The 121,896-nt window shown below is 37.5% G+C and overlaps 1 protein-coding gene across 1 annotated transcript; it reads left to right on the forward strand.

Annotated features, from left to right (window-relative positions):
• The first annotated feature begins 19,957 nt into the window (after positions 1-19,957).
• usp24 (ubiquitin specific peptidase 24) lies at positions 19,958-120,834 on the forward strand. Its single transcript, XM_002931607.5, has 67 exons — positions 19,958-20,423; positions 34,600-34,765; positions 38,060-38,127; positions 38,908-39,051; positions 40,137-40,259; positions 43,636-43,671; positions 43,768-43,833; positions 44,999-45,064; positions 48,004-48,078; positions 48,484-48,642; positions 50,411-50,525; positions 54,393-54,496; positions 56,059-56,166; positions 57,286-57,381; positions 58,536-58,697; positions 63,993-64,100; positions 65,547-65,696; positions 67,445-67,576; positions 68,685-68,796; positions 69,432-69,508; positions 70,395-70,535; positions 70,785-70,838; positions 72,161-72,276; positions 74,057-74,123; positions 75,934-76,044; positions 76,542-76,640; positions 76,717-76,887; positions 76,978-77,063; positions 79,193-79,286; positions 79,928-80,086; positions 81,784-81,881; positions 82,083-82,178; positions 82,436-82,664; positions 82,807-82,966; positions 83,462-83,617; positions 85,855-85,925; positions 86,273-86,433; positions 86,871-86,932; positions 87,740-87,931; positions 88,217-88,334; positions 88,420-88,564; positions 89,707-89,826; positions 90,513-90,638; positions 90,732-90,830; positions 91,612-91,694; positions 92,761-92,902; positions 93,105-93,224; positions 93,851-94,068; positions 94,785-94,909; positions 95,822-95,963; positions 96,270-96,417; positions 97,172-97,267; positions 98,127-98,230; positions 99,072-99,185; positions 102,526-102,622; positions 102,710-102,826; positions 103,478-103,570; positions 104,623-104,725; positions 105,540-105,655; positions 106,938-107,051; positions 109,180-109,245; positions 109,379-109,442; positions 110,725-110,803; positions 111,328-111,403; positions 115,058-115,144; positions 115,844-115,954; positions 117,285-120,834. Exons 1-67 carry the CDS (start codon positions 20,166-20,168, stop codon positions 117,345-117,347), a joined length of 7,734 nt encoding a protein of 2,577 aa, XP_002931653.2. The 5' UTR covers positions 19,958-20,165; the 3' UTR covers positions 117,348-120,834.
• The last annotated feature ends 1,062 nt before the right edge of the window (positions 120,835-121,896 follow it).

Genomic DNA, 121,896 nt, shown 5'->3' on the forward strand with positions numbered 1-121,896 from the left:
ATCTGAATCCAATAATTTACATGTGGGCAATTTTTAGAACCAGCATTTGTTTTGCATGCATCGCTAACCAGCGTTAAAATGAGAATGTCAGCAAGGCCATGCAAAATCATATCTGCTAAAGGGGCAATTGGGACATTAATGGAAATACATCCTGCCCCATGCATTTTAAACAACCCCTATTGTCTTTTTGTTTGGCTGCATTTTATGCACTGCTTTTATACTTCCACACATGTAACGCCTCAGTACTGTGACATATCTTGGCCCTTTGAAAATAGCTGGCAACTCTACCCAAAAACACAGTGGATGTTCACAATGAAAAAACAGCTACAGTATTAATAAACAGAAATGTTGTATATAATCACAGTAGATATTAATGGACCCAAAGGACATTCCTGCACAAAGGCCCAAGAAATCTTTGTCAGAGAAGGTTACATCCAAAGTCTCTTGCAGTGGAGCCAAGATGTTGCAATAAATTCACAAGGGTATGTACTTGAACAAAAAAAGCAAATGCTGTTTGCACTCAGTCCATAAAGTTCACTGTAAACAACAATAAAAATTCCTTTTCCTGTGGGATGCAGCCCGTGTAAAAGTTCATAACATGCATAAGAACACAGTTCCTAGAATATGAGCATAACAAGGGATATACAAAATACTTAATTTTTGTATTTTCGTTATTTTAAAGGTACCTGTATTATTCTTTTCTTTTTGATTTTTCCAATTGTACCAAATTATGTGTAACCTTTTAGGTAGCCTGGTAAGGTATGGGTTCCTATAACAGCCTGGTACGAAGTAAAGATAACACATTTCCTGTATGTATATTGAGAGTAAATGTGGCACTCTCTGTTTTACTAGAATAGGTAAATCATAACCATTAAAAGAGAAGGAAAGGTTAAAACTAAGTAAGCTTTATCAGAAAGGTCTATGTAAATTCAGCCATAAACACTTACAGTACTGCTGCTCTTAGTCCTCTTTGAAAATATATGAAAATATATGAAAGCAAAAGCAAGCCTAGTAATGCCTTTTAGCCCAAAAGCATGATCAGCAGAGCATAAGGAGACACAAATGAACATAAGAAGACATAAATTGAATTCCATAAGAATTCTCTGCCTGTACAGAGAGATATCATAACCAATACCAGTACAGGTATGGGACCCATTATCTGGAATGCTTGGGACCTGAGGTTTTCCGGATAAGGGATCTTTCCGTAATTTGTATCTCAATACCATAAGTCTACAAAAAGATTATTTAAACATTGAATAAACCCAATAGGATTGTTTTGCTTCCAATAAGGATTAATTGTATCTTAGTTGGGATCAAGTACAGGGTACTGTTTTATTATTACAGAGCAAAAGGAAATCATTTTAAAAAAATTAGAATTATTTGCTTATACTGGAGTCTATGGGAGATCGCCTTCCCGTAATTTGGAACTTTCTGGATAATAGGTTTCCGGATAAGGGGTCCCATACCTGTATTATTATGTAATTGTACTAAGCACAAGACGGTAGGAAATATATATATATTCTCATAGAGAATAGTAAATTATTATTAATTAACATTACACAGATAATATTATGATGTATACAGGTAACAGTAAACCCCAAGTAAGTCTGGTTAGGCACAAAAATATAAAAGCAACTGCAGAAGTATAGTAGCTAATAATTTTAATACATTAATGAGGTCATTGGTCAGTTCAGTTTTTGGTGCAGCCCAACCAGGTGTTGATAGAACAAATACATTTTTGGGGGGCACAATAAAAACAGCTTGTTAATAAATTGTTCCGTTTGTTGACAAATCTATACAAATAAAACTACATGTATAACCAGTTATTGTATTATTGAATTGTATTATTTCACATTATATTCTTGCAGGTTTTTTTTAATGCAACAAGTAATTGTAAGTGTTTACATGTGTAATGTAAGACAATGTCAACTGTTCTGAAACAAAGTGATAGCGGCAAGCATCACAGCTGCACACATTCACATTCAGATCTTGACATGCTTCACCACTTTAGCTATTTACAATGTAAACCCCAAATGTCATTGTAATAGTGATAACACAAATATGCACCTTGCAAAGTGCTTCAGATAAGGAAAGTATATGAGTAGTATTATCAATTGTTGTGATAATAAGACAGAATGCCAAATCTCTCATAAGAAAGTCATTATGATAATATTCTAAGAATGTAGAAAAGAAAAATTCACAGCAAGATTAATAATCTTTGAACTGACAAAGTTCTAGAAAGGTGTGAGAAAGTGTTCACAATTAATATCAGGTAGTGGATACAGCCTCTGCCTTGTGCACATTCCAGTCATTTTTTATGCACAACGATGTGCATCCTCCCTCTGTGGTTCAAATTCTGGTTTCCAGTAAGAAGATAGGATTTTACTGCTTCATCACGGGCATTGTTGCAGAATCTCCAAAGAAGGGATGATAGTGAAGGGCATCTTGTAAAAAGCATGAAATTTCAAGTAATTCTCAAAGGGCAAAGAACAGTTTGGGGCATTAGGGTTGCTACCTCATGCCTTTAATAGAAGACACATATTGAATAAACATTCTGCATGGCTAATTAACAATTAACCTGTATGCTACATGACTGAATGGCTGCATATAAATCAGTTCAGTCTGCAGGATGTATCAAAATTACATTCTAATTAGCCATGCAGGATGTGGATTTAATAACTGGATGGTTTTAAATGGATTTGGGCTTTATAAGCATAACAATGTGCCAAGTTATGTGTGCAGCTGCCTTAATCTGTAAAATAATCTTATTTTTCTGAGAGGAATTTTCCTAAAGTAAAAAATATATTGAATTTGTTCATCTCGTGGCATAGTAATACTTGGAGTTATGAGTATAGCTGTCTCCTGGTAAACTATTTAGTTATCAATTTGCTACTCCGTCCACTTATTTATAATGGACTTTGAGTTAAAATATAGCTTTTGTACAACCCAGCCACACTGATCACAATAACACTCCAATAATATACTTTAAATAAAGGTGCAGAAATAATTTGATTACACTCCCATGTTTTAGTGTAAAAATAATCTTATTTGTTAAAGGGGAATTTTCATAAAATAAAAAATATCTCATGGCTTAGTAAATTTTTTTTATTTCAAAGCTTTCATAAATGTAAAAAAAAACTGACCAGTGGGAAAAATGCAATATTTTACCGGAAGAAACAATTCTGCCCTCATGTCTGTATATTTTAGGAAGGAACTATGTATCACTGAACAGTACAAAACGTAGTAAAGTATTTTTTCCAGTACTTAAAAAGGTCAGAAGGTTGTGGCTACATATGGTTTGGGCAGTATTCAGATGGTAAGCATGATGTTCTGTACCCATTCCAAAGCTAATAATGTCTACTGAATGGAGAAAAACATGTTATCATGTTGGAAACCTGGAAAGCATCTTTAGGAAACAGGGAGAGATAAGCTTCTTAATCACCATCCTTTCTTGTGCCAAAAATCATATTCGATTGTATATATTTTGTAAATAACAATCTCTTTGATACTTTTGCCAGTATTGTGTATAGCCGGGAGGCCGAGCACTGTAATGCACAGAAAAGAGTTTTGCTGTCAAAATGTCAAAAACTCAATAACACTGATAGAGGAGAATATAAGAAATACTGTTACCGTTTTAACAAACCACATTTTTTCAGGGAGGAAGAAGATAGTATTTATCTGGAGTTATTATTCTAACATGCTTTTTTATGCAGAATGAAAATGCCGGACACATTTAATGTGGTAAAGATCTAATGCAATGAATCACAGTGAACACATTATGTAATCCTAAAAAGGAAACGGCAAAATGAATATAGGGCACATGAAGAGCACATCTACGTCAAATATTAATGTAGTATTTGTAAACCCATTATTCATAAAGATCCAAAATATAGGAATTCCATTTTCTATTATGCTATTTAAGAAAATACTTTTTTTAACTCTTCTCTGAAATGACAGTAAATTGTACTTGACAGTAACTAAGTTAGCATAAATTCATGATGGTGTCAAAAAAATGCTATTAGTTTTTAAAAGGTTTTAACAAATTTTGGAGATTTAGGGAGTAGTTATCCAAATTATGGAAAGAAAATTATGGAATAGGGCTGCCACCTGCCTGGTTTTGACCAGGACAGCCCGGTTTTCAGATCATTTATTCAGAGATTCAAATTGAAAAAGCACAAAGGAATTAAACTGCAAAACAAAAACAAAAATAATAAATATTTTAGGGCTGATTAACTAAAGGGCGTTAAAACGTGCGTTATTTATAGCATGCGGTAAAATTTTTTCGCGTCTTAACGCATGATTCACTAAAAGGATATTTGCGTTAATTTACGTTAGTATTCATTTCTGCGCGCAAATTAACGCATGTGGTAGCGCGAAATTTACCGCATGTGATTTGCGACTTAATGCACGCGGTAATACTGTAGTGAATCACGTGTTAATTTTCGCATCTATTTTAACGCAAAAAAGTATGCAATAAAAATTAACGCACTTTAGTGAATCAACCCTTTTGTGTTTTTTACATTTTTCCACAAATCTTTGTGTTCTTACAAATGAAAAAAAACCTGAAAACCTCTAAAACCACAAAATAAATAAAGATTGTAACAATTTGTAGGACAGCTCTCATTGACTCCAACATCACCTCAACTGAGTTTTTCGCAGAAAAAAAAAAATTGTGGAAAAAAAGAAATATGAAGGTTAGTAAATTACCCCCTTAGCTTCATTCAATTAATAACTGATTTACTTATTTTTTAACTAATCAAAACTAACTGCTGAATGATTGATATGCACAACTAAACTTCTACAATTTAGAACCTATTTGTGAATATGAGTCCTAGAATTTTTGCAAATGGCATCTACACCACTTTTCATAGAAGCATTCTCTGGCTAAATCAATCAAATTGTGATTCGCTAATCATAAAAGAAGTCTAAAAAGGGAGGGAGGTGCAGAGAATGAACTATAAAGGTAAAAGTTAACTATGAGGTTATCTCTTATAAACAAATCTGCTAGTGGGGTCAAGGGAAAAGTAAGAACCCAGAGGTTTGCAAAATAAGTAAAAGTACTACTAAACTATCATAATATAATAGAAATGTTTAATCAAGAATGTGTACTGTAGAACCCAGTTGAGCAGTTACTTTAATACATATTGATGCACTTAAACTGGCATGAAAACAAAGATGTTGTTAAGGGGAACCTTTTCTAACATGCCACAGAACTCAAAAAGGAGGGAATTTCAGTTCTGTTTGAATCATGTAAATTCCTCTTGGCTAACATATTTTTCTCTGATGGTTTAATGGCCATGGTCTATAAGTGATGTGACCTCTCCCTCAAACTGCTTCATGTTAAAGTAATGGTTTCTAGGACATGGAGGTTGGTACATAGATTCTATGTAAAACAGAGGGGCTTTTGTCAGTAAAAACCGAAATAAAATAGATGATTATTATTCATAAATTATTATTATTCATAAAATATCTTCGTTGTCATGGGGGTTAATCTCCCCGCAATGCCGTCCCACCAGCTAGAATGTATATCACCGGTGGGATGGCTTACGCTTTGCTGCGATGTCCCGAAGTCACCCGAAGTCACCCAAAGTTGTCTTCAGAGGAAACTTCAGGCGACTTCAGAACATTTCAGTGACGCATATGCCATCCCACCGGCGATATACATTCTAGCCGGTGGGATGGCATTGCAGGGAGATTAGTCGCCCGCAACAACTAAAATTTGTCGTGGGGCGACTAATCTCCCTGTGTGCCCTGCCCTTAGGGTGAATTGTTGCCACATAATCACCATAATTCCTGAACTCTCTAGGATAAAAATCCAGATAGTGATGCTAAATCTGGAATACAAAAGGATTACCTGATGTTTGCTCTTTTACTCTGCCTGTCTCAGATAAACTGCAATTCCATTATAACAAAAGGTAACCCAAGGCTTGTGCCAGTTGGTTCAAACATTGGTTCAAACCCTGCCTGCAAACAAGTGAACCGAAGTTGTTAATGTACAGTAGCAATGACCAAGATGAATCACCTTATGAAAGCCTTTTTGTCAGAAATATTTTGAGCAATCTGATGCAACCTCATGCATCAGTACATTAAAGAAAACTGACACATATGTACAATATAAGAGAACTGCCTGTTTATGGTTTATAATTGTAGTCTGTGTGTTTTGTGTCATTGTAATCTTCACTAAAGCTTGATGTAATAAAAAGACTAATAAGCAGAATCTAATTGCCCTTAATGGCATTAATTTCTCTGGGAATGCACACATACTGTAGTCTGGCTGGTTAGCTTAAAACTCTTTTAATTTTAATACTTTAATCATTCCACTAATGCCCTTTTTAATATGGGTAATATGGGTAAGACACAGACACATTGTTTTTAAAATACCAGGTTTCCTGAAGGTACATTCAAAGGACGACACTTTGGGTGCGTTCCAAGCAAGCTGGATATTGAACAAGGCAGGCTCTTTTAAATGAAACTGTGCCCTTATTAATTAAACTAACGTGGCTTAGTAAATCTGGCATAACTTCAAAAGTACCTTAAAATGCAGCAAAGGCAGAAACTGGCATTTTATTAACCCTTTTAAAGTTATACAAACTGAAATGCATTGAAGGTATCCATTATATTTAGTAGCAATAAATGTTAAGTTGCTTGCACAAAATAGGAACTAAATGTGGATAACAGGGAAATGTTACCTGTCAGTAAATTGTCATTTTGCAATCATCAGGTCATCAAATCTTACAGCACAGCTATAAGACAATAGAGTGCTGGGTCACCAAGGACTTCACACATATCAATGTTACAGATTACACATGTATGGGATCCCTTATCTGGACACCCGCTAATTACAGAAAGGACATTTTTTCCCATAGAATCCATTTCAAGCAGACTTAAGGTATTGAGCTCCAAATTACAGAAGGATTACTTATCCAGCAAACTCCAATTGTTAAGCATTCTGGATAATAGGTCCTAGACCTGTATTAGTAATGCAAATAGGTTCCTATGCAAATGTGCAACAAGAGGCAAATCAATATAGGCTGCCCCCACAGGTCCTATCACTGATCAAAACAGGTTTTCTCCCCATGCCCAAGACTTTAAAGGAACAGTAACACCAAAAAATGAAAGAGCTTTAAAGTAATAAAAATATAATGCACTGTTGCCCTGCACTGGTAAAACTGGTGTGTTTGCTACAGTAACACTACTATAATTTATATAATAAGCTGCTGTGTAGCTCAGGGGGCAGCCATTGAAGCTGGAAAAAAGGAGAAAAGGCACAGGTTACATTGCAGATAACAGATAAGTTCTGTAGAATACAATAGTGTTTTATCTGTTATCTGCTATGTGCCGGTGCCTTTTCTCCTTTGAATGGCTGCCTCCATGGCTACACAGCAGCTTATTTATATAAATAATAGTAGACATTCTGAAGTAAACACAGAACTTTTACCAGTGCAGGGCAGCAGCACATTATATTTTAGTTACTTTTATACACTTTCATTTTTTGGTGTTACTGTTCCTTTAAGAGGTACAAGAGCAGAGGCATTTGTTCGACGATGAGGGGCTAGAAACACTTTCTAATTGGGACTATTTTGCATCTCATTAAACACTCACAGTTACAGAATAAATATATAGGTGCTATGAACTTGTAGGAGATACCTCAGAGCCATAAGATGACAATGATCTACCCATATAAGAAATAACTAAAGACATACAGGGATGTACTGACTACACAATAGGCCCATTTTCCATTTAAATCATGGTTGGATCAGCAGAACTACTTGTTATAGTGGCCCACACACAGAGGAAGTTTGACACAAAGTGCATGCCGTTCCTGCCATTTTTTTTGCACTTTGATGCACTTGGGTGTGTGCAAATAGCAACAGGCCACTGCACTTTGGGGGCGTAGAGACCTGCAGCTTCCTTCACTAATACAGCACTAACTGCATCAGTTAGCACTGCTGTATTGGTGAAGGGCAGGGTAAGGCATGTAGGTTTCCCCCCTCAACCCCCTCAAATACTGAAAGTTAATCCTAACTTACATATGCAAAGGAAGGAATACTAGGCGTAAAAAGAACCGTGCGTGTGTGAATCCTTCCAGAAAAAGCAAAATCTTGGCCGAATCCCGAACAGAATCCTAGATTCAGTACATCCCTAGTTGTAATAGTTTTAAATTAAATGTTAATTTAAAAACACATTTGTTCTATAACAGAATAACATTGCTATTCTTTAACAGAGGACTCCTGGTATGAAATGTATTTTTATAATTTATATGTCAGATTTACTGCAATCAGTATACTAAAACTTTGAACAGTGTGAAAACAATAAATGTGCTACTCTTCCAGCAATCCAAGAAGAGCACACTGTAATTTATGTCAAACAATGCACAGAAATTATATATTTTCTATATGGTTATATGTAAACTTTTCTAAAAAGCATATCTACTGTGTCTGTCTTCAGGTGCTGATAATACAGAATGCTCATTATGTTGTGAGACTCTAAAACCGCATTTTCAAAGTAGTTAATTTTTGCACAGTGAAACACTGCCATCTAGTGTGTATGTCACAGAAGAACACAAGTAATTAGGCCTGTGTGGACTGTTAGCCTTAAGGAGGTTCTGTTTGGATTAAAACTGTGCCTCTGTGCTTTCAGATGTACCTCTAAGCCTCTAAGAGATTTAAAAATGGGCACCCAGCGCCAGATTTCTGATGAGGGCGCACATAAGCCGCCCCATTCTCTGCCGGATTGTGTGCATGCACGTCTTTGTATTTACATACAGAGCACTGGGGACAGGACACTCTGAAGTTTTCTGCACATCCAGAGCAACATTTACATGCAGCTGGGTGGCATGCCGCCCCTAAATTTATACCACCCAAGGCGCCCTAGGCCTTCGCCACAAATGCGGGCCAGTGGGCACCTACTTGGGCCACTGGGAGCAACATCCAAGGAGTTGGTGAGCAAGATGTTGCTCACGAGCCACTGGTTGGAGATCTCTGGTTTAGGTTTTGGAGGTGTTCATGATCAACTTGGCACCAAATTTAAAATTTAAAGAGGTGGTTACCTTTAACTTTACTTTTAGGGGGAGATTTATTAAGACCCGAACGGGTCCGAACGCGCCGAGCGGATTCGCGTCCCCATTTTTTCAAGCGGCCGCGGCGTTTTCGCCCGGGCGCACGAAAAAGTCATGCGAGAAGTCGTGCCGCTGTTTGCAATGGTTTGGTACGAAAATTACGTGACTTTCGGATCGCCAATATGATTTTTTCGTGACTAATACGATTTTTTCGTAAGCATTTTCGGGATATTTGCGATCTTCAGAAATTTTCGTTTCCAATCCGAATTTTTCCCATTCGGGATTCGAACTCGGGTTTTGATAAATCTGCCCCATTGTTTGTTATGGAATGGCAGTTCTTAGCAATTATTCAGCTGGTCTTCATTTTTATTTTTGATCATTTTTTAATTATTTGCTTTACCCTTCTAACTCTTTCCAGCTTTCAAAAGAGGGTCACTGACCCCAGCAGATTAAAAAGGATTGCTTTTTGAGGCTACAATTTCATTGTTACAGTTACTTTTTATTACATATATTATCTACTAACACCCTCTCCTTTACATATTCAAGTTTCTCATTCAAACCACTGGCTGGTTGCTAGGGTAATTTGAAATCTAGCAACCATACAGCTGCAAAAATTCCAAACTGGAGAGTTGCTAAATATAAAGCTAAATAATTCAAAAATCACAAATGATAAAACATAAAGACCAACTGCAAATTATTTTAGAAAAAAAATTCCTACAAAATACTAAAAGTTAATTTAAAGAAGAAGGAAAGTCATTTTGGCATTTTCCTGCCAATAGATTCGCCACATTAGTGCCACCTAGAACACTATATTTATTCAGCAGAAAGCATTACTATACCTGAGTAAAGAGCCCTAGAAGCTTTCTCTGTTTGCTTGAGACAGCAGCTGCCATTTTAAATAGGTTCCTGTTTGCAGTCTAGCCATTATAGCTCAGATCACACATTCCTAAGGGGGGGGGAGGGAGTTCTTAGCATTCTTGTTGGAGGGGGGAGCAGGAAAGGGGAGTGAGGAGAGAACTGCATATACTCTGGCCACAGGAATTCAAGGACAAGGAAAGGTAATATAAATTAAAAGTAAGTCTAAAGGCAGTACTTACTGCATATCTAAATTCCCAGATCCCTGCTTGCTTCTCTGAGATATGATGCTGGCAGCCTACAGCAGTGTGAAGACTACAGTGACATCACTGAAATCTCTCTCCCCTTCCTGTAGGCTTCAGCAGCCTTCAGTAGCAATGCACATGTCCATAACTTGATCCTGTCTCCTGTTCTGAGCTCCACATGCCCACCAGCCAATCAGAAGCGGATCTGGCAGAGGGGAGGGAGGGGGGAATGAAACACATGTGCAAGTGTGGCGTTTTTTACTAAACAATAGGAGGACTATTGGGCAGTATGCATTTTAAATTTTGACTTGCATTCTCCTTTAAAGAGCAAGGAAACGCTACTACTGTAGCCCTTAATATAGTGTAGAGCTCCCTTGCCCAAAGTAAATCGCCAAATTTGTTTTTTAAAATACTGGTCACATCTCCCAAAAATTTGCTTGTAACTTGTGTATTTGCAGCCTGTCACGGCCGCCATCTAGGATTCTGGCATCTTCCCCCGCTCGAACCCCCCCCCGTGATCAAACACTGCCGCTCGCACCCCCCGTGCCGTTTAACCCCCCCTCCCCGCTCGCATCCCGCCGTTCACTTCCTCTTGCCTGCTCCTTGCCTGCGCTTCGCTGTGTCAAAGAGGGGAGTGGAGGGGAGCGCGCCGCCTTCTCTAGTTAAAATCCAGCAAAGCGCATGCGGCACCTTACGCGTCCTGGTCACAAAGTCACTGCGGGAGCGATGCATTATGGGAATCCTCTTTATCCAGCTCTGCGTTTTTTATTCCTGTTTGGCTTCAGATCTTCTGAATAGGTGAAATATGGGGAGACTTAAGGGCACTATTGAGACAACTGAAGGTATGCCTGCAGCTTGAGAGTAACTCTTTGAGATTACTAGCTTTTCCTTCTCCTTTAAGGATTTTTCTGAGAGAGGAAGTCTGATACTGAAGAACAGGTTTTCAAAAAAGGAGACAGGAAATCCTGTATTTCTGTGGGTGCTTATGGCTGTATTTACATAGACCTTTCTCATAAAGCTTACTTAGTTTTCACCTTTCCTTCTCTTTTAAAGGTGAAAAACGCCTTTAAAGTGTTGCCCTGACCCTTTTCGATGCCTAACCTGGCTCTGTTTACTACAGTCCCTGTCTGAGCTCTGGTACGTGTTCTTGAGCCCCTTGATAGTTACTTTATGTTTGGTGACACTTATTATAAACAACTACAAGGCACGGCTATGGGAAGTAATGTAGCTCCCACATATGTTAACCTGTATATGGTCAACTTAGAAGACACATTTGTTTATACTAATACACTTTTCCGGCAATACTGTTCCCTTTATTATCGCTATATCGATTATATTATCTTCTGGGAAGGATCTGCTGATACATTAGTAGAGTTTATGAAAATCTAAATTCAGTTGTTCCCAAACTCAAATTCTCTTTGGTGCATGATACACAATGTATTACTTTCTTGAATGTTACTATCAGAAGAATGGGTACACAAATTGAAACTGACTTATATCAAAAGCATACTGACAGAAATAATTTATTACATAATACCAGTTTCCATCTGAGACCTTTGTTAAAATCATTACCTATCACACAGTTTAAAATTATAGTTTCTTATAGGGAACAGTGTGATATGAGGCTGAACCAGATGTCTGAGCGTTTTGTGGAAAGGGGGTATCCAAAAAGGGAGTTACAAGTTAGTTTGGATACAGTTAAGGGTGTTATTGATACACAGTTGGGAACCCCCTTTGATATTGTAACCAAAGAGAAGGGAGAAAGGTTGGCATTTGTGAGCCAATTCTCAGTAGCCAGTGAACATGTGAGGAACATTATTAGGAAACACTGGCTGGTTTTAAGAATGGGCATATCTAATGTTAAGGAATTTTCTATACCACCTCTAATGGCTTATAAAAGGAACAAACATTTGAAAGACTTTTTGGTTAGGGCTGATAAAGGTCCACAAAAGAAATATACACAACAGTTTTTGGGTACCCCAAAAATGGGAACATTTCCTTGCTTATCCTGCGCACATTGTAATAACATTACAAAGGGTGAGTTCTTTACACACCCACATATGGGTAAAACTATTCCAATAAGAAAATATTTTACATGTGACTCCACGTATGTAGTTTATCTCATTAAGTGTCCTTGTGGCCTTGCATACATAGGGGAAACTACACAGAAGGTAAAGGATAGAATTAAGCAACATAAATCCAATATACGTTGCAAACAATTGCAATTACCTATACCTGCACATTTTCATCAAATGAAACATTCTATTTCACAGTTAAGATATCAAGTGATGGATAATGTCGATCAACTTAGATGGGGAGGAGATAGACAGCGATTACTAAAGAAATTGGAAAGGCGTTGGATTAATACATTAGGTACCCTGTCACCTGGCGGTCTCAATAGGGAATATACCCCTATGATGTTTATATAAGTTTATGTCAAGTGCTTGTTTTTAACAAATACTTGTGTTTTATGTCTTAATTTTTACTTATTATATGTTTTGTTTCATTTTTCTTTAGGACAGTAAGATTTAAAGATGTGGGAGCTCCTGATCCATATTAGTTCTGGGGTTAATTGTCCCCTGAATTTGGCATTGGCACCAGAAAGATATTTGATGGATGAAATACACTGCAGTAGGATGCTGTCCATTTCAAGATCTGTTCAATTTGTTATATGTGATACATGCCACAGGGCACTTATTTTATTATATTGCATACATAGGCACTTAGTATGCATTTCATTGTGTGCACTAAATATATTCACAGAATACTATGGATTAAATAGAGGTGAATATGGATGGATCCTCCTCTTACTGTGGATATTTAAACACTTGTTTGTATTTGTACTAATAGGCTTTATAAAGGGCTGGATTGAAGCTCGAAACGTTGCCTTTGGCACTTGAGTAAAGATTCCCATTTTTCAAAACAACCGGAATGCTGCTGTTTTCATCATTTTTGTATTTATTTGCCTGGGCAGTGGGTACAGCGTGCACCTGGGGCTACAAGAAGCTGTGTAAGCACATGTTAACTGATTCTATTTGTTCTTGAGCCCCTGACTCTGTGCCTGGTTGTTGACTCTGATTGTACACTGCCTTGACCACGATTCTGTTTAACCCTTGCCTGTACAGTCCCTTGGCTCAAACTCTACCTTGTTTAGGTTATCCCTGTCAGTCCACAGCAGAAAGTTCCAGAGCTCCAAAAGGGAGTCTGTGAAGGCCTGACCCAGCAGGGCTCTCATGCTCACCAACAAGTGCAATCAAAAAAGCAGTCCCAGGGTTCCTGCTACATAGATCATGACAGGAAGTCAAGGGCAAACATCAAATCCCTCTCACTCAGTATTTTAAATATCTCCAGATAATTTTATTCAGTTCACTCTCGCTAAAGAAGCCTGCCAGTACCCATTACCCCCTTTAAAAACTTTGCTTATGGAGACCTACCACAACGAATTCTGATCTTTATCTAAAGCAGTCAACCCTTTTCCTAAACAGTATTATACGCTAAAACAATAACCTCCACAGAAATTACATTAGAAACCTGGAAGAATGCATAGGAGAATGCCACAAAATATATAATGTGTAAAACAGACAGACAGCATTTAAAAAACAATGATTTATATACAGCATCTAGACTATCAATATCCCAGCACTGGAAAGATTACATTCAATGCATGAAACTAAACAGTTATTACTAAAGGTGGCCATGCACACTGAGATCCGCTCGCTTGGCAAGGTCGCCAAGCGAGCGGATCTTCTCCCAATATCCCCACCTACGGATGGGCGATATCTGGCTAATTCGGTAGTTTGGCCCTGGGGCCAAAAGATTGACTTAGAACAATGGGCATTGGTTGATCCGACAAAATTTTTAAACCTGCCCGATTGATATCTGCCCGGTTTCAGGCCAGATATCAGTCAGGCAGGCCCATCGTTAGTGCCCATAAACGGGCTGATAAGCTGACGAGTCGTTCTAAGGGACCAATATCGGCAGCTAGAATCAAGATCTCAAGTTGCTGTTTTGCATCCTATGGAAAATGCCTTTGTAATCAGGGTTTGTGTTCCTTTATTCTGCTGCCTCCACTGCTTCATCTACTCTGTAATTAGATTTGATTTGCCGAGCACTTTAAGCGCGATTTGCCCTGCACAAACAAGCCATATTACTGTTTCATATGTGCCCGGGGTTTAGCATTGCACTGAATGCTCACAAATGTGTTGCTCATTTGGCTTTCTGGCCTGCCCTGTAAGGTAAAAGCCATTAACTGCAATTCCTATCTATATACTCCTGCCCTTTTATTTTTAACTTGGGAAAGTAAATAGGAAAGTCCCTCAGAGCAAATCTTATTGTTCCTGACCAATAAATACATTAAAGAGCTGCAGAAAAAAAACCCCAAATAGAATTCTGTTTTGTTCTAAACAAACACAATGAAAACAGTATTCAATGTTTTCTGTTTCTGGAATGAAAAAAGACTTTAGTTATTCAAGGAGGCAGCAGAGAAGCATCAGCAAATGTACCGTCTGGCCATGACAGGCTCTGGCATTGATTGCCATCTCTTCTGTCTTTATGTGGTGTCCAAATACCTAGGGGTAGATTCCCCTTTCCTTAAGGAGGTAAGTAGCCCACCAAGACCACAATATGGATATGCATATAAATGTGTATAGTGGTTTTTTTTATATAGCACTGCTATGATACGCAGCACTGTTCAGTTTTATAATGTAAAAATGTACACACAGAGAGGAAAAGCATAAATAATGCCATGAGTTTAAAGGATAAATAAACCTAAATCATAATGAATGTATAATTACTCCGGGGGCTTTTTTTAAGCACTTTTGCAATTATATATTTCAGTTTCAGAGCTGTTTACATTTTTTTAACTGCAAATATAATTAGTTGTTTAACAACAGCACCACCTGCTGGTCAGTTCCTGTAACTGTACAGACAGACAGAGAGAGAGACTCTGTACCATCAGTGTTCTGATGTTGCTCTGCTCATGATGAATGAAATCAGAAGCTTATGTCCCTTTTTATCCCCTTTCTGAGCAGAGTAGCACCAGCAGGTGGCGCTGTTGTTACAAAGTTAATTATAATGGCAGTTAATAAATAGCTCTAAAACAAAAATAAATCATCGGTGTGAATTAGATGCACCCTGCACAGTTTTACATACTTTTTTAAAAGTTGTATGACTATTGCCAAAATAGACCATCACCTATACCAGAAATGATGGCAGGTAAACGTCTAGGTGCAGGTATTTGAAAGGCACATTTTGGTGGACAGTGTGCCTATATGGGAAAAACAGCAAGCAAAGAAGGAGGTAAGTAGCCCACCAAGAACACAATATGGATATGCATAGAAGAAACAAGTATTTACTTATATAGCCCACAATGTTGAGAAGGATTAGTTCTCCTTTAATACCATGAGCTCCAGAAGATTTAATTGCCATGTAATGCAGATCCTTGCTGACCAAGGCCTTATGATTTGCCTTTGCTCTTTAGGGTTTATCTAAAACTTGGAGGCTCTCGACAAGTCAGACCCCCCAGCAGCAGGTGCACCTTTTCCAGCTGGAGAAATTCCCAGAGAATGTATGAAGTGGAGGTTGATTTGGACCTGTAATCTGTTCTCTATATGTTCTACTGATTTCTGCAATGTGGCACCATGGCTGCTCCACTGCTATATGCTTATGGCACTTCCCTAGTTTGTCACCTAGTTTGAGCTTCTTCTAAGGTTTAGTAACCTTAGCCTCACTTGGCAATGGTTCCCAAACTGGGGGAAGCTTAGGGCAGTGGCAGAGGGGAAGCTTAGTCTGAAGGCCAGTTAAAGGGAGAATGGCTTGAAAGCCCAGTTTGAAGATCAGTTGGGATGAGATTTCAGGGCATATGTGATTTCTGTTCTAGATATTCTTCTGTCTGTTCCAGAACTAGAGGTAGGGAGAAGGGGCAGCTGATCTAGGGTGCAGTTGTAGAGGGGTGGCCAGGCCTGGATTTGTGGCGAGGCCACAAAGGCACAAATTCAGGGGCAGCATGCCGCCCCGCCGCAACAAAATTTGTAAGTTTGGACTTTAAATGTTTGTGCATGCGCACTTGCATGCAAGACATGAATAGCATGGGGGCACACACCACCCAGAGGGGCAGCAGTGCCATTTACTCTTTAGATGAATTTGACTTGCTCTCTTGTGTTTTAAGGTTGCTGATGACCGCTATGGAGTGTCCTATAACATTGTTGGGGAAAACCTCATTAACTTCCACATATCAAGCAAATTCTCCAGCTGTAGGACTGTAAGTGGGAGGCTTATTTGACATAATATGAGTGACAGAAGTAAGTTTAACACAAGCAAAAAAAAAAAAAAAATGATAAAGGTATTCATTGCTCTCATTTAATTACATTATGTCACTTAATTGGGTGGAGCCTGTTTATATAGTAAGAAAGAACTGCTAGCCTCTGGTAAAACAACTTGTAGTGCAGGGCCCTATTTTTATATAATCCCCGAAGGTTTTTTCTTACAAAAACTAAAATAAAAATATACAGGACATATACAGATCCTGTATAAACTTGCCTACCCTCTGATGAACTCATCTTTTTGGGGGACAAATGGGTATTATTCTCATCAGTAAATAAGAACCCATTCTATCTGGTTGCTAGGGCCCAATTTAACCTAGCAACCAGGCAATGGTTTAAAAGAGAGACAGGGACATGAATATAGAGAGGGCCTGAATAGAAAGATAAGTAATGCAAAGTAACAATAACAATGAAATTGTAGCCTCATTTAAAATCCTCAAAAGAGGAAGGCAAATAATTTGAAAAGTTGCTAAGAATAGGCCATTCTATAACATAAAAGTTAACCTGGGGTTTGTTATTTGGTCAGAACCTACTATGTGTCTATAGGTATGGGGGTCTGTTATATGGGATTACTAGGATTTTCTGGATCATTATAACTTTATTCTATAGCTTGGTTACCATCATATACAAGGTTGTGTCTCGCTGCAAACAATTTAGAATTTTAAAGGCGGAGTCCCTGTTCCTTTCTATATGCAGATTCCAGGCAGGCAGTGGATCTGGGCTGCCAGGGACCACTTTCAGTCCATACTTGCCAGAGAACATTGTGGCCCCACTCTTACAACAAATAGGATTAGCCTGTGCTAAATGTAAAAGATGTCATGTAGACCTATAGTAGAAATAAGAAAGAACAGATGGATATTGTCATTGGCTTGGACCATTAGGCCTGGTCTATAATTAAAAAATCTAAAAAAAATTACCGTTACAAGGTATGTACACCTCCGGCTCTCTTGACAATGCTGCCCAGTTAAAACATAGGTTGGATCGGAATGAGATTGGAAATGTACTGGGGCATTCTAATTTCTTCAGCCTCCTTGTTTATTGGCAGCAATGGGTACTGAGCTAGCATGGGAGATATGTCTATGAAGATTTTCATTCATCCAGGTCATGGTATATCTAGTATAAATAAATTTAAAGCAACTGGACTTGTTTGGGAGACCTTTGTAAATACCAGCAAGGGAGTAAGCTAAGACCTTTTCTTTCCTTTTGTATGGATTTGGCCAAAACATAGCAAGCCTAGGTCCAACATGGGGCCTTTCTTGCATCACAATATTGACAGTTTAGTAGGAATAGTTCTAAAGGGGGCATGGTTTGGGGCAAATCAGGGTGTCAGGTTTATTTGGGTTTGGCTGGGGAAGATGTTGGGGGGAAAACCCTGGCCCTGTACAAGCCAAAGATTGGTTTTCAGGTCTTCCCCAGTGATGAGCCCCGGTATAGTTGCAGCCCATCTACCTTTTGATAATTGTCAGTGATAGGGTTTTTATTTAAGTTTTACTTTTGTGCTACAGTAGATGTATTTTCTACAGTATCCAGGCTCCCATACAATCTGATTTCTAGCCCAATTCAGCCAAATTAAGCCGCAAAATAAGTCCCCTTTAGCCAACATATTTTGGATGGATTCATATCAATCCATCCTAGTCAGTCAACAATATATACTGTAGACAAAACTGGCCTCTTTCTTGAAACCAAGGAAACTAAATAATTGTAGTAAAATTGCCAACCTAAAGCTTCAGTTAGCCCACTGAGCAGAAATATAAAAGTGTAGACACAACTGGTTACCCCTGTTTGAATAAACAGAGGTATATTAGAGTTACAATAAAGAGAAATAAACCAATTTATAATTATGGTTGTAACGATTATTTATTTTTCTATTAAACAGACCAACTACACTAAGCTTACACTTTGCAACATACTTCCATCTGACATATTAGTAGAAGTTGCCATATTGCTTGCTACATCTGAAAGAAATTGCAACATCTGAGTGTCTGTACAGCCCTATTGGGGTACATAAGACACAGTAATGGGCAGTGCCCCCAGCTTAAGGAGCTAAGGACACATACACTAAGAGCGCCACCATGTAGGTATTTCACCTGCCCAGCTCCTAACAGTTACCCTTTATGTCAGCTTCATTAAAGGAGACATATTGGATAAATGGGAAAACCCCTAACCCTGTAGGCAATTATGAATAATATCCGGTGCTGGTTTCCCTTTGGGCTAAACATTAACCCCATCTGTAACAATGGCCCCTTTATTGGAGCTCCCTATAGATCCTCTCACTTCTCTGTCCGAGTTTGAAATGAAGAGTGGGCGTGTCCTAACGGTCCCTGCCAGAAGCACAGTAGGAGGGGGAGAGCCAATCACAGCCCTGCACTCACACAAGCACAGATAGGCTTCAGTTCCCTATCAGGTCAGCCTAGCTGCTGATTGGTTCCTCTCCCCGGCTCCCCAGCTCATCCAGAGAATTCAGCCAGCAGGAAGTGGTACAGATGGGCGGGGCTAGTGGGGTTTTGGTGGAATTTCTCAAAAAATCAGTCAGAAACACAACTTTTTAAGCACAATCCTTCTATATCTAGAGGAGTATAATTCACTGGCACATTCATCATTTTTATAGGATATGTCTCCTTTATTAGGAAAAAAAGATAACACAGACAGGAAGACAACAATTTTTTTTATGCAGGCGACTATTTTTCGTGTGGCAAATTTTTCAGCGAAGTGAAACAGGACAGATTCGCTCATCGCTAATGGCAACCAATCATATTTTTGTTTTCACTATTCAGCAATGACAGAAAAAATAGTCACTGATATGTTGCTATAGGTTATTACCATACGCAAATTTGCCTGGTATTTATAATTGAGCACCCACAAGTTGTGTATTTGTTGTTCTAAACCTCTACACTGAATGGATTCCCAAATGTAGGCGTCTTGCATGTTGGAAGCCAATTTTATATAAAGTCACCTCACTAGATTTACTATAGCAGCAGATCACAGGATCAAAGATGATTTACACCAAACATGCAAAACACATTAAAAGTGATGTTTGTTTGTTTGTTTAAATGGCACTCAAGTCAGATGATTTTATAAATATCATTATTTTATTGTGCCTTAGAAAATGTATTAAAAAGCCATGCTCTTTCATTTTGCTTTGAATAGCAAAATGAAATAGGTCTGAATCTTTGATCTTCCGAGTATTCTTGAGTTCTCACATATGTGGATACTGGAAATCCCATGTAAGCAGAGCTGCTGTGATGTACAAATGGGATGGTTTGAACTGAGTCTGACTGAGAGCTGGGGAAGGGGATTGATGCCACTAGGGTGAGAAAGACTGCAGATTGGGTGCTGTGGAATAGGACTTGATGCACACAGAGAGGCAAGAAGGTGGGCTAGGGGCGCAGAGCTGCTCAGTGATGCGGATAGTGGGTCTGTGGGTCAGGCAGACATGTGAAAGGGTGATTAGAAACCAACACATGACCTCCACAACATGGCCACCTCATACGCCGATATCACGTGTTATGTCATGTGATTGTACTGCGCTCCGCCTTCTCTATGTCGGAACCTGGGCTGGGTGCCTGTGGTGCAGCTGATTGGGGTGTGGAAGTACTGGAAGAAACATGGCGGCGCACAGAGGCGCTCTGGTGAGGTGCAGGATCTGATTTCCCGTACCTGCAAAGTAGAGTGCGCTGGAGCGCAAACATGGAGACAGAGGAGGAACAGCATATGACCACACTGTTATGCATGGGGTTTTCTGACCCTGGCGCTATCCGCAAGGCCCTGCGTCTGGCTAAAAATGACATAAACGAGGCGGTGGCTCTGCTGACCAACGAGAGGCCCGGGCTGGACTATGGCTATGAGCCTATGGACAGTGGAAGTAGAAGCAGTAATGACAGTGGCAATCGCGGCAGTGGAGGCTTTGACCCTCCCCCTGCCTACCATGAGGTTGTGGAGCCTGAGGTGAGAGGAAAGAGGGAGCGGGTTTGGAAATGATCTTTAATTATTAGGATACGCACACTCTATTGGCTCTACCTGTCAAACTTCAGTGGGTATTGGTGTGTTGCATGGCTCGCCGATCAGGAGGAATTGTGCAATGCTTCTGTGTTTAGAAAAGGTTTTTGGGCAGAGGCGAAGATTCTTCCTTTCTATATGGTTACTGTATCTTTCCTTTAGTAACCAGCACACATATGGTTCCTTTCCCAGATTTGTAGAACTGATCTATATATCCGAGTGCACAGCAGTCCAGTGCAATGTTAATTCTGCTAATGCAAACTTGTACTAGTGATCACAAAAGTTTTGCCAACTATCGTCTGTTTGACATCATTTCTGCACACAGGACACCACCATTGCTCATATAACTTTATCATTTGTGTTTCACTGACATTTGCAGCGACACTAGTACACAGTGACTGTCACTTGTGCATTGTGCAACAGTGAGTATAGTTTGGGACATGCATTCTTTGTGCAGAGCAGTTGCATGCTCTGTATTATTAACTGCAAACTAGGGTCAATATTTTATCTGTTACCTTTAAAGACTTACCATTTAAAACTCAGAAATTTAGCATGGTTAATAACAAAACAGCTGCTGCATGCTGAGGGCAGTTTGTATGCAACTGAACCAGTTGTTTATCAGTCCTGCAGGATATGCATTTTATAGCAGCTTGTTTTATAATGGAAAAATAGGCAATTCATTCATTCAATTGTTAATGAACTACCCTAAAGGCATCACTTGACAGCCAAATATTTTGGAAGCTGATTTGCAACAGCAGCTTGGCGGTACCAGGTTACACATTCCTGCCCAAAAGTATTCTTTGTACTTTATTCATATGCAGAATGGTTTCATGTTATCATTAATAAAAAATCCTAGCACAGATTTGAGTGCAAAAGTCATAAGAATGTTCTACCAGCTCAGAACTGCAAAAGACTTATCACTGATATTTTTAGCCTGAACATTCATGCGTTAGGTTTGCTGTGTTAAAATGTTTTTTTTTTTGTTGTTTTTTTTTTTAAATATGAAATACCTAATTGACGAGGCAGAAAGTAATGTGACGCCATACCTGGTAATGGTGTTATGATATCATATAAGGTAGATCATGCATTCGTAATCCAAGTCATGGAGAGTATATAAAATTACATCATAGTAATCACGACATTCAGCTGTATGCCTGTCTTGGCATTATGCTATGACATCTTAATAGGTAGAGCACGCAATAGATGCTGTAATGCAATTCATGCTGTAATGCAACATTATAGTATTGATGCTTACATTTTCCTGTTTGCCCTGTTTATCTCAAGCAATAACAAATAAACATAGATTATTCTTTCTTTAAAGAATTTTCCACTACAAGCTCTGTTTATTTGAATCGTGCTTAACATAGGAATAATTTGCCCCTTTAAAATGAATGGTAACATGATGCAGGAGTAGCATTATATTGGACTTGATAATGGCTAGTGCCAACTGTGTAACCCCTTAATTTTGTTTCTTTCCCAAATAATTTAATGTATACTAGCCTATATTCTTTACAGAGCACAAAACCACATATAGTGCTAGACAAACACCACTGTTTCTACAGTGCAAGTGTGTACTTTGTGCTCATCAGATGATAACATAATCTGACACAATATAACAAAATTATCTGATGGTCAGTACTTGTTTTAAAATAGGTGTATCAAATCCCCAATCTAACCACGATTTATCAGATCTTCAATATATAGCTCACACAACTATACATTAAAGAAAATACATCTAATATAACTATACAGTTATACACAAGAAAGAGTATGTTGTGTATACCTTTAATATTATTAAGAAGAACCCTCACTTATTAAGCGCTTATAGAAGCAATAACAATGAACATCATAAATAACAATGTATGGAAGTCTCTGTAAAAAATGCGGACTACAAATCTGCAGTGGGTCATTGTGCTACTTGCGGTTGCATAAAAAACTGAAGATTAACGTTCCCATACACAGTGACCTCATAAACTTTGTGACAGATGATTGGATAAATAATGTACAAGGGGGCAAACACTGAATGACCGCCTTTCTTTCTTTTGTTTTGATCGTGCAGACAGTAGGAAGGGATTGGATAGACAACTGTGGCTCATCTTAACTTCTTCATCTTCCAATACACCATATACTAGCTGAAATGGTGCATCAGCAGATAACATTTTAATATGTTATTGGTCAGGATCAGCGGGCTCCCACTTATACACAGAAAATAAAGTTTGTATCAGTGCAATATATAAGGGCTCATTTACTTCTGCAAGCGCAGTTGTGCGCCTGCCCTTTTCCCTGCAATGAGTTGCTTGTTAAACCACTTTCATGAAAGGTGCTTGCTACCTACTGCCACCTCCTCACCAGGAAGTAGCTCCAGGGTACCTTTCGCACCCAGCGCTAATAGGAACAGCACGCTTGAGCATGAAGAATCAGCCACAGACTTTACATACACCGAAAACATCAGGAATGGCAGGCAGACTTACCCACAATTCATTTAGATGCACTGTCCCTTTGCGATCACAATGATGCTAGAATTCGGGGGGGAATGCTGCATTGTGAGGAAAAAAATGCAGTGATTTGCTCCAAATTGCACTTTACTTGCTGCACTTGTGGATGTAAATCAGCCCTCTAAGTCTTCTGCATATAAATTATTATTACAGATGGAAAATACCTTTCAGATAGACCTGTAACAGCATTCCAGTAATTTTTTATATATATATATATTATTATTATTAACATTTATTTATAAAGCGCCAACATATTCCGCAGCGCTGTACAATAAGTGGGTAACATACAGAGTAACAAATAAAGCAATCAATAACCGATACAAGAGGTGAAGAGGGCCCTGCCCAAAAGAGCTTACAATCTACAAGGTGAAGGGAGATATATATATATATATATATATAAACTTCATTTTAAACATGTTTTCTTGCTAGACTTCCTTCAGAGTCTTGCCATGTAGATATGTTGCTCTTCATCTGCAGATCAGCAATCATTTTAATTCCTGCATGCATGTTTTAGCATATATATACATCTTTTATCTCATGACAGAGCTGTGTGAAACAGACTGCAAGTCATCACACAAGAAATAAAGAACTGAAGGGAAATATCTTTTTCTTAAAATGGCCAAACCATGCTTTCCAAAATATTATCGCCTCCTTCTGTGGCATTTCTTTTTTAAATGTATGTGGCTGCCATCTTGCTTGTGTAGTATCTGGCATCCCCACTGCTTGGCACTAGTTCATTCACATTATTGAGACTGTTTCCTTGATAACCCCTTGATATAATTTTACCTACACTGTAATCTAGGTAAATATGTTACTGTATCAGGAAATAAAAGGACTCTGCATCTCCTATAGGGAGTAAGCAACTGATCACCAATGCTTTTATTCTTCTGCAGCAGTACACAAGTTAGAATTGTCTCCAATTCCTATTTGACTGGCACACAAAGTAGGCATGGTTTCCCAGTTGAGTTGTCATCTTTATTAAAAGTTATATATAATTTTTTCAGTTGAGTTAAGCAACATAGCATATTCCATTTTTGTGTATAAAAGTAATCCTCTAAAGATGAAACGTTCTGTACTCCCAAAAAGGTTGTATCCTGATAAAGTAATGCTCTGTAACTTTAAAACATTGTGCCCTGGTAGTTGTTGCTGGCCATACATTTGACCCACATTATTGCTGACAAGACAATAACTAAGACTAAAAATAAGCTGTCAATGCACCAACATTTGGTGAGGAGCACAACATATGCTGCAGCACACCAAAACCAAGGCAAGGAGTATGCACGTTCTGTCCCTTTTACCTTGGATGATAAAGTCATTACTTATGACTTTAGTTCTAATATTCCTCAGCCCCCATTCCCTATCATAACTGCTCAGCAGCAACTTACTGTGTTATAATAAACTTTTGTCAATAGATTGTGGGGGCAAAGCTTTTGACAGCCATGGGTAAGGTTTTGGAGTTGTTCAGCAACACTTAAAGGAGACATATTGTATAAATTGAAAAAAAAAACAATTTTGTAGGCAATTATGAATAATATATGGTGCTGGTTTTACTAAAATGTAATACTGTCTTTAAAAATGGCCCCTTTATTGGAGCTCCCTATAGATACTCTTAGGGCACATCCACCTTTCATTTGAAACACAGACCGGAACCTAACATTTTTTTTTAAATACCTACAAAATCTGTTATCTATGGATTGATTCAACAATTTCTATGTGGAGACTCTCAAGGTGCTTTCAAACAGCTCCCAGCATCCATGAAATTGACTCTTCAATGCTTGTTGAGCTATCTTGTTCATCTGCTTTACATGATTAGTTGCTGCAACTTTTAAAACCTACAATCGCAGCAACTAAAAATTCAGTCAAAACCTCCATTAAAATATACACAAGTCGCCATGTGCGAAATGTACCGTGTGGTACAAGTCACTGCAAATGGATTTTAGAAAATTGCAGTAACTGATCAGATTTTGTCTCATTGACCGCTAAGCTTGTTCCCATCAACCCGAGCCTGAGAGATCACGTAATCACACTGTTCATGTCCCAGTTATGTAGGCTTATCCAAGAAATGGAAAAAGTATCAGGAAGATTTGGGATTGGGGTGAGAACAATACTTAAAAGGGGTGTTGTGTTACTTGATTTATTTGAGTGTCACTCATTTTTGCTGTGACCCTGTGGAGAGCTTTTTCCATGTTGAGGTGTTTTGACAGAAGAGACTGTAAATATTACTGTACATTAATGTTGCACTATTGAGTGTTACCTGGAATTTTTTAAAACATGGCTTTTTGGCAGTTGTACAATTGCAAATTGTAATGTTGTTTTATATTGGGGTGGGGAAGTGGCAACAAAGAAGGTAGAGAAAATAAGTTTGTTTCATATATTTTGCTTCCTGTACTTCCCTTATATAAAATTAGCACATTGATTTAGCAGTCACTGTTTAGAAGTACTGTTGTAATTTTGTAAGTGCAACATTAAAATTATTCTATCCATGCATTTGCTCTCTTTCTGCCATTATGCCCTTTCCAATTATTCCAAATTACTCACTCAAAGCCATTGCTATCGCTTTCCTGTTTCTTTCCGGAGACCTTTTCAAAATAGAACCTTGACTCACACACAACACATAATCAAGTCGCTGCTTTATGTGCTTGTCATGTACACTTTTCAGTTGCAGCCAGAATTTTTAACCTAGGCAGCTACTCAATTTATCCGTCTGCCCTCTCTCTTTTTCTTAAATATAAAGTAATATTTCTAATATGAATGCTACCTTTAAAGTGCATTAACATATTCTGCATCACTTAACTTTCTGTTTGTTTCCTTTATACGGTCAGTACCAGCTATTTTTCACTACCCAAATCCTTCACCTTGTAAATATTGCTGATTATGATTATCATATATTTATAAAGCACTGGCATATTTCACAATCTTATACAATAAAAGTGTGTATACATCAAGCATACAAATTACTTTAAAAATATAGAAATAGTGTCAAACCCCGATTGTATGTTTTCTTGCAATTTACACCCAATTTTTTCTCAGTCTATGCCTATTAGAATGCATTTCAATTCCTGGATGTTAATGTTTTTTTTACTATTACTGGTCAGCTGTTGCCTAAGTTAAAGTGCCTAAGTTTAAGTGCACTTGGAATTTATTTTGATCCTTTGATAATTAATTTCTTATTAACACCGTTAGTTAGTAATTAGGTAAACTCTAGCCAAATAGCACCATTTAACCATAGTGTGTTATTCCATGAGTGAAAGTCCAGAATGCACATTGTTTTTAAATCCTGGTTTCTTTGCAAACTTGCTTGACATTTGGATAATCAATGTTTTATAAGCTGTTCTGACGTAAAGAGGAAATACTGTTTTATTAAAGCTATTCACTTTTTCATGCTAATATTAAAGCTCATGAGCCAGATATTTTGCAAGGGATGCAAAAACACCACTGAAGAAAAGGCTTATTCATCATACATCTTTTAAAGGAACAGTTCAGGGTTAAAATAAATCTGGGTAAATAGGCTGTGCAAAATAAAAAGGTTTTATTATAGTTAGCCAGAAATGTAATCTGTAAAGGCTGGCCAAATTGGGCTGATTCTTGGCTTGAGAAAAAACACAGGCTGAGAATTGACCCTACAATGGCATCTGGCTTCCTTTCCAGCACCAGAAACCACTTAGTTGTCCCGGGTGCAGGCTCACGTGGTGCATTTCAACATGGAAACACATGAGTATACTTTTCCACACCAAAGTCCACCATGTGTGCCTGCATCCAGGCTGACATAATGGGTCCAGGTGTAGGCATGGAAGAAGGCTGATGCCAGTGTAGGGGCTGGTTCTCAGCCTGCGGAAAAATGGCCCTTCGTGGCATTGGTCTTACTGCACATGGGCAAACTGTGCTTTCTATTACATATAGGGGTATGGGTTTTAATCGCTGCAAAAATATATGCCCAGTATCTTCTTAGAGTGAGCCAAAGAAATGCATTTTTCAGTGGTCTGCTATGGCTCCTATGACATCTGACAGTTTAACACCAACATGTTGCTTACAGGACTTCTAAAAAAAGCTGTGATATAGAGTTTCTCTCTTATACCCTTCACTATTTTAGATGGTAGTAGATCACTGAATCATTTCTACTATTTACTATTTCAACACTTAGGGGCACATTTACTAACCCACAAACGGGCCGAATGCGTCCGATTGCGTTTTTTTCGTAATGATCGGCGATTTTTTCGGAAAATAGTCGCGACTTTTTCGTTACTAATACGATTTGTGCGAAAAAACACGAGTTTTTTGTAGCCATTCCGAAAGTTGCGCAAAATCTGGCGATTTTTCGTAGCGTTAAAACTTGCGCAAAAGTCGCGATTTTTTCGTAGCGTTTTAACACCTTTTAAGTTTTAACACTACGAAAAAGGCGCAACTTTTCGCGCAAGTTTTAACGCTACGAAAAAATTGCCAGATTTTGCGCAACTTTCGGAATGGCTACGAAAAACTTCGTATTGGTAACGAAAAAGTCGCAACAATTTCCGAAAAGTCGTAAAGACGCCGAAAAAATCGCAAAAAATACGAAAAAGTCACAAAATGTTCGTTTTCAAATCGGAATTTTTCCAATTCGGTTCAGATTCGTGTCTTAGTAAATGTGCCCCTTAGTATGAACAGTCTGCAGCTGTAGGTAGCTGCCATAGGTGTCTGTTAAGGCACATAAAGTACTGTTGTATTAAACAAAAAAAATGCATTCATTGGAGGGATGAAAACATAATTTTGCCTCTGTAGATCCAGTTTTTGGTCCTGTGGACTTGAACATATGCAGAGATGTGCAACTAAACCGGTAAAAAGAATGGAACAATTAAAATGAAGGAAGATTATCAAAGTTATCAAAAAAAAAGCTGCCTGCTTGGATGATATCTTAGGAAAGCATCATATACAGGGATACATTACTCTCAATTCTAGCTAATTTTGTACATGAATGTGTTTATTTACAGAATGTGCCAGGAGATCACTTGAAGGGGTTAAACTTATGAACCAAATGTTCTTTTTAACTAAATAACTATGTACATGTTTGGGACTCGTTTTCCAGATAAGGGGTGTTTCTGTTATTCGGCTCTCTTACCTTAAGCCTGCTAATTGTTTCCAATTGGCTCCAATAATGATTCATTATACTGTATCTTAGTTGGGATCAAGTATAAGGTATTGTTTTATTATTACCGGGAAAAAGGAAACCGTTTCTAAAAATGTGAATTATATGATTAAAATTGAGTCTATGGGAAATGACCTTTCTGTAATTCTGAACTTTCTGGATAATGGGTTTCTGGATAAGGGGTCCAATAACTACCGTATTTTTCGGACCATAAGACGCACCAGTTTTTAGAGAAGGGAAATGAAGAAAAAAAGATTCTGAAACAAATAGTGTCCTAAAATATTTTATGTGCATTAAAACCAGCAGCACCTAACATATTGCCCCCATCTGTACCAGCAGCAGCAATCAAGAATTGCCCCCATTTCCTGTAAAAGCAGCCTACCTGTAAACTCCCAGCCAGCGGTCCTGCTCAGGCCTCAGGATGGTTTTCCCCGCCACACAGCACAGCTGCACACCGCCGCGCCTCTGTCCCTCTGGCTGCCATAGTTTGAATGACGCGCATGCGTATGGGCGCGCTAGTGTCTATTATGCATGTGCACAGCGCCGGCCCTGCACAGAGACCACACAGAGCCGGGCAAGTAAAAAAACTTTTTTTTAAAGTATATGTGTAGGCTATATTTGGACCATAAGACGCAGGGACTTTTTCCCCCCCGCTTCTGGGGGAAAAAAAAGTGCGTCTTATGGTCCGAAAAATACGGTACTCTATCTCAAGAGCTACAGTGGATATAAAAAGTCTATACACCCCTGATAAAATGTCAGGTTCCTGTGCTATACAAAAATGAGACAAAGATAAATCATTTCAGAACTTTTTTCTTTTTTAATGTGACCTATAAATTGCACCCTTCTCCTGATATCTTTTAACAATAAGATCCCTTAAATGATTTGGAAGCTCTCTGTGGACCATGGCTTTTGCTGTGGGATGCGACTAAACAAATGTCAGGAAAGACCAACTAGAACAGCTTAACTTTATTTGGGGTTAATCAGAGGCACTTTAAATGATGGCAGGTGTATGCTGGCTCCTATTTAACATGATTTTGAATGTGATTGCTTAAGGCTGATGCCACACGTGGCGTTTTTCCGCTGCGTTTTCCGCTGTTTTTTCTCGGCCTAAAAACGCCGCACAAGCCACACAGCCCCTGACTATGGTGTTTTTCAGCCTAGTACTGGTGACGTAAGCAAATCCCGTTTCCATGGTGCTAATAGTGCGAAATAGCAAAAAAACGCCGCGTATTTACACTAGGGGGCTGATTTACTTACCCACGAACGGGTCGAAATGAGTCCGATTGCGTTTTTTTCGTAATGATCGGTATTTTGCGATTTTTTCGTATGTTTTGCGATTTTTTCGGATTCTTTACGAATTTTTCGTTACCAATACGATTTTTGCGTAAAAACGTGAGTTTTTCGTATCCATTACGAAAGTTGCGTAAAAAGTTGCGCAACTTTCGTAATGGATACGAAAAACTCACGTTTTTACGCAAAAATCGTATTGGTAACGAAAAATTCGTAAAGAATCCGAAAAAATCGCAAAACATACGAAAAAGTCGCAAAATGTTCGTTTTCAAGTCGGAACTTTTCCAATTCGGGTCGGATTCGTGGGTTAGTAAATCAGCCCTTAGGTCTGGCAGCTGCCTTTGCGTATACATAGGAATAGCTTGCTTTGCAAATACTGGCGTATTTCAGCCTACGCTTGAAAAATCCGTGCTAAGGCGTTTTCTAGCGTATTTCCGCATTGTGTGGTTTGCTTCACGTCTTTTCAAGTTATTTCTATGGATGATGATATCAGGCGTTTTTCAGCCACCGAGAGAATTAGAATTATGATTACTTATGTATACACTTATATACCTTTTTTTAGCATGATAAATATGACTTGTGCTGAAAATTAATTCAACATTTTTTAATAAAAAAAAACTTTTTCCTAATTTTCATGCTATTAAAAATGATTAATGAAAATGTATTTTTACTTTCATGTACTTCCCCATTTATATCCCTTTACACCAGACCATTTGTTTAAACAGAGATAACGCAGCCTGTGTAAGCAATGTTCTCCCTTTCCTAAGCTGCAGCCTTTGTTAGGTTTCGAGATAAGGAGCTTGAATACTGGATGCCTGTCAAATGCAATTTTGTTAATTGATAGATTGTAATTCAGTGAAACAGGTTTCTGGTATGAACTCCATGTGTTCCTCGGTTGTCATATGACTATAAGGGTGAAGACACACTGAGCTACTTAGTAGCACCTACTTGTCATGGCTACTGAATGTCAGAAAATACCCTGCCATAGACAGTACTGAGAATTGCCTCTGTTAAAACACACATAGTCTGTTATCAGTAAATGATCCACATTGTCTGTTTTAGTAGCTGTGAAAAGTAGCTGCGCCTAGTAGCTGTGTGTGTCTTCACCCTAATGGGAATTTCTGATGTGCCAACAGATAAAAGCCAAAAGGCTTGAGCAACCATAAATCTGCCCCCCCCCCCCCTGAAACTGGATTGCTTGACTATTTTTAGACCTGTGACAGGATCCTGCTCGTGCTATGTTCTGCACTATTACTATTATTCGGGTGTGCAAACCTGTAAGAGCCTTCTAACACTCTGTACCAGAAAGGCTTAGTACTATATCCTTTGAGTAGGCTTCAGTGTCCTCTTGATATGGAGATGTCCGTAGAATCTTCCCAACTCAACTTCATAATAGTATGTGCTTGCCACCTGTTCATAGCTTCACCATATTTGCAGATCTCTTTAACAAGCATCTTTGGTCCTGTCTGTTTGGTCTGCTACACAACTTAGGATACGTGATCAGGTACTTTTGCACAGCCCATTTCCCTTATAATATATGGGGAAGGAAGTGTGATTCGCTTCTTTTGGAAAAGTTCAGTGATAAATACTCCTCTACAAATCTGAAGAAATGGAGAGTGGCAAAATTTTACTGTGATGAGCTCTAATTTCACACAAATCTGCCCCACAGTGTTTTAGTTAGTCTCTTTATAAATGTGTCTTTGCAACAGAATCTGAAAGGAGATGCTCGCGCATGCAAATGGAATTCTGTTTTATTAGTTATTACCAGATCTAAAAGAGGATCTTTCCTTGTAGGTTTCTCAGCTACCTAAAAGTTTTCATTCAGCATATTTGCAAACCTGTATTCTGATTTGACTACCCTGTTGCTCTACTCATGGAAAACAAAGAGACAACAAATCCTGTTTCTTTTGACAGAGAACTCGGTGCAACATTTACAGTGGTGTGAAAAACTATTTGCCCCCTTCCTGATTTCTTATTCTTTTGCATGTTTGTCACACAAAATGTTTCTGATCATCAAACACATTTAACTATTAGTCAAAGATAACACAAGTAAACACAAAATGCAGTTTTTAAATGAGGGTTTTTATTATTTAGGGAGAAAAAAAATCCAAACCTACATGGCCCTGTGTGAAAAAGTAATTGCCCCCTGAACCTAATAACTGGTTGGGCCACCCTTAGCAGCAATAACTGCAATCAAGCGTTTGCGATAACTTGTAACGAGTCTTTTACAGCGCTCTGGAGGAATTTTGGCCCACTCATCTTTGCAGAATTGTTGTAATTCAGCTTTATTTGAGGGTTTTCTAGCATGAACCGCCTTTTTAAGGTCATGCCACAACATCTCAATAGGATTCAGGTCAGGACTTTGACTAGGCCACTCCAAAGTCTTCATTTTGTTTTTCTTCAGCCATTCAGAGGTGGATTTGCTGGTGTGTTTTGGGTCATTGTCCTGCTGCAGCACCCAAGATCGCTTCAGCTTGAGTTGACGAACAGATGGCCGGACATTCTCCTTCAGGATTTTTTGGTAGACAGTAGAATTCATGGTTCCATCTATCACAGCAAGCCTTCCAGGTCCTGAAGCAGCAAAACAACCCCAGACCATCACACTACCACCACCATATTTTACTGTTGGTATGATGTTCTTTTTCTGAAATGCTGTGTTACTTTTACGCCAGATGTAACGGGACACGCACCTTCCAAAAAGTTCAACTTTTGTCTCGTCGGTCCACAAGGTATTTTCCCAAAAGTCTTGGCAATCATTGAGATGTTGTTTAGCAAAATTGAGACGAGCCATAATGTTCTTTTTGCTTAAAAGTGGTTTGCGCCTTGGAAATCTGCCATGCAGGACGTTTTTGCCCAGTCTCTTTCTTATGGTGGAGTCGTGAACACTGACCTTAATTGAGACAAGTGAGGCCTGCAGTTCTTTAGATGTTGTCCTGGGGTCTTTTGTGGCCTCTCGGATGAGTTGTCTCTGCGCTCTTGGGGTAATTTTGGTCGGCCGGCCACTCCTGGGAAGGTTCACCACTGTTCCATGTTTTTTCCATTTGTGGATAATGACTCTCACTGTGGTTCGCTGGAGTCCCAAAGCTTTAGAAATGGCTTTATAACCTTTACCAGACTGATAGATCTCAATTACTTTTGTTCTCATTTGTTCCTGAATTTCTTTGGATCTTGGCATGATGTCTAGCTTTTGAGGTGCTTTTGGTCTACTTCTCTGTGTCAGGTAGCTCCTATTTAAGTGATTTCTTGATTGAAACAGGTGTGGCAGTAATCAGGCCTGGGGGTGACTACAGAAATTGAACTGAGTTGTAATAAACCACAGTTAAGTTATTTTTTAACAAGGGGGCAATCACTTTTTCACACAGGGCCATGTAGATTTGGAGTTTTTTTTCTCCCTTAATAACGTAAACCTTCATTTCAAAACTGCATTTTGTGTTCAATTATGTTATCTTTGGCTAATAGTTAACAGTTTTTGATGAGCAGAAACATTTATGCGTGACAAACATGCAAAAGAATAAGAAATCAGGAAGGGGGCAAATAGTTTTTCACACCACTGTATGTGAGTGCTTATGGCTGTATTTCTGATAAAGCTTACTTAGTTTTTACCTTTCCTTCTCCTTTAAGGATGCATAAATGCCATCTATATAAAGGAAATAAGTACAGGTATCCTTTGTTATGCCACAAGATTAAGCAGTGATGTACTGAAACAACATGAAACATATTAAACATCCATTATATCAATTTAAATGCATTTACAATTCTGTACAGTGTCAGCTGCACTACTATCACCTCTTCCAAAAGAGCCCTATACCCTGGTACCCTATAACAAAGTCTTCCAAATGTACACACATTATTGTAAAATAAAGCTGCAGAAAAAAATAAATGGCCATCTGGCTGACACAAAAATCTTTACCAAAATCTGTGCGCTTTATTGTACAGTAGTTTTAATGGTGGATCAAATGCGTTTTGGTCCTCCAAGAAAGAGTTTGTCCTAGTCTGTGCAATTCTTGTCATTTTGTTATGACCCAGCTAGACTTGAGTGTAATATGAGGAGAAAATGGTTATGCTGATGTTTCTAAGATGGTGCCTGCGCTTTCAGCATATGGGGGTAAAATTCCAAGTGTTTTAACGCCTAAAGTAGGTGGTTTTTGGAGGTATAATTGCAGCGATTTGTGAGGGACAAGCATGAAAAATCTGTGTAAAACACAGAAATAGTACTCATAGGGACTCTCTGACATTGGTGGGACCAGATTTGGTTTGTCAGAAGGAATACTTTTGCATGTAATATAGTCCTCTCCAATACTTGAAACATTCTAAACACAGTATCCAAATGGCTGAACAAGGTTCTCCTTACTGAAATTAAAAAAAAATCCAATAATATTCATATTAGAAGATAAAATCTCAAAACTTAAAAACTCAGCCCAGAAACTATCAAATTCATTCCTGTCAGCAGCAAGATGTTGTATAGCTAGCAAATGGAAAAATATAAATCCACCATTGGAACAGGAATTTCTTGATTGGATCCAGTATGTTAGATGAATGGAATTTTTAAACATCCATATGCAATGACACTGTTCAATAATATTTTGAACAACTAGGATGTATTTAAAAAAACTCAAACAATGCCCCTCACTAAATCTAACATTTTTAACCAGCTCAATCCGAAAGCCTTTCTCTTATTTACCTCATTATCAGAAATTATACTTCACCACTGCAGGATAATTTGGCAGTGCCATTTATAGTTTTCTTTTTTTCCGTTATTAGATGTTTCAACATTTTAAAGCTCACCGTAATTCCTACACTATGTTTATTCGTTGAAATGCATCTAGAGCTCTATGTGTTATTATATGCTTTGTATAACATTGCTAACTGAGAATATGTAAAATATAAAAGCTGTTTAAAAAAAATCATAAAAAGAAATTGGTGGAACCAAAAAAAAAACAGCATAAAGTGCAGGAAACGTTAAATTAAGGGATGTAAATTCAGGGTTTGACTGTATATACTATGTAAAAGAAGATTACACATTTACTGATTTTAAATCTTCCATGTGTATATACAAATAAGTTTTTGTGTGGGTGCATGCCCTGAGCCAGGAGATGATCAACTTTTTTTTATTTATTTCAGATTAAAACACAGTTTCAGGTATTTTTGTTTTATTTTTCTCAAGTACATGTTTACATTTGTTTTTTATTTGCATTGTAACCATTCATAATTATTGTTTCAGAAAAATGATGAAAATGGAAATTGCTCAGGAGAAAATATTGAATTTCCCACCACTAATCTTTATGAACTTGAAAGTCGTGTCCTCACTGATCATTGGTCCATACCATACAAAAGAGAAGAATCACTCGGAAAATGCTTGATCGCTTCCACTTACTTGGCAAAACTTGGTAAGACCCTTTTACTGACATGTACCTTTATTACATACATAAGAAGATACTACCCTAACTTATCAGGCACCCGGAAGAAGATTTTTATAGCTAAACTGCAGCCTGTGTAGATGCTGTGCTGTGTTTCTATAACAAAAGCTGATTTTTTTTTTTCTTCAGAACCTCCAAACCTTTCCCTTTGCACCTAAGTGTATAAACGTTTTTATTAGACACAAAGGACTAATTCCACTACTGGCTTTGGAAGTTCTGGCTTTTGTTACATGTACCCTGGGCATGGGATGTGTAACCATAGGTCCAGAGGTAGAGTGACCAATTATTTAATGGGAACAATAACATCCCTCTTCCTCCTTTGACTCCACTTGGTACTGGGGGGGGGGTTAACGGTTAATCTCGGCTATCACAGGTGACTAATCTCCCCAAAATGCCTTTCCACCAGCAACAAAGTGAATCGCTGGTGGAAAAGCATACGTGTCGCTTTGTTTTCTGAAGTTGTGCAAAGTTTCCTGCTTGAAGAAACCCTGCACAACTTCGAAAAACAGAGTGGCTCATATGCTTTTCCAGTGGCTATTCACATTGTTGCCGGTGGTAAAGCGTTTCAGGGAGATTAGTCATCCCCAGTAGCCAAGCTTTAATCGTGGGCCACTAATTTCCCTGTGCGCCATCAGTCAAAGGCAGTGATTTTCAACCTTCCTAATCCCGCAACCCTTTAATACAGTTCCTCATGTTGTGGTGACCCCCAACCATAAAATTATTCCTAAAACCATCGGAAATATGTGTTTTCCGATAGTCTTAGGTGACCCCTGTGAAAGGGTTGTTCAACCCCCAAAGGGGTCCCAACCCACAGGTTGAGAACCACTGGCCTACGGCTATGCTTGCTTATACTAATAAAAGCATACCACCACCTGCCACACAAAAAATAGCTGGAATATTATAACATTAAAAATAAACTCTGCACACCATAAATTGAGGGGGTGTGCAGAGTGGTTAAGGAAAAAGTTGTTAAAGGGGTTGTTCAACTTCGAGTTAACTTTTAGTATGATATAGAGAGTCATTTTCGGGACAATTTGCAATTGTTCTACATTTTTTAATATTATTTATTTTATTTTTTTTAGTTATTTCACATTTTGTTCAGCTCTCCAGTTTGGAATTTCAGCAGCTATTTAGTTGCTAGGGTCAAATTAACTTTCGCAACCAGGGAGCGGGTTAAATGAGAGGATGGTATATGAAGCATACTTAAAGTTGACTAAAAGTTGAACAACCCTGTAGAGGAGTGTGTATTGATGCAAGTTGCTTTGTGTGTAGAATTTTTATAGTTACTATTTTGGACTCTGTGTTATTAAATGCATCCCTAGATCTATTAGGGCTCATTTACTAACATTGGAGACAAACATCACTGGCATCACCGGTGATATTGCCTATAGCAACTAATCAGCAATTAGATTTGAAAGGTCACCTGCAAGTTAGAAAACAAAAGCCAAAAACTGATTGGTTGCTATGGGTGCTTAAGGTGCATGTGCTGTGAAAGCAAGAACATAATCTGGTTCTGTTACACATGCTATTGGTTGGCTACAGCAACCATGGAGCCAGAACCAGGGTGTGGTGTGGCAGGAAATGGTGCTTGACCCCCACTTTGCTATTCTATAGTTTCAAATCTGGTGCAGGGGACCTATAGTTGCAGGCAATGATGTGGTTGGCAGAAGAGACCTCTATGGTGGGGGCTATTAGTTATTTAAATTAGGACCGTTTACTCAGAGCAGCTGGCAAATAGATGTCTCTTATTTAGATACAGGTATAAGACCTGGGGTTTTCCATATAATGGGTCTTTCTGTAATTTGGATCTCCATACCTTAAATGGGTTTAACAGATAACATATCCCTGTATGAGCTGTAACTCCTACCATGCAGCCCTTATTTGTCAGAACAACTTGGCAGGTATATTCTAGCATCAGTTTTACATTCACACATAGCAGTGTTAGATTGAAAGGGTACAGTGGCAAGTTTAACATAATACTTTACAGGTTTTAGTCTCCTTTGATTTTCTCCATTAAGACTAAAGGCCCCCATACACGGGCCGATAGAAGCTGCCGCTATCGGTCCCTTGGACCAACTCGGCAGCTTATCTGCCCGTATAGGGGCAGAAACGAGCGGGCTGGCCGACCGATATCTGGCCTGAAATTGGACAGATATCGATCTGCCAGGTTAAAAGATTCAGTCGGATCGGGGGCCGCATCGGCTCGTTGATGCGGTCCCCGAACTGACTGCCCCATTGCCGCCTACATAATTGGATTTTTTTTTTTTTAACTTCAAGCTCCCCGATATCGCCCACCCGTAGGTGGGGATATCGGGGGAAGATCCGCTCGCTTGGCGATCTCGCCAAGCAAGCGGATCTTACCGTGTATGGGGACCTTAAGAGACAGCTTGTAGTACTTTGACATGAATAATGTGACCTGCTGTTTCTAACTGATAGCAGAGGTACTGGAGATAGTTTGCATGAAATTATATGTAGGCCTTTATTCTCTTTATTAATGAAAACTAAAGGGTCCAGTAGTTTAAAGTCAGAAATGATTGTGCACTATTCTGTGTTTTTACAGGAGTTTGTCAGTATCTCATTAAAAATCAAACACTAGTCACAGGTGTTTACCCAAACATTACCTCCCTCTAGCCACCCAATTTCTTATCTGTGTTGGGCTCTGGGCATCCTTAGCTGCTGAAGCATTATATAAGTGACAGCTTTTTAAAGTGATACTGACAGTTAGAAGGTTATATATTATCCCTTCCTGTTCCATTATATATTTTTGTGGACCTAGCATTTTCCCAGGGACTGCTTTGTCAGCTAGAGTACTTTGGGCTTCACTGGGAAAGTGGACTTGTCTTTTATTCTCGTTAGCTTTAAACTGACAAAATTACAATTTTTATTGTTTCAAGTTTGTTGTGTTTTTATTTGCATCTTTGCTTTTTCAAGATCTTAAATTCCAAAACTAAACGACCATTGAGGCTTTCATAATAAATAAATTAAATGCCTATAAAGTATTCAGATTTCCAAATTCAGACTTAAATATATTGAACCTTAAGTTTGCAGTAAAAGTTGATGTACTTATATTATTTTTTATTTTGTATTTGTCTGATGGCGAGGTTAAGAGTTGACTGAATAATAGACAAGGTAAATCAGACAGGGATATACTTTGATGCTGATGATAGCAGATTGTTTTGCCCTATTTCTTCGTTCACATGTCATACATGATAAATAAGAGTAGGAACTAATCTTTGTTTTACGTTTTTAAAAAAAAAATTGCAGGTATTTCAGATTCTGATGAAAACTGCAAAAGATTTATGGATAGATGTATGCCGGAAGCTTTTAAAAAGGTAATCTATTTTGTGTAAAGATTTTATTAAGGTTTATATAATTATCAACGTATACACAATGGTGTTCATGTTATACAGGCAATACAAAACTGTTAAACAGTGATACTTTACAAGAAGGAATAGATCAGTATTAGTTTAAAAATGGCTCATATTATTCTATACTAAGTCAAAGGAATTGTGCTTTGTTATAAAATGGGAAGCAAAAAGATCTAAATAAATAATAATAAATAAATATGGGTTTAGCAATGTACTATATTCAAGAAGGGTATGCATGAAGGGAAAGAAAGGGAAGGGAGAAAAAACGGGAAAGGGAAATATTATCAAAGGGAAGTGAAGAGTATCATTTTTTTATTTATAGTAGTGAGAAACACTAACAGAGCTTTCAGCTTGAATATAATATTACAAGGTAATTATTCCCACAGGAGTGTGAAATTGACATGCAACAATTTCATCATGACACAGTGATATTGATATACGCTAGTTAGGCATTTGTCTGTGCTTTTGGTTGCATTTGGAAGTATCATAGATGTTGCTTCAAACCCATATGCAATATGACATGTAAAATAAAATTAAAATATCACCAGGAAATAAATCTATTTGCATTAAATCACCAGATAGAATATTCTATAGGAAACTAAAAGTGTTAAGTACTTTTTTTTTATCATACAGTTCAGGGAGGAGATAAATACAGTTAATACGGTTCAATGCAAATTTTTCCTGATGTTTGAGTCCTATGACATTATTTTATAATATAGAGCTATTTTGCCTTCCTTGCTTTAGTTGCTGACATCCAGTGCTGTACATAAATGGGGCACAGAGATCCATGAGGGAATCTACAACATGTTGATGTTACTGGTAGACCTGGTTGCAGAGCGAATAAAACAGGAGACAATTCCTACTGGTCTTCTGGGTGTTCTTACCATGGTAATGACGTCTAAACACTAAATTAGTTACAGTACAGTTTAATATATAACATGTATTATACTAAAATGGCTATTTTTTAACTCTCTCAACTATTTATGGCAGAAAACAGTGTAAAAAAAATCCAAATTTTATCCGTATGGTATTGTATACATATGTATACATATGTATACATAATCCAGTAATGCCTATGGCAAGAATTCAAGTGGCAAGTAAATTCAGTATGTAAAAAACAACGTTGTTTTTTTCACCTTTTTACATAGCAGTGTCTGCTGCTTTTTAAAGGAATAGTAACACCAAAATATGTATTTATTTTAAAGAAATTAAACTATAATGTACTGCTGCCCTGCACTGGTAAAAGTTTTGTGTTTGTTTCAGAAACATTACTAAAGTTTATATAAACCCTGGTGTGTAGCCATGGGGGCAGCCATTCAAAGGAAGAAAAGGCACAGGTTACATAGCAGCTAACAGATAAACCCTGTAGAATATAATGGTGTCTTATCTGTTATTTGCTATGTAACCTGTGCCTTTTCTCCTTTTTTCCAGCTTGAATGGCTGCCCCCATGGCTACACAGCTGCTTATTTATATAAACTATAGTAGTGTTCCTGAAGCAAATACCCCAGTTTTACCAGTGCAGGGCAACAGTACATTATATTTCCATTACTTTAAAACACTTTCATTTTTTAGTGTTACTGTTCCTTTAAGCCATAGAATGAGTATACAGCTTGATAAATACACTGTTTTTTCAACAGTGATGGCTGGTGATCATACAAGTATATGTGGTGTAATTAATCGCTGTTTTTCTTTGCCCCCAATGGGAATTGATCTTAGGATCATATACAAGGGAATGATTTATTATTACAGAGAAAAAGGAAATATATTTGAAAAAAGTTGAATTATATATATATATATATATATATATACACAGTATATATATATCTATTGGAACTGGCCTTCCTGTAATTTGAAGCCTTTTGGATATAAGGTATTTCCTACCTCTACAGTAGAAACAAAAGTACAATCATTAAGTGGTATCTCTATAACCTTATTAATCTAAGACTAATAGGATTTTTTTTTTTGTAACCAGGCTTTTAACCCTGACAACGAGTACCATTTCAAGAATAGAATGAAAGCATGCCAGAAAAACTGGTCTGATGTATTTGGAGAAGGAAATACGTATGCTGTATCACCACCAAGTAGTATGCAAAAGGTATGTTATTAGCAATAATGCAAAAATAAATGTATCTTGAAATTGTTAAACAGCTCATGAAAGTGGCATATGTATGGCTGTGTAAAAAGCATAGCAGAAATATACTTTTTCGTATCAATTTTTAAACAGACCTTTGTTCGTAAAAGCTGGCCTGTTCAAAATACATTCAAGTGACTGCGAAGCCACAAGTCAAAATGACATAGAAACAAGCGCAATCTTAGTAAATTTTAAAACAGTCAGTAAAATTCTGATGCAAGTTTTTATGCAGCCCTTGACCTTTTCTTTCTGTACATATTTTAAAGTTAAAATTACCAGTTTTGTAAAATGTTGATGCTTGGTTCTGAAGAATATCATTTATATGTTCATAGTCCTAATTTACTACATTTATAAAGAGTACATAACAGTTTGTTTCCGGTTTAATATCCTATCATCCAATCAGATTATTGTATGTATATGCAGTGAAGTCTTGGTAGTGCCATGGAAAGAGCGGAGTATCATTTAGTATTTTGTTTTATAAATTTGCAGTCATTTTTATTGAAGTAACTAATCACTGACCCTTCCTGGGACATTCTGGTAATGTCCTGGCAGGCATTCTGTGCTCCTCTCTCTTAATCTGTTAATAGGTTAGATGCTTGCAGTCATGGCATGATTTTAGTGCAGGGGTTGTAGTTTATCATTAGCACAGTAACATTTGATATGTTGACACAAGGCTCACATTTTGATAGCAGTAAAATAAAATATCTCCTTCTGTAACATAGCAGAAGCTGTAACAAGATCAAAGAGATCATTTATAAAACAGAAACAATTTAAACCCTGTGTCTGCCCTTTCTAGAAGAATGTATAGAGTAAAATATTTTACAAGGATTCGAGATTTTGTATGTGTACAGTTAACTGTATGTGCACAAACCCCACTCAGCTTAAAGGAGAAGGAAAGTTAAAGTCACTTGGGGGTGCCAAAATGTTGTCCCGGACAATAAGCAGTTTTCTCCTAACGGGCACCAGCCCGGGGTACAAGGTAAGCAATTAAAGTCACTTGGGGGTGCCTAACATTTTGGCACCCCCAAGTGACTTTGACTTTCCTTCTCCTTTAACGTCCCTTTATTAATTACATTACTTTTCAGTACTGTCCTTATACACTGCACTTTGCACTGTGCATTTGATTACACAGCACAGCAGAATCAGCCAGCATTTTGGTGCAAAGCAGAGTGTGTTGATCTCAAGTTCTTTTGTCATTTGGATGACCACAACTTTGCACCTGACTTAAAGGGGATGTTCACCTTCAGACAGTAGTGTGAGTTTTGAACAGCCCCTCTTTGGGGAAAAAAAATTGTAATTCATCTTTATTATTTAAAATGTTTAGTCTTGATGCTACAGTCCAGGATCTCAACCCTGCTAAAATTCATCCAGCTTCGCTTTCTGTGTAGGGGATTCCCCAGACAAGGTCTTGGCAAGCAGCCAAATAAAAAAAGTTCATACTGAATTGGTATCGCTATGCTTCATTTGCATATATTTGATACCATTGGCTGGAAAGATTCAGCCAATGGTATCCATGAACTAAACATTTCAAATAATAAAGATGAATTACAAAAATGTTTTTCCTGACAGGGGCTCATTAAATTCAGACTATTTTCTGAAGGTAACATCCCCTTTAACTTAGCCTTTTACGCGGTAATGTAATAAAAGGCACTAAGTTTGCCCAGGAGTAGAAACCCATAGCAAACCAATCAGCATTTTCTTGTCACCAGTTTAAAAGCAAGCATCTTATTGGTTGCTGTGGGTTAATGCTTCTGGGCAAACTTAGTGCCTTTTGTTACATATGGTGTAATAGTGTTTTTCAATAAATGCCTTCATCATTGGTAAGGCTCCATACAGATCCTTTCTGATCCATGTTAGTGCTGGGCATGTCAAAAGGGCTGTTGCTCTGAAGGATAGTTGCCCATAGCCCAGTTACTATTCTCTCTTCTGTCTGTCCATTCAAAAGATGGGGACTGGCTGGCATTATATAGTGTAAGGCAGTGATCCACAACCAGTGGCTGATAAGCAACATGTTGCTCCCCAACCTCTGTGCTTATTTTTAAATTTCTGACTTTTTAGCCTTTTGTAGTCTGCCAGTCCATATTAGGCTACCAAATAACCAATCATGGCCCTTATTGGTCACTCCTAGGAGCTTTTTTCATGCTTGTTTTGCTCCACAATGTTTTTCATATCTAAATGTTTTTGACGGGTAAAAAAGATTGGGAAACCCTGGCATAAGGTGATGAGTGTTGCCAGCTCTCTTGAACATCCTGGTAATGCAGGAAGTGTAAAATTTGTTGATAGTACCATAGATTTTAGGGAACTTTTTTTTTTTTTAATTTTTATAATGGTAATGTAGATGTGTAAAATAAAGGTGATGTAAACCCTAGAATCATATTTAATTATGATGAAATTTAAGTTTAATTTAAGCAACTTTCCAGTATGGAAATGGCATCATTTGTACTGCATATATCCACACGCTTGCCAGTACATTATTACATTTTCCTAAAGCAAATAGCAGCTTTCACCCGGTGGCCATTTTTCCTATGATACATAATCAGATACATTTAAATCTGCAAGCAGCATACACACACAGACCCTTATTCAGCATACATTTCATCAAGAATACAGGCTCACACAGGCACAACTGTCTTTGATAAAAGTTCTGCTTTGTTTGAGCACTGTAATGGTAAAGCTGAGCTCAGGAGAAAAAAATTGAAGCTGACAGCTAGAGCTGAGTTTCTATGAGAACCAGCAATGCCATCTCTTTACTGGCTGCTAGACTGGGGGACGTGTTTAGTAATCTGAGCTTAGAACAACTGAGCATGCCCACAAGCCAATAGCCAAAGCAAATTCCTGAGGGAGGGGGCCGAGTGGGTTACAGGAGGAGACGGAAATTTAAGTGATTATGGAGATGTTGCAGCCTTACTATTAACCTCTGGACAACCAGTGTGGCAGGTATTGAAAGATTTCAAAGAGGCTGTTCACTGATTACATTTTTGTGTATGGGGTTTACATGTCCTTTAAGTCATAACCAGGAGTTCAGAAAGGGACAAATACTGCTTTTAATTGCAGTTACACTTAGAAATTTTGAATAGTAATAACATTTATTTCTAATTAATGTTCATTTAAAACTTGCTTAGCATTATATTTTCTATCATTAGGTAAAATTGTACTTTTTGGGTTTACATCCCCTTTAAATTTAAATACAGTATTTTGATTTTGTATTATAGTTAATTGCATCCAAATTAAAGAAAACAATTTTACTATTGCAAAAAATATTCCGCTGCTAAATTTTTGTCCGTTAACTGTCTATTAACAGATTGGCAACTCTGCTAAAATATCTTTTTTTTTTCCTCAGGAACCTCATGGCTGGCTTGTTGATTTAGTAAACAGGGTATGTTTTCATTTTTAGCCATCCTGCATACTGTCTGCCTTTCAAAATTTCATGTAACTGTCATAATGAGCCTGATATTTACTCCTTATTTTTCAGTTTGGAGAGTTAGGTGGCTTTTCAGCAATTCAGTCTAAGCTAAATTCTGAAGATATTGAACTTGGGGTGAGTATATACAATCTATAATCTCAATATTGTTTTTTGCAAACTTTTTTTGAATGAAGCAGTGGTTTTGCTGTTTAGGAATTATCAACTTTAAAGGAAAAGGAAAGGTAAAAACTAAGTAAGCTTTATCAGAAAGGTCTATGTAAATACAGCCATAAGCAAAGAATCCTTTATCAAAAGAAACACAATTTCTTGTCTCCTTTTTTGTAAACATGTTCTTAGGGTATCTGACTTACACTCTCAGAAAAATTCCACATTCCAGTTGCCAGCACAGGTCTCTCCTCTTTCCCCTCTCCTGCTCCCCCCTCCCATAAGAATTCATAAAACTCACTCCCCCCCACCCTAAGGAATGTGTAATCTGAGCTATAATGGCTAAACTGCAAGCAGGAATCTATGAAGACCAAGCTAAAATGGCAACTGCAATTTTAAACAGAGAAAGCTTCTAGGGCATTCTAGGTGGCACTAATGTGGCGAATCTGTTGGCAGTAAAATGCCAAAATGACTTTCTTTCTCCTGTAAATTATGAGCAACAGGGTACTGAAACACTTTTAATTTTGATTTTACAATTTTCTTAGTGATCCTGCTGGCTAAAATCTACTTTATTTTCTGGTTAAATGCAGCCTAGATGCATGGTAGGATTATTATTAAAATACAGAGATCTAGTCAAAATATCCAATGTTCTATTTCCCTTTATGGCCATTGCCCACAGGTAAATTAGTCGCCCAGTAGCCAGTAAACCGTGGGCCACTAATCTCCTCATATGCGATGGCCCTTAAGGGGGATGTATTGCATTTTTTTTCTCAAAATAGATTATTGGAGAGCTATTTTAGCAGATTAAACTAAGAGATGCACTATATTTTCCACAAAGATCAATTTAAAGTTCTTACATGCGAGTTACAAGCATGCAAGCTACAGGATACTTCTAAAAGGATTAGTTCATCCTTAGTTGTAAAAATATATTTTTTTAAAAAGGTGATTGCAGCATTTATATGTTTTTAGTACTCCAATGTGCAGAAAAATACTTCACATTTAAAATTAGCAGTTTGAAGCATGACTCAATATTGCTTAAATCCTGAAATGGTTTGCATCTTTTTACAATTAATAGTTTGAGCTTGGTATTTATCAGTTGTAATTTTTTATAATTTTATTTTGTTTCTCTTCCTAGGCTGTATCAGCACTGGTTCAACCACTGGGTGTATGTGCAGAATACCTCAATTCCTCCACTGTACAGGTACTTGCCTGCATTATATGTAGCAATTTATATAATGACTGACCTTTTATTCTCAACTTTCTTTTTTAATTATAAATCCAAGGGGACAGCTTAATATGTAAATATAGGAATGCATGGTAACCAAGTGTTATTTCTGTGGTTTGCTTTTTTGTTTTTAGAGGTGTTATCAAATAATGTTACTATTTTGTAATGCTAGCTCGCTCACCTTTCAGTTAATTTTTAGTCATAAAATAAATGTTCTATTGTTACCAACTTTGGTCTTTTTCCTTAATTTGCCACATTCTGCCTCTTTCCATCTTTCACTGGCTTAAGCAAAACTAGTTACAATTATACTGTTACAGTTACTTTTTATTACTTGTCTTTCTATTTAGGCTCTTTCTTATTCATCTCCCAACCACTGTCTGATTGCTAAGGAAAATTGAACCCTAGCAACTGACGGACAACTGTAGAAATTAGAAACCAGAAAACTGCTTTTTAACAGCACAAAATAATTAAAAAAACAAAAAAAATAAAAAATGAGGATCAGCTGAAAATTGTCTCCGAATATCACTGGTTCCATATTTAAATTTTAAAAAAAATTATAATCGTTCTTTACCATGCTGTGAACTGAATTGTACAAAGATTACTGTCTTTTGGGTATGTAAATACTAAATGTTATTTATAGTCTGTATTCTTTTGAAGGTGCAACATGGTTGGATGCATTTTACAGCTGTAACCCTGAAAAATTGTATTTTGGATACTCTTTAAAGGAGAAGGAAAGTTACAATCACAGGAGGGTGCCAAAATGTTAGATCCCCCAGTGATTGTAATTATTTACCTGAGACCCCTGGGCGGTGCTCTTGTTAGCAGGAAACTGCACTGGCCCAGGGTATCTGTGACAAAGCAATCCCCTTCCATCTATCTTTGTTCTTCTGAATGCTAGGGCCAGTGCATGTGCAGTAGGGTAGAAATGCAGACTTTCTTGTTAAAGTCCAGCTTTTCACTCTACTGCTAGTGTGCATGCGGCACGAAGACAAAAGAGAATTGCTCAGTCACAGAACCCCAGGCCACTGCTGTTTTCTGCTCACAGGAACACTGGCACGGAGTATCAGGTAAGTGATTGCAATCACTGGGGGAGTGATTGTACGCACCCCTCAGTGAAGGTAACTTTCCTTCTTCTTTAATGGCAAGTATTGACGTTGCCTTTAATGTAAAGGTGAACTACCCCTTTAAGAGAGCCAAGTATTCCGCTTTTACTGCCTTTAAGGAAACAATAGGGATTTGTCACTTATGCTGTTTGTTTATGTTATAAATATACTTTGATATAATATTTCCATTCATAAGACAAATTTATAGAGAATAACCTATTAAGCTGAACCAAGCTTTGGGCACCAACTCACATATAGGGCAAAAGTAAAGCTATATGCTGTGAGCCACATCCAAGGCTAGTCAGGACTTCTTCAACCAGGCTGAATGACATCCGACTGATTCGCAATGAAATTTGCATGCATTGACCAATAGGTTGTATTCTTTATTGTGTTTGTTAATGCAGCCAATGTCTTTCTGTGTAAGGGTGTCTTAACAAAGATTTTTTTATCAGGAAAAGTTTTTGGTGATAAAAAATGGAGAACTGTTGCAAATTATGGGAATCCCACTTGAGCATGGCACAGGGACGCTGCTGTCTGAATATTTAGGTGGGGTGTTTTTAGCTGACGAGTAAACCCATGTGGCCAAATCACTGCACACTTAAAGGAACGGTAACACCAAAAAATTAAAGCGGACCTGTCACCTTAAGAAATAATTTCAAATTGTTTTCTATCGTGTTTGTCAAGCAAAATAAACTTTACTTACACTATATAAATTATTTTAATCTTATTTTCTTCAGCCTTGGAATTCAAAATTGCAGCAAGCAGGCAGGGGCCATATTGTGGACACTGTTATCAAAGCAAGCATTGTATCCTGCCAAAATCTTGTTTCTGTGCCAGTATGGGGGGACCTGAGGCCCATGTCCATTCACTGGTTACACAATTACATGATGAGGAGGGAGGGGGAATGTGAGGAGAGTAGCAACATCTAAGAAGTTCTGAATTGAAAGTGAAAGTAACTGTCTGCCCCACCTCTATGCCTAAGGCATAGAGGCGGGGCAGGCGTTATATGATTGACAGCTAGGATTTTAAAATGCCTTTATAATGGGTATGGATGTGGTAATAAAAAAATTATTTTGGGTTTCATGTTTAATTTGAAAAGGGCTTTTATTATACAGCTTTTTATATCTGGGTGACAGGTCCACTTTAAAGTAATAAAAATATAATGCACTGTTGCCCTGCACTGGTAAAACTGGTGTGTTTGCTACAGTAACACTACTATAATTTATATAATAAGCTGCTGTGTAGCCACGGGGGCAGCCATTCAAGCTGAAAAAAAGGAGAAAAGGCACAGGTTACATAGCAGATAACATATAAGTTCTGTAGAATACAGTAGTGTTTTATCTGTTATCTGCTATGTGCCTGTGCCTTTTTTCCTTTGAATGGCTGCCTCCATGGCTACAAAGCAGCTTATTTATATAAATTATAGTAGACTTTCTGAAGTAAACACACAACTTTTACCAGTGCAGGGCAGCAGCACATTATATTTTAGTTACTTTTAAAGACTTTCATTTTTTGGTGTTACTGTTCCTTTAATACAAATTCAATTTTCTCCCCAGCTCATCAGCATATTTTTATAAACTTTTTAAAGGTTATGGCTGGCTAAAGTGCCTTTTCCCCCATGCAGCTTATTTTTTATCCCCTGGGCTGTGCATTTTGCTACAAAACACTGCAATGGTCGAGAGTCAAGAGTCAAAGGGACTGTAAGAGTCAAAAGGACTTTTACGTAACATCTGTTAAAAAGGATACAATAAGCATTTCTCTGCAAATGTTATATACTTGTTGAGAACTTAATCTCATAATTTTTTGTTTCAGCCTATGCTAGATCGTGTAATACACAAGATGATTAAGTATGTACAGAGTGTAGAAGAGAAGGACCTTAAGGACAAGGTAATTTGTTAAGAACATCTTCAGTCTGTATGTAACTGAAAATGAATGGCAGCACAAAGCTGATGATACCAGCAGTTAAATTTTGAGTTATTTTACAAAACAATGTATGCAGAGTTTAGCTGCTATAATGCTATAATGTCTTTGCATTGATTCCAAAGAAAATAGGTTCTCAAAGCAAGTTCACAATTGCTTTCACTGTTCTAGTATTGTCTAACCCTAAAATATACTATACTACAGCTCCGCTTCCGGATTTGCACTGGTTCAATCTGGTGGCAACTGGGAGATTTTTGTTTTAAATTTTTTTTATTTTATCAATTATTTTGGCATCCATGGGTGTATGTGTGTGTATATATTTGTATGCTCAAAATCTAGTGATAACTACATTTTTGTTTTTTGTTCTCTCAGAGGTTGGTTAGTATCCCAGAACTTCTGTCTGCCATCAAATTACTATGCATGCGCTTCCAACCTGACCTAGTCACAGCAGTTGATGACCTGCGACTGGATATTTTGCTCCGCATGCTGAAGTCTCCACATTTCAGTGCAAAAATGAATTCGCTAAAAGAAGTAAGTCTAATGTTTTAATGCAGTTGTCATATATAAGGAGAAGGTGTTTTCCTCCACTTCAGTTCATTCACCTGCAATTTTGACCAAATTATTGTTGAGTTAGCAATTTGAAGGTACACCAAGTAAATTAAATCCTCTAAGTCCCACTAGACAGACGCATGTGAAGTACAGTAAAGGGAGGGCATTTTCTAAACCAGTGCTGTCCAACTTCTATGGTACCAAGGGACGGAATTTTTCTGGCCTACATGGTGGAGGACCGGTATTGGAAACCAGTTTTGACCACTTCCCTTTTTTAAACCACACCCGTTTTATCACATGACCATACCCAACAGGTATAGGCGTCTGTCGGTAGGGGGACCGCATAAACAAGCCGACGCGGTCCCCGATCCGACTTTTAAACCTGGCTGACCGATATCTCCTCGATTTCAGGCCAGATGCCGGTCGGTCAGGCAGGCCGGTCGTTAGTGCCCATACACAGGCCGAATTGGGACCATAGTGTCTGCTGTCAAATGTTTTTTTTTTTTAATTAAAATCTGTGGGCCTACTGTGTTACTATTGATAAAATGTAAATATAAGTATTAAATACTAGTATTTCTGTGTGGGCACACCTGAAAAGTCACATTATAGTTTGCATGTCACATCAGAAATCATATATATTTTTTATCGTACTATAACTTTCTATGACCTATAATAATTTAATATAATTATTTGATAGATTTGTTGAAAGGTTATCTAAATAGTAACCTTTTTCTAAGATTTTCCTATATCAAGATTTGTTTTAGAAACCCTTCAGTTCTGATACAGATTTATGAAATATTAAAAATCAGCGATTTACAATAATAATAGAAGCAAAATGTGTAGTATTAAACAATAGTAATTTATTGCATTCCAAAAAGGCCCTTTTAAATACACAGCATAGATACTACTTTGGTGCATTATAATAAGCTGGTGAAACTTTGTTGTGTAGGATTTAAGGCGAAGACACATTGAGCTACTAGTAGCAGCTACTGTTGTGGCTGCTAAAATAGGCAATGCTGATAATTTACTGATAATTGTCTCTACATGTGTTTTAGCCAGGGCAATTCTCAGTATTGTCTATGGCGGTATTTTCTGGTGTTCAGTAGCTGTTAAAAAGTAGCTGCTACTAGTAGCTCCATTTGTCTTGACCCTTACAATCTGTTTTGCTTGTATCACTTGTGTGTGCACCTGAAGAAGTCTGTTCAGCTGAATCATGTAGTGAAATTACGTCTCCACAAATAAACAACACTGTTATGAAGCAAGATAGCTTTCTAGGTCATTGGTCTACGCATTTGCATTATAATAAGGTAATTTATTACAATAATGGGCATAGAAGCAAGCAAAATTGGTGTCTGTTTTTAACTTATTCCTAACATATACAGATCACTTATATTGTTCCGTTGCTGTGAGAAGAAGGGCATGTTTTTAAAAAATTAATTAAAAATCCCATAAGACTAATCAACAAGAGCTTCAACAGTATCCATGAAACAGGTGCTGTGTGGGATTTAATGAAATAACTGGATACTGTGATTCCCGTGTATAAATTGGCTTTGAAGCAGCAGAAAAGAAAACTTTGTTAAAAAAAATTTTTGTTCTTGAAATTCTGTGGGATGATGCTTTAATTGGCATACATAAATACTGCACAGTACTTTAGAGTGTGTCTTGCTTATTACCCAGTATTATCATCAAAGTTTAATCATTTGTTTAATTGAAGCAAAATGTCTGAGTTTCATGTATTTTTTCCTTCAAGGTAACTAAACTGATTGAAGACAGCACTCTTTCAAAATCTGTAAAGAATGCTATAGATACTGATCGACTACTGGACTGGCTTGTAGAGAATTCTGTCCTATCGATAGCATTAGAAGGTTTGTATATATAAATAAATATATATTTATTTATTGTATTTGTGGCACTAGCATGGTGGCTTTGACTGAATTGACAATAGTGTGTGTGAATGTGATAGAGGCTGTAGATTTTAAGCTCCTTTGGCACAGGGACTGATATATAATCTTTGCAAAGCACTGCTATATAAATAACAGGAAATAATCTAAATAAATAATACTAATATGGCAAGGCTGATAGCTAGGGTATGTTAGATGGATAGGCAGATCGCTAAGGTAGCTTAGATGGCCACATACATACTTGGGTGTCATGCTTTAGGGCCATGGCAAAGAAGATTTGTTGTCATTGGGAAATCTGTGCTACTTACGGGTGACAAATCTGCAATAACCTAACCATAACTTCAGGACACCACATGTAAAACACTTTATATATGGCGATCTGCCTTCTGCATTTTTTGTGATAAGGCCTGATTGCTGTATGTAAAGTTCTTTATGTGTGGTAATCTGAATTTTAGGGAAATTAAAGGAAAAAATGACAAACTGTCTAAGTATCATTTATTGATATAGTACTTGCATGTTTTCATTGTATTTTACAGAGATTGTTTATCATTCACATCAGTCTGTGCCCCAGTGGGGTTAAAAATGTAAAGTAGTGATGGTTGCATTGGATTACTAGACAAGGAGCAAACTTTAACCTCTGGTTCCCTATTACAGTCAGGGTCTGTTAAATGAGGTAGTCAGATAACATGCCTGTATGTTTTAGAGTGTCAGAAGAAACCTGACTACTCAAATAGTGCTTAAAATAGAGAGCTATTTGGTCATATGCTTATGTGCAACAGAACCACGGACTGCTGCATCTGTCTTGTTTAAACATCTGTAAATAATGGACCAGTTCCACTGTTACAGCTAACTGATTTGTGGTATGCTCTGTGTGTGTCCCACCATGGTTGGTGTTTGGCCCTTAGCATCACTAGGTTTTAGCAGTTGAGAAATGCAAATAAAGCAGATGGGACAAATTGTAGGGATGATTGTAGGTGATTTAGTGTTTAGTAGTAAATATCAATGGTTTTCTTATCTGTGCATATTATACACACTATATGCAAGAGCTTCAGGTCTTTTTTTGCCCTGGATAAGAGTGCTATCTTTTGATTCCCCCAAATACCTGTTTTCCCTAGAGATGGTTCTCTTGATTTCTTAAAGGGGACCTGTCACCCAGACATAAAAATCTGTATTATAAAAGTCAAATTAAACATGAAACACATTTTGTTTTTAATTCATACCTGGTGTAACTCATTTACAAAAATCTCAGCTGTCACTTATATTTTGCTTTTCCTGCCACTTTCCCTGGGGCGCAGTAATTACTTTGACTTTCATTTCGGTACTTCCTTGATGTCACTGCATCAACCTTTTCCCCTCACTGTCTATAAGTCTGCATGGGTACGGTTATCAGGTCTCATTATCTGGTGTATGCATGAAATTCGAGATAATGCAAAGCTTTCCATATTAATAGTTAACACAAAATGACAAATTTATGTAGTGTATGGAAAGTTTGTTTTGCTTGACTAACACAATAAAATAACATTTGGAATTATTTCTTGGGGTTAAAAGTCCCCTTTAAAAGAACTTTAACATGGGAGAAAAATCTTATTATATATAGTTGCTGTCTCTGTGAATACCTGTTGTTGATTAGCCACAGTAATCACTAGACATCACAGGATGTCTGTTTTAGTTGACCATAATATAATGGTTACATACCATGCAATAATTAGTATGAGTGGGGGCAAATTTAAAGGAAAACTAAAGCTTAACTAAAGAAATAGGCTAGAAATGTTGCACATTATGTTTTGTGCTTCTGTACCAGCTCAAGGCAACCCCAGCCCTTTAGCAGTGAAGATGTGTAGCTTCCCATCTGCTTTTCTGCTGATTCGCTGCACATGCTTTGTGCTGCTGTCAGTTACTGAACTTAAGGATTGACGCAGAATATACTGCATATAAAAATTATAAATGTCACAATATATGGCAGATTAGATTTATTCAGATTTGCATTACATGGTAGTTCTAAAACCAATGTAATGGGCACTAGAATTTAATAATCAGCCCTGTAACATCAGTTTATATAACAAGCCAACCTCATTTTCTGCTCAATAACTTGTAACAACCCCTAAACTTAGCTTTTCAACAGCTAATCAGAGCAAGCTGAGCATGTAAGTGTCACAGACACTTTCCAAGATGGGGTGCTTCTGTGACAACTGTGAAGGTCCGGATCATTGCTGCTACTGAGATGCTGAAACTTTAGACTGGTGCAGTAAGTTCAGTATATAAAATATGGCATTTTAAGCTATATTCAGTATTAGGGTTTAGTTGTCCTTTAAAGTTGTTTGGTTTTTATTTTAGGGGGACACAGGCAGTGGAGGGTTAAATGCACCTTTCGGGAGGAAAAGACACTAAAAGAACAAGGTCTTGACAGTCCTCCCAGGGGGTTGGTACCTCCCTTCTATCTTATTTTGTTATAAGAAGGTGAACACACCTTTTATTTTGTTTCATGTCCAGGTCTGGCAGGGATTGTGTTATATCCCCATTACAGGAGGGCAGCCTCTTACTTCACATTGTGCCTCCGGAATGGGAAATAATTCACCTGGTGCCAATTTCTGTGCAAAATCTAAGACTTCCTTCCTCCATACTCCCCCTCTCCCCACTCCCTTGGCTGCCACAAACTGACTTCAGGTGTGGTCTTTCCTCCAGTTGTAAGATCTAGGCTGTGCTCTGTCCTGGTCTCCTTTCTAACCTGTACCCACTGCTGTGCCTGGTTTTCCTCTAGGCCTCCTGCACCTCTCTGCGCCACCTATTTCCTCCATACTTCTCAGCCACCCCCTGTCACCCCAAATACTAATGGTAGTACTATGCCTGAACCCTTTTGGGCTCATGAGCTGTGCACACTGTTGCTTTATTACAGGGGTATCATGTTCTGACAAGGCCCCTACTTTCAAGGACATTGCCCAAAGTTCCTGCCTAGTTCTTTGGTAGACAGACACAGAAATCTACGTTTAGAAAAATCTAAAGATTTCTTCACCCCTCAAACTGGGTGGGTAGTTTCTTTAAATTCCAGAAGGTGTCCCCACCTTTTATCCCCCACTTTTTCCCAGGATACTCAAGAGGGTCAGGACACTACTAATTGCAATGCCACGTAGGGCTACAGCTCACTTCACTAGGTCGTTGGCTGCAAGCCACTGTGAAGGCTCGGGAGTAATTAACACAGAAGTAATTATTTTTTCTCTTCATTCAAAGGGGGACACAGGCACACCCTTCCAGTGCTTAGTTAATAAATTGTCTGTCTGTAAATGCCTCTCTATCGGGGTGTTTAAGGTGCATTCCTTTGGGTCAGTCTCTAGTGGGAGTCACTGTTGGATCCTCCCTTTCTTTCCTTTCCTGGATATCATATACTTAGCTATTTTGTAGAGAGAGAAAGGGCAATTTAGCTCAATGGATACAATTTATGGTTATAGTTATTTTTTTCCTAGCCTGCTAGGAAGATGTGGGTTGGCCCCTTTGGCAGGCTGTAAAGACCTTGTTCTTTTAGTGTGCTTTCCTCGCAGAAGCTGGATTTAACACTCTAGTGCCTGTGCCCCCTTAATGAGGAGAGAAAAGAATTTTACAGGTAAAACAAAAATCCCTCTTTTATTTACAAAAACTATATGTACGGGATATATTTTCCACTGGTTTGTTTTTTTTATTACACACTTTAATTTACCGTTAATAAAATCTCAAGGGACATCAACCCTTTTACCTGCAAAAAGAAATATGCTCTGCATTATGAATGTTAGTCATTGTATAATCTACTTATACATCTGGAAATGTACTACTTTTAAATGTTGTTTGTTTTATATTTGCCAGGAAACATAGACCAAGCACAGTACTGTGACCGAATAAAGGGAATCATTGAACTTCTTGGCAGTAAATTATCTTTGGATGAGCTTTCTAAAATATGGAAAATACAGGTGTGTGTGTGTGTTCATGTGTACTTTTTTCTTAGAGGAAATATTCTTTTTAATAAATTGTTAAAAAGAAAGTTTAGGAAATGTTGCAGGTGGATTATTCAAACTGGACAGATCATCTCTTAATTCAACAAGATCATAGGATGGTCTGATAAAAATGACCACTGACCCTGCAACACATGCCCAGACATAAACATACATAATTATTTTTGCCTATACTAAATGTTTATGAGATTATTCTGTGCAACAAATAAAATTACTATGAATAAAGTAGTATAAAGGTTTGAACTCACCAAAAACTAAGTGTGTTTCTTTCACCTAAATGTGAAAGAAAAATTGGTATGTGATAATAAACTTGCTCATTAGTTCTCTGTTTTACCATTCAGGGTACTGGCACACGAGGAGATTGGTTGCCCACTGTAAATCTGCCCTACTTTGGATGGCAGATCTCCTGAAAATGCCTTTCTCTTGCCTAACCTTTTAATCTCTGCAAGAAAAACTTTACTTATGACAATCTGACTTAATCACAGGAAAATGCAAAAGGGGGCATTTTTCCACAATTAAGCTTGCTTACCACATGTAATATGTTTTACTTGTTGTCTTAACTGTTTTATATTTCAACTCCTATTACTCTCCAGGCAGGTGTCCCCAAATTTTTTTCTTTACCCATGAGCCATATTCAAAAAAGGTTTTCGGCTATTTGGTAGCCCCTGTATGGACTAACAGTCTGCAGGAGGTTCTGTTTGTCAGTACAGGTATGGGACCTGTTATCCAGAATGCTTGGGACCTCTTATCCAGAATGCTCAGGACCTGGGTTTTCCAGATATTTCCATAATTTGGGTCTCCATACTTTGTGTACTAACAAATAATTGAAACATTCCAGTAGGATTATGTTGCCTCCAATAAGAATTAATTATATCTTAGGATCAGGTACAAGGCACTATTTTATAATTTTCATGCAGTGTTTGATAGTGGCCTTATAACTACCAGGGAAACAGTTAAAATGGTTTCATAAAGGTTATATAATTTAGTTCATTATTGATTGGGAAACCAACGCTCCCTGGTAGTCAGGGAATTGTTTTCACTTTTTGCAATATATTGAAGTTATTTTATAATTACAGAGATAAAGGAAATATGTTTTAAAATTTTGAATTATTCAATTAAAATAGAGTCCATGGGAGATGACCTTCCCCTAATTCTGAACTTTCTGCATAATGGGTTTTTGGATAACGAGTCCCAAACCTGTACACCTGGTTTTATGCAACCAAAACTTGTCTCCAAGTCAGGAATTCAAAAATAAGCACCTGTTTTGAGACTGCTGGGAGCAACATCCAAGGGGTTGGTGAGCAAGATGTTGCTCCCTAGCCACTGGTTTTTCTAACTCACTGTCTCCAGGGGTAAAAGTTGCTCCACTGTGTTATCAGTGTTTGTTAGCAGTACCTCACTCTTTGTACAGTCCTTCAGCATAGCTAAGCTTTTGGGCTAATATCACATGATTGCTTTACACCAAATCATTTTTATTTTTATGCAAAAAACTTACCTGTTTATTATTTCTTTTTTACTAGTCTGGACAGTCTTCTACTGTGATTGAAAATATTCATACCATTATTGCTGCTGCAGCTGTAAAGTTTAACTCTGATCAACTCAGTCATCTTTTTGTGCTCATTCAAAAGGTAAAGTCTTTTCACAAGTTGGTTTAGACAGGGCTGTGGAGTTGGTACATAGATCATTTGACTCCTCAGTTTATGGCACCACCAACTCTTGACTCCAACTCCAGGTACCCAATATTGCTTCCGACCCCCCCTTTATTAGATTTCCTGCATTCCAGTCTACTATAATAATATAAATTGCCTTTATTTTTATGTAATTACAAAAAGAAAATATTTCAGTAATAAGAACAATAAAGGGCAATGTTGCTAATTATGCTTAAGGCTGTAGTTTTACAGCTCTTCATTTCACTTAGGTGGATGTGCAATTTTACAAGTTCAACCAGTATATAGTTTCTCCAGTTGCTGGAGAGCTGCATGTTACTGTGTGGCAAAAAAAAAAAAAAGCTACATATGACTGCATTAAAACAAGTGATAGCCTTAGCACACCCTGGCGTCCTAAAAATGAAACAACCTTGTGCGTTGGGGGGGGGGGGGGTTCACTCATCCAATAAATTTAGGAAAGAAAGAAAAAAAATCCTAACCAGCACAAAAGGGCAGTTCAACGCAGACTAGCTACCTTGTGTTTATTGAGTTATCTACAGTGTTTGCTTCCTGACGAACAAGCACACCCCTAAAATCTGGTAAATGACACCGTAAACACAGAAGAACATAGAATTGCACTATTATTCAGGTTATTCAATTTTTAATTAAAAGAGAAGGAAATAATATGTGGAAATAAAGAAATATATTATTAATTAAATTGAATTCAGGTGTAGTTAACCATTAACTAGATATTTGCTTTGAAGAAGTAGACCAGTGAATGGCAGTTCTCTCTGAATTCTGGGCTGATGGCAGCATGATCCTTTTTATGAACTACAGTACTGTTTGCATATTAACTTCAGCCTACAGAGTGATAGTGAAGCTCAAAGCACAGTACGATTAACAGAACCAGCTCTCTAAGGGCTGTGGCACACAGGAAGATTAGTCACCATGCAACAAATCTCCCTTGCCACGGTGCCGAGATTTCCCAAAATCGCAGAAGTTTCCTCTCAAGCCAACTTCCACGATTTCGGGATATCGCGGCGCTGCGTATGCCATTCCACTGGCTACTTGTTATACCTCTTATTGTATTCTTTTCTGCAGTGCTGGGAAAACGAGAGTGACAGAGTTCGACAAAAGCTGTTAAGTCTCATTGGTCGTATTGGTCGTGAAGCCCGCAATGAGACTACCACTGCAAAGGTGAGTTAGAAAAACTGCAATTTATGGTTTATTACTTATGATTAAAATACCTTAAAACATACATACCAAATACCATGTTTTTTCAGTAGACATGCCCTTAAATTTCAATTTCTCAGCACGAGAGTAAACACAAACCCTAGACAAATATAGGAAATAGCTAATTTACTCTCACTTAATAAGGCCTTATTCTTAGATGATGAAATATGGAAATGAAACACAGTATGGATATGCCTTACAGTTCAGAACTTATGGGTATAAACAGTAGCATTTGTGGAGAACATGGGAACTATCTCTATACACTTGGACCCCCTTCCAATATTACTTAACCAGGTCTCAGAACTAGCCCCAAAAAGAGCTCTACTTGGTCCATGCAAGGAAATTCATTACTTTAAATTGGAAGGCTCAAATCCCCACTTCTCTTTCCTTTTGGAGGAATCAAATCAATAATGCCATCCCTCTCTATAAACTGATACACTAAGAAGGGTTGTCCAGAGACAATTATTAAAGGGTTTCTCTCATGATTTTATAGTGTGTTTTTTATTTCTAAATTACACTATTTACAATGCAAATAATTCACTCTACCATTTGCATCTGCTGTCGTTGTTTCAACCTGGGAATTCAGCACACATGCAGTTTCATGCTGAATTGTGCTTAGTGTGGCTGCACCCAGGCTGAAGCAGCCTGGGTGCAGCCATAACTATCATATTCTTCAAGTGTAGGGGCAGCAGGCAGCTGAATACTTCAGAGGGTCAGGGAGCTGTTTGCTCTTTAAAAAAACACATTTTAGTACAGTATTCTGCTGGCGGACAGCTATTAAAAAAAAAAAAAAAATTCCCGTAATAATGATGTGATAGTGATGTAAGAAACCCTTTCCGTTATGGGAGCCCCTATTTATTTCTATATTTGTCTGGATGTACTCTTCCCCCACAATAATATGTGTTCAATTATTGTGTTCCATGCCAGTAACTTGCTGGCAGCATTGGGCTTTACTGCTGTTAATTGTACTATTTGGTCCCTATATTCTTATTGCTTTGGTCAGTGGCTTTAGTAATTTCTTTTAATTGCATCATTCTATATATAAAAACCAAAGTATTACATTTAATTAATTATTATAAATAAATTAAGGTTTTGTGTTTTTTTTTTTTTTTTTTTAGGTTTTGGAAGTGCTGTGGGAATTAGCTCATCTGCCAGCATTGCCATCCAGTTTAATTCAGCAAGCCTTAGATGAGCACCTAACAATTCTTTGTGATGCTTATGCAGTGAAAGAGACTATAAAAAGAAGTTACATTATAAAATGCATTGAAGATATTAAAAAGGTTAGTGTGTGTGTGTGTGTGTGTGTGTGTGTGTCTGAGTTTTTTTTAGTTTTTTTTTTATAATTCTCAGCTCACCAATATGGCATTGTAGTCTGGAGTGACCTGTGAGAAAAGTGTTAATATAAATTTCTTTTTTTTTTTTTTTTTTTTTTAGCAAATAGCTTCTGGTGTAAAAAAAAATGTTCTTCTGGCACAAATGTTATTATTAATTAAAACTACACAGGGGTTTTGTATGTAAGGAGAAGTACTCAGATTTCTTTGATCATTCCTAGGCAGCACAGACATGAGAGGGTTATTGCTTACTTTCCATTAGGAGGCAAGATGGTGGTCAGTAGTGATTTCCTTAAATTGTTCTTGCTTTCCAAGCGGTAGGATGATGCCTTCTAGCATATTTAATATTTTTGTGTATGGTACCTATCACATTGTTTTGCACCCTGGTCATCATCAACTATTTGGGGATTGGTAGGTTTTTGCTCTGGCCAACAGCCATGTTCCTTTACATTTCCTGGTGTTCAGTTGCTCTACCTTCTCTTTAAGCACCTCTTTACCAACCTTCTGTAAGTAGATGCATGTATGTATGTATGTATGTATAACTTTATTTATAAAGCGCCACAAGGGTATGCAGCGCTGTACAGTCTTACAGAATACAAAATTACACACAGGGAGGATGAGTGATATAATAAATAAATACAATAAATACATATATGTATATATATATATATATATAAGTGCCATGTGGTATGAGACACAGTAGGAAGGAGGTCCCTGCCCCGTAGAGCTTACAATCTGAGTGGTTGGGTAACATACAGGCACAAACTGGAAGGTAAGAGTGCCTCAGGTATGGGCATTTGCCCTTAAGCGCAGGACTGGGCAAAATAATGTCTTAGTGCTCCAGAAGGTAACAGCTGAGTTTTTTCTTAAAGAGAGTTAGTGAGTGTTCCCTATGGAGGGATTCAGGGATAGAGTTCCAGAGGTAAGGAGCAGCGAGATAGAAAGGTTTAAGACGAGAGAGCGCAGTGGGTGTGGATGGTGTAAAGAGACGGAGGCTCTGAGAGGAGCGGAGGAGACGACCAGGAACATGTAGGGAGACCAGTGAAGAAATGTAGTGAGGAGCAGAGGAGTGAAGGGCTTTGAATGTCAGCAGAAGGATTTTGTAAGCTATCCTTTGCTTGACAGGCAGCCATGCTAGTGAGCTTAATTGAGGCTGAGCAGGATCCCTCTTAGGACAGAGCAGGAGGATCCTGGCAGCAGAGTTTAAGATTGATTGCAGGGGAGAGAGGTGGGAGTCTGGGAGGCCGGTTAGTAGGAGATTGCAGTAATCTAAGCGGGAAAGGATAAGGGCATAGATTAGTGTTTTAGCTGTTGCTTGTGAAAGAAAGGGGCGTATCTTGGCAATATTGCGGAGGAAAAAGCGGCAGGTTTTGGCAGTGTTATTAATATGGTTAGAGAAGGAGAGAGACTGGTCAAAGATAACCCCAAGGCAGCGTGCAGAATTTACAGGGTTGATGGTCATGCCATCAATAGTAATGGTGAAAGGAGGAGGAGGGCCAGGTTTGGGCGGGAAGGCATGTAACATAGTAACATAATAAGTTGGGTTGAAAAAAGACATACGTCCATCACGTTCAACCATAATGCCTATGTATAACCTGCCTAACTTCTAGTTGATCCAGAGGAAGGCAAAAAACCCCATCTGAAGCCACTCTAATTTGCTGCAGAGGGGAAAAAATTCCTCCCTGACTCCAAGATGGCAATCCGACCAGTCCCTGGATCAACTTGTACTAAGAGCTATCTCCCATAACCCTGTATTCCCTCACTTGCTAAGAATCCATCCAGCCCCTTCTTAAAGTTATATAATGTATCAGCCAGCACGACTGATTCGGGGAGGGAATTCCACAACTTCACAGCTCTCACTGTAAAAAATCCTTTCTGAATATTTAAATAGAACCTCCCTTCTAAACGGAGTGGGTGCCCTTGTGTCCGTTGGAAGGACCTACTGGTAAATTAAACATTAAAAAGGTTATTATATGATCCCCTTATATATTTATACATAGTTATCATGTCACCTTTTATACGCCTCTTCTCCAGTGTAAACAGACCCAACTTGGCCAGTCTTTCTTCATTACTGAGACTTTCCATACCTTTTACCAGCTTAGTTAATAATGTCCCGTTTGAGCACTGGAGACCAAAACTGAACAGCATATTCTAGATGGGGCCTTACCAGCGCTCATGTGGCATTCTATTTATCAGGGAGTCTGACAAGCTGGTCCATTTGCCCATATGACCCTTGATATATTGTGCACTAGGTACACTGCTACATGCGCACAAATGATTGTGAGAACTTGCCATTGAATATAGAACATCTTGATTAAAGTGGTGTATTACCTAGGTCCTAGGACAAAGTTGGTTCATTACTATATGGATGGTTATCTGTCTTCTTAATATCTTTTAAGCCATGCTAGTTTCAGAGCTAAGTTACTTATGACACTGTGCACAGGACTGGCCTTAGGTGTGCCACCACACCTTAACACTATAGGGAGTGAGGTACACATCCTTTAGCATAAACACTTAAAACAAACAAACTACCTCAAAACTGAAAGGTGGAAAATAGTAATATTTTAATTCTATTTTGTTGTAATATTCTATTGTACAGGTATAGGACCCATTATCCAGAATGCTCAGGACCAAGGGTATTCCGGATAGGGGGTCTTTCCATAATTTGGATCTCCCTACCTTAAGTCAGGGATCCCCAACCCGTAGCTCGCGAGCAACATGTTGCTCACAGCCACTCTTGATGTTGCTCGCGTAGGTCTCCCAGCAGGTGTCCATTAACATCCCCCGATCCCTTCTCCCTAGGGAAGCATGTGAAAGTTACAGACCCAGCTCGCAGCGTGATCGGTCCTCCTGTCATATCATGTTACAACAGCAAGATCTTTTCTCTCCCTCCCTTCCCAGCCCCTCCCACTCACTCACTTGTGATCGCTCCTCCTGTCATATTCAGCAGTGAGCAGGGGCGGGAAGAGTCGCAGAGAGAAGATCATGCTGCTATAACTGCCGGACCCCCCCTAAGAGGGGGGCTAGGAAGGAGGGTAAGCCTCCTGTTATATCCAGTTACAACAGCACAATCTTTTTCTGTTCCCAGGGGCTGGGAATGGAGGGAGAGAAAATATCGTGCCGTTGTAACTGGATATGACAGGAGGACCTATCACAAGCATGCTGGGGATTTTGTAATACATTATTTGCTGTGGGCTAGGGAGAAAGGATTGTTGGAATAAAAAGGTGCTGGGAAGGGACAGAGAGAAAAGGTTGTGCTGCTATAACTCACTGCTGGATTTGACAGGAGGCACTATCGCAAGTCAGGGAGGGGGGGGGGGGCTAGGAAGGAGGGTGAGAAAAGACCTGGTTAAGTCCTGTGAGCCTCCTGTCAAATCCAGCTGTGAATTATAACAGCACAATCTTTTGAGTTCCAGCTCCTCCACTGAATATTTTTTTTATCTGTTGCCAGCCCCAGCACAATAATTTTTTGGGAAGCTATCCCAGTGACTCCTTCTCCTCACCCATGCCACTGCTGTGCCAAATGTAATATTTCACATTCTCTGTCACCCATTACATTTTTGTACAAATCTTGCTGCCCAGTCATCGTTGTGCCACCTACTCACCCACTTATATAACTGTACCAGAAATATGTTTCCAAAAAGTTCCACTCTTACATTTCTTTTATTCCTTGTTCCTCTGTGCCATTTTCCTTTCCATCATCTCCTCTACCTGTTTGCTTCTGCCATTCTCTCTCCTCTATATATCCTTGCTGCTTCTGTGCCATTCTGCCTCCCATCTGTACCCTCAGAGCTCCAGTGTGCCATACTGCTTCCCATCTGTACCCTCAGAGCTCCAGTGTGCCATACTGCTTCCCATCTGTACCCTCAGAGCTCCAGTGTGCCATACTGCTTCCCATCTGTACCCTCAGAGCTCCAGTGTGCCATACTGCTTCCCATCTGTACCCTCAGAGCTCCAGTGTGCCATACTGCTTCCCATCAGCTACACCTCAGGTTTTCACTGGCAGAAAACATGCAGTGCCAGATTTCACACTGATATTTTGATATTATATAACATTTTTATATAGTGTATATTCTTCTTATTATTATTAAAAATTGTGTTTGCGCTACTGTTCATGTATTGTGTTGCTCGCGAATAAGTTTTGCAGCTGAATGTTGCTCACAGGGTAAAAAAGGTTGGGGATCCCTGCCTTTAGTCTACTAAAAAATCAATAAAACATTATTTAAACCCAATAGGCTTGTTTTGCATCCAATAAGGATTATTTATATCTTAGTTGGGATCAAGTACAAGGCACTGTTTTATTATTACAGAGAAAAAGGAAATCAGTTTTAAATTTTTGAATTATTTTATTAAAATGGAGTCTATGGGAGATGGCCTTTCCGTAATTCGGAGCTTTCTGGATAAAGGGTTTCCGGATAAGGGATCCCATACCTGTATTCCAATATTGTAATTCCCAAATGCTCCATATAGTTGATGTTGTCCTTGTGCTAACAATCTATGTGAACAGAACTGAGGCTTTCAGGAGTTCAGATTCAGGTTTTATATATAAAAAGTGAAAGGGATAATTAAAAAAAGTGGCATTTGTAGTTCAGAGGAATAAAAAAATAGATTAGAGCAGAAAAAACATTTTTGCTTTTAGGTTAAGCATGTGTTAACATTTCCAATGACCACTGGGATTCATTGTATATAACAGTTGGGGGAAAATTCAGTTCTTTTGATCCTCCATTATTGGTCTTTCAGGACACAGCCCAGTCCCATCTGGTTTAATATGCTTGTTCCATCACTCTTACCAGGGCATCCCCAGATTATTCTAAAATACCTATTGGTGCTATACATCTTGATCACTTTGGCTTCAAAATGGTTTTGGAATCGGCTGTGCTAGAACTTGAACTATCCCCAGAAATGATTGATATTTGCTCCAGTTGGCGAGCCTATGCAATTTTATTTTGTGAACAAAATACTATTTTGTTAAGAAACAGGCTCGCTAGATTTTCGCCGTTTGTCTTAATGCATGGCTCTGAGCACAGGTGGAATGTAAGATTCAGGTTGCATAGTAGAAGTCAGTTGATTTATAAACAATTGAGGAAGTGGTAGAGTAAAATGTAAGTGAACGTATTGTTATTATTGTTGATTTTATTTATGAAAGTTCTAAATCAATAAATGCTATTAACATGACACTTTTTAAAACAAGGATTAGCTATTTTTTTTTTACTAAGAATTAATGTGCCTTTTCAATATTTTCAGTCATCCCAACATAATAATCCCCAGGTTGTATGGGTAGTTCCAGCTTTACGGCAGCTACATGAAATTACTCGTTCTTTCAATAAGCAAACTTATCAAAAGCAAGACAAGGTAAGGTTTGTTTTCATTGAAACATGTTGAATCTTCTTTTGTGCACGTAGCGCTATTTAACTCTTCCTTATCGTTTACATATGTAAATTAGGATTCTGTTTGGTATTCGGCCGAATCTTTTACGAAGATAGTGGATTTGGTGAAATAGTTAACAAAAACAAACTGTCTACACTTGTATAAAACAAGCATTACATTACCTGAACTAAATGTAACAATGTGATCTGCATTGCATTGGTAATCAAATATCATATTGTACTTTGCTTTACTTTGTACTTTGCTTTTAAAGAAACATATTGTTATGTAGTGTTCAGTTATTTTCAAACCCTACTTACTGCTGCTTTGAATATATACTCCATTTGTCAGTTTAGACAACTAATAAACACTCACTCCTTACTAGATGCTTGGAGGGAAATGAACCTCTATGCCAAAAGATACACTTACACTTACTATTCCTAACCAAATAAAGTTTATGCACAAATTGACCTTTTTCTCGCAAGAGCTTACATTGCAGTTCGGAAAGGTAAATATTGATAATTTTCCTTGTCCAGCCCATTCCTAATTAACTCTTCAGCTGTTTGACTATATTCAGTTATTAGGGGTAAATTCATTGTTAGGGTCCCGACATAAAAAACAGCTTAACACGTCATTTGACACATTGACCCAGAAACTGGATACATTGACAAATGTGACAAATCCGAGCTTAGATTTACAGAATGAAATAGAACGAAACCCAATCTGATCTTTAGCCCTTACACACAAAGCACACAAATTAAGAAATCTACCCCCTCCTACACCAATACATCCCCTTCAGCCAAGTAATGGGCACCTTAAAATTGCCCACGAATTTGCATTGTTGATGAGTCTCTTTTTAAAACCTCTCCAAACACTCCTACACAATATGAACAACTTTTTTGCAACTTCTTGTGGTTACCCAACCACAGCATAAGGCCATTGATATGGAAATGACTACAGAGGATATATGCTCCGCAATTAAAAGTTTAAAATCTGGAATAGCACCAGGCCCAGATGAATTCTCTACTGAATTCTTATCTACTATAAAAAGTTTGGCTAGACCCTAGCTCCCCATTTAAGAGACCTTTTCAACTCACAGGGCATTCTGCTCCCGGAAACCTCCTTACTGGCAAACACTACCCAAGCCCACTACAGATACTAGCAATTGTCAAAACTATCACCCAATTGTGATACTGAACAATGACATTAAACATTTTTCCACCCTTCTAGTAAAGAGTGTCTTGTACTTAAAAATGTTCCCATATGTGTTAATGTGGAAAAATATGCAATGCATTTTTATGCACCATGATGTAGCAATTTTATGTTGTGTATATTGTTATAATTTTTTTTATTGCTGAAATCATTGTAGCATTCTGTTAAACTAATGAGAGAGTTATAAAATGGCTTAATTCTTTTGCTTTTTGTTCTATGTAGAGCATCATCCAAGATCTTAAGAAGAATTTTGAGATTGTGAAACTGGTGACAGCAAGTTTAGTGGCCTGCCATCGATTGGCAGTGAATGCTGTGGGTCCTGGAGGGCTTTTTGGATCCACTTTGGTTGATGGCAGATACACTTACCGGGAGGTATCTGACACTGACAGTCTTGATAAAGAAACAAACATAAAAAAAATATTTAAATACATGTATGCTAAAATTATTTGTGTCCGTGTTTCAATAACATCACTTCTCTTTGGCATGTCTGCATGCCACATACTGAGCAAGTCCTACACATAATGGTTAGTAGACTGTTCATTAGACCCCCCCATAAGGATTATGACACATTGAATTAGAGACGATTTTCATAAATTTAGTAAAACAGTTACTACTTTTATTGATTTACAAATTGGTTGTTTGGTATTGAAAAATATTACCCATTATTGATTTGTGAGAATGTGTTCTTTCCAAATGTATATGGTTTTCTGGGGTCTTCATTCTGTTACAAAACAATAAATGCAGGCAGTATGGAGTTTGGCATAGAAAGGCACTTGTCCATTTTGGATTTGTTAGAATGTGTACTTTCCAAAAATATATGGATTTAAGGGGTGAATGTAGGTCTTTAGGGCTTTTAGCACATGTAATATGCAGCTAATTTGTTGATTTTGCAGTAGCACATTTAACTGCCATTACAAATCATATGTAAGTACTTTTATTTCATAGTCTCTTCTTTCCACATATGTAAGTAATCCTTTTGCATAATGTGCGTCAAACTGTTAAAAGACCTCTACCATTCATATTTAAGAGGTTTGTCTTTGTATGCGAGAGATCTTTAAAACATCCTAACTTCAGCAAAAGATAACTGTTTGTTGTAGAAACATGTTTACCCATTGTGAACTAAGTCCATAGTTTTTTGTGGTTAAAACTATAAGCAAAATGCATGTTTCGTGGAAGCCTAATTTGTTAAACTCATGTTAAACAATTGGGGAATATTGTCCTTTAAATTTACAGCAATTCAGCATTCTGTGGTTAAACATGATAAACTTTCAAGGTGGAGAATAGTTTTTTATGGGCACTGTACAATGACATTTTGGCCATTAGGGCCACTGTTTCACTTATGTCAGTGGATGAGACTTAATTTTCCTTTGTTTGAGCAAACAATTCCTGCTTTATAAACTAATACAAAAATGCAGATAAATACTGGTTTATAAGCAAAACCTATATATAAATATATATATATATATATATATATATATATATATATATATATATATATATATATATATATATATATATATACACACTAAACTCATTGCTAAAACCATTACTAATCTGTATAAAACTCACAAACTAGTCATTTGCAGTATAATGCAACCAGCATCTGCAAAAGGTTTGAATCCTACTACTGTCCTTGGCCTCAAAAGTGTATGTTTCTGTAGTATTTTGGTGTGTCCATGGACAGCACAACCCAGCATCCAACCTAGTTTATGTTTTTTTTTTTTAAACCAAAGCAGTGGGTCCAACCCACTTTTCTCAGATTTGAACACAAGCAGGCAAGAAAAAAATTATGCTTTTTGTCTCTCCTATCTAAAACATAAATGTTTTTAATATACATCCATTAATTTTTTTAAATATATGCAGCATATTGTTAAGCTTTCCATTTGTTTTAGTTTGTTTTCACCATCATATTTACTTATGATAGGTATGTCATTATAAAATGATTTTATAATTTTTAATTCAAAATATAACCATGCTCATTATATTAACCAATGCTTTGTTCCTGGTTGATTCTAATTATTGTGCTGTTTTCCTTAAAAGTATCCAACGATTCTGATATTAATCCAAAATTGTTTGAATGTTATCAGAAAAAATTAATTCCATATTCTTACTTTGTTTAGTATTTGGAGGCACACCTGAAATTCCTGGCATTTTTCCTGCAAGAAGCCACACTTTATCTTGGTTGGAGTCGGGCAAAAGAGATCTGGGAATGTCTTGTTACTGGACATGATGTCTGTGAACTTGACCGTGAAGTAAGATATTAGAGTAGGAATATGTAGAAAAACCACTTTGCCAGTGTTCAAAGCAACCTATTTTCACCTGTTCTGTACTTTCTGAACATTGTGAGACAGGTTTTTTGCCACTTTTAAGATATGTGGTATTCGTTTTTCTTGCCTTTCTTGGTCACCTTCTTAAAGGAGAAGGAAAGGCTAATAAAGAGTTAATCTCAAGCTGCAGGCATACCTTCAGTTGTCTCAATAGTGCCCTTAAGTCTCCTCATATTTCACCTGTTCAGAAGATCAGAAGCCAAACAGGAAGAACAAACGCTGAGCTGTGTAAAGAAAGTTCCCATAATGCCTCACTCCTGCACAGACACCCAGACCAAGTGAACATGCTCAGTTAGTTAGACTATGAGTCAGCTTCCTGCTGATTGGCTCAAATCCACATTCCTAAGGGGGGGTGAGTTCTTAGCATTCTTGAGGGAGGGGGGAGCAGGAGAGAACAGAAAGCTGGGTGTCTGTGGCACAGGTATTACAGACACAAGAAATCTTTTTTCAGAGAAGTCAGTGCAGCGTTTCTGTGAGTGCTTATGGCTGTATTTACATAGACCTTTCTGATAAAGCTTACTTAGTTTTTACCTTTCTTTCTCCTTTATTGACTTTTAAATGGCTTTAGTTTAAGGTATTTAGGCATCTTGGGAGTATTTTCAAATGACTTTCTTTCAGAAAAAGCAATTGTAATTTTATTATTCTAAAAGAGTGACAGGTGAAGAGGGCTATATGACCACACCTGTTTGGGTTTCATAAGGGTAGCCTATAAGGGATGCTAACTGGTGCTTTCCTGCAGTGAAAAGTCCTCTAGCCCAATTAGAGTTTTTGTGAGCATTACAGATTCTAATTATGCACAGTCTTCTATCGTGCTTTAATTAGTCACAGTCTTCTAGCATGCAACTGTCGATTAAGAAAATGTTTTGGAGGCCAGAATGATTTTGTTTTTGTTAAAAAGACCCAAATACCATCCCCCATCCCCACACCCCAACTGTTATACAATTTGCTAGTTATACTGCATTTTCCATGACTTACATGTTTTACCGGTTATTAATAACTGGAGCCAGTGTAATCAGATGTATGTTTATTACAGATGTGTTTTGAATGGTTTACAAAGGGACAGCATGACCTGGAGAGTGATGTCCAGCAACAGCTTTTTAAAGAGAAAATTCTAAAACTGGAATCATATGAAATAACAATGAATGGTAGGACAAAATTCCCTAGTAACTTTATTGGAAAAACTGTATTTAGGATTTATAGGGTTTATCAAGAAGCAGGGCTGTTCAAATAAGAGTCTACTGATGAATTGTGCGCCTCGCAAGATATTTTTAGAGTATGGGTATTGCATTAAGGCATAGCCTATAGGTTTTAAAGAAGTTACAATAAATTACATTTGCAGCGAAAAAAAACCCTGAACAAAATGGTGAAAGTTATGCTACGTTCATACATAATTTTATTAGCTATGCTGGTTTCTAGGAAAGGCTACACCAGAGCTTCATTTCATTTTCATTCATTTTACAATGTAAACAGCATATTGAATAATGTTTGAAAAGAAGTGATAGAAAATTATTTGTGGGCCACTCACCACATATATAACATAGCTCATAATGAAGTTACGTAAAGTAAAAGGTGTCTGATTAGCTCTTTATGATGGGTGATTTCTCTCATTGCAGCGAGCCATGGGTCTTTATGCATACACAGCTTTATAAATAAGCTCCATTTTGTGTGAACCTCTAAAGAGGCTCTGCCTTTTGATTTGTTTCCAAACAGGGAGTGCTCTACGAGAGAAGAAACTATTTAACTCATTTTAGTCTACTGTTCTGTTTTTATTTATTTTCAGGATTCAATTTATTTAAGACCTTTTTTGAAAATGTTAATCTTTGTGACCATCGCTTAAAGCGACAAGGTACTCAGTTGGTAAGTTGAGGTGCTTATAAGCTGATTTACTAATGTTTTATATTTAGTTTTTTTAATTTTCCTTAAAGCTTTGCTATGTGCAGGTACATTTAGTAACACTGATTTTCGTGGTTTTAGAAAACCATTGGAGTTTCAGAAATTAGAAATTGCATTTTTTTCTGCAAAAACCTTGAATTGCTGTAAAAAATTTAATTTGAATGTTGATAAATTTGCCCCATAGTGTTTTGGGGGAAAAGTTCCTTCCCCAGGTTATAGGAAAGACTGAAAGGCCAAGACCTGTGCATTTCTTTGGCTGCTGCAGATGGTTTGTTTACTCTGCTGGCTTTTCTACACCAGCAAAGAAAATTCAAACCCTGCCTTCTGCTTCCTGAATATGTGTGTGCTGAGAGGCACAATCCATACACACACAGCATACACAGATTTTGGGATGCAGATGCATACCTTAGCATATATGCTTCTAAATTCAATTGTGTGTGTTGACAGACTCATCCCATTGCCTGTCAGCCCACACATTCAGGCAAAATGCAGCATATTGTCTTTTCTCCCCTGACCACCAGCTCAGGAAACTCATCTTGTCGGCAAGGATGTTTTGTTATACCTGTAGTTAAATTTTTTTTTTTTTTTTAATGTTTGTCAGGTAGAACAGTGATGAGCATGGTTCACAGAGTTGGTGGGCTGCATTTTTTTTAGGACAATCACAATATCTAACCCTCTTATCCTCTGCCTGCCAGTGCTGTGTGGTTAGTTACTTTCTTATCAGGATTTGTGCTTTCTGATTAGGAACATCATTATAACTAGGCTTACACAGTGAGCACTGAATTGTGAAGAGCATGTCGATTGTGAAGATACATCTATAATATTGCCATATATATTTTTTTTTTTATAGCTTGTGGAAAAACTGGAATTAATTGGTATGGATTTTATTTGGAAGATTGCTGTTGAATCTCCAGATGAAGAAATAGCCAACGAAGCTATTCAACTGATAATAAATTATAGTTACATTAATCTCAATCCTAGGCTAAAGAAAGTAAGTGGACTCTGTGTACTTTGATTTGATTGTTGGCAGATAAGTTGCATAGCTACTTCTTCTGTTAAGCAGCAAGTTGCTGTCTAAAGACTGCATATCAGGTTTTATTTTAGTTATTTAAATAACTTGTCTGCTGCACATACATAGAGATGTTTTGCATTACATTAATAGCAATTTTTATTATCTTACAGTCTTATTTTTAAGTTAACTATGTTTATGTTCTAATATATGTATTCTTTGCTTATGCAGGATTCAGTTCCATTGCACAAAAAGTTCATTGCTGATTGCTACACACGATTAGAGGTATCTAATATATCACTGTATTGGCTATACTATTCAGTTTAAAGAATAATGCAGTTTGCATCCTAAAATAAGTGTTATAGACTTTTTCATTATCACAGGCACAGTTAATCTGAATGAATTTTAAATATCCAGTGCCCCCCCCAAAATATTTTTTTTACCATGGCAACCAATGTACGCTGCCTCAAACTATCCAAGAGATCATTAATAGATGTTAAACATAAGTGATGTTATGCTTCATAATGAAAAATTAAAGAAAGCCAACAGTAAATAAAGATGACGTGTAATAAATATGCTAAGGTAAAATTACAATTCTTATGCAAGTAAAACAAATCTCTTGCATTGACAAGGAAAAATGCATAGAGGTAGTGGAAATAAAGTAATGCTATAGCAACCAAGGATGTGTAGATGACCACCAACTAATATTTTGTCAAGTACTAAACATTGGACACAATGTTAATCACTCACAGGACACAAGTTAGTACTGTTCAAGGCACAGAATCTCAACCCATTTCAACCAGTCCTGTTTGGGTACTTGACTGCATATCTGTCAGTGTTCATAGAAGGAGCAATCATGAGAGTGGACTAGTGGTCTTTCAACACTTTATTGGTTGCTATAGCCATATTTTTTTTCACAACATCATTGTAATACAGAGTGTTAAATCCTTGCCACAAAATCCCATACAGTATTAAAAGTAGCCCTCTCAATATTTTCATCAGTCTATTTTAAATTATAATCACTTAATTGCGTCTATATATTTCTTAGAATCTTAATCAAACCTCAAAGAGTCTGGCAGGATAATGTGTATAAGAGAGACCTAGCTGCTTTGTTGACAGAAGACTAGAATACTGCTTTTTACATTCAAATGTAAAAAGATTTAGGGAGCAACACAAGCATAAAACATGTTCCTGGGGGTGCCAAATAAGGACAGTTATTGGCTATTTGGTATCCTCTATATGGACTGCCAGCCTACAGGAGACTCTGTTTGGCAGTACACCTGGTTTTATGCCTCAAGCCAAGAACTCAAAAATACGCACCTGCTTTGAGGCCACTACTAAGAGCTGAAAGTTCAAACTTCAATCAATCAAAAAAACTCACTTAAAGGGCAAATTTATGTAGACTCATACATTGTTAAATGTGGTTTCTTACGAAATTATTTTTCATAACCCATTGTACAGTGTAAAAGTGAGAATGTTGTATAATTATAATGTGTTTATTCAATTAAAGGTTCAATATTTGATTGCAGCCTGTAAATAGCAGTATAAAGATGTGTCATGTGAAGGACAACTTTAAAGCTCTTACTAGTATATCTGTTATTTTGCAGGCAGCCAGTTCTGCTCTTGGTGGCCCTACACTAACACATGCAGTCACAAGAGCAACAAAGATGCTAACAGCAACTGCCATGCCTTCTGTCGCAACCTCGGTACAGTCCCCTTACAGGTAAGCATGTTGTAGCTTGTCTGTTTTGCATTAAGCTTTTTGCCTTGTTTGTAGTAAATATTTTGGTACAAGCTGCAAGTGCTAATACTAGAGTTTTCATTCCAAAACAGAAGAGCATTACTCCATGCTTAAAAGCCATTAATGATTAAGTACAAGCAATAACTCAGGCCTGACACAGTAGAGATTGTACCCCTCTAGTTTCTTATGTACCATAGATATTTTTGGGTTAGATATAGCATTGCTACTTTTTTAACCCATAAAGAGTTGTTTTAAACAAAAACTATACCACCAAACAATGTAGATCTCTATAAACATATATTGTATAAACAAGCTCATATGTAAAACCCTGCTTCATCTAAACTAACCATTTTAGTAGTATGTGCTATTGGGTAATCCTAAATAGAAAATTGCCATTTTAAGAATTAAGGGCCCCCTCCTGGGATCGTAGTAGTCACAGTACATACAAACAAGCCAAGGCACACATACATGCTAGGCCACATCAACCAATTATTCTACAGAGTTCTGTCTTCTGCTTCCACACTTCTTCCTGTTACAGTTAGAGCTGCATTATTTCTGGTCATGTGATCTCTGAGGGAGCACGCAGCCCATCACTTAATGGTGGCTCAAGGGAAAGGATGTAAAAGGGCAATATTTACTGATAGAAGGATTAGTGTGTCATTGATTTCCGTCAATTTTTTTGTTAGATACTACTGAAAGAGTAGCCATTGAGAGGAATGCATGGAATAAAAGAACATACATAGCAAATTAACATCAATTGCTAATTTAATTGTAGCTTTGCATTTTGATAGTTGAAAAATAAAACACAGTTAATACATTTATTCTAGCAATGTCGCTTCTCTGTCTCCTTAAAAATGGATGTGAGAGCAGTTTCTTAATCAAAAGCTATTAAGCTGAAAGTGAGGTTATGGTTGTGTTAATTGGATGTTCTGCAGCACTTACCTTTTGGCATAAGTGCTTTTTGCTTCTTGGCAAGCTCCTTATCACTTTCAGTATGAATAAGGTAATATGTTTTGTTTTGTTTTTTTAAAACAAAAGCTTACAAGATTATGTCAGAGGACTGTTGAACTAATCAGTATGGGTAGTTCAGCATGCAACATTGTGACCCCTTATTGGCTTGAAAACTCAGGACTGCAGAATGCAACTCTGTTTCTGAACAAGAAGAAAATTATTAGCACAAACTTTTTTTTTTTTTTTAGGCAAGGCCATCACTACTGTGCATGTAATGTTTACTGAGTATCTTTCTGCTTAAATAGTAGATACTTCCAGAAAGCAAAAAAGCATCCCCTGAGATTAGCCAGTTGCCTTTTAAGGTGCAAAAAAGGTGTTTTTACAGAGAGAACTGTGGAGCTGTACTGGTAGATTTATTAGATATTTTTAGGAAGCTATTGGATACCTTTTAGGGTAAACAGAAGATGCTTTGTTGCACTAAATCATTTCCAGTGTGAGCAACAAAATGTCAGAAAATCCAATCTGCCTCCACACTGGAGGCAGTTTAGTGTGGGTGACAATTGTCTGAATGAGAAAATACATGATTAGTGAAATGCAAGTTGATACAGCCACAGGTCAAACTGTCCTTTCAGGTTAGAATTGTTTTTCCCTTTCTAAGGTAAATTGGAGGTGCTACGGATAGGCTTTTTGTCAGTTTACATACATATTAAATCCCTGCATTATATTATATAGTAACAATAGTGTGGTATACTTATTACCAATATACTTAATAAACCTTGTTTTTAACATTTTCTCTTTTGTTTTGCTTTAGGTCTACAAAATTAGTGATAATTGAAAGACTTCTGTTGCTTGCAGAGCGCTATGTGATAACAATAGAGGTAAGAGTTTATTTTTTAACACCATCCTTAGTGGCTAGTTGAGTTAAGTGAAGTTGGATTTAGACAAAATCCATTACAACAAACAAGACTGCTTGTCTTCAGCATGAGAGTGTGCCTTCTCAACACAGCTGCAGTGGGGAAATAAACACCTTATATCTTTAAAGGAGAAGGAAAAGTAGTATCACCAAGGGGGTGCCAATTTGTTTCCCCAGTGATTCTACCTCCTACCCCAGGCCGGTATTCCTCTTCTGCAGAACTGTACTGCCCCAGGGTACTTTACTAGTGAGTGCTGCGCTGCCATTTTCTTGCATGTATTAAGAGTCCCCTACCCCATCCTGGTTGATCACATTTAAATTACAGAACTTTTTCACACTTTTCTAATACTACACATGCACCCTGTAGGATCCTATGAAATCTGATCCCCATAGGTGTAATTTAAGCAGATCAGATGAAGTTGGATGTTTCAGATAAAGTTGTGTTTTTTTGTTACTATGCCATCAATCATATTATTGTTATATTTTCATAGAAAAAAAACTCAGACGCAACATGCAGTGTTCCCCTCCACAGACATGGCAAATCTCTCGTGTAGTTTACACATCATATTTTTCTATCAATCCCTTTATTTTAAAGGAACATGTAAAACTGAAACTAGGTAAAATAGATAGACTGCACAAAATAAAAAATATTTCTAATATAGTTGGTTAGGCAAAATGTAATCTATAAAGGCTGGAGTGAGCAGATGTCTAACATAATAGCCAGAAATCTACTTTCTGTTTTCAGCTCTCTAACCCCTTAGTTAGTCAGTGACTTTAGGGGGGTACTGGCTACTGACTGCTAATAGCTTAGAAAGCTGTAAAGGAAGAAGTAAAGTTCGGCTATTATGTTACACATCCATTCACTCCAGCCTTTATAGATTACATTTTTGCCTAACTAACTATATTAAAAATACTTTTGTTTTGCACACTCTATCTATTTTACCCAGTTTAATGACAAATTTAAAAAAAAAAATTGAAATTTATTTTCATTATACTTTTCTAATAGTTCAATTTTCACATCTGTTACCTTATACAGGTATGGGATCCCTTATCCAGAAACCTCTGAATTACAGAAAGCCCATCTCCCATAGACTCCATTTTAATTAAATCAGACTTTTAAAACGGATTTCCTTTTTCTCTATAATAATAATAAAACAATACCTTGTAATTGATCCCAACTAAAATATAAATAATCCTTATTGGGTGCAAAACAAGTTTTAGTATACTTAAGGTAAGACCCCTTATCCGGAATACCCTTGGTCCCGAGCATTCTGGATAACAGGTCCTATACCTGTAGTTATTTATTTGATTACAAAATAATGTAAAAAGTAATTTTCAGTTATAAGAATATTTTTTTTAGTAGGACTAGAACATCTATTACTTAAAGTGCTATGGACACTTTCCTATGAAGATTCATATGAATGTGTCCTTATTACTAGGGTTGAGGCACATATACTTTCCTGCTCAAAAGTCTCCCCAATCCCCCCTGTCCCAGCATAACTGTCCTCAGCTGACACACTGATACAACCTAAGGGTCCTGTGCAGTTAGTCATGCTGGGCTGGAACAAGAATTTATTGTTCAATAGACTAAAGTACTGTTTAGTCTGCCCTCTGCTTAGCATGACCAAAGGAAACAGCGTGGCCTCAAAGCCTCTTTCCCCTCATGTTAATGCCTACACTTTACCAGTAATGTTACACGTTATGAGCATGTCAGTATTGCTAACTTGAAACATGAAAATCAATTTTTTCTTAAAGTTCTCTTGTTTTATATAAAGGATCTTTACTCGGTTCCCCGAACTATACTACCTCATGGTGCCTCTTTTCATGGACATCTTTTAACTCTCAACCTTACTTATGAGTCTACCAAAGATACTTTCTCCTTAGAGGTAAGATACTGTACTTCCACTTATGTAAGTAAACATTTGTGTGTGCCCAGATGGTCTGTGCAAGTGACTGACCCCCAGTTGGATATTATAAAGTTCTGTACTAATATGCATAATAGGACATACTAAATAGATCAAGGTTGCTTGGCAGTATCCCTGTTAATAATTGGTGTTGAATAGGTGTTTAATTTTTCTGTTGCTACATACAGCGCCGTCTCAGTATGCCGAGTTGATGCCACCCCCTGGTCTTCATTTTTTTGTGTTGGAGCAGGTTGAAGTGGGCCACAATGCTAGAGTTGCATAGAGCACAATAGTGTTCTCTGCACTAAAATAAAAATTTGCCTTTATGTTACCAGGAGTGGCTTCTTGCTGCTCATGGTAAACCATGGGGTGCTGCCACCTGAGAAGAGTTTCTCAACTAGGCTCATGGCAGCATGGTCCTTGGCTACATAGAGAGTCTATGCCGATTTGTTTAAGCTTTGCCCTTTTTTTTTTCGTAGGCTCACAGCAATGAAACAATAGGGAGTGTACGGTGGAAGATAGCAAGACATCTCAACTGCCCTGTTGAAAATGTACAGATATTTGCAAATGAGAGCTTGGTAGGTAGAGCATGAATCATTTTGTTTAATAGTCACTACTTCTGCAACAAAATATCATAATGACATTTTTTCTCAGTTAACTGTAAATAAAGACCAGAAGCTACTACATCAGTTGGGTTTTTCCGATGAACAAGCACTTACTGTAAAGACATTAGGAGGTGGAACTCCATCTGGAAGCTCTACAGATGCTTCTTGCAGTTCGGGCACTAGTAGTGGTGTCTTCAGCTCATCATATGCTATGGACCAGGTATGTAATCATAAGTAGATGGTAGACTTAAATTGTTTGTTTTGAGTGCATTTGTTTAGAATTCAGTATTACATTTTTTTTATTACTTAGGAAAAATCCCTACCAGGAGTAGTGATGGCACTTGTTTGCAATGTATTTGATATGCTCTACCAGCTCGCCAATCTAGAGGAACCAAGGTAAGAGGCGTGTCAGACTAATCATTTTGCAAAGAAAAAAATAATCCCTCTAACACCCTTTTCTTTCCTTCTTTGTGTTATCTGTGTTAAGCACAATGATCCAGTAGTAACTAAATATTCTAATGCTTGTGACTTTGATAGGAAAGTGAGTTATAATGGATAATTAACACTATAAATTAAAATGTTCTGTTTGCTTTTAAAAGTTTTATATATCTTTGTGCAGCACTTGCAAATAAAGTACATCATGGCAGCAAGTCATCATTTACGTAAGAGAGTTTTCCACATTAAAGGTGTATCAAGAGCCATGAAAAAATTTAACCTATTTTACTCAGTAAATATTGCCCTTTTGCATCCTTTCCCTTGATCCACCATTGCTTGTTTGCTTCCCCATAGATCACATGACAATAAATACTTTGCTTCCAAAGTATGAAGGCAAAAGACAGAACTCTGTCCATTAATTGGCTGGTGTGGCCTAGCATGTATGTGTGCCTTGGCTTGTTTGTATGCACTGTGAATCCTAGGAGGTAGCCCTTAATTCTTAATATGGCAATTTTCTATTTAGGAGAACCCAATAGCACATACTACTAAAAAAGTATATTTTTGTGAAAATGGTTTATTTAGATGAAGTAGGGTTTTACATATGAGCTTGTTTATGCAATATCTTTTTTATAGAGACCTACATTGTTTGGGGGGTATAGTTTTCCTTAGCATACCTTTCTCACTGCACTCCGTTTCATGTAGATTCTGTATCACAAGTAGCTCAACTTCAGTTCTCTGAGCACCCCCTTTTCTTTGCTTTCCTTCTCTGTCTGACTGTGAAGATGGTCAAAGAGGTGCCTACTGCATGTGCCTGATTGATTTCCATTGGAGCAGAGGCAGCAAGCATGCACAATACACACCTCTTGACCATCTGCAAAGTCAGACAGAGAGAAGTAGGCTAGAAATGCTGCACATTATGTTTTGAGATTCTGTACCAGCCCAAGGCAACCCCAGCCCTTAAGCAGTGAAGATCTGTGCCTCCAAATGTGCCCCAGTAGCTCCTCATCTTCTTTTCTGCTAATTCTGTACATTTTATCCATGCTGCTTAGCTTAGGGACTGACTCACCATATACTGTAAATATAGAATGTAAAAGTCAAACTACAAGGCTGGTTAGTAATTAATTCAGATTCCCATTACATAGCACCTCAGAACTCAATTAGAGAAATTAGTTCTCCTCTAAAGCCCTTGTTCACTACAGAGACTTCAGAGTCCATTAGGTAAAAGTAAAGTAAGCCTGTACTTTCTGATAAAAACAGTAAATAGAACACATTTTTAAGACAACTTCTGTTACTGGATACACAGAATGCACATTTCATGTTTCCTCTTTAACATCACTGTGGCCTCTGCACATTTAACATTTGACTTATATGCGTTGTTCTTTCTACCCCAGAATCTAAGATTTTCTGGAACAACTTTACATTTTAATATGTATTAAAATTCAATACAAATTAAAATGTAAAGTTGTTTCGGTAAATCTTTGATCCTGGGGTAGAAAGAACAATGCATATAAGTCAAATGTAAGGCTGATGCCACACGAGGCGTTTTTACGCTGCGTATTTTCTAATTTTCTCAGCGGCTGAGAAACGCCCGATATCATCATCCATAGAAATAACTTGAAAAGACTCAAAGCAAACCACACAAAGCGTAAATGCGCTAGAAAACGCCTTAGCACGGATTTTTCAAGTGTTGGCCGAAATACGCCAGTATTTGCAAAGTAAGCTATTCCTATGTATACACAAAGGCAGCTGCCAGACCTAGCGGAAATATTGCTATTTCGCACTATTAGCACCATGGAAATGGGATTTGCTACGTCACCAGTACTAGGCTGAAAAACGCCATAGTCAGGGGCTGTGTGGCTTGTGCGGCGTTTTTAGGCTGAGAAAAAACGCCACGTGTGGCATCAGCCTTAACTGTGCAGAAGCCACAGTGATGTTAAAGAGAAATATAAAATGTGCAGTGTGTATATCCAGTAACAGAAGTTTTGTCAAAAATGTATTCTACTTACTATATTTATAGCAAAAGTCAATTTTTTTTATCTATTTAATAGAATTTGTAATACATCATTTTACATAAATGTTTTTATATTTAGGATAACTGTAAGAGTCCGAAAGCTTCTGCTACTGATTCCAACAGACCCTGCTGTTCAGGAAGCTCTCGACCAGTTAGACTCTCTTGGCAGAAAGGTTGGTGCACTCTGTATCAGTTGCCCTTAAAGGGGATCTGTCGCGAAAATGAACACTTAATATGAACTTTATCTGAATGAAGTAAGAAGCTTTGTAAATATAATCAGTTAAAATTTCTGCAATGTTTCAAAAATAAAGTTATTTTCCACTCTCCCCCTCTCATAATCTTTCTCTCTTCATGCAGTAGGAGGAGGCAGGTTTTGAATACATCCTTGCGGGGGGCAGTTTGCACTCCCTTTGGGGAGGGAGTTTCCTTCTAGCCATATAGCTACATGTAAAATGGTGATTTTGTGGTGTTGCGCACCAGTAGGAATTAGGGGATCACCATTTTTTGTGATTTAGACATAGAAGTTTTTTTTTTTACAAACATTTGGCAAACAGCAAAACTATACTTGTATATTTAAAATGTGACCAAAAAATCAGTTGTTGGATTGTCAAGAGCTTTGATGTCACATGATCGAGGGTTGTCTTAGATTCTTCAGGTTTATTTGTCACTTACTTTCATTAATCTAAGCTTGCATTTCTTCCAGTTGTACACTACTAAGGAAAATGTTTGACTCTTCATAAATAAAAAAAAAAATGTCATGTTTGTTAATGTTTTGCTATTTGTGTTAATTGGTGGTTTTACTTGTTTCAATCAGAATACACTACTTTCAGAAACCCAAGCTTCACAGTCTTCAAAATCTCCATCATTATCTTCAAAGCAACACCACCAGCCAAGTGCCAGTTCTATCTTGGAGAGCTTGTTTAGATCATCTGCTCCAGGGATGTCTACCTTTAGGGTGCTCTACAATTTGGAGGTAAATGTGTTGCCTTCTATATAGTAATAAATACTATAGGTACTTCACTTTAATTGCATTTTTCACATTGTTGACGCTCACTTGTGATGGTTCTGCTTCATACAGAGACTCAGGGCTTAGCATGTAGCTGCATTTGCTTCATTGAGATACCACCAGTCTGTCATTGGGTTCAGAGAATAGCCTGCAACTTTTGTTCATAGATAGTGCACAAATATATGGTTTATATGTATATGTTTGTATATATGATTCCATTAAGTTCTGTGGAATCTTTAATGTACCTGTACTTTGTATTTATTATTGTACTTTATTATGTAGATACATAACATAAGTAGCACTGTATGAATAAAAATATACATACGTACATGTTTTGTATAAATCCTAGATAAATGTGCATATCCATTTTGGGTGCTTAGTGGGAATTAGAGTACAAATCTGCATACTACACTGGCTGCATGTACATAGAATTAAGTATATCCTGAGTATATCGGTCATTATTTGTGACTTATTTATAACCAAAACTTAATGTCCAATGGAGCAGGTTGCCTTTTGTGACCCAATCTAACAGGTGAATACCTTGGCACCTTACAGCTGTTTTTCTAAGCACTTGTCAGTGTCCTAGGCTGCATTTATAATACCTTCTAGTCTGTTGCTTGACAGGACAATCTGTGGAGCTGGGTGAAGGCCTAAAAATATATTGTGTTCTTTTAGGCAGAATTATAAGTAAATAACTTTACAGTCATTTGTATGCCTTGTCACAAAGGTGGCATTGCTTTTATTGTTCCTCTCCTGCACAAATTAACCTATTAGTTGCATTGCCAGTTCAGCAGCACACACTAAGGGGCTGATTTACTTACCCACGAACGGGTCGAATGGAGTCCGATTGCGTTTTTTTCGTAATGATCGGTATTTTGCGATTTAAGTTTTAACGCTACGAAAAATGCGCAACTTTTCGCGTAAGTTTTAACGCTACGAAAAATGCGCAACTTTTTACGCAACTTTCGTAATGGATACGAAAAACTCGCGTTTTTACGCAAAAATCATATTGGTAACGAAAAATTCGTACAGAATCCGAAAAAATCGCAAAACATACGAAAAAATCGCAAAATACCGATCATTACGAAAAAAACGCAATCGGACTCCATTCGACCCGTTCGTGGGTAAGTAAATCAGCCCCTAAGATTGGACATCACTTGTCACTTCCATGCATGAAGTGTCTTTGGGTAACATGGAAATGAAAGAAACCATGCAGATTTTTATTAGGAACCATGAACGACCAAGCTGTCATGGCTGAAAATAGAGCACTACAAGCAATAGTTTGTCTGACCTAGCCCAAAAAAAGGCTACCAGAGCTTTTTAGGGAAAAATATTCATTTAAAAAAATTGTTGATATATGTTTTGTTAGTTTCAGTTAACTAACCATAAAGACCTCTTCTTAATACGGATGCACTGAATCCACTATTTTTGGGTTTGGCCGAACCCTGAATCCTTTCTAAAAGATTTAGGCAGATACCAACCTGAATCCTAATTTGCATATGCAGAGTAGGGCATGGGAGGGTTAAACAGAAGTGCTCATGAAGTGCACACTTAAAAATTGTTTTACTTCCGTATTCACGTAACCAAAAGCCACATGATTTTAAGGATTCATGCATCTTTGTACAAACTGTGATACTAATTGCTTATGCCTCTTTGTTGCTTAGGTCTTGAGCTCCAAACTCATGCCAACTGCTGATGATGAAATGGCGAGAAATTGTGCCAAGTCATTCTGTGAAAATTTTTTAAAAGCTGGTGGACTTAGGTAAAATGTGCCTTCATCAGCTTAAAGTTGTGTCCTGTTTAATTTCTAAGCAAACATCCCTTTTTTTTAATTTTTTATATAGTAATCATTAATACATGCCTATAAAGGTGTTACCTTTCTGCATGTCTTACAAATGACTCTTCTTAAAGAGACACTGCAGAAAATACTATCATATTGTTATTTTGTCATTATTTATTTTAGTTTGGTGGTTAATGTCATGCAGAGGGACTCAATTCCATCCGAAGTGGATTATGAAACTAGACAAGGAGTCTACTCAATCTGTCTTCAGCTTGCACGGTGTGTATATGTGTGAAATCCAGCATGATGAATGCAACTATTTAATTGGTTGCCATGGTTTTCTGCCCATGGGCAATTTTGCCCAGTACTGATAATTGACCACAGTGTTCAAATACAAATTAAACATTTAAGCTTTGTTATAGTATACTTTTAACTTCAACTGTGTATATAAATTCAGTGCATTTCTCACCCAAGTGTAAAAATCTAGGCACCTTATTGAGGTTTGTTTCATTTTTTTTCTTTTTAATACTGCTCAGGTTTTTATTGGTTGGACAGACTATGCCAGCCACTTTAGATGAGGACCTGAATAAGGATGGCATTGAGAGCCTTTCTTCCAGACCTTTCCGCAATGCAGGTCGCCAGTCTAGCCGTCAAATGTCTCTTTGTGGGACACCTGAGAAATCATCTTATCGTCAGCTTTCCGTTTCTGACCGGTCATCCATCAGGGTAGAAGAAATTATTCCTGCGGCTCGTGTTGCTATTCAGGTTAGAAAGGTTTTGGCAGTGAAAGTGTGTTCTTTTATATTTTTATTTAAAGCATCTAATCTCGATGCAGTAAATCTATATTTTCTAATATGTAACAACTTCATAGATGTCTCCATTCAAATGGCCATTTTTTTTTTTACAGACAATGGAAGTAAATGATTTCACGTGCACAGTGGCATGCTTCATGAGGCTTTCTTGGGCAGCAGCTGCTGGAAGACTGGACCTTGTCGGTAGCAACCAACCTATAAAAGAAAGTAACACGTTGTTTCCTGCAGGGCTGCGCAGCAGACTAAGTAGTTCAGGTACACCTTTTATCTTTAAATGGCAACAACCTCTACTACAAGAAAAATATTTTATTCTTTCTTTTTAAAGTTGCATCCAATTAGAGCAGAGCACCTATTCTATTTTTTTTTTTTATCTCTTGATTGCAAACCATGACATTGGCAATCATAGCCGATTAGAACATGGCAAGACCATCCTGAAGTCTAAAGTATTGCAATGTTCTCTTTTTAAAGACAACAACAATATAACAAAAACAGACCTCACCACATACCCTTTAGGTCTGCCTCTTGTGTATTACTGCAGTTCATTCATATATTTTGTTGTTAATACTACAACTTTAGTGGATACAAATGTCATGTTCAGCTTTCTGTTTCTTGCAGACTTGTAATGAATGGACAGAGTTTGTGGTAAAAAGCCACTTGTGTTAAAGGCCGGTGTCAGTGTGGCCCAAACCAATACAAAAGCACGGCACATGATTTTAAAATCCTCTTATCTTTTTAAACCTATTGTTTCAGGAAGCAACTGTAGTTCAGGAAGTGAAGGAGAATCTACATCTCTGCATGCCTGGATCTGTGTAAGGCAACAATCTGTATCAACCAAAGATGCTATAATTGCTGGTGAGGCATTGTCTCTTCTGGTAACATGCCTGCAGCTGCGCAGTCAGCAGTTGGGTAAGCTCCAATTTACCGTATATATAAAGTTAGAAAGTCAAAAAATGTTCAATCTGTTTTTAAATTTATTATTGGCTATACTTGGGAAAAAAATAATTAAATAAAAAGCAGTTTCATTTGTTTCTTAAAAAATGCTTTTGTAAACTCCTAATAGTTTGTATTAAACTGCTACATTTGAAACACAGCAGGTATGACTACCAAGCTCCACCCTCGACCCTTACACTGAATGAATGAATAAATGAAAGTATGCTACAGCTATAAATTCACTTTGGTTTGGTAGACAAGTGTGTATTGTTCCTATATCCTCTTGGAGTTTGACATGCATAATTTAAGATATTTAAGGATAAGGAAAGCTGGCAGGGTGGCACATTTCCTGGGGACCCTAGCTACCAACCTATTATTACTGACCAGCACCTTTTTTTATAAGCTGCTCATGTCCTGGTTGTGTTTTTTAGATGTATACTGTAGCATTGCCTTTTACCTCAGTCGTTACATTTGGCAGCTCTAACTCTTGTGCTTGCATATTACATTACTTCTGCCAGATCAACATATGCCAGCATTTCACTACTCCTCTCAGCAGCTTCTTCAGTTCAAATGGACTAAAGAAGCTCCTCAGATGAAAGGTTTCAAGAATACTCAAAGTCCAATTGTAACGTCTATTTCATGACTTGGATGAATACAACCTTCATAGGTTTTCATAACTATTTTATTCATAAACTTTTTCTCAAGGTAAATTATGTAATCAGACAAACAAGTTCTCTTTCTTGCAGTATTTACCTGTACTTTGCACCACCAATGTTGTATTCTGCTTCTAAACCTAATATTGATAAATAATTTATTGCCTGCATTATTTAAAGTATTATTGTTTATTGCACAAGGACATTTAATTGTATAAAATCAATAATTGGTTCCCAACCCAAAAAACACAGTTAAGTATAACTGGTTTGCTAGTAAAGTTAGCACCAAAGACAGTACATCCTAAATATTTATCTTTAATAAATATATTAATGGATTTTGTATTATACTTTTACTTTGTAATTATGTGTATTTGCAGAGGGATACTAATACCTTGTTTTTATTTCAAACAGAACTGGGAGTGTGTATGTTTTTTAACTAACTGGAGGGCCCTTTTTGATAGGGGACATTGCTGTCTTTGAAAAAACAGGTTTAAATAAAAATCCTCCAGGCCAAAATTTAGTTAAGATCTGCATGTCAGTGTGTCTTTGTGCTTCTATATCTATATACAGTGTTGGGTTTAATTAAGAACAAAATAAAGGAATACAAATAACAGTAAAGGAGAAAGAAAGGTAAAAACTATGTAAGCTTTATCAGAAAGGTCTATGTAAATACAGCCATAAGCACTCACAGAAATTCTGCACTGACTTCTCTGTGAAAAGATTTCTTGTGTCTGTAATTCATTCCTGTGCCAGAGACAGGCAGCTCTCTGCTGTCTCCATTCTCCTGCTCCCCCCTCCCTCAAGAATGCTAAGAACTCACTTCCCCCCCCCCCACTTAGGATCAGCTGTGGATCTGAGCCAATCAGCAGGAAGCTGACTCATAGTCTAAATAACTGAGCACGTTCACTTGGTCTGGGTGTCTGTGCAGGAGCGAGGCATTATGGAAACTTTCAGCATTTTTTCTTCTTGTTTGGCTTCTGATCATCTGAACAGGTGAAATATGAGGAGACTTAAAGGAGAATGCAAGTCATAATTTAAAAAGCATACTGTCCAATAGTCCTCCTATTGTTTAGTAAAAACGCCACACTTTTGGCTCACCTAATCAAATATTTACTCAGTCACACTTACTTCACATTTTCTAGAACAGGCAGCCATCTCTAAAAAGGTATTCTCCCTTCCTTTCCCTCCTTGCTTCATACTGCACAAGTGTTTCATTCCCTCCCCCACTCCCCTCTGCCAGATCCACTTCTGATTGGTTGGTGGGCATGTGTAGCTCAGAACAGGAGACAGGATCAAGTTACACACACGCTCAGAGAATAGGAAGGCTGCCGCTGGCAGACTACAGGAAGGGGAGAGAGATTTCAGTGATGTCACTGGAGTCTTCACACTGCTGTAGGCTGCCTTATCCTTGGATAAGGAAAGGAGGCTGGTGTTTCTTATTAAATTCTATAGTTTGCTTGCAAAGACCATTTTTAGAAACACTGTCATTTCCAGAGTATGTATTTGCAAAGGGGCTGGATTTGAATATTTTGTTAATCTTCATAAAATCTGTCTCTGCAGGATCATTTTATAACCTGCCTTCTGTTGCTGATTTCACCATTGATATCCTTCTTGGATCACCAAGTGCTGAGGTAAGCAGGTGGGCTAGAGAGTTGTAAGTTCTTGAAGGGGATCTAAACCTAAATATCAGTTAATGTAACTATACTCAGATTGTCTATGACCAACTTTACATTAATTTTATATTTTAGCAATCACTGAGATATTAGCAGTTTTGCATTCTAATACCAGGCTTTTGGCTAAACTTCGAATAAGCAATCTTAGAATTGCATAGAAGTGCATAGAAATTGAAAGTAGTAGGGTGGAGCTGCAGAGCTCAAAATTAAAGATACTGTGCCTAAGGAGTATTCCTATACAGTATAATTATGTCTGAACCCATAACAGGATCAAACATGTTTTCTGTGATTGTTTTATTTTACAGATTCGTCGGGTTGCCTGTGACCAACTATATACTCTTAGTCAAACAGACACATCTTCTTATCCTGAAGTACAAAAGCCAAACCTATTTCTGCTTACTGTCATCCTGTCTGCACAGCTACCCCTCTGGTCTCCAACCAGCATAATGAGAGGCATTAACCAGAGGTAAAATACACCTGGATGCACAGCTATGTACCAGTTTTTTATTAATTGTGTTTGTTCTTTTATTAATGCTTAAAGTGTGATCAAAAGTGTTTACGTGCTTACATAATTAAAATGAAAAAGATAATGTATCCACCCTTCTAATCCATAACCACATGTGCTTATCCAGCAACCATAGAAACCAATGGCCAGTAGGTATAATCTTCTACTGAAGACATAGGTCCTCTAAAGATCACATCTCCTTCACATATATCTTCAAGCAGTAGTTCATGCTTGAAGATGTCACTGTATCTGGGTGCTTTTAAAGTCAGCCTGTATTGTATGTTTCGAAAATTCAGTTTAGGACCTGATATAAAGCTCTTAGTTAAAAGGAGTATAAATGATTTTATTGTTGTGCTTTTGCTTTGCTTCTTTTAAATAAACATTTTTCTTTTTTTCAGGTTGTTGGCACAGTGTACAGAGTATTTTGATTTGAGATGCCAACTCCTAGATGACCTAACCTGTAAGAGCTTTTAAAAAAATCTGCATGTTAGAAATCATGTTTTAATTTTCTTACCTCCAGAACAAAATAGTTTTGCCTGAGATTTCATGCTGATTATAGAAATAGGCAGTAAACTATAATAAATATTGTAAACCATTTCATTGATACTACAAAAATAAACCCATATATAAATATCCTAGTAGACAGACATTAGCTTAAATATTATAATTAAGGTTGACTAGAAAAGGGGAATAAAACTACAAATATAATCCAATAATAGGTGTGATGTATTGTTGCCATGTTCTATGTGCTAAAACAACTGCCTCTTTGAACTTCACAAGCTGCCATTTAACAGTCCAGAAAGTTATAATTTGGTGCAGTATTACAAGTCCTTTATCATCCATGTTCCTACCAGCCAGACTTTTCCTTGAAGAGAAACATACCTTCTGTTGTACTTGTGTCCTGTGTGTTTTTTTGTTTTTTTTATACTTTGTTAACAGAACTAATGATATTCCTTGCATGCTCTTTAGGAGACGGAGGAGTGACAGGCTATAGCTTCACCATTTAGTGGCACAACACTAGGAAATAGACTTCCCACTCCCACTATTGCTGTATTCCTCTATAGATCACATTCATATTTTACCTCTCTTTAACCTGAAAAGTATGCTCTATGGTTTTGCAGCAATACTCGGCAATCAAACAGCAGATTCATTAACAATTGCTGATATAGGATAAAAATATACCTGATATGAATAGGTTTAATTATTTGACTGCTGTAAGCAAAGCTTATATGTCCTGATGGGGTCTCTATTATCCCCTGTTGAAAAGGCTCAGAAATGGAACAGCTTAATGTCAGTCCGGCAACCATGTTGGAAGATGAAATCACGTGGCTGGATAATTTTGAACCTAATCGTACAGCTGAATGTGAAACAAGTGAAGCTGACAATGTTTGGCTTGCAGGACACCTTAGGCTTATCAAAACTCTCCTCTCACTGTGTGGCGCTGAAAAGGAAATGCTTGGTAAGTTGTATAAATAGGGTTTGACTCTTTTACACTAATAAGGCATTCGATTCTAAGACATCTTTTGTGATCCAACATTTAGTTATAAGATAATTTTTATCAGGCATTCTGCTATACAGTAGAACCATACACTGGCTTTAATGTACCCAAAGAACATCAGATAAGCATTCAGCTCAAAGCCCACCCTTAATAGTTTTCAGGTTTGGCTTTGACTTCTGGGCCCATAGTGGTAACTTGTGCAAAATAAAGAAAAGACAACTCTTACTCTAAATTTAATTCCTTCAGGTCCTTCACTTATTAAGCAGCTCTTGGATGATTTCCTCTTTCGAGCTTCAAGAATAATTCTGAATAGCCATTCTCCAGCTGGCAGTGCTGCAATAAGTCAGCAAGACTTTCACCCAAAGTAGGATACTAAAATACTTATATATTTACACTGCTACATGTACTGCTCGGTTAGATCAGCTGACAAATGTATTTTCTCTGTAAAGGTGCAGTACAATGAACAGTCGACTTGCTGCTTATGAGGTCCTTGTAATGCTTGCAGAGAGTTCCCTTGCAAACCTCCAGCTAATTACAAAAGAGCTCCTTTCCATGCATCATCAGCCTGACCCAGCAGTTACCAAGGAGTTTGATGTAAGTCAAAATCTCATAAAGGGACTTTGTATCATTTTAATATAATGTATGTGTGTAGCTAGAATTGTTACTTTTACATATTCCTGTGTCCTGGATGCTATAGACATCATGTCCCTAGTGACACATTCTGATTTTTATTGGGGACCACTGAGCCGCCAGTGTGAGTTGGTGGCTATGGCTAATACTGGACATCAAAGTGATCGGTGATAAACTGCACCAATATATGTATTTGTATAGCCTATCATGGCAAGTCTTCTGTAATACCTAGCATATACTATAGGAGCTTTGGCACCTGTGTTTCCACTCAGCCACATGCAGCTGTGCTTGTGCTTTTCTTATTTTGAATTAGTTAGCTGGCTCCTTAAAGGAACAGTAACACCAAAAAAGAAAGTGTATAAAAGTAACTAAAATATAATGTGCTGCTGCCCTGCACTGGTAAAAGTTGTGTGTTTACTTCAGAAAGTCTACTATAATTTATATAAATAAGCTGCTGTGTAGCCATGGGGGCAGCCATTCAAAGGAGAAAAGGCACAGGCACATAGCAGATAACAGATAAAACACTATTGTATTCTACAGAACTTATCTGTTATCTGCTATGTAACCTGTGCCTTTTCTCCTTTTTCCCAGATTGAATGGCTGCCCCCGTGGCTACACAGCAGCTTATTATATAAATTATAGTAGTGTTACTGTAGCAAACACACCAGTTTTACCAGTGCAGGGCAACAGTACATTATATTTTTATTACTTTAAAGCTCTTTTATTTTTTGGTGTTACTGTTCCTTTAAATAGAACTATCTACATCAGATAGGGACACAGTGTAAATTCATTACCCATGTAGCTCAGGCCTTAATCATTCACTGTCTGACAAACCAGCTATCGATAAATGTTAATCAGCCATTTATATAAATGTTCACTCTTATAGGCCCACTGTTTTTCGAAATTTAATTACACATCATTCTAAAATAGAAGTAAGGTCCTTTTAAATTATTTTAAAATGTGCTAAAACATTAGTTCTTTGTTTTACTAGATAATGCAGTTAGAACTTTTGCCAGTATATTTGGTTATTGTGTCATTTAGTGCTTTTTATACTTTTATAAAAATTTACAATTGGAATATTATGCTAAATATTTGTTCCTTTTCAGTATCTCCCACCTGTTGATAGCAGATCAAATTCAGGTTTTGTTGGACTGAAAAATGGAGGCGCAACCTGTTACATGAATGCAGTGTTCCAGCAGTTATATATGCAACCTGGTCTTCCTGAGGTCTGGTAATCATTTAAAATGTTTCCCAAAGAAAATCTGTGACATAAAATTTTATTAATTAATTTTTAAGTTCAGATATTAAAGGACATGGCAACCCAAAAAACATATTTTGCCTAATAAAAGAAAACGTAATTTAAGAAATGTTCCAATATCAATTTATTACAAATTATGAGTGCTTTTAAAGAATGTCAATCTGCTGACTTGTGTTACATTGTTTCAAAAGTCAGAGGCGCCATGGGAGAGAATAGAAAAGCTATTATATATGTTATATAATTATATAAAATAGCTATTATATATGCAAATCCATTACAAATTTGTAATGCATTCATATTGCAAAGTTGCTTAAAATTGAAAAATAGTTTTCTTTTATAGGCCAATTTTTATTTTTGGGTTAACATGACATAATTTATGTGAATGGAAGGTTATCTGCTTGTAATAATCTTGAGAGGGGCACCCATTAAGGAAAAAAACTTTTTTACTTCTCATGTTTTTTTTTTTCATCCAGATTATCACATTTTTTCTCGAATAGAGGAATACAAACTCGATTTTTGTATCTTTCTTTATACCCCCTTTGTCTGTATAATGCATATTCACCAACACCAATATTTAGACACATGTATGTTAAACACAAATATTTCTTAAAATAGGCACTAGACACCAGAATGATTTTTGTCTCTGCATTTCAGGCTTTGCTTTCCATGGAAGGCGACACTGATAATCCAGATGAGAGTGTATTTTACCAAGTCCAATCATTGTTTGGTCATTTGATGGAAAGTAAACTGCAGTACTATATACCGGAGAACTTCTGGAAGGTTTATTGATTTTCAGTCTCTTATAAGAAGTTTTTGATGTCTGGTTCCTGAAAGCTTGATCACCTTACTGGTTTCATTTCTTTATATAATTAGATCTTTAAGATGTGGAATAAGGAACTGTATGTACGAGAGCAGCAAGATGCCTATGAATTTTTCACCAGCCTTATTGATCAGATGGATGAATACCTTAAGGTAACACAAAAATTTTGTCTTGCAACTAGGGATGCACCAAATCCAACATTTTTGGCCGAATACCATGTCCGCCACAATATGTTTATCTAAATCCCAAACCCAATCTAGGATTCAGTGCAATCATTTTTAATTGTAATCACTGCATACATTTTTCCTAGTCTTCTCTTGTGCATTTAACCTTTAACCTGTTTGATTAAAAGGAAAGACTTATTCACTGGGAAGGGGTGTGCTACAATTTTAGTTACCACTTGTGAATTCAGTGCCCAATGCTGTGCTCCAGTTAGAAAAAAAGCTCTAGGTCAAGGGAAAGACTAAGAGCACACAATCCTACTGTTTCCAGGTGTCAATGGCTTGGGCTTCTTTTGCATGTGCAGTACCGTAACATTTTTAGATTTTGCTCTACTCTACATACACCATTGACAGTCCGTGCTAGAGCCACCTTGGAAATGTATATATAATTTGGGTTTGGTTCAGTGCTCTTTTTCCTGAGTCCTGTGCATTATTTTTACAAAAAGAATCACCAGCCCAGGGGAAAAACACAGTGATTGGATTCATGGGGAAGGTGAGGAGCACTAACATTTTGGCACACCCAGTGAATTTGACTTTCTTTATCCTTTATGGCACAGATACCGAAATTGCAGCCCTCTATCAGTTCTTCATATAAAGTATCCATCAGCTGATTGGCTAAGCCCCTAACCTGAGAACATAGTTTATATATAATAATATTAGGAACAGCATGATGTTTCTGTCTGCCTATATTTGTGATTTATTTTTTAAACAGAAAATGGGTCGAGAGCAAATATTTAAGAACACCTTCCAAGGCATCTATTCTGACCAGAAGATATGTAAAGATTGTCCCCACAGGTTTGTGTTTAGATATATAAATGTGTTTTTGTCTGTTTGTTTTTTTATATTTTTCCCAGTGATGATTATTAGATTTATTTATTGCAGTTTTATAAAGAAAAGAAAAACAGTCCCAATATTTCTGACCCTAAAGAAAGCCTTGAAAACTTAAGACACTGGGATCTAATGACTGAATTATGTATCAAAGGGGTAACCTGTTATACTTAAGCTAATGGTATAGCACAAATCACATCTCTCTTATTCTTGGCAGTCTTTGCCATGCACTTCCAACAACAATTAAAATGAATTTGTTTGCTAATGTCTACAAACGTTCTCATCAGCAAACATGTTTGGCCACAGAATCCAGTCTTGCTAAATACATTAATAGTTTAGCAAACAGGCTTAAAACTTGTGTGCTTGATACATATAAATCACTGTTTATATAAAAACTTGCATTTCAGTTCCTTCCCTGTACTTAACTCTTCTGCTAAAAAAAGAAATAGAACAAAAATATTTATTTAGATTATGGGAGGTCTAACAGCCACGATGATAAGCTTACTACTTCAGTCTTGTCTGCCTCTCTTAGCATCAATAAGAAGATGAGGCAAAGCTGACTGTAACTGGAAATGTTTTCAGAATATTTGATAGGTATACATTAGAATCCTGGTTATTTCAGCATTAGTATCAGGAACTTATATTTTGGTTTGAAAATGTGACATTATACCCTCTTCAAGACATAGTGATCTACAAAAAGAACACCAAAACTAATATACCATATCCTTTATTAAGTGCCAGTATGTTCTGCAGTGTTTCATATTAAATATAAGTAGATCTCTTGCTCAGTTGTATTTTTTCAATGAGAAGTAAAGCTAGAAATGCTGCAATAGTAAATGCCCCCCCTTATTTATTGAGATTCTGTACACAACTATGAAGGCCTGAAATATTGCTGTTGTAACCATTCTTAAATGTAAACATCTGCTCTGTTTATTTTTTATTTATGTTTTTTTATGATCTTCACTTTAGTCACTAAAATATAGATTTCTTAGTAATATGTTCCTAGACTGATGTAGAGACCTTTGTTTGACAGATATGAAAGGGAGGAAGCATTTATGGCTCTAAATTTAGGAGTCACATCCTGTCAGAGCTTAGAGATCTCACTGGATCAGTTTGTGAGAGGAGAAATTCTTGAAGGAAGCAATGCATATTACTGTGAGAAATGCAAAGATAAGGTAAGAATACATTTCTTAGAGCAGTGTTTTGCATGTTAATTTCACATACCTTCTGAGATCATTAATAAAAGTGGTCTATAGGGCTGCTTTGCATTTTACATTCTAGAAATATTTTCAAATTATTTTATTAGTTAAATCATTTTGCCATTTGTTCTATGGAAGGCCTGTAAATGAATCTTTTTTTTTTTTTTTACTTTTGCAGAGAACCACAGTTAAGAGAACTTGCATCAAGTCTCTGCCAAGTGTCTTAGTCATACATCTAATGAGATTTGGATTTGATTGGGAAAGTGGACGTTCCATTAAGTATGATGAGCAGATCAAGGTACGCAACCTAGTGTCAACATTTAACTTCTGTTGTTGCATGACAACCAAGATGTTTGTTTTTTTTTTATATAAATTTCTGGCACAGTCCAGGTCTTAGGTGATAGGTGCTTACATATATGATATTTAAATGCACTAAAAAAAAATAGAAAACCATTCCTTACACTGGCCATCAACCTTCCCTCTTGCTCAAAACTGCATAACAACAGCTCCCTGGTTATCGTGGTAAGGTAGCTTCTTTGAGGCCACTTAAAATCAGCCATAACTTTCCCCACAAAGTTGTCCATAAGAAGAAATTTTGAAAAGAAAAAGTAGCTTTTTCTAGTTAAGTAGCAGTTGGGTTTATCCCAGATACACAAGGGATGCTTTACTCTGATTCACCTTGTTTTGTTGGGAAAAAAGCTGTATTTGTTGGATGGTATACAGGTAAATATATACGCTGTGTATGCCTGTAGCCATATTTGTCACATGAATGGCATTCTATAGCAGTGATAAAGCAGTTTTAGAAATGTTAACAAGAATGTGTGTTTGATTTATATAGATTTTCATGGCCAAATAAATTAGTTTGTGTTCATCACATAAATCAGTGGGTGACAGTTAGTGAAAATGTATTAATCCACATTCTAGTTTCCGTGGATGCTGAACATGGAACCGTACACTGTAGCTGGAATGGCTCGGCAAGATTCTTCCTGTGAAGCTGGTGAAAACGGAAGACATATCGATCCTGGAGGAGGATCTCCACGGAAGAAAGTGGCTCCAACAGAGAACTATGAACTAGTTGGAGTCATAGTTCACAGTGGTCAGGCACATGCAGGACATTATTATTCTTTTATTAAAGATAGAAGGTTGGTGCAGTAAAACAAACCGCTTTTGTTATTTTATCTATAGAAATTGTAGAAGAAAGAGGTGCTGGAGGCATGCTTTATAGTCCTGTCCCTATCACAGTAAAATTGCAGTGACTGGAAACAATGTTAAGGCTTTGTGTGTTTTTTGTTTTTTTTTCCTTCAACCGTTGCTAAGGCTTAAAAAAAAAGTTTAAAGCTGGCCAAACATAGCTACAATGTAGAAGTATCTGATGGCAGGATATTTGTCTTAGCCAAATAATAGGATGTCCAAATTCCATCTGCCAATCAGTGCATTGTGGCTATTGAATTTTTAGTTTGTGACATAATAGACAATGGTGATGCATGAGAAGTGGCCAAACTCATACTAATGATATACATACAGTTTGGCTAGACACAGATAAGACTGCATGAAAAAATGTAGTAGCATCCCAGTTAAGAAAACTCTGGCACAGAGAAGGAACATACAGTATTATGTTGTTTGTTGTTAATATGTATGTTGTAGTTCCAGTTTAGAAGGGTTCCCTAGGTTAGCTCACTGATAGTATGTATGTAGCCGAAATTGGGGAAAGGTATTTTTCTAGAGCTTTTTGTTTATACATTAAAAAATACAAGAATTTAAAAGCAAATAAACATTACTTTTGTATTATAAAACCTTTTTTATTATAATGTGATGTTTTTGATCCTGTTTTGTTTATCAAAGCTGATCTGTGTTTTAGGGGTTCGGGTAAAGGAAAATGGTACAAGTTTAATGACACGGTTGTGGAAGAATTTGATCTTAACGATGAAACCATAGAATATGAGTGTTTTGGTGGAGAATACAGACCAAAGGTTTATGACCAATGTAAGTTGTCAATTTCCACAACAAGCTTCTTTCTTTAATGGGTTATTGACAGCACAAAGTGATAAATGAGTAATATGCATTTATAGAAATATAAATCTGTCTAGCATCTGCAAATTGATTGATTTTTGAGAGAAGAATTTCCATGTTTTTTATATAGAGGGCATTTTACTGCCAATAGATTTGCCACATTAGTGCCACCTAGAACAATATATTTATTCTACAGAAAGCATTGCCATACCTGAATGAAGAGCCCTAGAAGCTTTCTCAGTTTGCTTAAGACAGCAGCTGCCATTTTAAATAGCTTCCTGTTTGCAGTCTAGCCATTATAGCTCAGATCACACATTCCTAAGGGAGGGGGGAGCAGGAGAGAGGAGAGAACTTCCAGACTCTGGCCACAGGAATTAAGGATTATTCTGAGAGAGGAAGTCAGACACCTGAACAACATGTTTACAAAAAAAGGAGACAAGAAGTCCTGTGTTTTTTTTTTGATAGAGGACTTCTGTAGAGCATTTCTGTGAGTGCTTATGGCTGTATTTACATAGACCTTTCTGATAAAGCTTACCTAGTTTTTACCTTTCCTTCTTCTATAAAGGAGTGGTAAAAATATACCTTTGAATTAATGTATTAGTAATTTCTATTCTGTACATGTTCAGATGTTTTCTTAGGCAGATTCCACATGGGGCTGATTCTTGGTCTGCAGGAAAATTGCAGGCTGAAAGTTTGTTTGCAGCCAGCTTTGCAGTGTTTAGCATTTATCTGTTGCCTAAACTAAGCCCTTCCCAGTCTATTGTCTTAATATATATATAAACATGATGTCCAGTTGTAGATGTTTTGAAAAAGTAGAATACGTTATTTTTTTTAAATAAGTTGATCATACCTTTGTCAGATTGTAGCAAATTTTTTCCTCTGTAGCCAACCCTTACCCTGATGTTCGTCGAAGATACTGGAATGCCTACATGCTCTTCTATCAAAGGGTATCTGACCAGAACTCGCCTGTTTTACCAAAGAAAAGCCGAGTCAGTGTTGTGCGACAAGAAGCAGAAGATCTCTCGCTGTGTGTATTTACCTTCATGCACTGTGTGTTGCTGCATTTGTCTCAAAGCATGTTAAAAAGTGAATCTTTCTGTTATATTGCCATAGTTTTTTTTTTTTAACCCTACAGCCATTATAATCAGTAACATCAGACCATAGGCCGGAACTCCTCTTTGCTAGGAAATGCACTTTGATTAATTTGTCTATTTTCTGTCACTTTCCTTTATGTCTAGAATACTATGTTTTACATAGTCCATACATAAATTAATGGTTGATAAAATTTAATTTATTTTCATGAACTAATATAAATTATATGTTCATGGTTTAGATCTGCACCATCCTCTCCAGATATCTCACCCCAGTCCTCACCTCGCCCACACAGGCCAAATGATCGCCTTTCCATCTTAACTAAACTGGTGAGGAAAGGGGAGAAAAAGGGCCTGTTTGTAGAGAAGATTCCACTTAGGATATACCAGGTAAAATCACAGATGAAGCTATTAATCACATTTTAATCTGAAATCTATCAAGCTCCCTAGCCCACAAGAATTTCTCTACACCTACATTTTACTTTACGCAATGTTTGGCAATGAATATGTGTACTGTACTGTATGGCTTCCATCAGTTTTATTTCAAACTATGTAATTGTCTTATGTGCCATTTATCAAAAGGTTTGTTTAAACTAATTGGGAACACTGGTAGAAAATTGAAGGAATGGCTGATTCTTCATTACTATTCCTGAAAGAAGGCACCTTCTCAGTCTTGTACCACTCGGTGGCATACCAAGCAGTTGTTGGGCCCCCAGCCACAATAAAAAAAAAATCCTTGGAGGGGCTTGGCATGAACAACAACCTCACTCCCCCTCCCTGCCTTCTCGCGCATGTATATGCCTGCCTTCTGTGTTGGGCATGCTAATTTTACAGTTACAAAGTGACTGGGGAGGAGGAATATCCGTTTAGCAGATATAGTTCAGCACCTGCTAACACTGTACTCAGGAGCAGGTATCTGACTCTCTCTTCAGCCTCTTCTTAATATGTTTCAGCCTTACTCCTAATAATATCTGATGTATATTTGAACGATTTTGTTAAGTTGGTTTTGTGGTATTAAGAAATTGATGTTGATTTGTGGCAGACATTCTCAAAAAAAATTTTTTGCAAGACCCATGATCCTCTAGCTACACTATTGTTGCATGGAGTAATGAAAATTATTACAGATAAAAACATTTTTTTTCAGACGGTCAGAGATGAGAACCTCAAGTTTATGAAGAACAGAGATGTTTACAACAGTGATTATTTCAGTTTTGTACTTTCTTTGGCATCAGTAAATGCGGTAAGGTTTCTTTTGTACATTTATATTGTCTGATCTTTTCAAAAAAGTCCAGCTGTGCCCTTGTAATGTGGAATTATATTTTGTCTTCATTATGTCTTTGAAGCCTATACAAATTTTCTTTGTCTGCAGTTTCCATGCTTTGGCTTTGGTTTTACAATATGACCAGTCAGAAATCAGCTCAGCAAAATATCTGCCATACATAAGCCATTCTTAAGTTTCTAAATAGTTTCTAAAACTGGCTTTTATGTTGTTAAATCTTGCTTGTGGTGATGAAAAATAAATGTTTCAATCCCTATTTGGCAGCAAGACAGATGATTCTATGGCAGAAAAAATGAGTGAGTTTTTTGCCTGATCATGGAGAACAAATCTTCATACATCTGCCCTGTAGTGTAACACCTTATTATTACTCTCTCTATTATATAACCAGCACTGTCAAATAAGCAAAGTACTCACTCCAAGAGTAAAGCTGACATTACTCAGGCCTCTATTGACCACTGGTTTAGCCTCCGTTAAAAGTCAGTAGCCTGTTTGCTTTCACATCAAGAAGACTTCAAAATCCATTTAGACAAGAAAACACATCAGGCTTAATGTGTTCTGTTATGTCTGCCCCCATCTAATCATTTTATGCCATCAGATTAGCCCAATCTGTTTTATCGCTTTGGATAGCCAGAACTGGAAAAAATCTATTCATCCTAATCCATTCAACCTAGGCAAATGAGTGGATTTACACTTGTATGGCTATCTTAAGTATTTATGTTGCATCTAGGTTTATATTGTAAATAAGATGTTAAATATGACCAATTAGCAGTTTTGAAATCAGACATACTTTATACTAAAGATGTTTTTTTTTCTCTCTCAGACTAAACTAAAGCATCCACTGTATCAACCCATGGCAAAAGTAAGTGCCCAGCTTGCAATTCAGTTCCTTTTCCACACCTATCTACGGACAAAACGAAAACTCAGGTGAGAATTAAAAACTGCATTTACCTACATCTTGATGATGATTTCTGATACAAGTCCTGATATATATATGCTTATATTGTCGGTTGATGATAATATTTACTAGACTATTGGACCAACAGTTACTTTTTTGAATTACTCCTGGGTACACTTGGTTACAGAACATTACTATTCTCAGCCTACTGTTAATTTTAAAACACTGGTACTTTAGGACAGCTTCATTCTCTAGTCAGTGTATTCTAATAAGATTTGATGTGCTGCCAGTTTCCAAATGACACAGTATAAATGAATTCCAGTCTGACTTCGCAGGTATATCTTTGAAATTAGACTGTATCTAATTACATCATTTGGACAGACCTTTTGGGGATTTATCGATATGAATGTGGCAAACTTTTATGTGACTACTTAATTCAGTGATTCTTATGTGCAAAAGCCTCTAAATGAAAGATACCTGTCATTTGTGTGAAAAGGAAGTCAGTCATTATTCGTTTCCTTATATTACTATGTGTTTAAAGCGGTGATCCCCAACCAGTGGCTCTGAGCAACATGTTGCTCACCACCAGTGGCCTCAAAGTAGGTGCCCGTTTTTAAATTCTGGCTTGGAGGCAAGTTTTGGAAGCAGAGAGATGGTTTTATTCCAAGCATAGACTTCTACAGGCCAACAGTCCATATAGGCCTACCAAATAGCCAGTCACGGTTCTTACTTGGCATCCCCCAAAGAACTTTTTTTGTTGCTTGTGTGGCTCAGCAACATTTTCTACATCTGAATGTGGCTCGTGAGTAAAAAAGGTTGAGGATCCCTGCTTTAAAGTGTATGCTTTTAATGAATCATTATTTTTTCAAGGGTTGATACTGAGGAATGGATAGCTACCATCGATGCCTTGGTTTCCAAAAGCTGTGAAGCATGTCAGTGGCTCATGGAATATTTTGTTTGCTCAGAAGGCAAGGAACTCGTAAAGTAAGTTCTTGCAAAAAATATTCCTCCTTTGAATATAAGCTCCAATGTGAAGTTCTGTAGTACTGTTGACGATTTCACTTCTTTAACATGTCTCCCTAAAATGCATAGTTTCTACTCTACCACTAGGAATCAAGCAATAGAAGGTGACAGACTGCATTGCTCAGTCAGTGCAGATTTTCTAGTGACAGCATTGGTAGGAATTAGACCTTAGGTAGTGTTCTGTGCTCCCAATATATAATATAAATTCTTTCCTTGATCAATTTACAGACATCCAATAAGTATGCTTTAGCTTTATTAACAAAGTACGTGTGAAACTAGGAAAATAGAAAAACAACGGTGCATAGTGATAATATAGAGCATGACATAGCATAGCAAATACTACAAAGTAAGATACCGAGAAACAATGGTATATACAGATGTGTATATAAAATGAGCATCTGTGTTGATAAATGTAATTATTAATGAACCAGTAGATGGTGCAACACAAACAATTAAACCATGTTGGAGGCATAACAGTTAGAACTGCAATTTGCCTTGTTTTCAGCAGTCAAGGACTAGCCCTTACACCAGGGGTTGGACTTAAAGGGCCTGAGTATTAATCTGCATCAGGCGTCCCCTTTTGTGAGTTACTTCTACTGAAGTCTGAAAGACTCCATGAAGAGCTTAACCACCTATTTTATTGCTTGCTCCTCCTTCCTCCACAGGGGACCAGAAGTGCTGGCTGGCAAAGATAACTATTCTGATAAAGGCTTATGGGCTTTACCTGCACACCACTTTATTTCTTTTTTCATTTTGGTTTCTCACTTACCCTTTTCTCTTGTATTCTACAATTTGGTCTAGCTAACCTACAGGGTTACCTCAATGGATTTCAGGAGCTGGCCCAATTCTCATCACGAATGGTAGTATCAGACTTTCCACAGCAAGACTACCTGATTGCAGATCATTGCTTTGGTCCATCCTAGAGCTTCCTTTTTCCTCTCGACTAATTTCTTTCAAGCATCCCCACTAAACCAAGAGAAAACTTCTCATAGACTTCTCATATTTTTCTAGCATCTGGACATTGAAAAATTGGGGAATCCTCTCCCTTCCATTGACTTCCAGTAGGTAGATGTCACACCAACCTGGGGCAGGAATTCTTGCCCCACTGCTCTGCTACAGGTTGTCCTATGGTAGATAAATCCTTAGTGAAGAGCTTTTAAATTCCCAAGAGATTGCCCATTGTTCTAGGCATCTTCCAAGCATCAGGGGTCTCCTTCAAGGGCATTACCCCTGTGTGGAGGTAATCACAAGCTAGTAGCCTCTCTGGACAACCTGTTTAAAAATTTGGAATATCCATAGTCAAGCCTTATAATTACCTAGCCCTGATTTCTGATGACAACAGAGTTGTGGAATCCATCTTAGCTTCTTCATTCCTTGGAGACCAGGATCAAGTGACCCTTGACTTACTAATTGCATTGGGTTAAGAGACCCTCAAACAGATTTAGAAATCCAGTCCAATCCTTTAGCCAGTGGCATAACAACAATGCACCAACCCACACAGCAGCCCCTACCCAGCTCTCCTTCTGCCCACTCTCTTGCGTCCCCCACTGCCTGTCTGCTTGTGCCAGGGTAGGTAGGAGAGCGGGGAGATTTCTAACAACTATAGAGGAAGCAGATCCCAAGGTCCAGGCCCCCTCCTGTATCCTTGACCCACATGGGTATGCTTCCTCTGTAATTACACCACTGCCTTCAGTACCCTATTTAATAATTAATATTTAATTTGATGCTCAGATGGTCAAGATTATCCAGAGGAGGTGGTATACTCCAGAATTATGTTCTAACCTTATGCACCAGTTACAGCGAAACTACGCCTTTCCTCAGAAATGTATCTTCTTCTCCTTTTGTTGATGCACTGGTATTGGATTTATGAAACCACTGCTCAACTTAGATTCTTCCCATCTTTTTGTCAGATAAGTTCTAGCTGGAATGCTACCAGGGCAAGTGTATTGCACTGAACATCTGTTCTCTCTATGCTGGATCTTCTTCAGACTTAATTGTCGGAATTGTACTTTTCACCCAAGATGAGTTAGCACTTAACCCAGCTGTTTGCAACTTCTTTGAGGGTGCTCCACATTTACAATTCTCTTTAAGGAAATCTGGTCCTCCTTCCCTTAATTTTTTTTTTTTTCCCTGTTCTTGAAACCACCCTTAGTTTTGGTCTCTGCTGTGGCTGGCTGTTCTGGCAGAAGGACTTGCTAATGGTTTACACTGATAGTGTTTCCATGCTTGGTACTCTCTTGTTTTCTTCCATTTTTGTTTTTTTCTTTACAAATTAAGTGATTCTGACAGTTCCTTCCTTTCCACATTATTCATGAAATATTCTTTATTCTTGTGCCTGACCTCAAAATTCTAAAGATGTTGCTCTTCATAATCTCACTACAGTAAGTGCTTTTAAGTTCTAATTCAGCCACACTCAGGACATGGTCTTTTATTTATTCCTTCACAAAGTTCTAATTCAGTCTTTGGAAGGAAGATGTTTAAAGCAGTTGTAGAGTAATTTGGAGGGCAGACTTCCTCCCATTTTTATTTTGGGAGCTTCCTACAGTCTCTGTCCCCCAAGCCGATGTGAGAGAAAAGAATATGTTGTGTTACTCAGCATTACATCCTCTTCTCCTCAGTAAGTTGAAGGACCCAGGATAACAGTCCATTGTGTGTTACAAATATAACTAGTTACCTTCTGTTTTTATTCAGTAGTTGTAAACAGAACTGAGCAGTGTAGAGTATAGTGGAAAGGTTTGTTTCCTAATAAAATGTCCTGCCTCCAAGGGGTGGCAGGTATAACCCACTGTTTCTGTGTCCACCAACTGATTGAAGAGAAAAGAATATTACAGTAACACAAAATGCCCTTTTGCTTGTGCTTTATATTTCTGTAATTTGCATCTGCTTTATTACCTTTAAAACTTGCCACCCACTGCAGTATTTTCCATGTCTGTCATATGTTTGGAGCATAGCTGCCACAGTACAAAATATATATTTACTTTACAGGCACATACTTAGAAAACTAAAAATTGGCGGTGAACTTTGTGTAAAATACTTGTGAAAAAAGCTTTATCTCCTAATTGTTGCTCTGTGGTGCAACCGAATACAATTGTAGAAATCCAAAAAATAGGAAAAAAGCTTTTTTTGCAGCAAACCTGCTAAAGCTTTTTTCCTATTTTTTGGATTTCTATACTTAAAAAACTATCCTGCCCAGCTTGCAACCCTAGTATATAAGTGCCCTAATAGTGCATTTTCTAAAAAGCTTAAATAGTGATGCTTTTATAAATACATCCCTGACTATATCTTTTTTTTATTCTCAAAGAATTTTCTTGCTTGAAAGCTCCATAAGAGAAGTGAGAGCTGCAGTAGCGACAATCTTAGAGAAAACTTTAGATGCAGCATTGTTTCATGGTGATAAGGTAAGCATTGCTTGCTAATTCAATTTCCTATGTAATCCAAGTAAGGCAATTTTTACATGGAACATTCATTGGTTTTTTTTTTTTTAGGTGAATGGTGTTCATTTGCTGATTGAGATGCTTCTTAGCCTATTGGAGAAAGATGTTCCAGAAAGCTGTAAAAATTGTGCTCAGTATTTTTATCTCTTCAGCAACTTTGTGCAAAAGGTAACTATTATAGGGCTAACCTGTATCATTTCAAACCCTAATAGTTTTAGTGTATTCTGCAGATAGCTACATCACAAATGCAATCAATATATTTTTTTGTTATTCATTCAAACAGCACTTCTAACCAGAGTCTGACTGTGCTCGGCACCTCACCCTGTACCTTGTTCTGTACCAAAAAATTGGTATGAGATGCTGAGCATGGTGTCAAGGGGCACAAGGGATTACCATTACTTATGTAGTGTTACTGCATTATGGTCAAATGCAACAGTGAGCCCAACCAAAGTCATTTCATCCAGCATTCACAGAGCTTCTCATCCTGTATTTTGCATTGTGAATGTCTAAGCTTGCTAAAGACATCTAGTGGCAGCTTTATTGATTTCATCTTTAGTAAAAAGAAGGTTTTTGATTACGATATGGTAACTGGTTATAACCTGACACCTTCTGGGATGGCTAACGCTTCTTCTATATGTACATGGTTTTCTAAATTTATTAAGCATGTGTTAGAATTTTGTAGAAAAATTACTTGTCTACTGGCTAAAAGTGTATCTTAGGTCATTTTTTGTCTTTATGATGTTAAATCTGTCAATTAAAATTCAAATTGTAGTAAAATGTTACTTTTGGCTCATTTCTGTTTTCATTCCTTTTTTTTAGCAGGGTTCACGTGCAGTTGACCTCCTTTTAAGGTACTCTGCTCTGAAGCATTTTATTAACTTCTTACTTGGTCCAAATAGGCAAAACAACCAGGTAAGAACTGTATTAAGAATGTTTTAATACTAAGCTTTATACTTAAGAAAACAGTGTTCCAAAAATGTCAGAAACAAGTGGTTTCTTTAGAACCTAACATGAAAGCACATTTTACTCAATAAAAATGGTACTTTTTGAATTCCTAATGATCAATCCAAGTAAAAAAGCAATTCACCTTTGCAATTTTAGATTGTTAGACTGTTTTAGATTTGATTTAGATGCTTTTGATTGAGCTAATGTGTCAAATTAGAATAGCTACTGTACAACAGACATATACTAAGCTTTAAAAAGAAAATAAAATCCTCAGCATTTTTCCTCATACTTTTTCAATACACATTGATTAAAACACATTCATTAAAATATTTCAATGGTTTTAAGTTATCTGTAAAAAGTTTCCTGTGTAGCTGTTTAGATTTTCTGCTCTTCTGGTTCTAGCTTCTAACAATATAGCAAGTCAGTTTATTAAAAGATCTGACATTTATTAAACAGTGAATATTTTTAAAATGTTCATTTGTGGTATGTTATATATACCGAAAACTGTCATATCATGAAATTTGGCATGGGAGTGATTGCCATAAGAGCTATAGCACATATATAGCACACCATTGCTAAATGCATTGGCCACTTTATACAGTGGCTTGCAAAAGTATTCGGCCCCCTTGAACTTTTCCACATTTTGTCACATTACAGCCACAAACATGAATCAATTTTATTGGAATTCCACGTGAAAGACCAATACAAAGTGGTGTACACGTGAGAAGTGGAACGAAAATCATACATGATTCCAAACAATTTTTACAAATAAATAACTGCAAAGTGGGGTGCTGGCTATTTTATTTTGATAGATATATGATATCCCGTGCACAGGGGCAGATTTTGGAGGGGCACAGCAGATTTTGGATTATATATATATATATATATATATATATATATATATATATATATATATATATATATATATATATATATATATATATATATAATATATATATATATATATAGTATGAGATATATGTCTGACACAAGTATTTTGCTATGCTGGATCTTCTTAGAACCGCCGGTGGAGCTCTCCCCAAGCACGAGAATTTGGATACCTGCACAGCACCATAGCTTTACTTGTTCTGTATTCAGACGTTTCTTCCCATAGAACAGTTGGTAAGATGCTTTTTTTTTCAATATATGATTACTCAACATCACATGTTATCTCAGGACTACTGCTCTTTGCCAGGAAGAGTATAAGAAATGGCATCCTCCATGCACACATAAGAAGTGTCTAAAATATGTACAAATAATGTACACCCTTTTGTAAAATAGGAGGCTATTGGAAGTCACCCTGTAATTCTGTGGTCTGTATAAAAATCATCCTTTAGCCTCCTACTTCATATGGTCATGGACCTCCTCGGTAACTTGTAATATGCTTATATTTTACAGTTGGTTATACATTATTCTATACATATTTAGGTGACAAAGTCTCTGTTTCCAGGCTACCTTGAAATATATGAATGTAGAATACAAAAAAAAAATGTATCCTCATAATACTCCCAATAAGAAATGTTTTGGTTGGTGGCTATGTATAAACCATGTAACACTGACCATTGTTTCACTATTTTGTACTTTTGTTTCACTAAAATGTACTAAGAAAAATAAGCTACAGTGTTACATGTAGCTTGTAGATGTCTGTGTGTAGGTCCCAAACATGTTGATGTGAGCAATTTTTTTTTTATACCTTTTGTAGGCCCTTATGAAAAGCTCTGCGTTTAGTAGTGAATACCCTTATTCTCCACTGATGTGTGTGTTTTAGTGGCTGCAGATTACATAAAAATCTCTAGTGTGAAGTGTGCTTTTTAACATGGACTTAATATCAAAATTTTTCTGACCTAAATATAATCACTGGGTTTTTTTTAACCAGATGGTGGGAGATATTGGCATTTAATGTAAAACACCTCTGCTTTCTTTATCCTTACGTAAGCTCCTGGTGTCTTCAAACCACATCCTTCTACAAATACTTGTGGATCTCCCCTGCTACTCCATGCAGAAGTGGAGGCCTTGATGTTTATGCCAGAAGGGAAGCCTTATTTGCTTGAGGTACGTTCATTAAAGGACAATGAAAGGTTAATCTAAATTAAAAGTAAAGGCATTCTTTTTAAGTACTTACTGCATATCTAAATTCCCAGATCCCTGCTTGCTTCTCTGAGATATGGTGCTGGCAGCCTACAGCAGTGTGAAGACTACAGTGACATCACTGAAATCTCTCTGTCCTTCCTGTAGGCTGCCAGCGGCAGCCTTCCTATTCCCTGAGCATGTGTGTAACTTGATCCTGTCTCCTGTTCTGAGCTACACATACCCACCAGTCAATCAGAAGCGGATCTGGCAGAGGGGAGGGGGGGAGGGAATGAAACACATGTGCAGTATGAAGCAAGGAGGGAAAGGAAGAGAGAATACCTCTTTAGAGATGGCTGCCTGTTCTAGAAAATGTGAAGTAAGTGTGACTGAGTAAATATTTGATTAGGTGAGCCAAAAGTGTGGCGTTTTTACTAAACAATAGGAGGGACTATTGGGCAGTATGCTTTTTAAATTTTGACTTGCATTCTCCTTTAACCGTTTTGCCACTGTTCCCAACATGTGACATGGCATAGATCAAAGTAAATGCTAGAAACATAAAATCTAAATTGCTGGTAGGCAATCTATTAAGTCATTTAAGTTTTTTCGTAGACATCGCACTATACAAGTCACTTCTAAACAACTTTGGGGCAAAGTATAGCTGTTGTGACTAGCCCCTTTAGGAAATATCCTAGTACAAAATAAAATAACAATAATTATTAAATAAATGCACATTTTTTTTTTCTTTTTTCCTGTTTTTTACATACTTAATCACATTTTTGTTTTTTCCTTTTTAGGAAAATGTATAAACTACTACTGTTTATAATGAATATACTTTATTGGCTAACTGATTTATGTAAAAGCAGTCAAGCTGTTGGGATTTAAATCTGTTTATCACAATAAATGTAATTTTTAAATCTTAAAAGCTTACACTTTTTTCAACCAACCAATAAATATTTTCACTTTCTGTTTCAGAACAGTGGCTAACTCAGTACAACTGCTACTTACCTTTTTTGAAAAATAGCTAAACTGTCTGGTTTTTCCCAGTACATGGTTTCCTAGTGTTTGTGCCAGGAGTTTATGTATACATTAAACATGATAGGCGTTTATGTACACTTTAACTGTGTACATAAATTATGCTAAATTGTGTCACATGGTTATGAAGTTACAACTTGCATCCTTTAAGTATTCATTGTTACCAGTCTTTACATGTGATTCATGTGTTCTAGAAAAAAAGCATTTGCTTCATTCAGTGCCTTTTCCATAGGTCATGTTTGCCCTGCGAGAACTTCCTGGTTCCCTCACTGTTCTCATCGAGATGGTGGTGTACTGCTGTTTCTGCAATGAACGCTTTTCTCTCACTCTGCTTCATTTTATTAAGGTAAAAATATGAAATATAAAAGTATATATATATATAAAAGTTTTTTTTTTACTAAATTTACCTTCATTTACATTAGAAACAGTTTGCAAAAGCTGTTTGGTTGACATCAGTTTTAACCCTTTTTGTGTCGAACTTGGACACCAAGGGGTCACCAGAGAACCTGATGTCAAGGACCCACCGGCCGGAGCCCCAAAACCTTATTGAAAATAGCCCTGGTGTTCTAAGAATTCATACCCAAGTGATGTATTTGTGGTTGAACCAGCAGTTCAGGCTGGTTTCTAATTGTAACATTCAATTCTAACATTGACCTCATCGGCATATGTATTCCTAATAAACTTTATTAGGTCCTGTATTTTTTGGAAAAAATCCTTGTCAAAAACCTTTTTAAGCAACATTTTGGAACAAAAAGTTGCTTCCAGGGACAGTATATGACCTTAAAGTGCTGAAAACAATTTATTATGTCCCATTGGTCAGCACCACTTTCTAACCTTTCAAACCATGTGCAATTTGCAATGGAAAGTAAAAGTTCAGTGCAGCGCTGAGCAATACCACCCTACTGAACAGAATATTGTATTATTGCTCAAAGCAGTCAGACAAATTTGACTCTTCTTTTATAACTGTATTATTTGCTAAAAACCTTCCTCCCTGTCAAAAACACTTTGAACTGCTGGAAGCACTTCAAGATTCAGCAAGTTATATTTTCACATATATTCTAGAAACATTTAATGTATTCTTTTTGGCTAGTTACAAAATGTGCTTAGTGCACGTTTTTAGGTTATTAAAGCTTTGTAATCTGGTTGGCTCCTTAAGGCAACTGAATACAGTACATTCTTATTGCTTCTGTCTTTTCAGGGAGTATTACAGTGGCCAATATTAAGTCTGCCTATGGCTAATTATCGCAAGTTGGCATCAGGTTCACTTCTCTTTATTCTCTTACTGTACTCACACTGGTGTGCCACAATATGAAAGAGAAATATGCTTCTTATGTAATCTAATGGGAAAATGTGAATGCAAGGGTTTTTAATCACCATCATTTTTTTTAGTTTATTTAGATTTTGAATAAACCATTACTGTTAATTAACTTCAGTCTGGCAATGACAAAGCAGAGAAGTGTTACAGTGTAGTAACACAGAAAAATAACTTAAAAGGTTTTGACTTTTTACCAGGAACCTGAATAAGTACACAGGAACACTGCCTATGATTAAGTGCCTAGTAGCCCAAAACTTACTGTAAGCATGCTTCTATAATGAAGTCTGCATTTTATTTACTGTCCTCCTAAGAGTGCCTACCCTATCAGGATTCCTAGTTAACACTCCCTGAAGGTTTAAAGGATAAGGAAAGGCAAAGTCACTTGGGGGTGCCAAAATGTTAGGCAACCCCTAATGACTTTAATCGCTTACATTTTACCCCGGGCTGGTGCCCCTGTTCGGAGAGAACAGCACCAGCCCGGAGTAGCTACAGCGCTTCCTCTTTCCTGCTTCGCATGCGCGCATGCACAGTAGAGTGAAAAAGCTGAACTTTAAAAGAGAAGTCGGCTTTTCACTCTACTGCGCATGCGCCAGTCGTGGGGTCCCGGCAAAACGAAGCCGGAAGGAGGAAGCGCTCGCTACAGGTACCCCGGGCTGGTGCTGTTTTCTCCTAACAGGGGCACTAGCCCGGGGTACAAGGTAAGTGATTAGCCTTTTCTTGTCCTTTAAAGTAGTGGTCCCCAACCTTTTTTGTGCCAAGGACCGGTGGCAAGCACGAAAATTTTCCACGGACCACGGTGCACGTTCATTTACGCCTTTATACGTGCGGCGCATTCAACTACGTCTTTTTTATACGTACGGTGCTTTCCTACGAGCCTCTATATGTGTGGTGCATTGATCAGCGCCTCTAAACCCCAATGTCTTTATAGGCATGCCGCTTTTATACGCACATATTCAGCAAGGCCAGGAACAGAGGAGGCCCACTAGAGAGCTGCCCGTGCACCGGCACTGGTCTGCGGACCCCTGCTTTAAAGCATGCGCAGCTGGACCCCCCACATTAATACTGTTTAGCCTTATTTTCAAGGAGTTCTGTGTTTACCATGATGGCTCTGACTTTCTATTTTTACAAATATTAAGATGTTTAATATATTGAATTACAGAACCAGCTCGAAACTGCTCCTCCACATGAATTAAAGAATGTCTTTACTCTTCTATATGAGATACTGGTAAGTAAGATATGCATCAAAATCCACACTGCATTTTCTCTCTGTACAGGGGTGATGTTACTTTATGTATTCTGAGTGGGATCAGTACTGTAGATTGTAACCTATTCATGCATGCTTTTATACTTTTTCAAAGGTTATTGAAGATCCCTTGCAGTTACAGAGGTTGAAATTTACCTTCGAGTCTGATGGTTTATTAGGTAAGTAGCATTTGGTTTAAATGTTTATTGCCTCTGCTGTTATTTAATGGAGACTTTCACCAATTGATTACCAACCCCTTTAAGCAATTACTTTTTTAAAACAATATTTATTAGAAATTAGATTTAAAAGAATAAAGAAATTAATATTTCATATATTTGGTGTTTACTTTCCATTGTCAACAAGCTCCACAGGGTACCCAAGACCCATGATTAGCATATGAAAATGTGAAAGTTTGCTTAGGTTGGAGAAATGACGGGACTAGGGATAGGCAGTTGGGCCACAAACTAGGTAGTTTAAGTGGGCTTCCAATACAGTTTGGATTGTCACCTGCACCCATGACTGCCATCCATAATCAGGGGGCCCCAATAATTAGCCCACTAGTTACCTGGGCCCCCTGGGTGGAAGCCCTTGCCAGCAAGTAAAATGAGGGCCCCAATGTAAAAAAAATGCCCATATCATGCACAGGCACACCCCTGGAGGGTACAAGGAGTAAGGCAAAGAAAGTGGCACGTGGTATTAAAAGTAAAAGAGAGCAGAAAGAATTACTTAATGGGAAATGTAAATAAGAGTATTCTGGTGTGGCATGTGGTGCCAATAGGTATATGGGGGAAAAAAATGATGTGGTTGAAAAGGTAATAGAGAAGATCTGGAGAGATTGGGGTGGGAAGAAACAGAAAATCAGAGGAAAGGGAAAGTAAAAGTGAGAGAAATGTACATGAGAAAATAAGTTTCCAACTCTGGAAAGACAGTAGTATGTTAGGATGTCCTGTTGAGCAGACTTGGGTCTATGTAGTGTACTGTTTAAAAAATAGAAAAAGCTACGAGATCAGACTTATATTCACTGGGAAAAAATGGATCTCATTAAAACAGAGAATTGTTATTCTCAAATTTATGGTTGAACTCAAGCACTAATTAACTACCACTATAGAGAATTGGGTAAACTCTAGTGCTTTATATGTGCAGTTTTGGACATACCCTGTTTACATCTTGAGTATTTTGCATGCCAGAGGGGAAATTTTGGTTAGGGGTAGATATTTGAGCTTTGCTGTTCTTTCGCTTACTTAGATTAGAGTAGTAAGATACCTACATTCTGCATGTTAATAAAGAAATAACTGAGGCTTTGCAGCGCTTTCCCACCTTGAAAGAAATCATAACTTATGCTGGAACTGAGAGGTGGTATCACTTTAATTCAATCACAATGGTTCCTTTTGATTAAATAATGGTAAATATTAACTTTAATAAATAAAGGAGATGCTTACATATAAATGTTTCCTTTTTCAGCACTGATGCATCACAGCAACCATGTGGACAGTAGCCGATGCTATCAATGTGTTAAGTTTCTTGTTACCCTGGCTCAAAAGTGAGTTTGCAAAATTCCCATTTTTTTTTTTTTTATAATTCCAGTGCTGTATTTCACAGGCAAGGCACATGGCCATATGGTATCTCAAGAAATACCCATGCTTTCATTGAAATGTAAAGTGAGCTATATATTTCAAGGGAATTTAAATGGAAAAATTACTTAGAGAGCTTTACTGAGCACTTTTGCAATTTACATTTATTTTCTATTTGTATTGCTTTCTGAGATATTTGCAGTTTTAGGGTTTTGGCTCAACTGGGAAGTAACCTTAATACAGGAAATGCATAGTTTCTGACATTCTGGACCTTCAAAGAGATCTGTTGAGCTAAAAGCCTGCTGTTAGCAGTCATCTAAATCTAATATATATATGTATGTGTGTGTGTGTGTGTGTGTACAGAGCAACAACAAAGTACCGCACTCAACAGTCTCAGTGATTTGAATAAACAAACAGTGTATGCAAAATGAGATTGATTAGGTCTCTAACTTGTAAAAGTGACTTATGTTTTTTATGTCTTTGTTCTGGGAAGGTGCCCTGCTGCTAAAGAGTATTTCAAAGACAATTCTCACCATTGGAGCTGGGCTGTACAGTGGTTACAGAAAAAGGTAATGCATTCATACTTTATTAGCAGCAGAGAAATAAGAGAAAGGCTAACAATTCTGTAGACAAGATTAAATTATTATTTTGATGGTACAATTGTCTCTCACAGCATTTTACAAAGTAAATGGATACAAATACATGATATATTTGTCTACGTATACAGTGTACAGACAAACAGTTTACCAGAATAGATGCACACTAACAAAAATCCAAAGTATCTACAGGGGAAAGACTTGTACGTGAGTACAGTCTTAAAACTTGGAAAGTGATTAATGAGCCACTGCAGACCAGAATGAAGAAAAAGTCCCTTTGTCTAGTAAAGTTAAAGAATGAATCATTAGGAAAGAGTATTGGACCAAAAATAGTCTTAAACATTCCTGCTTCAGTATACTCGCTAGGCCAGATATGATCCTCGCCATATTTTTTCCCTCAGTGGACACTGTAAACAGTAAAAGTCTGTATAGTTCTTACAACCACCAGCCCTAAACCTTTCAAATTAGCAAAGTTAAGATGGCTTAATATCATTGCAGAACTCACTTCAGAAGACTGACACAAAGCCACAGATAACTTATAACTTTCTGATCTCAACCAGAGACTGATTACACCACTACATAGTTATGCACCAACCTTTAACCATACAAACCATATCTCCTTGGGTAGAAGGTCTGACATGGTGATTGATTTTGTTAAAGGAGAAGGAAAGTCAAAATCTATTAACCACACTATTAAATATTACTACTATTGCTGAGTAAAAACGCTATATTCCTGGCTTGCCTAATGAAAGATTTACAGAGATACACTGCTACATTCTACATACTTGTTTCACTGAACGGCGCCGCCATCTTTAACATGGCCGTCGCCGGCTTCTAAGTTCACTGTGCCTCTCTCTCTTCAGCAACTGTCTGGAGCTGCATCCCCCCTGCCAGCACCGCCGCTAGTTATGTCCCCCGTTGCCTCTCCCCCCTGCCAGCACCGCCGCTAGTTATGTCCCCCGTTGCCTCTCCCCCCTGCCAGCACCGCCGCTAGTTATGTCCCCCGTTGCCTCTCCCCCCTGCCAGCACCGCCGCTAGTTATGTCCCCCATTGCCTCTCCCCCCAGCCAGCACCGCCGCTAGTTATGTCCCCAGTTGCCTCTCCCCCCTGCCAGCACCGCCGCTCGTTTCCCCATGCCTCTCCCCCCTGCCAGCACCGCCGCTAGTTATGTCCCCCATTGCCTCTCCCCCCTGCCAGCACCGCCGCTAGTTATGTCCCCCGTTGCCTCTCCCCCCTGCCAGCACCGCCGCTAGTTATGTCCCCCGTTGCCTCTCCCCCCTGCCAGCACCGCCGCTAGTTATGTCCCCCATTGCCTCTCCCCCCTGCCAGCACCACCACTAGTTATGTCCCCAGTTGCCTCTCCCCCCTGCCAGCACCGCCGCTCGTTTCCCCATGCCTCTCCCCCCTGCCAGCACCGTCGCTAGTTATGTCCCCAGTTGCCTCTCCCCCCTGCCAGCACCGCCGCTAGTTATGTCCCCCATTGCCTCTCCCCCCTGCCAGCACCGCCGCTTGTTATGTCCCCCATTGCCTCTCCCCCCTGCCAGCACCGCCACTAGTTATGTCCCCCGTTGCCTCTCCCCCCTGCCAGCACCGCCGCTAGTTATGTCCCCCATTGCCTCTCCCCCCTGCCAGCACCGCCGCTAGTTATGTCACCCGTTGCCTCTCCCCCCTGCCAGCACCGCCGCTCATTTCCCCATGCCTCTCCCCCCTGCCAGCACCGCCGCAAGTTATGTCCCCCATGCCTCTCCCCCCTGCAAGCACCGCCTCTAGTTATGTCCCCCATGCCTCTCCCCCCTGCCAGCACCGCAGCTCGTTTCCCCATGCCTCTCCCCCCTGCCAACACCGCCGCTTATGTCCCCCTTGCCTTTGTCTCATGCTGCCATGCTGCTGCAGACGCTAGGGGGAGCCTCCTGTTTCTGCGCATGCGCCGCCTCAGTTCTAAGTCCTGGAGTCTGAGGATGAGCGATGCATTATGGGAATCTTCTCTACCCAACTCAGCGTTTTTCCTTACTGTTTGGCTTCAGATCTTCTGAACAGGTGAAATATGGGGAGACTTAAGGGCAACTGAAGGTATGCCTGTAGCTTGAGATTAACTCTTTACTAGCCTTTCCTTCTCCTTTAAACAAAACTTCTTTAAGAGAAAAAAAATATATGTATGTATAATAATGTGTGTGTGTATATTTTTTTACATGAATTCTGGCCTATTTCAGCATTTTCACTGTGTCATCCCCAGGACCTGATATCTTACATGGTTTCATCGAGTGATTGATCATGTCACTTCATTATATTTGCATAACATATAAGTCTCCGGCTTTGGAACTCTTACTAGCAGTATAATGAATCCCAGTGTTAGTTTTTATGTCATAGTCTGCAATTATATTGGTCATGTCATGTACACAACTCCAGATTTGAAATATCTCTGTTGACAAAACCACAAGCTAAAGAAATTACATTGGCTAAATAATTCCCAATGTTCCAAATGTAAAAATCTTTATATGTTTTGCCAGCACCCCCAGTCCAACCAAAATAATAACCAAGAAACATCCCTTCCCTATTTTTTTGAACGATGAGTCAGGCCATTTGGGAGATTTGTTACTTCATATTTCTGACGTATTATATCTTTCCCTGCACTACTATCAGATGCTTCTTATATGTACATATATATATATGTGCAGCCATGAGCGTTTGATTACAGTATATCAGGGATTCTTAAATTATGTTTCCAGAGCCCAAGAATAGATCCTCATGCTTAGGGTAGGTTGCCACCATCCACTTTAATGATGTGACATTTCTTAAATAGAAACTAGTTAACATAACTGGTTCTAAACCTAAACTAATTTTTGGACCAGTTGATGTGTTGGTGTTTTGTTTTTTTAAAGTACTCTATTTTTGGACTTTCATTTACTTGACCAGTTAATAATGAATAAATATTTAGTCCAACCTATTAGGGGTCCGACTTCCGAACCAAAATTTGTTCAAGAACCCCCCCCCCCCACACACACAAAGCAGAAACATCTAATATACACTGTAATCTGTTCCTTCAAAAATTATGAATACATACCATTTAAATATGCTTAAATACAGCTGGAAAACAGTACCTTACCTCACTTGCCTCATTTGAAATCCTGGCAGGGGAGGAGGGACTAGAACATTAATGTTACAAATTGTAACAACTTCTCCACAGCTTACTTATAACTACATAACCCACAATGCATTGTACTATGATGTTTCTTTAATTATTAACAGTATGTGTGCAGGGATTGTGGGGTTTGGAGGATGCAGGGTAAAGGCAGGCTGAGGACAGTCAACTACTGTTACATTTTCTTTTGAGTCTCAAAGTAATCGGCCAGATCAGCAGGAGAACAGGGGGGCAGGCTTAGTTAACTGTTCCACACAATACTATTGCATTAAAATCAAGAAAAGGCTACATATGTTTTGATTGATGTATAAGTTGCTAAAAATTATGTTTCCTTTACAAAAAAATGAAGATGTGTTTGGGTGGAGTTCCCCTTTAAGTTAAAGTGTAGAAGCTGTAATGTTTAAAATAACCGCTGATTCCACATTTCAGTGCAATCCAGTTGCTTTCACTACTCTGCATTCTCCTCATTTTTTAAACTTTTCATTTAGATGTCAGAGCATTGCTGGGCACCACAAAGTAACATCTCCAATGAGACATCCACTGCTAAAACCTTCCAGCGCACTGTTTCTGCACAGGTAAAGTATACATTTCAATTCTTGCTTTCTCTCTTCTGATATATTACTGAAATGAATGCTCTTTCACATAACGGACTTATCCAATTCTAGTTGGACTGTTATATAAAACTAATAGTGGATGCATGTATTGGCTTTCTTTGCAATAAGATGGATGTGAAAGATCTGCACTCTGGCTTTGCAACTTGCTCCAGTAGTAAAAAGCAGAACATTGTTTAGTTTCAGTGCAAGTTTTCAGGTATATTTCTCTTGTTATTAATTATTAGGGATGCCTTACCATTTTTGAATTTGCCTCAACAAACTGATTCAAAACTTAAAGTAATGCGTATTTAGATGTGAGGAAAGAAATCATTGCACCATCTGTGAATAAAAAAATGCCGTGTTCAGTTATTGCAAACTGAGAAGCAAAGTGGCTTTAATATTTGGATTTGTTTGAATGAACAATTAGGATTTTGACAAATTTTTCAAAAAGTGCTAGTGTTCTGCTCAATCCATTTGGGTTTGGTGCATCCCTATTAATTATCATTCCAATATGACCCAAATTTAGCAGTAGTACGGCCAATTGTCCCAAATAAATTTGGTTCAAAATTGTCTCTAATAGACCCTAAGGCCTCTCAAAAACTTTTTTTTTCTTCTTCATCCTATACATGCAGTATACATTTAAATCTGATAACTTTGTCTTGTATATGTCTCCTGCTTTAGGATACCTTGGCATATGCCACAGCCTTGTTGAATGAAAAGGATCAGTCAGGAAGCAGCAATGGCTCTGAGAGCAGCCCAGCCAATGAAAATGGAGATAGGAGCATGCAGCAGGTAAGGATGCACCACAGAAGGGGATGTCTGAATACAATTGGGCATCTTGAATGTTTTAGACCACTGTTATTGTAATAATGATGAGCCCTATAAACACACAGTTCTTTTAGAAATACTCTTAACATAAAATGGCTAGAAACAGAGGACACATGGTGACAGCTTTACATAGAACCAAATAGATGTCCTGTTTTTTTTTTCTCTCTGTACAAAAAGCTTTTATAATCCATTTCATTCAAACACACAAATAAGTATAAGGGCTAAGAATTATGTGCACAGAACTTTATCTGCATAGCCATCCTCCCCAGAGATGTTGATTAACAAGGCTGTGGCTGTTAAGGATGAGTGATGTGATACAATTGTATTTGCAGATACCAAATATTTACATATTTCAATACAAATATTGTATTGTGGTATAAAAGTTAGATAAAAAGCAGACATTTGTTGGTTGTAAGTATTCACTCCCCTGGGTCAGTACAGGACTTGGTGATTTAGCACCACAGATTCTCAGCTAGATTAAGATCAGGACGTTGTGTGGGCCACTACAGTACACTATGTTTTATGTTCTTGAGCCCTTTTAGTGATATATTGACCTTGTGTTTGGATCATTATTCTGTTGAAATATAAACCTTCTCCCAACCTTCTCTTTTATAAAGGTGTCCAGACCACACTTCTAAAAAGCAGTCCAACAGCAGGATGCAACTATGACCTTACTTAATAGATGTTCATTTTCCTACTCAAAATTATATTCATAAATATTAACAAGAATTATACAGTAAGAAACAGATCATAGGACAATGTTCACGCAATCTATTGAAACGCAATTGGGTACCCATAACAGTATCCAGGCCCGGATTTGTGGAAAGGCGCCAGAAAGGGCGCCAGAAATTTAGGGGCGGCAGTGGGGGGGGTTCGCGCATGCGCACTAGGGGAGGGGGGGGGCGACCAGCGGGGACGTCCTAGGGGCGCCCGGAACACGAATCCGGCACTGACCGTATCCAAGTTTCAAAAGATAGGAAGAGCTAAACAGTGATTTGCAACCCTTTGTTTAGGTTTTCTTTGTTTGTTTCTGAGTTCTTTGTGAATAGTAGAGTGAGTGCATTTAGTATGTTATAGAATGTTCTATTCTTAGCAACTTCTTAGTTGGTCTTTGTGTTTTATCTTCTTAGTTGGTCTTCATGTTTTATCTTGTATGGTTTTCCATGCATATAAATAGGACTATGTGAAAATGGCCTTCCTGTATTTAAGAGCATTCCTAATACCTCTTTACAATGTTATGTACTGGATAATGAAGTTGTGTTTTTTTTTTTTGTTTTTTTTTTTTTTTACACAGGGTCCAGATTCGCCCATGATAATTGGAGAGACTAAAAGTGACACTGATGATGTTGATCCTTAAATATAATCTTGGGGTGCAAAATAAAGACGTGCTGTGAAATATGTTCGCGCGTTGGGAACTTTCTCGCTATAGATTCGGTTCTGTGAGAATCCCCGGCAACTATTTATAGACTGTTTCTTGCACAAGAAATGTTTCCATTTGCAGCCAAGGTCATTTTTTAGAACTCACTGCAAAGAGGACGTTTTGTCATTTTGGCACGGTTTGGCAGTAAAACCATGCACACAGTTTATTTTTTCAAGATTTTATTGAACAACAAATCTAGCAAGTGGTTCAACTTTGTTTTTTTTTTTTTGTTTTTTAAAGTATGTGAAAATTAAATGAGTGAATGTAAAATTTATGCTTTTTCTGTAATGCTGCAAAGAGATTTCTTTTGATTTTATACAGAATAAAAAGAAAAGGCAGATCTTAACTGCATTTAGGTGCTTAGGGCCACTTTTTAATCTTTGGATATTTACTTAGGAATCTTCAAAATGATGTAAAGATATGTTAAAGAGACTTACATATTTGCCTTGTAAAAATTTATTATAAAAATGTTTATAAAAAAAGAACTCTTTGTATTTAATGTTTCCCAGACTTTGGATAGTGCTTGAGAATGCTAGGGTTTATGCTGCTGTAGGAAGCGTCGTCTCTTGAAGAAAACTGTTTTTTCTTTTATTCAGAAACTAGAGCTAAATATGATCTTGTCAGGCACAGCCAAGAACGGACATCTGCATAGTAATAGGTTGAAAGAGAGATGCTTATTTTACACAAAGGGTTTGTTTATTGTCTAAAAACCTTTTTTGGTACTTGTCATTTTTGGTTTTTATTACTGCACTTTTTTATGAAGTAAAACTATGCTAATTGATCTTATTATCAGTAGTTACCCTAAAGTCACACTTAATAAGGCTTGATGTAAGATTCAGTTAGCTGTCAGCTCTATCAGCACATACTGGAGGTCTTCAACAAACCTTTTAGGAAGGTGGCACAATTCATGAAGACTTCTCAAGTGATCCAGTTGTTACACTTGAGACAACCAGACCAGCCAAATTATATAGTCATTGTGGTGCATTGGAGCACATCAGCCGCATACAATACATATATGTGCCCTAAGGCTGCCTGATATTGTTTAAGACGTTAAATAGGTTTTTAAAGATAAAGGCCTTGCCATAATTGTGTGTTTAAGCTAATGCATTACGTCCCTTTTGCTTAATGAACATTTAGTCATTAAAAGCTAAAGTGTGCGTCGGGTTTCAGCACAGCAGCTAATCTGCATGGCATTAAATTAGGCTGCAGACTGAAAGCACCTGCTCATTTTATGGACAGAAATCTTTGTAGCCCTTTGTTTTTTTGTCATTTTCGAAGCTAAGTGATAAGTCTGGTGAATTTACTTACATAGTGGCAGAGTGTGCTTTAAAGAGCGAGTGAAATATGAATACTAGAAATTAGAATGTCTAATTCAGCTTCAACAGCTAAGATTTACTGTGTCAAGGTCGAGTAGGCAACATGATCTATACTAACTATAGAGTAGGTGCCATTCAGGGTCAGTTTCATCACAGTTCTAGTTCTATAGAACCTGCTCTTCTCACAAGGATCTGGGATCCGTATTCTTACCTGCTTTTGAAAAGCTCATGGAGAGAGCAACACTTTCAACATGTGACTGACAACTAAATATACTCCTATATAAAAGTGTTGTTCTTAGCACTGATACTAAATTTGATGTGGGACACTGCTGGGGGGTTTTGTTTCTGTTATGGAAATAGATAGCAAAGGCACCCCATAGTCAATATTTACAACTCTTGCAACTGGAACAATAAACAGTTATGATTAGAATCTTTATATTGTAACTGGTTGGAAATATAGGTTTTAGTGTTCCTTATGTGGGTATAGTAGGTAACTTGCAAACAATGAACTCTACTCAAAAGCAGATTCCAATATTGTGAACTGTAAGAGAGAAGTGTTATAAACTCACAATACTGGAATCTTTGAGGTTCTCCTGGCAAACTTCATTGCTATATCTGATAGTGCCTGATCACCAGAAGGAAAAAACTCCTACACTAGAAGTTTAAACATTTGGTAGGACAAATCCATGCTTGAATCACTTGTTTCTGCAGAACTGGAGGTTGCCAATGGTTTCCGGTTTATGCTAAGATGCCCGGAAGATTGCCAGTTAGTACAGATTATCAGCATATGTCATGTCATGTAAGGTAGACATTGTTATGTATAAAAAAACAATAGTTTTATCTACAGTATGGTTCACTTGAGGAAAGAGGCCTACCTGTCTGCCTTCCTGTCTGCTTGCCTGTCTTTTTGCCTGCCTTCCTATTTAAGCAAGGAGATCATTTGTGAGGTTGCAAAATACATCTTACTGTTACTGAGCCATGATTTTGAATTGATGGTAATTTCTTTCATAATGTACAGATGTTCTGCTCTCCAAAATAATAATAGTGTATATTAACATTTCAGAAAAAGACTAATTTGGGAAAGTGTATTATTCTCTGTGTCCCACTACGAATGGGCTAAAGAAATATGGAATGTAATGGTTTCCGGACAGCACTGAGCCATGATTTGCAGCTGCTTGAAATGTATTATTTTTGGTTTTAAGAACATGCAGATATGTTTTAAATCAGTACATTTTATTAAGATATTGATTACGTACAATACTGTACTAAAAATACAGTTTATTTTGCATTTTTTTGCCAAATTTGAGATGGTTTGTATGTGTGTATTTCATTTTTATTTGTTCAGCCTTGTATTTTTGATCAACAAATTGATGCACTGATTTTTTTTTTTGTTAATGTTTATGGATTCACTTGCGCTACATGATGTTGGCGGCCAATCTGGTAGTGGAGCAACTGTTTTATTTATATACTGGTATTTCATTGCACATAGAAACTGTTACATATGCCTTTCCTCTTGCTCACAAAGGGCCATCCTCCATGCCATGTTGTTCTGGAGATTATGAAGTTCCCAACTGATCGACACAGCAAAGTTCTACTTTAAAGTTGATAGTTGTGCTACACAAAAAGGGCGCATGAAAGTCTGGTACTTCTATCTCCTATCTACTCTGATATGCCTGCAATTGTAATGGGTTTGATGCAAAGTGGGATGTTTTTAGATTTCAAACTAGAGGCACAACAAAATCTGCTTTTTTTTTTTTTTCTTTGTAACCACTGTTTGTGATTTAAAGGAAAAGGTAGCAAAAAATGTGCCTTTTAAATTTGTGCTTAAAATTTAGTATAGTACTGTAAAAATAAAAAGGTTTTGTGTGCATTTTGTTTTATGCTTTCTTGGGGCGTGTATTTCAACAAGTATCCAAGGGGCTGCAATACCCCCTTTGTGTCCAATTGTTGGAAACTTTTGTCTACTGCCTGTATATATCTCTATCGTGTGCTCTGAAATACCTGTATGCATTCCACCTTTGAGTACAACTCAGAACAATGATGCTTCTTTCAGTAATCACTTCCTGAATGAATGTTAATCCTTATTAAAATCTGTTATGTTAAACTAATATGAAATATGTGTGGCCCTTTTAACTGCTCGGGCCAAATGTGTATAGGCAATGTCATTTTGCCAGTTGTCTGGCAATAGCCTACAGTCTTGGCCAAGTTGGTGGCATGTTGGCCTATGTATGTACCCAGACACTTCCCTGTAACCTAAGTGGAGTTTCTCAGCCATGGTGGAAAGGATTTTTTTTTCTTTTATGTTCAGCTACACAACAGCTATAACTAGTAGTGAATATGCAGTGCTATCATTACTGAACAAACCAACATGCTAGATTTAGATTTATAAAGCAATTGGTCATGGGCACAACGGACTAGAGTTGGTAACTAGACCAGTGACTAATTACAGTGGGAATAACAACCTGATCTGATTTAATATTGACTTCCAACCTGCCTATTATCACCCATGCTCGACTTTCAAAATATACTGTACATGCAAGTCATTAAAAATTTCTTACTGCAAATGACCTTATTGTGCCAGAGCAGTAGTGCCCTGGAAACATTTGGCTTTGGGTCCACAAAGAGGCCCTTAATTAGATATCCCAGCAGGCAGCTGTGGAAAGATGTCGCTTACTGGCATATAGGACAGTTCGGGGTAGAACATTTGGGTAAGGAAGCTGAGACAATTGGTTTCTGTTGATCAAAGAAAGGGAGCTGTGGACCTAGAGCTGCAGGGGGAGCAACTATGAGAAAATATGGATTATAGGAAAAGGTCCATTATCCCCTCTGCTATAGAAGAATTATTTGCAGAGTAAACATATTTTCCCTGCCTGTGTTTATAAAGCTGGACAAGACTGGTATTGTATTTATTGTGCAAACATAATTGTGAATACTCATATGCTATATTTATTTATGAAACTTTTTAAATATGGCATTTTTATGCACACACTCTGTATCCAAGTTACACCACATCTTTGGTGATGGGAAAAATATTCGCTAAACTGCTAATTTATATTAGCAAAGTGAAAATGGGCATACAATAAACACACACAGAGGGCATGCTCACACTAAGCACAATCCCATTTGCAAATTTTTGTACACAATTTGCATTTCACTCTGATTCACAAAAA

This window comes from Xenopus tropicalis, chromosome 4 (genome assembly GCF_000004195.4).
Source record: "Xenopus tropicalis strain Nigerian chromosome 4, UCB_Xtro_10.0, whole genome shotgun sequence".
In the NCBI taxonomy this organism is placed as follows: domain Eukaryota; kingdom Metazoa; phylum Chordata; class Amphibia; order Anura; family Pipidae; genus Xenopus; species Xenopus tropicalis.

Coding starts and splice junctions, on each gene's coding strand:
- usp24 (XM_002931607.5), top strand. CDS start 20,166: ATGGAGACAGAGGAGGAACAGCATATGACCACACTGTTATGCATGGGG. Junction 83,618..85,854: donor GCTGCGCAGTCAGCAGTTGG/GTAAGCTCCAAT, acceptor CTGTCTCTGCAG/GATCATTTTATAACCTGCCT. Junction 104,726..105,539: donor TTCTTCCCATAGAACAGTTG/GTAAGATGCTTT, acceptor TCCTTACGTAAG/CTCCTGGTGTCTTCAAACCA.